A 144,179-nucleotide genomic window follows, 5' to 3' on the forward strand; every position below is an offset into this window, starting at 1 on the left:
AGATGTTTTGGGACTACAACTCCCATCATCCCTAGCTAACAGGACCAGTGGTCAGGAATGATGGGAATTGTAGCCCCAAAACATCTGGAGGACCGAGTTTAAGGATGCCTGAGTTAGGGAAACAGAATATATTGTGTGTGATCACAGCCTAGGAACAGAAGGTGGTGGGAGAAACATAGGAAACTGTCTCTTAGTGAGTTTGACCATTGGTTCATCTAGCTCAGTAATGTCTACATTAATTGTCAGTGGCTCTCCAAAGTTTTAGTCTGGGGCCCCTCTCAGGTCTACCTGAAGTTGCCTAGAAGCCTCTTGCAAACAAAGCAGGTGCTCTTTCACTGAGCTATTACCATTCCCCAAAGGAAAGGTTCCATTCTCCTCATCCATGTGCCCCTTTTGTTCTAAAATTGTCTCTTGCTTTATACATAATTAGGGCAGTTTTTAAACAAATGACTCTGCAATTGTCATGCATGCTTTGAATCATAACCACTTGTGGGAACAATTCTATTATTGTATATATATTTTTCTTTTTCTTTTTACTACTTTACATGACACAGAAACCTATTCACAGCAGAGGAGGTTAGTTATTATCAATTTACTATGTTTCTGGGGGAATTTTTACTCTGATAATCCCTACTGAAAAGTCCATTTTTAATGCTCACCCTCTTTTTCTTCATAAACAAGCAACCCAAAAATGACCTAAAGATTTCCTACACCAGGGGGTCATGAATCCTTGTTAAAGACAACAGAGCAATGCCTCAGGCTACCCTGAACAACTACTGGCAAAACAGCTGTTTTAAATTTAAAGAGCTCAACAAGGACAAAATAAAATCAATACAAGACTATTAGTGTTCAAAAGAGCTATGCTACAATTGCAAAGGTTTTAAATGAGAGGAGAGAAGTCATATATGGTTTGCAATGTGAAGCTACTTTGAAACAATAGTTTCTGAGGTATCCTAACTATACATTGACGACAGGTTGCATAGAGCAAATTACATCCAGAGAGTATTTTAATACCATTATGTCCTTGATAAGCACATCAGATCATCCACACTACTCATTTTATCTCATGTTTTGTCTCACTTAACACTTTTCCACCAGTCTGTTACCAGTTTCCCATTTCCAGGTCCATAAACAAGCAAGCAAGCTTTTGGCAGTAAACTAATACAATGGTTTCATCATGTTAAAATGTCTGAAAACAGCTGCTATTGAAAAGATACTGTTTGGGGTGCCCAGTTGCCTTCCTGTAAATCAGGCATGTCCAACAGGTAGATCACGATCTACTGGTAGATCGCGGGATGCTCCTGGTAGATCTCTGGCAATTCAGTGATCTCCCCCACCCCAAAAAAGCTCAACAACTTTGGTCTGACAATGGGTAGATCACTGCCAGTTTTTTTATACTGTAAGTAGATCACAATCTATTGGGAGTTGGACGTCCCTGCTATAAATGAATGCTACTATTCCACTGAAGGCTCCAGCTTACAGAAGGGCAGTGGGGGGGGACATTTTCTATATGAGTGTATTCAAGAATTTACACCTAATCTTAATCTCACAAAACTAAGAGTCCTACCTGAACTTCTCTACTCTCAAATAGTCGTTTTAAAGTTTACACAAAGGAACTAAGGAGGGAAAATGGGTCTCTCAAATTGATTCATTCAAAGAACTTGGTACATGGCTCTTCAGTCATGTATAGTGGTACCTCGGGTTAAGAACCTAATTCATTCTGGAGGTCCGTTTTTAACCTGAAACTCTTCTTAACCTGAGGTACCACTTTAGCTAATGGGGCCTCCTGCTGCTGCCACGCCGCTACCACGCGATTTCTGTTCTCATCCTGAAGCAAAACTCTTAATCCAAGGTACTATTTTTGGGTTAGCAGAGTCTGTAACCTGAAGCGTCTGTTACCCAAGGTACCACTGTAATTACATTCCAGCCATATAAAATCCAAAGGTTTTAGACACACACACACACACACACACACACACACACACACACACACTGTACTCTTCCCTGACAAGCAAGCAAGAGGCACTGTCACAATTCAAGAACACATTCCAGCCAGGCAAAATCATTCAAGGAGGATGTAGCCAGTGGCTGAGCATATGGTCAGGAGAGAATCGCTAGGGTGAAAGAGAGAGGCCTGGAGGACCAACTTTGTTCCTGTGCCTGAGGTTACTCACCCCTGGCTTAAAACATGGAAATATGCTGCTAAATAAACTCACTGGATTGCCACTCTTTATCTTAGCACATGAGCGGGATGATTAGGGAAACAGAAAAGAATGCAACATCACGATAAGGAGATTGCTCCATCAGCACAAGTCTTTCTGTTTGCCTGGTGGAACGATCTCCCCTCTCTTCACCCTGTGCTCTGTTCTGGAGGGTTGTCCCCACTCTCCCAACCAGACCTATGAAATTATGTGGAGAGGAGGTGAGAGAAGGGGGAAGTCCCATTGTGCTAGCGGGAGTTCTTATGGTGCCTTCTGTAGCACAACAGCTTAGTTCAGGGGTCTGCAACCTTTAAGACAAAAAGAGCCACTTGGACCTGTTTCCGAAGAAAAAAACAACAACGGGGAGCCGCAAAACCATTTTTTGTGGTTTTTGTGTGTGTGTTCTTCACTCACCTTCAAAACAGTGACCAGCGTACATGCCCCCTTTCAATGATTGAATAACCTTTGGATGGTAATATATTTTGCCAAAAAAGCATTTTATTTTAAAAAATCCAATTTAAATTTTAAAAAATCTGATTTAAATAAAAAAAAGCGAGAGAAAGCTTTCCCAGTTTTTATGCAAGCCGGAGCCTGAAAAGTTGCCAGAGTGTGTGCGGCAAGGAGACTAAAGAAGTGCTATTGTGGGTCGAGTGACCTAGAACTGGGAGAAAAGAAAGCGCAGGAGAACAAGTCCCTCTTCCAGCCGCCGAGGAGGAATCCCCCAGATCTCCTCCAGCCACAGGCTGCCCAACCAAACCGGGGCAAAGCCAAGGCGCCGCTCTTTGCGCTGCGCATTTGGAGAGACCACTTTGGAGAGGCCACAGCCGGAGGGCGCGGCGCAGGCGGCCAACTTGCGCTCCCGCGCTCTGCCCGGCAGCCTAAGCAACACACCTGAGGAAGCAGCGGCAGAGGACTCCCCCTCCGCAGTCCCAGTCCCCACCAAGGGACTCGTTGGGGGGTTGCAAAGCCCCCCGCCCGTGGCAGGCAGAGAGCTTGACGGCGGTTTCTGCCCAGCCAGCCCGGCTTTGCACCCTGGAAGGCGGGGGCGACGTGACTAAACTTGCCTCGTGAGGTCCGGCGGCGGCTCCGCTTGGCGCTGCCATGGAAGAACATGCAACTGCCTTTTTCTCTGTGCAGCCCTTTTAAGCAGCCGCGTCCCTGCTGTGCGTGCTTGGGCTCCTGGGCGCCTCCAAGTCCCCTCGCGGCACGTGCACCCATTGGCTCCTGAGACGGGGCCAGACGGCCACGAGGGTCCCCACGTGATTCCCCACTCGGAGAGGAGTGTGGCGCCTGGACGCGGGTCCTGGGCAAGGGGGAGTCCCGGCCTTGCTCCGGGGCGGAGAGAGACGCGCACCCGCCGAAGCCAGTGCGAGAGCGAAGGAGGCAGCGGCAGGGAAACAGGCGCTGCTTCCTCGACCATTTTTAAAAAGAGGGCTTCCCCCCTCGCCCTTGCCCGCCACCTGCCACCCCTGCCCGCAGCTGCCTACCTCGTCGTCGCCTCGATGCAGCAGCCAGCAGCAGCTCCACGCCAGCAGCAGCAGCCACACTTCCAGGACAGGCGCCAAGGAGGGAAACTGCTGCTGTCTGCTGCTGCGCCTGCGCTGGCAGAAACGAGGCACAACGCATGAGCAGAGCAGCACAGCAGCAGCGCCCTCACCCTTCGGAGGGCCGTCACAGCCAGTACAGCGCCCGCCACAGTATCCGCCCCGGAGCCGCGGCAAAGGTGTAAAAGAGCCACATGCGGCTCCGGAGATGCGGGTTGCAGACCCCTGGCTTAGTTGAATCTAGCTCCTTCCCTGCATTGCATCTGCCGTCACCCTCCACGAGCTGGAGCCTGAATTTCTGGAGGTGGAAGACACTGTTTACATGAGGAGGTTCACCAGACCTTTTAAAGCCTTGCTTTCCAGGGTTTTAAAACACACAAGGAGCTTCCACAAGTGTAGAACACTTACCGGTAAATTCATACCACCACCGCAAACATGACCAGCTTAGCATAGGCAAACAGAAAACTCCAAATGTTATAACCAATTATAGGCTGAAACTGTCACAAGGAATCGCCCATTCTAATGTCACAGTTCAGCATAAACCAACACTACAACAGAGAGAAAGAGAAAATAATGAGCATTTTTTCAAGCACAATTTTATTGAAGGAATGATGATTTGCTGGGCCCATTCTTCTGTTTTGCCTCATTGACTCACAATAGCAAAATCCACATTGATTTTAATGAATGTGGATGGCCCCCTTTGAAAACAACAGATTGGGAAAGCCAATCAAAAGTGCCAGGAGTGAAACTACTGTATTTTATTGCAAAATACAACATAAGAACAGATGTCAAATGCTTCAGTTTGGGGCCTAGCTGTCTAAGATGGGCCAGTATAAAGTATTAGTCCAGAAATGCACTTAGCAATAAAAGCATGAAGTTCCGAAATCCTCTTTATCAGCACTGGATTCTTCATTGTAAAAACTTGTAAAATCTCTCTCTGTGCGTAAGCTTTTAGCTTGCTTTGTAAACAAGACTTGCTTCTCAAAGCAAATAGAAATCCATAAAATCTAACAGTAAAACTAGTTAAAACCATTAAAATATCCAATTCCACCTCATGAAGCTAGACGCCAGCATACCACCAAAGTAACCCACCCAACTCCAAAGAACAGCATCCAATACCTTAGACTCAGCTCCAAAAGCCATGGTGAAAAGTGGAATCTTTGAGACTCATTTAAAGTTAACAAGGGAGGGGCTTGTCTGAGCTCATATGGAATCAGATTCCATAACTGGAGAGCCACCGGTTAAAAGGGGTGAATATTTTTACTTTTTACTCTCTCTCTCTTTTGGACTGCATAAATACCTGGGCTGGATTAACCAATAAGCAAAATAAGCACGTGCTTAGAGCATCAAAGGAAGGTAGGCACCAGAGAAATTTTCCATTGCCAGATTTTTAACATTAATGGTCACATTGCTGGTTTAGGAAGCAGTGAATTCATGATGCTTGCAATAACAACCCATATCTATCCTGTCATTTGCCATGAACACTTCTTATTTTTGATGTGTCTGCTGCCAAAATAGCTTTGATCCAAATTGAGGAAATAACGATGTAGCAACAATGTATACACACCCTTAGTCCGTAATCTTGTGTGCACTGACTAAATCTCATTGAACTTCCAATTGAAGCAAATTCAGGATCAGGCCAATAGGATGTTACTTCTATGTGATGGAAAGATACTGTGAACATACCTGGAACTGATTTGGTGGGGGTCATGTTATATGTGCTATCAGGGATTTATCATTCTGTTCTGCTATAATAAAGTTTTTCCACATAGTGAAGAGAAGAATTTCCATCACAGGAAAGCAAAAACCACAATCCCGTGTATCGCCTTGCTTCATCTAGATTGCTTCTGAGAACTTTGCGAATTTAGATTCCACAACTAGGCAGGGAAAGCTGGAGCCCCTGATGTTCATTCCAAATGGGATTTTTAAAGATTCATTAGCATGCTTTTCTAGTAGTTGATTGGATTATGACAGAAGAAACCAGCAGGGGTGGCAGTGGTAATAGATTATACAAACTGTGTTCAAAACCCTGTGTAAATGGCAAAAATTGTTTTAGGCAAAGGGATTATAGCAATTATTTCTTCTAATTTAATTTGAAGTCTCCAAAGGGCAGCTGCTTTGGGGCATTCTGAACCAGAAGATCTGACGTAAAAACACGAGCTTTCATCTCTTAATTTGCCTCAATGACATCCTAACTTTGCAGGAAGCAGAAAGAGTCTTCGCTAATTCCCACATGTGTTTCAAGGTTTCACAACAGATATTTGGTTTACATTTCAAAGGATGGTGCTGTGCTTCCATCAAACACAACGTTTTAATGGTACTTGAAACCGCACTGTATTGCTGCTGTTCGTTGCCCCTTTGCTGCAAAGGATGTGAATGTGACAGCAGGGTATGCTTGGTCTTCACGATTTGAAGTTGAGCTTGCTTGTTTATTATTTAAAGGAAGCAACACTTCACTACAATCTTCTTTCTAACATATGGAGCTTTGACAGTCATTAGGGAGATTGGTCTGACTCTTGCAAATCTTTCCTCCTATCCAACAGCTGGTGAAAGTACTTTCCTCCCCATCCCCCACCACCACACTTATTCTGGGCAACAAACTTCCATGTGGAAGAAAAGGGTGATGATCTTGAAGTCAGCAGAAATCTGACTTGCAGCTGAGCAAGAATTCTAACAAAGAACACAGGTGGAGGAAAAACTAGGGTGTTTCTGAGCTGCAGATACATAAAAAACACAGGAAAGATTATGGAGGTGTTTGAGATTCCCTGGAGAAATTGCCCTTGTCTTATTGAAACAATTGTTGGTTTTTGCAACAACCCCTCAACCAGAGTCTTAGGAACATGTGGATTGGCCATTGGGGTGGACCTGCTACACTAGGTTGCTGGAAGGTGGGTCGGTGATGCTTACAAGAGGGAAAGAGGCATAGCTGTCAACTTTTTCCTTTTTTTAAGGGAAATTCCCTTATTCCGAATAGGATTCCTCATAAGAAAAGGGAAAAGTTGACAGCTATGGAAAGAGGTGACAAGGTGGACAGGTCATCACAGTGCAAACACATTAGCAGGAGCAGTATATTGGTTCTGCTGGTGCATTTTCACTTCACAGACCTCCCTGCACATCACCCCTCTTCCTCTCCTCCTCCCCCGTAAGCATCAGTGATCCACCAGCCTGGAAGCTAGCATAGTGGCACCCCCCCCCCAGTAAGCAGCAGTAACTCACCTGCTGGGAGGACAGGTAAACACCTCTGCCAGATGATACCTTGTGTTACTGCTCAGCCTTCTTCAATCTAGTGCCCTCCAGATTTCTTGGACAACTCCTATAAGCCCCAGCCAGTGTGACCAAGGATTAAGAAGGATGAGTGTCATAGTCCAAAACATCTGAAGGCCACCTGATTTGAGGACACTTTGATGGAAATCGGTGTGAATTCCACCCCCATTTTTTTCTTCACAATTCTTAAAGGAGCAGGAACCTTGCCCACTTTTGCATTTGGCCACATGAATGATTGGCTGGCAAGCCAGGCAAACACATTCATTTCATGCCCGTTTTTTTGTGACAGAACAAGCCACTGTAAAGAGGCATGGTGTATTGGGAAAACATTTTCAGCAAACATCCTTCAAGGGGGGGGACATCAAATGTTAAATGTGAATGAATTTATCTTTATGAAGAAGATAGAGTTTAACCCTTTTATGTTTCTGTTGCTGTTACTATTATTAAACAATCTAAATTACATGATTATTATTATTAAAAAATGGGTTGTAGCTAATGTTAGGTCTACTCAGAGTAGACATATTATGTTAATGGACATGACTAATTTAGGGCTATTAATTTTAATGGGTCAACTCTGAGGATAATGTACATGGATACAACCTTAAGCACAGATCATGTTTTACTCACACACCTCATGGACACATCTCTATCTACCAAGCTGGAAACAGGTTTCCCCTCTCCTCTTTTAATTTTGCAGAGGAAGAAGCATATAGGTTTTCCATACAATCACCAATATACAGCTCCATAAAACATAAAGGCTAAACTAAATCAAGTTGTGCTTTAAATAAGACACAGAGAAAAGATGCTTGAATGAGTCTCTTTCATGCCCTTCTTTTGTTTCAAAGTTGATACAGTTCTGTTTACACTCTAACTTGTTTGATTTTTTTTTAAATTAAAAAAAATACATAGTTTCAGGAGCTGTATGGAAGAACAAATCTAACTTCTCTTCGTTCTACATACTTAATTAAGCAGGTGTGGATGTATGTTTACATTTGCAGCAGGTGTGGGTACTTATCTGAACACTGTACACAGAATTTCAATGCATGATTGTAGGGTTGTATGTTTACATTCTATTTGCCAAGTGGAGGAGAAAACTGCTTTTAAATTATCACATTATGAAACGGCCAAGGCTTCAAGATGGTGGATCTTTTGCACCCCCTATTGATTCAGTTTCATTCCTTAGTTTCTCAGCTTCAGGAGTTAGCAAGCCCGATTTGATGGTTTCCTGAAAAGTTCTATAATTCACACAGAAGCCTATTGCTGCTCATGGTGGTAAAATAATATTTAACGCAAGCATGGGAAAACTGTGTCCTTCCAAATGTTGATAGACTCCAAACTCCTACCATCAGCCGCAGTTACCATGGTCAAGGGTCAGGGATTATGAAAGTTGTAGCCCAGCAACACCCAAAGGCAAAAGTATAGAGATGCTTACCTGACCTCCTGGCAGGTGAGTTACTAAGGATGGTGGGGTGAAACACTGGGAATGGTGGCACAGTGACAATGGACCAGCAAAAGTGCTGGATTTAATTGACTGGTGCATTTGCACTGCAGTGGCCTTGCCCCAACCTTGCCCCTCCCCTGCTAGTGACCAGCAGTGGCTCATCTGCCAGGATGTCAAGGAAGTGTCTGCAACTCATCACATCCTCCACTACTGTCTGGAGGGCCACCAGTTCCCCACTCCTGCTTTTGCACTTAAATGCAGTCCTAAGATTGAAGGACCACAATGCAAAGTTCCATGTTAACCTTCTTACTGCATCTCTACCTGTTGCCTTGCCAGTTTCTGCAGAGGGGCACTCAGCTTTCTAGGTAAGCGGGGCATAAAGGGCTACAGTGGGTGGACATGATGCAAAAGAGGATAGGGCTTCTGTCCTGTCCATTTAAACTACAAACGCTACAATCATCTCTTCTATACAACTACCAAAGATGCAAGAATCTGCTCCTGGCAACCATTTTGCATCTGGCACCCCTAAGTAGGAAGGAAGGTGGGACTCCAGACACTCAAGAAGCTGCTATGTTCTTCCTGCAGCTTTTTGGGTGTCATCAGTGTGAGATTAAGCTCTGCCCCCTGCTACTTTAACTGTTTAAGCAGTTGTCTCAGGCACGAAGGACTCTATTAATCTAGGTCAGGGTAACCAATGTGGTGCCCTCCTGATGTCTAACATTGGCCATGCTAGCTGAAGTTGATGTGAGTTGAACCCCAATAACAGTTTGAATACAGCACATTGGAAACTTCTGATCTAGGTAGACATATAAACTTGAAAATAAATAAATCTACAAAAACTATAATCTCTGAGAACAGGACAGAAAAGAAATATACAGCTGTTTATGTGGAATAAAATCTTCCATTAATCTACTGGCAGTGTTTCCATGCTCAAATGACATTTAGTCAGGTGCATTTTTTTTATAAACTGGACCATTTTTTTATTGTGCTGGAAGCATCTCCAAAATCTCTTTAAACATTTTTATCTACACTGGAATCACCCAATAATTTGATTCTCTCGTCATGTACTATGACGGAGACATACCCAGGTTGCTTCAAACATAATTTAAAAACCGATTTAACCTTTAACAAGCCATATTGATGTGGATCTTGAAGATGCAATATTCTTTTGGATAAAGTGAAGCATCTGAAATCACCCTAAGGAAGCATTATGGTGATTTATAGTTGCACCATACATTTTACAAGCAATTTATCCTGCAGCTGAAAGACCTACTGAACACACATGTCGCATTTCAAAATAATTTCCATCCATCCTTCACATTGATTAAACAAAATCCAGACACACTCTTTCTGTTCAGTCTGATAATTTGCTTTAATTTACCTACGTAACCTAGATTAAGAGAAAAATTATTATGGAGAACATACTATATCATCCAGCAATGCAATTACATGTAAATGCTAATACAAATAGCTATATATTCAAATCACAAGTACAGCCTTTCAAAAGAAAAGAAAAACCTAACATAAAGCAATTTTATAATGAGCAAATGCATTTTCTTGGGGGGGGGGGAGAGAATTCATGCTACTGGCAACAAAGCATTTGCAGGTCTACACTGCTCACCAGTGGTCAGTGAAGGAACCTGCAAGTTTCTTGGACTAAAATGAACACTGTTCTTAATCATCACTTTCATAGGAGTAGCAGAGGACAGATACATTAATATCTGGCTGGAAACAGCATCTTATTTTCAGGTTGGTGCGTATAATTTTGCAGCTTTCGATGGATGCTCACATTATTACTATTTTATATATGTACTGCCCTCCCCACCCTATTTCAGAAGGCACGTCAACTCAGGACTGAATTCTAATCAAGAATAATAATATTATAACGAGACTTAACATTGAATATTATGTTTTTATGACTACCAGAAGCTGTGCAATAAGTGCAGTGGGCCCAAGCCTGTCTCCCAGCTGAGATTAGACAGGCATTCCCCTTCATGCTCATGATTAAGGGGTTTCTTGTTCCAGCAGGTTATTTTAAGGTTAGTGTTCAGTTTTATGTTTATTACTTTATTGTTTCCTTTTCTATGGTTTGTTTTGATGCCCACAGCTTAGAAATGTGAACACTTAATCAGCATATAACTGTCATAAATAAATGATAGTATGGTATATATGAAGGTTTGAAACCTGAGCAAGTTCTCTGGAGAGGCTACATTTCTATAGCAAGATCCTGCTAATTATTTCATAGGTTCCATTTTAGAGCATTAAAACGTTAGTTGCCACTAGATTATCATTATTGTTTCATTTTCTATAGCACATAATCAATACATAATTTGCTAAAACTGACCTTCAGCAGGTGCATTAGGTATCATGTATGGAAGTGTAATCCATTTTACCTTATAGTAGAACCCCATGGGATTGTTGTTGTTGTTGTTGTTGTTGTTGTTGTTGTTGTTGTTATGTAAAAAGCTGTCTTCAGATGATCATATCTTGGTTTATTACATTTATATCCCAGCTGTCTGCTGTAAGGGATCCCAATGCAGTGTACATATGGATCTGAGGCAGTAACTTTGACCTTCTAACTGTGACCCAGACACAGCTTCAGAAGGGTGGTGGACATGTGTTTTTTCAAACCACACCATGGGAATAATTATTGAATTTTCCATGTTAAATCAGACGGAAAGTGGATTGAAAGCAGGGTAGGGCCTACTCATAGAAATGTAATAAAACATGGAAGATGTATTCATTTCTACTTCGGCATAACTCATAATCTGCATCTTAGGTTTGTACGTATGGGAGAGCAAGACAACAAAAGAGAAGCACTTTCATTTATTTTTCAGTTACCTATGCTAACTGCCTTTTGCAACATACCTGCTTTAGACTCTGCTGTTTGGACTTTCTTAGCTCCTCATATTTCCATTTCCATAGGATTTTTTCTGACTTCAGCTTCTCTATCTCTTTCTCCAGAGACAAGCGGATTCTGCAGGGTTACAAGAATGATAACAGACAATACTTAAAAATATTGCATGGGTTCCAGGACTATCTTCTTCAAAATGCGGAAGGGTTTTTTTGCAGTTCTTGTGTAAGGGGCAATGGCATTTTCAAAAGCAGCCTAATCCTGCATCCAGGTGAGCTAAAGCATGTGCAGTTTTAATCCTAGTGGCTGTTGCTAGACTAAATCAGTTGTTGAAACACACTGGAAGAAGACAAAGGGCTTCTTCACACTTCCACTTGTCCCAGGTTAGCCATCTTGGGCCACAGGTTATGGATGCACAGTGCACTGATATCATGACGTCACATGTGATGAACGTGACTTCTGGTGGCACTGGAGGTTGGGTTCTGAGGTCTTGCAAGGCCTCAGAAATGCTTTCCAAGGTCTTGCAAGACCTCAGAAGTTGCATGGGGGCCCTGCAGTGTGGGTGCACCCACAACAAAAAAGTTGTGGGTGCTCAGGCACCCAGAGCCCCTATAGTTGGCGTCCTTATGCCTTCCGAACAGTTTCCCACTTGTCCCACGCCTTCTGGACTTGGGTCCAAGTGGTTTTGCCTCTGCCATGCCACTTTCCCCTGGAATACCTGCCCTTTTGCGATAGAGATCAGAACAAATGACAATCCATGGAAAACCCGATTGCCATTTGTTCTGATGTAATGCTAAAGATCAGATTTCCCCGTGGGAAACTGAACACAGTTGTACCTTGGTTTTCAAACAGCTTAGTTCTCGAACGCTTTGGCTCCCAAACACCGCAAACCCGGAAGTGACTGTTCCAGTTTGCGAACTATTTTTAGAAGTCAAACGTCTGATGGGGCATCCTATTGGCTGCAGGAGCTTCCTGCAGCCAATCAGAAGCCGCACTTTGGTTTCCAAATGTTTTGTAAGTCGAACAGACTTCCGGAACGGATTCCATTCGACTTCCAAGGTATGACTGTACTTATTTACACATTACTCATGTGAAGGGGCAACATGGATACAAAGGAACTGCAGGGTTGCACAGTTCCTTGTAGCCTCTTTAGTGTTGAGAGATAACTTCTGAAGTGGGAAGCCATTTTTATCCATACAGGCTCCCTGCATGTTTCAGATTTCAGGAGGAAGGATGCTTTAAAAACTTGTATCCGTGTCAGGGAGCTGGATGAGATGACCATCAAGGTCCCCTCCAATGCTGTCATTCTATCTGAATGGTATCGGCTGCCAGTTGGATGTTTTTAATGTAGAATGATAGCTTTACTTCCATGATAGTTTAAGTTACATAGATTCCATAGGTGTATTTCAGTGAACAGACAAATCTGAGACTCGGGTTCATCGCTCTGCCACTGTCAGCCCTCCAGTAACTAGCAAGATAGAGAGGGGTGAAGCTGGAAATAATAACAGGCCAGGATATCATGCCATATGGCTAATTTAATTTCATATGGTTGTGTGCAGGACCAAGCTGGTGAACAACTGTGTGCAGGGGCACTGTTGCTGCACTCTTGAACTGGTTCTTAATATGATATTCTCTCTGGGTAAGAATGTCCTCTTGTTTATGTCTCTCATCCTTGCACACTTTTGGTACTGAATACTGAATAAATATTTGCCATCATTAGCAACAGCTGCCAACAATACATACCAGCATAAATCACACTCAACACCACTGCTCTGTCAATAGTAAGTTCTTAAAATGCTGCACAGTGGAGCAGACAGTAGGATTTGTAAGAACATTTCATAAAGGCATGTTTCTCTTTTTCCAGGTTGTTGACAGGCACCATCTCGCAAAGTTAATAAGAAAGATAAATGGGGAAAATAAGAACTAGTCCCCAATGAATTTGGCATTGGAACTAGACTTTTCACTACCTGCAACATACATTGTAATTCTATTCCAAAATGGGCCCGTTAAAAGTTTTTCTTGGAGAAAAATGTGGGGATTTTTTTAAACAAAAGGAAATATGTTATTAACTTACTTTTGCTCCTTCTGCAAGATTTTCCTTGATTCATGAAGATGCAAATGCAACACAGAAATATGTACTACTTCATCTTCCTGAGATCTGGTTTCATACTCTTTGCTTGTGTCAGGATTTTCCAGAAAAACTGGTGTGTGTTTGCCTCTGGAATCAAGAATCTCCAAATTGATTATTTTACCTTGGTGGTCTCCTAAAGGGTTTTCAGTCGCATAAACCTCCTGAAATGAAAAAGTGGGTAAAGGATTGCAGCCTCAGAATGTTTAGAACTGTTGTGGGAATTGGTTCATTTTTGTGATTTAAAAAAGACCTGTATCTATTTACCTGACAGAGACTTTCTACCTCAAAAATCTTATTGTTCTGGACATGTTTAACAGGCTCTTTCTCCAGAGCTGCTGAATGGCCCTCTGTCATCAAGCACATTTCAGAAAAAGCAAAGCCCTTTTTCCTCACATTCCTAGCTTCCACACCTTCATTTTCTGTGAGTAAACATTGGTTAATTTTTTTCAGGGCACTCAGCTCTTTCATTGAGGCTTCCAACTTAAGCTTCAGTTGCCTCCCTTCTTCACGGGCTTTATTTCTTTCAGCTCTGACTTTGCTCCATTTCTCACGCCAGTTGGCCGTGCAGTCTGACCACCAACGCATGGTCTTCTCCATTTGGGCTGCCCTAGCCTTGGCTTCTTCAAGCTCCCGAAGCCGTAACTCCTCACAAATTTCCCAGTCGCTGCTGTTATAAATATACACAGAGGGACGGTAGGATTGGGGTGGAAGTATTCTTGGCGATACGACACTGGAGTTGCAGGTGCTACACGCTTTTGCACAGTTCTGTGCTTCAACATCGTGGGGCTCCTTTAGTTGGTTTCTAAGGAGCTGCTTGTTGCAGACAGCGTCAAAATCCATGTCTCAAGGTGATTCACTTGTTTCCACACCTGAAGCAGAAAAGGAAGGCCAAATTTATAAACACATTAACAAAACAAGCCCCAGTAAAAGAGGCAAAGCAAGCCCCAGATCAACAGGACCATTAATAACGCATTCTTCTAATTCAGTGCAAATACTTCACTGCATCTAACATGACAGTCATCACTGACTTAACTTGCAAACAGTACCGGATTAACGTATAAGCTAAACAAGCTATAGCTTAGGGACCCACTCTCTTGGACACCCCCCCCCAAAAAAAAATGTAAAGGGAAAAAAAAACACTGGAGGTACATTTCCAAAATATAAGATAAAAAACAAATAAAATAAAACCTACATACAACAACAGTGTTTTTCAGTGTATTTCAGTTCAACAATTACTTTGATAAAATACAAATTTTGTTGTGTGCAAATGGCTTTAGATACCTATTAGGTCTATAAATTACCATACAACATATATTCAACACAAAAAACAGCGACAATTTGTTGTTGACAAAGGACAGCTGGACATATAAAGGGCCCCAATTACCTTCAGTAGCTTAGGGCCTCATCAAACCTAAATCTGGCCCTGCTTACAAAGACTCTTGCGGCACCTTAAAGGCTAGCAATAGCTTTCTGTTCTTCTGCAGGTATTAATTTACTGCCCCTAAATCCATGCTCAAGATTCAGGGAACCCCTATAACAACATAAAGGGGGAGAAGGGGGGTCATTCTGTCTGGCAAGCAGAAATGTTTGTGCTCAGAAAACACTAAATTACTCCCTAATAATAATAATAATAATAATAATAATAATAATAATAATAATAATTCAGAATGAATGTACTTAATGAATGCACTTAAGTTAGCCATGCCTATTCACTTCAACAGGTCTACTCTGAGAAGGGCTAGTCTGTCAATTCAGGTGCATAATAAGCACAGTGACCCGTCACACCATCAGGAATTGGTGATAACGCAATTGGTGATATCATATGAATGCTTAGTAAATTCATGCCTGCAGAAGAGCAAAAAGCCATTGCCCCTATCCAGAGCTGAAAAGAATAGGACTGAACTGCTTGATAAGTGGTAATTCAGCTATGTCATGCTAGAGTGTTCCTTTAAAGTTCCTTTGTTAATTTATATAGCCAAAGTTAATTTACTTTTTGTCTAAACAAAGCTAATTTTATGAGACAATCTATTATGTGGAATCAGACTTGTAACTGCCCTTCTCTTCTCATCACCCAATAGAATGTGATTTGTCCTCCTGAGTCAAATTTCAAATACAATCAGATTTTTTAAAAGTGTCCATTGTTACTTTTTTTTGCCAAGCATGAAGAACCTTACTGATCATTGCATAGCATGTTCTGTGTGGCAGCTGTAAGGTCAAACAACTATTTGGACTATTTCTTAGAACCATGTCATTGCAGAATGAATGGAGAGGGGAGAAATAGCCATTTTAAGAGGAATGCATCCCTATGTATCTAGTATTACACACCATATACCTACAGGCCATCAGAATATTTCATGTCTATAGTTTCTCTCCACTCTCAGCTTATAAATTACTGAGACAACATGGTAGCCTACCTAAAGATATTTATGTTTCCACTTAAAGTGTCCGTGTTATACTTTATAGCCTAAAAATGTTTCCAAGTGTATAAGATCAGACCAAAAGCCAAAGAAAAGAAAGTATGTACAATTCCTTATCCTGAACATAGATAAAACTCATCCAACACTGCTTGGTTCTCCCACTGAGTTTGATAGATTCTGCAGCTGAGTTCAGCTGACAGCATTCACAGTCTGAAGACCACCCAGATGACTTAAGAAAGCATTGAGTTTGTCAGTCCCGTTTCCTGGAAATGTTGCCCTTGAGATTGGGAGACTAAAACCCTCCAAAGTCTCAAGAACATAAATGTATTATATTAAAGTACACAAAATATAAAGGATACACAATTTTGAACAAGGATGAGGTTGCAAATTACATCTGCCCACCACCAAACAAAAAGACAGTTGTGAATGTCAAATGCCACAAAATTTAAACTGCCCTTTATCAGCAGAAGGAAAAACTGCACACCACTATTATTATTATTATTTAATTCATACACTCCTTATATGGCCAAAGGGTTTCTAGGCAGGTAACAACTGAAAATCAATTATAAAATAATCACACAATTGTTGTTGTTGTTCAGTCGTTCAGTCGTGTCCGACTCTTCGTGACCCCATGGACCAGAGCACGCCAGGCACGCCTATCCTTCACTGCCTCTCGCAGTTTGGCCAAACTCATGTTAGTAGCTTCAAGAACACTGTCCAACCATCTCATCCTCTGTCGTCCCCTTCTCCTTGTGCCCTCCATCTTTCCCAACATCAGGGTCTTTTCTAGGGAGTCTTCTTTTCTCATGAGGTGGCCAAAGTACTGGAGCCTCAACTTCAGGATCTGTCCTTCTAGTGAGCACTCAGGGCTGATTTCTTTGAGAATGGATAGGTTTGATCTTCTTGCAGTCCATGGGACTCTCAGGAGTCTCCTCCAGCACCATAATTCAAAAGCATCAATTCTTCGGTGATCAGCCTTCTTTATGGTCCAGCTCTCACACAATACACAATGACAATTCCATCAGACCATCATAACAACCTTCCTTAAAATCCAAAATAAAACAAGTGAGTTAAAAACAATTAGAACACTTTAAAAACAGCAAAAACAATGAGATCAGAAGTTCAAATTCAGGAGCATGTTTACCTAAATAAATGTGTCCTCAGGAGGCAGAGGAATGGCAGTACTGATTGGTGCCTCTCGTATTTCAGCAGGGAGGGCATTCCACAACACTGGTACCACAAGTGAATAATCCTGCCACCGTGTTACCACAAGCTAGTAATAATCAGGCTGCAGGCAAACTAACTGGGTGCCACTGATTAGCTGATTGCAATGTCCTTACTGGGCAGTGCAGAGGAATATTTCCCCCCAGGTAACCTGGTCCAGATTTATTTAGAGCTCTGCATGTACATATGCAATGTGTACACTGCGTGAACACCAACTTGGTGACTAACAGGCAGTCAGTGCAGATCCCTCAGCACTGGCATGATAGGAACATGAGAAGGAACACCACTCATCACTTGGGCTGCGGCATCGCAAAGATCGATCTGAAGCTTCCCATTATACATTTCTCACTTGCTCTCTTCCATTTACTCTTAAAAGAGCTTGAGAGCGGTTTGAAGTTTTTCTAGAAGGAAAAAAGAGGAGATGAAACCCCAAATAGCGTTGCAATATATCACAAACTTTGAGAGGTAGAGAATGCCCAACGGGTTTCTGTTTTCACCTGCTTTGTTGGCAAAGGGCTATAAATTGCTGGATTTTCATTGACTTAATGAATACATTTCTACTCGATCTTTCTGCCATCATAGAACACAAATAATCCAGACATTGCTGAGCTTTAGCAAGATGGTTGCAAAACGTGCCTTCACATCATGCCCTTACCCCAGTGGTACATTCAGAAGAACATGCCTGAGATGCTAGTTAAAGGAATAATAATAATAATAATAATAATAATAATAATAATAATAATAATATAGAAAGGAAGAATTCCCTGGAGGCCAAGTTCCAGGTTTGGGGCAAGTACCCTTTGGTGATAGATATTCAAAGTCACAAAATATGCAGCAAAGTGTAGAAATACGCCCTTGTGAGTTCCAAAACCCCTCTCTTCCCCTAGCATAGAAAAAGAACACACACTTGGTAAGTTAAAAATGATTTACTTACAAATTTTCCAAAGGTTGGATTCATGGGTTTCCCATACAGCATTCAGAAAAAGTTGCACAGCCAGCAAAACTTGGCTTAGTTACAGTGGTGGAAGTTCCTGCATTATTGGTGTAAGAACTCAAGAGTGACTTGTAAGAGTTGTGGTCTGAGCTTCTCAGGTAGACTGAAGGCTTGATTACCTAGTCCCCCCCCCCCACCCAAGGTGAGCTAAGCCTGGCAGAACAGCTTACTCTGTGGTCTTAACCCCATCATGCATTAATTAGACTTCAGCATGTTGGTTATATTAGGCTGGCTATCCCACAGGAGACAGGTTCAGTTTTTTATATCTCTGATAAATACGTCGTATATATCACAGCACCATTTCTGGGCTTTGTGTGTGATAAACGGGGGTGGGGGGAGGCACATATGGAAAAACCATAATTATGATCAGATGACTTTTCAGGGAGGGATTATGGTTTAGAAGGGAGGGATTATGATTTAGAAAATGAACCCACCAGGTGAAAAATGCAATTCTCTGTGCAAAGATTTGGTAGGAAAACCAAGCCATATGGATGAACTGTATTAAATGTTTTGCATTAGGAATTGTTTTTAATAACATACAGCGGATGAGATATTGCTTTCCACTGGTTCAGTTCTACATAGCTGGAAACATTTCCCTCCTGGCATTGTGCACTGCTATGATGCTTCTTGCCATGCCTCTTACCCTACATGGGCACATGAGATAATTAAGAGAATGCACTGAAGAAAATGCGTCATGCACTGTAGCTTGGAAGGGCTGCTGACACAGCCCATTGGTGATACTAGATATTTGGTTAGCCTGGGGCTATAGACCAATTACAAGCAGATGGGTCTATACTCTAGGGATTGTCTGCAGACAGCAAAACTTCCCTAAGCACATTCTGCAGATGAAATTCTGAAGCAGAGAACTTGCATGTGCAAAAATTCAGTTGATTGGCATGGAGTGACTCCATGACAGCCTGTTTATCACGGAGATCACATTATTGGCAAAACACCTAAAAAAGAAGACTTGTCTAGTACCAAGGAAAGGCAAATCTGGAGACAATTTACTTAAAATAAATTACAATTGACTTCAGAAGCAATTAGTTACATTCCTGAATCTCCTCAGATGTTAAGCCAATAAATCCCATCCACCAAAAACGTGATTTCATTCATTTCTCTCTCTCTCTCTCTGCTAAATCAGTAACCAAGGATAAAAGTTGAATGTACATGGGTCTTTGATTGAAAGTGGCTTTGACACATCCTGTGACAAAAGACTGCCTGCAAATCATGCATTGGTGGTGCTATTACTGGACTGTATTTAGCTAATTTCTACTCTGAGTAAGCCCATTGAAATGAAAAGACCTAAATTAGCCATAGCCCATTAATTTCTATAGGGCTACTTGGAGTATGACCAATGTTGGATACAACCCACCTCCTTTGATCTGCCTTATTTTGAGAGCAGGATATAGGCAAATTGGCCAGATGAGATATTATTCCTACACTGCATGGGGCAAGATTACATTTCAGTGAAGAGCAATGAATGGAAGTCTATCAGCATACAATCAGTTTTTAAAAAAAGAAAAAAGAAAAATACACAGAGACAATGGGGCAATTTCTCAGTGCTTTTAGAATCTAATATTTTAAAGATGATTAACACTGTTTCAAACTATGAAGGGGTGATGTATTTTTATTACTACTATTGGTATAGCATGTGTAGGTTGCCACTCTTGCCTCAAAGTAGCTTACAGTTAATAAAATCCAAAAACTACCGGTATATATATTATACACCTCTCTCTCTCAGTATACTGTATATCAATCAGTTTATTGGACCAGCCAAAGGCCTTGACAATTTCATTACCTACCTACCTACTTTTATTTTTCATTTATTCTGACTTCCTCTTGCAGCACAAGATAAATAGAGGAGATTGTGTGATACCACCTCTTACCTTCTCTTTGTGATAAAGACAAAAGATAAAGACAAAAGGCACAGGTTTTATACATGAAATTAATGTCTACTCAGGCCTCCCCAGTATGAGCCATTTTGGGAATAGTTTTCAAACCATTCATTCCAGTTTGAATTGCACATGGTGAATTGTGTTCATGAAATAATTTGCCACGTGCCCAGACAACCGGAAAACCTGTTACCAACTTGTGATACTTTTAGCATCACACTTGCATCTGGGCACATGAAAACATACAAGAGGGAGCTCAATGTTAGGTACAAACTGGAATGTACATTTGTTACCCAGCACTAAATTACTGCATCCATTTGCTGAAAAATTCTAGATCACCATACCCATTAAAACCGTGTTCAGTGAATGGAATATAATTATAAAGCTCTAGCCTGTCAGCCTCTAGACCTGACGTCAACTGCTAGACTTGACCAACTGAACTTAATTCTAGAATTGCATCTAAGAAAATTATTCCCAGCTGTGTGATTAATGGCGTTTCAAGAAGTGAAGGAACCAATATTCATTTGTTCCAATTTATCAACCATCTGTGGCTTTTGAGGCACACAGTGTGTTTGCCTGGCTGCTCCTTTTACTACTTCTAACTAGCTCTCCTTGTTAATTGGGATGTTATGAAGAGGCATCAGATACATGCATGGCCCCCATTAAGAACAGAATGGCTAGAATCAGATTTATTATCAAGCAAAAGGTGTATGGAGTGGGTGCATAACACTGTGGGCTCAAGATGTTCATAGGTATAGCTACAGCTTATGGGGCAATGGGTAGGCCACCACCAACCGAGATGTCCTGCAGTTTTTCCTTAGTAAGATTTACATAAATTAAAAATGCATTGTATGATGCTACTGCTTTCAGAATTTTCTGCTTCATTGGGTTCCATTTGTGGGAAGTGAGAAAATGCTGTGCATGATGTTGTCATAACACATTTTAATTAAATGGCACTGGAGATACGAGGGAGGAAATGCGGTGGTGGCCATACATTCTCTTTAACATGTGATCTTCCCATATCAAGTTCTTTCTGGCCATCCTTTTCCCATTGGACTATTAGTTTGATCTTATGCTTATATTTTTTGCAAGTTGAAATAATAATAATAATAATAATAATAATAATAATAATAATAATAATTCCAGTAGCACCTTATAGACCAACTAAATTTGTTCTGGTATAAGCTTTCGTGTGCATGCACACTTCTTCAGATTTTTTGCAAGGTTTGTCCTAGCTTTTCAAGTGATGCAGACCCAAAGGGGGCCCATGCCTCATGCTCAAAGACAGGAAGGGTCCTTGGACCCAAGGAATATACAACAGTGGGAGAAGACTGATGCAGTGTTGCATTCACATGTCCTGCTTGTGGGCATTTCAGAGATAGCTGGTTGCTCACTATTATGGCTTTTGGGATCAATTCTGCCCCACTGGAATGACTAGGGGGAAATATGCATATAAGGTGCTAGGGGTCAAATTGCCCCTACAAAATGTTGTTTAAATATCTTTCTGCTGTGCCTATTCTGTCCATTTTGTGTGAGAAAGTCATGTATTAGGTATATAAAAAATTACTAGGGGTACACATTGTCGACAAGGTTTGGTTCCAGCCCCAACCCGGTCATCAGGAAATCTCAATTCAGTAGGGGCTGAAGGTGGGGCACAGGAAGAGAAAGAAGTCTCTGCACTAATGGGACAACTTCATTGGATACAATCCTAGGTGTATTACTATTGAGCAGGGTCATCCGCCTGCCCCCAAAATGGTCTTTGTGTCCGCCATGCTTCCAGAAAGCTAGATCAGTAGTTCTTAAACCATAGCGTAGTGGGTAACAGTTAAACAGTGTTGAAGTTGTTTACCTGGACAGCACTGGTGTGGCCATGAGGCCAGGGCCATGCAGCTTTCTAAGGTTGCCTCCCCCCACATTATCTTCAAAACTATTGTACGGACTACAGCTATTCTAGAGTATTTTTGGCAGTCTATGACATTTTCTTGCCTTAAAGCCATCACACAGGTAGATGTTTGAAAAATTCAAAATTGAAATTCAACTTCTACATTTTGATGTGATGCGATATATATAGATAGATGAGCAACTGTATAGGCATGAATGGAAGCGAACAGAACACTAGAGTGATTAATATATTACTTGGAGTAATTCTGCTCAGTATAATGTTCTAGTGGTGGTTTTAGGTTTTATTGTATATTATGTTTATGGGATGAAGGGCGGTTCAGAAATGAAACTAATAAGCAAACAAACAAATAAATAAAATAAGAGGTTTCTTTGACATTTTAACTGCAGCCACATGTATAGTTGGATAGCCAACTGCTTTTTAATTTACAGTCCTACTGATATGAGATGGAATGTTAAAGAAATCTTTGACCCTTTTACCTTTCCCCTCTGTCCTCCCAGCAATCTTGCTATGGGCACAGTGACCATGTGAAAATACAGCACAGATCACTTGTGGTCTCTCTACCACTGGCTAAAATCACAGAGCTAGCTTTCTTGCAAGTTGTCCAACAGCCACATACTCCATTCCATGTTGGGCCACTGCTTCCAAACTGATTCCTGTCAAGCACCATTCCCCAAATGAACAATGGTGTGAATAATCCAGGGTGTATTGTTCTCTCACATTCTGTATAACAAAATAACAGAACTGCCAGCATGTTTGGAAACTATGAAAATAATATTATATTAGCATTCTTTCAGCAGAACCAGATGGACTACAGAATGCCTTCTGCAAAAAGGAAAGAGATTTTCATTATTCAGGTTTCCTCAGTCATGAACTACTTATTGAAGGCTGTTGTCTATCCATATTTCTTCTCAAACCAGGCATAAAATTGTAATTATTTCCAGAAGACTTGGAAGCTGTAATAGAGAAGACTTCTGAGATTTAATACATTCAATATATAAAGACACTTTCCATATTTATATTGTAATTACTTGCAAATAAGAGACTTAAATAAATTAGGTACTAGTCAAAATATTCCTAATTGTTTCATAATTTAACCATCAAATGCATTTCCTGTTATGATACGATTGTAAGTAGTTTAAAATGTCTAGTTTATTATCATGCAAATATGACTATATTTACTTGTATATCTATTTCCATTAAATTCATATCTTTCCTTCATTTATGTCAGCAATGACAACTTTGATGAAGGACTAAAGAGAAGGGATGCGGGAAGAAACCCCTTCTTGCTGTTGTTCCCATAATATAAGTAAAGGGAAGGTAAAAAGTACTGGGAGGAAGAAACCCAGTCAATTCTCCTGTTTGGAGAGTTGTCTCCCTTCCCATTTAACTTAATAACACATGTTTAGATAGGCATGCCATGTAATCAGGGTGTGTGTGTTGTAAAACAGAGTATCATAGCACAATAAAATCTAATTTATTCTAAAAACAAAAGACTGTTTTTAATCAGATTTACAGTGCAATCTTTTCTCAGAAAGGGAAGTCCCATTTTGAACAATGAGGATTAATCCCTCGTAAATGGGTTTGGGATCAAACCCTTATCTGTGCTAAATAAATCATCAAGCTTGGCGATACTTTACAAAGTATTAAAGGAAAGGCCCCTGACCTGAGTAGCTTAGAAAATAACATTTAATGCAGGGAAGGAAAAGATGCAGACAGACGTAGACTGACAAAAGAACAAGTGTTTATCACATTTACATGAACATAGGCTTTATTATGGCTCAGCAGAAGTAGGGAAACTCAGGCCTGGGGGCCAAAAGTAGCCCTCCAGACCATTGTATCTGGCCCTCAGGACTCTCACTGGACCATGTGACCTCCTTAGGCCACACCCCCTATCCGCAATTCCCCCATTACCAGCCCTGTTCTGCTATCACAAGTGTTTTTGCTTGGCTGGAATGTGTCCTTGAACTGTGATTGTACCTCTTGCTTTCCTCAATGGAGAAATATGTGTCTGTAGTTGGAGGAACCTCTGACTTATACACGGCTGGAATATGGCTGGCTGTACCAATGCCACACCTACTGATCCATCTACTTTTGCCCCTTGCCCAGCCCACTGCTAGCATATGACCTCCCAGAGAGTTCCATGAGAGAGAGAAAGCGGCCCAAAGTTCTCATGCTGAAGCTGGTCTCACCATTTCAGATGCTTCAATGAAAGACCACCTGGGAGTCACCTGTAAGCCACTTTGAAGGAAGTATAATAGAGAAATGTTGTGCATGCTTGGATTGTTCATGGTTGTTTTCTTCATGTACTGCTGCAATATGTGTAAAAAGCTAAGCAGGCCTTTGCACATAAAAAATCCCATTGCTTGACATTCCCAATTCAGAATTTTTAATGAAACGATAGGCCATTTATTCCATTGTCTTGCCTGTAAAAAATTGCTAAAGTTCACTCTCAAAAGGAAACATTTGCATGACAGAATCCTTCTGAAAACAGGTAGTGTCCAGAAATTTTCTGAAATATGAATGCAACAGTGTCTATATCTGAATGTATTATGCACAAGCTGCTTTCGAAAGAAGCCACTTGGGGGGTTGGCTGTCACCCATAGTTTGTTTAATTTTTTTTTTTTAGGGCAAGAAAGTAAAGGAAGAAAATATTTTTTTTCAGGGGGAGGTGACTATAAGTGAATTAGAGAGAATATACAGCTGGCAGGAGGTAAATGGCTCGTGTTCATCCAGCAACTTGTTATTGAATTAAACTAATTCTGATATTATCTGAAAATGGAAACCTGTAAGCATTAAAAGGAACATCTGGTAAGCCACTAGGACTTGAAAATTCTCAATCTATTACAAATCTAATATAGAATCAATCTGCATATCATTAGGTTTGTGAAATGAGGCCCCAAGCTAGATATCACTTGCCTAGAGTTATTCCCTCTCTACCTGGGACAACATTTTGTATGCAAAGAAACTAAGGTTTAATACAGAACAGACTCATTGGAATTAATTAACCTAAAGGTATCCATTTCAATGGGTTTACTCAGAGAAAAACTAAGCTAACTAACTCTTCAAGCTTCACTTTCTATCCAACCCAAGTTCTAAGCATAGAGTTATAGAAAAGATTTATTGAACTAAAACTGCAATCCTATGAATACTTTTTTAGGGATGGAGTCCACTGAATCCAATGGAAATCTCCCCAAACTATGGAACCCGATTTCACGACTTTTGGATCCTAGTCTATATTACTGGATCAAGATACCATTTTTGTTTGTTTGTTTGTTTAGCATCTCATATTCAATGCGGGGGGAAATTAGACTGAAACTCACATCTGCTTCACCCCCATTATACTTTTCTAGGTAACCCATTCCAAGCATATGTAATGATAATGCCATTTTGTTGGCACCACATAGCAAAAATACATTTTCATCACAGGCTAGCCAAGCAAAAGATTTCAGAAATAACTGTTCTCTTACATCACCGGCTGTGATTAAAGGTTAAATAAAGGTAAAGCAAGAGAAAAACCGCCCTACAAAAACCAGGCCTGTATGCTACAATCGTATAAGAGGTCAGTCCAAATCAGATATCGGAAGTAGTTGTACTGTTCCTCACACCTTCTCCAATTACGACGAACTCTTCAACAGATCAAAACCAGACTGAACTTGGACACTAACATACACCATTTTCCTCCACACGGCTTTTTTCTCTACAAAGAGGATTTTTTTTTCAACCTCCAACTCCAATATAAATGCAGTGAGTTTTCCTTACTTTCAAATACATCGTTCAACATGGTGTCAAGTCTGATTAGCAGAAGGCAGGTTGATCAACAGTAAGTAATTTGATGCGTTAAGGGAAAGTGATTCCATGAAGAAGTGACATTCTGTTAAGTAACTAGCAGGTCGAGTACTGCATTTTAAATCATATGCTCTATCCGAAAAGGGAAATGTACTGAGACATATGCTTACAGCTAGAGTGAGATGAAAAAGTCGTGGCAGTAAATCAAAAGTGCTGGGTAAAACAGATGTGTGAAACATAACTGCTTCGGCTTCATATATAAAAAGAGGAGTTATTTCATTATTTCGATATGTACACAATACAGGATAAATTTCCTTTTCACACCCTGGAAATCTGTCCTCAGCATTTTTAAAGTGCTAAACAATTTCTGTTGTTTGTGATACCAAAAGTGCAGAATATATATGCAACTGAATTTCTGAGTTACCGTTCCACCAGCCAGTTCTGATTTTCTGGTGCTTGTGTGTGTCTGCTGATATGCCTTACAACATGGGGCTGTTGAAAATGTTCCCTGCAGAGTTCTGAAGAGCTCTAGGTTTCTTTGGTTAAAGCAGGGCAACATAGATTTTTCTTTAAAAAAACAAAACAAAAATACCTCAAATGAAGCTCCTAACTCTTTTTTTATTTTAAATTTGCTTCTGTGCTTTAAGAAAATAAAAATCCAGAACTCTTGAATGCTTCACAGACAAGAAAGAACACACTTCTTGCAAAACTCAGGGAGCTGGAGAAACATCAGATAGAGGAAAACATAGACATGGAAAAGGTCAGAGAAACAAACCAAAGGAGGTCTTTGTGGGAGCCCTGATCTGACATGAGGTAGGTAGTGACATCTGGCTTCAACTCAAAAGGGGAGAGAATATCCCACCCAAATGACCCAGTTATTTGGCCCACACACTCTGATAAATGATTTGGGATCCTTACTGGAGATCATAGGCTGGAGCGCCATTTGCTGGGGCAGTTCTAGCTTAGAGTTTTCTGCATCAAGAAACATATTGGACTAAATTTCCTACCAGGCCCCCCTCCTGGTAGGGGGAAAGGTAACCAATTTAAAAGGGGGAAAATGAGCAACCAGTGAGCCAGGCAGCCTCTGTCCCAACCCATCTTCCAAGGAAAACAGCACGTTAGTGTGCCACGGTATCATCTGTAGACAAAAGAACTCTTCAGCAGTGATCTGGTATCAAGTGCCCTGAAACCTCTAGAGCAAGTTATGTCCATCATCTTATGGGGGGACCCCATATACATCCATTTCCACTACGTTGTTGTTGTTGTTGTTTTGCCCTTAATATGGTTGTACAGCACACTGTGCACACTGAATAATCAGTCAGATCCTCCTATCGAAATGGTAATTTGCTAGGAAGGCAGTGCAGCTGCGTTCCAGACCCAGCAGTGCCTTCCAATATTTGTCTTGGCATAAGCTTTGGATCTGATCTTCCCCTATAAATATTTATTTATTTCCTGCATATCAAAAAGATTTCATCATCACTTGACAACCAGCGGGGCTTTTACTGTTCTCCGAGGACATGATAATGGCATCCATTTACTAAATCTGAGAACGTGAGACATGTTCTCTACAGCTGTTCCAGAATATTGCGAAACTCCTCTTTCCTGGAAGCTTGCAAAACCTAAAAAGCAATGTAAGATCTTTGAAACTGGGCTGCTGCTCTCCCCCTGCCCTTCTCCCCAAGTGAGGGGGGTTCAGGATTTATGAGACAGGGTTATTTGAACACTGCATTTTCCCAACAAGCATGCAAATGACAAATTATCTATCAACCTAGGATTTGAGGAAAGAGTACGGCTGCCTCTGAAAATATGAAAGAACTTGCAATATGGCTCAAATGCTTTATGGATAAAATATATTGTGGGAGAGTGTCACTGAAGGAATTTCCTGGTCAGATTTTTTGCTGATGCCACCAACAGATGTATTTTCATTCAGTTCGGGGCGATAGCTCTGTTCATGTTATTGTATCAATTTAATTGTGTTGCACTGCATCAGCAGGGACATTTGAAACTTTCAGGAAACAGCCTTTGCCTCTGGCTTTGCAATTCTGCCCTGCTATATCAAGGTAAACCAAATTTCTATTATGAGGCATCAATGGTACCTTTTGCTAGTTATCATTTGCCTACTGGTGTCAACAGCTTATTCCCAAAGATCCAAAAACAAACAGCGACCCTTTCTACTCACAGTCAAGTGCGGGTGTTGTTGTTTTGTTTTGTTTGTTTGTTTTTGTTGTTGTTTTGAATTGCTGAAATCAGCCTTTTTAAAAAGGAAACAATTTAAAAAAAACACAGAGAAACAGTATGCTTATAGTAATTTTTCAAAAGACCATCAGGATTTTTAGTATTACATGCTGCACATTTTAAGCTAAAAACACCCTGCCTGTCCTAACAAAGTGCCAGAGTCTAAAGAGATCAGAATATGAGCAATACTCACTGAATATCATAAGCTATCCTAGATGCTAACACTTTTTTTCTACTTAACAGAGGGGGGGGGAAATAACTGTGTGACATATTTTGTTACATATACATTTATAGCATTCTAGGTTGCTGTTGCTTGGTTTAAAAAAAAGCATAAAACCCTGAACTTTAGAAATGAGCATAAACATTAGGTACTTAATACCTAAAACATAAAAGGGATGAAAGTTTTGCCAGGCACATTAAATAAACACTGAGAGTAAATGAGCATGCTTCAAATTTTAAACATTAAAAATAATTTAATATAATGCCATAAATAGTTGTTACCAAGAGAGCTGAAACAAATGAGAGATGAAATCTAGTTAAGTCCAGTTTAATAATACATTCAAAATCCTCTCCCTGACTTGCACCACTCTCCTATCTTCTCTTCATTTCTGTCGCAAACAACTGACAACATCAGTTTTTTAAAAAGAGATATAAAGAGACAAACACCCCTTACCCTGTGGGTTTGAGGAGCTGTTCTTGCTTCTCAGTGTTACAGACATGAGTAAACAAGAGAATTTCCTGCATCTTTTTCTCATCTGCACGGCTCTGGGGGCCGGCCAACAGGCTTATTTCCAGCATTAAAGCCACTCCACACTAAATGGAAAAGAAATTCCTATTGGCCAGGCTTTATCAAAACTAATACCACAACACATTTCTTTTAATACAATGGCATTAAGCCAATATAAAACATTTTTCTGGTTGCCCTTGTCTACCACTAAGCTTTACTAACATCTCCCTACCCTCACTTGTGCAAGCTAAGAGTAAATCCCTATCACTTTAGAGAGAATGTATCTCACAAATGGGAGGGGGGCAGTTATACACTCTCCTTTGTGTTACTTTTAATAAATTCCCACGTTTTACATATCCTCATACCGCACTCAAGGTAGATTTGCACTGTACTGTGCTTATTTGCAAACCAAAATACTAATGTATATGCACAGTCTTGCAAGTGTACACAGTAAAATGTGAAGCAGAAAACAGCATTTGTAAATATCTCAAAACACACAGTAGACATGTATGCTTGAAGCCCCTGTCATCTGCCCACTAAAAGTACACATATAACTGCTTTATTTGCAGATTTATTTGTCTCAGCAAAGGATTCCCTGTTTCTGAAGGACACACTAATATTTGAATTGCAGCTCTGGGATAGCAACTTCTACAGATTTTGCCCTTTCCCTTAGAGGTGCTACACATGTACATAAGAGCATACACATATGCACTTGTGGTGTAACTTAATCTGTAAGTTTCTCCCAAACAATTAGAGGTTCTGTAGAGGCCACATATCCTTGGAGAAGACTGACATTCTAGAGCCACTTAAATCATGATTCAAGCCCAGTATTGGTACAGAAAGTGCCTTGGTTTCCCTGTAAGATGACCTGTGTCAGGAGAACACCAGCAGAGCACGACTCTGTTGATTCTCCTTGATTTTTCAGCAGCTTTGGATAACCACAACCACAGTACATTTTGTTATATATTTTCCTTAGTATCATGTGCTGAGGGAATAAAACTTGGCACATACTTTAGGGAGATACGTGGAGAGATCTGTCCATGAGGCTGTAATTTATCTACTGTGTTAAAGAGATAAATATGTAACTGAGACGACTACATGTTTTGTATCTGCAGTAATTGACAATGGGAAAATGTTTAGGAAGAATGCTGTATGTTGCCGGGAGATTCAGAATTTTAAGTATATTTATGTTTCTATTTAATTCAGGTTTTATATAATTTTATTCAGGTTTGTGTAAATTTGATTTCTTTTAACACTAATTCAAACCCAAGGGTAAATGCAATATATCTGGAACATTCAGAATTTAAAGTTTGTTTTGTTGAACATGCTTTTATTTGGGTCTGTGTCAGCCTTATCTATGTTAACTTGTGTTACTTTCATATGGATATGTAAGTTCACTTTGTTAAGCTCTGGTTTTGTGATGGTCTGATGACTAGAGACAAATAGCGAAATCTGATTTGCTTCATGAAGTGTGGTTGTTGTTGTTGCTTTGGCATGCCTTAAGATTGGCCAGCAGGTGCCAGTTCCTGACTTATCCCTTTGTTCAGCTTGCTGAGAATCAGCACAGTATCAGCATCGCCATACATTGTCTTGAAATGCATCAATTGCACTGTTAAACTATTCCACAACCTCACTGCATATCTGCAAGTGTAAGGGAGGTACTGGATCTCTGCTTATGTCATAATGGTATTTAAAAGATCTTAACATTGAGGGAGTGATCCTGGGCTGGGGTTTAGGACTTATTTCTGACTGAGCCTGGCTGAGCTGAGTTCAGCCAGAGATCAGCTGCATCCTAAACTGCTCATTAGGTTTGAACCATTAAAAGTGGATTAAAGTGTTTCGTCACCCTAGTGCAAAAAAGAATACAAACAGTTGGAAAGTGATGGGAAAATGCATTGAAAAGTGTGGCATCAATGAATGATTAACAGGAGGATATGCAAACGCTCCACAAGCCAATCAGGATGAATGCTCATCCGCACATAGTCTAACCCAGTGTTTTTCAACCTTTTTTGGGCAAAGGCACACTTGTTTTATGAAAAAAATCACGAGGCACACCACCATTAGAAAATGTTAAAAAATTTAACTCTGTGCCTATATTGACTATATATAAAGTAATTCTCTTGAATAGGAATCAAATAAACACAATTTTTCCCACGGCACACCAGGCAACATCTCGCGGCACACTAGTGTGCCGCGGAACAGTGGTTGAAAAACACTGGTCTAACCTCTTTGCAAGCTTTGTGCAAGCCAATCAATATGAGCGCTCAATAAACAGGTGATCCGGAGGAACCCTTAATGATTTAGGTAGTCTAATCTGCTTTCAGTTGATGCTGGTTATATATATATAGTTAAGGTTGTAACTATTATTGACATTTTAATGTTGATCTGGAAATGTTGTAATGCTGTTGTTTTAGTTAATCGCTTATGTATATGTTGTTGTTAATTGTCTTGAGAAGATTTTCACTTTTAGAAGCAGCATAATAGTTAAAAGAAATACTGAGCTTGTGATTTTATGCACAATGTAAAGTATTATACTGATTTCCCCCATTACTGAGCTTGTGTTATTTTGCAAAACATAGCATAAAATTGGAGTACTAGAACAAGTTGCCTGGTTTGACGGACCTCCAGAACTCAATTAATTTAAGGGAACTGGCACCCCTATGTGGGAGCTGTTCTCTGACCAGTATTATTTTCATAACCAGATTAGGCATTTCTTTTAAGTTGTTTATAGGCATCGTGCAGAGCTGATGGCTCACACAGTGTCTCTTCTATACATGAAATCCCAGTTAGGCAAGCCTGGCACTGGTCCCACATGTTTCCTTTAGTGGACTCTCTTGGGTATTAGGTCTGGCCCTTTGTTTATTGGAAATGTAATTTTGGGGCTAGATGTACAAGGAAGTAATTGAGAAACATGAAAGCAAATGTAAAATTAAAACAGGATTACATTCTCAAACAAAATCTTGCAACAGATCATTACTCTCATATATCTTTTAACTTGCTCTCCCTCTCCAAAAATGCTGCATGTGCTCCTTAAATCATCTAACGTGAAGAGAATGGTTTTTACTTTGCTGTTTTGTACTTTGCTCCTCCCTGAAGCTGTATGAACTTAAGAAAATCACTTTATTTTAAAGAACATTCTATTTCACCATGAACTCTGGACTTTTCCAACAGTTTTGAAAAGCACAGACCTTAGATCTGTCTTGAGACACAGAGGACACGTTCAAGGCGTACACATTTTGGCTCACATAGGACAGTACCATAAAATTATGAAAACCATCCAGAGAGAAATAAATATTTGATCAAACAACATGCAAGACTTGTGTGCCAAGACCTGTGCAATACGCAAAACAAGTTTTCCATGACTGAGATTTTTACAACAAACACAAACACTTCAGACAACAAGGCAATGTGTACTTAGACTCTTTATTAAACATTTCCTGTAAAATCTCATGGAATTGAAAAGCTTTATTCTAAATTCCATAAAGACACATTTGCCAGAGAAGACAACTGGGGAATCTTTACTTTAGAAGGAATCACTCATCAACTGGCTGATTAGAATATAATGTTGATAGCTCAAACTACATGATTTGATGGATGGCTATTTCTACAGCATCAGTTGTGCTGCTCATCTCCTCACTAAAGTCAGGGTGGATTTCCTTCTGTTCTGCTACATTTCATCTCTGGCTATATGCCAGGCAGAACTTTACAGGGCAGTTCATATTAGCAGTGGGAGCATTAACAGGAAGGAGAAAAGCAAAACTCTGAGTCCCTTAACAGTAAAATCCAGCTCTAGGCAGATACAAAGGAAAAAGATGATTAATCCAAAACTTACAGAAGACAAGGAAAAAGTATTTAATTTTCCTTGGAGTATTAACCTAGGTCAAAAGTCACTTAGAACAGCAGAAGTCAGCATTTCTAAAATAGATGCAAATATGTTGCCATTTCTCATTAATATGTTTTCCCCCCTACATGTCTCATTGATAAATGTGTCAAGAATGTGTTTTTGGTACATAATGTCATTGTATAATCTCAGCCTTCCTACACTGAACACATACTCTTAAAGAAGCCCTCATTTCATTGTGTGCTGGGATTGGACACCAATCCTTTTATCCATTCTGAATTTAAGAAAAACACTTATCTCTGTAAGAAAATGTGGTAGTAGCTGATGTGGTTTCTTGGTTTCTGCCCTGAACTCCACAACTGAAACTCTTGCATGTGAGCAGGAAGAAATCTTTATTCTAGGCTAGCAATAGTTCAGGTCAGGCTTCAGGTGCAGAATGCCAAAGGCATGGCTAGACAGATCAAGAACAGCATCAAGGGTCCAAGACTGGACAAGAGCTGAAAAGATGTGTTGACAAACAGGCATGCCCCTCCTGCCAGCCTTTAAAGATGAGATGCATCTCGCTCACTCACAAGAACTTCCCTGCAAGACTGATTTGCTTGCAGGAGAAGGCTTCCCTGGGGGGCATGGGAAAGGTAGCATAACATTCGTGATGATGAGAAAGAGGTCACCCTGTGACCTTCTCCTTTGCCAGCTGCCCAGCCTTCTTTGATGCTCTCCCCTCTTGCCTCTGCTGTCAGCACCCTCCATGCCCTCCGTCTCTGACAGCTCATCTGGCAGCAACTGCTGCCCCATCTTTTAGTCATTCGGGATTTTGTGACCCAAGGCAGTAGCTGCCTTTCCCACTATGTTCAGGTGGCTCATAGCAGGGCACACAACCACATGATTTTGTAGTCCTATATCTTTTTTCTGCCCTTTTTAGCCATTTTGTGTTAAGCCACATCCCATTCTGTGACAAGCACCCACAACATTTTCTGATAATTCAAAATGAACTCACTAGCTCAAAAAATTTGATGATCCCTGCTCTAGGCCTTCCATGAAATTGTGTCAAATGTCAATTTTTAAGCCCACAGATAAATAACAAATCAAAGCACATTCATTCCAGTAGGAGAGTTAGGCATCATTTGCCACTGAAAGCAATAGGACTTAAATTCACTTAATTTTCAATCAGTTGTGCCCCGTGTATTTCAACAATGAGATCCCCCTCACCAAAAACCTTCCCCTACAGACAATAAGTTCCCAAAGGGTTTCCCATTTTCATTCCAACAACAACTCAGACATAATACTCATTTCTGGATGACTGAATCTAAGTATTGCTTTTATATTTTCGTTTCATTCATGGTGGAGAGAATAACTACAAAACTGAACCTTTTCAAAGGGCAGTCTTGCAAATCATTTTGCTTTGAGTACTAATCCCTTTACAACATAAAATTTATGGGAAACCATTTGGCTCAAAAGATTAATGTAGCTTCTAATTTTGCGTCATAGTGGCTTATTTGGTCATATTTCAGTAATTGCAATCATATGGTATCCTCCCACACTGACAAAGTTTGAAATTGGAAATATTTAATCTAAAGGAAGAAATACTGTTAAGAATCTATATGTCCACAATCAAACTATAGCCTAGGCCCACAAGCACAGATGTTTAAAGTAGGAGTCTACAGTTTTGGGCTTGTGCACTCTCCCTCCTATTCCTTCATACACATTGAAATAATCCCTGTTCAGTTTCGAATAAACCATAATTTCCATTTACATATATTTGGAATACTGTGGCTTATTTGAATTGTGGTTAGTTCAGAGAAACCAGGATGCTGAGTGGTGGTCTGAGACAAGAGTGTCACCAGGATTCTCTGGGCCCAGTACACTCTGAATGGCATAGCTGTCAACTTTCCCTTTTTTTGCGGGATATTCCCTTATTCCAGCGCTGTTTCCCATTTCAAAAAAGGGGAAGGTTGACAGCTCTGCTGAATGGGCCTCTGACCCACTCATCAAAGAGGAGACAGATTTGCATTAGATTTGCACATCCATTGTCTTTTAAACTTTGCTACTACAAGGGATGTCAAAGAAATTCAATTAGCAGATTTTCATCAGTCTACCCCATGGGTAGGCAAACTAAGGCCAGGGGGCTGGATCCGGCGTAATCGCCTTCTAAATCCAGCCCACAGGCGGTCCAGGAATCAGCGTGTTTTTAAATGAGTAGAATATGCAATTTTATTTAAAATGCATCTCTGGGTAATTTTGGGGCCTGTCTGATGTTTTTACATGAGTAGAATGTGTGCTTTTATTTAAAATGCATCTCTGGGTTATTTGTGGGGCATAGGAATTCGTTCATTTTTTCACCAAAATATAGTCCAGAAGGACCATCAGCTAGAGACAGACAGACTTTGTTGTTGTTTTGTCGTTTAGTCGTGTCCGACTCTTCATGACCCCATGGACCAGAGTACGGCAGGCACTCCTGTCTTCCACTGCCTCCCGCAGTTTGGTCAGACTCATGTTGGTAGCTTCGAGAACAGTGTCCAACCATCTCGTCCTCTGTCGTCCCCTTCTCCTTGTGCCCTCAATCTTTCCCAGCACCAGGGTCTTTCCCAGGGAGTCCTCTCTTCTCATAAGGAGGCCAAAGTATTATAGTTTCAGCTTCAGGATCTGTCCTTCCAGTGAGCACTCAGGGCTGATTTCCTTAAGAATGGATAGGTTTGATCTTCTAGTCTTTGTTCATGGAGTTTTCTTGGCAGGGATACTGGAGTGGCTTGCCAGTTCCTGGTTGTGGATCACATTTAGTCTAAACTCTCGGCTATGACCTGTCCGTCTTGGGTGGCCCTGCACGGCATAGCTCATAGCTTCTCTGAGTTATTCAAGCCCCTTCACCACGACAAGGCAGTGATCCATGAAGGAGACAGACAGACTAATTAGAAGCAAAAACAGATGAGAGTGAATTTGAGGGAGGGAAGTTGTCATTCATATCCCCCGTGCTATTTTTCTGCAAAAAGAGCTGCCGGAACTCACCAGGAACACCTCCCTTATTTTCTTAGAAGAGCAATGGTGCCCACCTGAGGCACCAAAACTGAGTTCCGGCGGGTTCTGGCCAGGGGTGTAGCAAAGGGGGCGGTCCACCCCATATTCCATAATGGAGGGGGTGATAAATTATCAAGGAACAATTACTGCTCTACTAGGGCAGTTCATTAAAAAAAAAAAAAACTTTTTTTTAAAAAAATACCTGCTCCAAAGGTCTTATCTTACTATACTAGGGATTATAAAGCTATATATAAAATTTCATGCATATCGGTTAATATCTTGACCCTCCTCCACCAAAATAGCTGTTTACTTGGCTGTTTTCCTCTCGTGAAGGCTGAAATTTCAGATCAGTGGAGCACTTACTGTTCCCAACCCTAATCCTGTGGAAAGCCATCTAATTAGACTAATTTGATTTTGAGATGTTTTCAGGAGGTAATTTAATTATTGTTTGATCTTATACCAATGTTATGTATCTGATGTTAGCCACCCTGGGCCGGACTTTGGCCGGGGAGGGCGGGATATTAATAAAAGTTTATTATTATTATTATTACTTGTTATTATTCCTTTGTAAGAAAATATGAAATAACGTAAAACCATTTTTGCGGGGGGGATCAATGGGGTGTGTGTGTGGTGACAAGAAATTTTCCGCACCAGGTACCACCTGACCTTCCTACGCTTCTGGGGGGGGGTGACAAAAAATTTACCTTGCTACCCCCCTGGTTCTGGCTAAAGAAAAGCCCTGCCCATGGGGATTCATACAACCCAGGACACAAAGAGTAAAATATCAGCAGGGTGCTAAATTATCATTCCCTGATCCCTGAGTGAAGGAAATGAGATGTAATTAAGTTTATACTGAATTTAAATTGAGATAGCAATGCTGCCATCCTAGCCACATTTAACTGGGATTAAGCCAAACTCAAAACTATACAGAAAGAGGCTTTGCACAGTCAATCTTCAGAACAAATAAAGGAAGACCACATTGCTAACCTTTGACCTCAGGTAATGTCCATATTAATCCTAGAGGGAATAATTAGTCTAGGAGGAATTAAAAATTGGAATTTGTTCACCTGATGAACTATGAAGGTCACTAAATCCAAATCCCTTTACATGAACACTTGATCATGTTCCCTAGTAAATTATAGGTCCTTAGGAGGCATTATATTTTATCTGCATGATAAAACTGAAAGAAAAGACAGGCTACAGCTGGAAATACTATTTTGCTAGGTAATTGTTATTGGTAGCTAATTTCCGCCACTGTCTTAGAGTAAAGTTGAATGTGGCACTCCTTTACTGAACTGAAATTAAAATATTTTAGCAAAAACAAACAAACAAAATAGGATCACTATTCCTTTTCCAAGGAATGTTCAGTGTGAATAGAAGAGACTGTTGTGTATTTATGATATATGGTTTATTTACACATATATACAAGCCAAACATAAAATGGGGGCGGGGCGGTTTCACCACAGCGTTAATTCACCAAAATGTCCTGCTTCTCCCATAGTCACAGCCTTGGATCCAGCCCAGATCAAGCATAAAAATGAGGATGAGGATTATAATATTTTACTTATACCCTGTGCATCCTGAACACCCTCTGTTTCTCCCAAGGCCTCCCAGCTCTCAATTGGGTTTGGAAAGTTGGCAGAGAGCCTAGCAGCTTTCTTGAAAACCCATTCAGATGAGAGGCACATGCAGCCTTGGAAGGCATATGCAGACTTCTTGCTGACCATCAGGCTGAGGAACTGAAACTGGACTATTAAGTAGTACTCTCACTGTTTTCCTTAAACAAAGAGAATGTGCAATTGCTTCCATAGCTCACAAGATTCCAACTTCAAAGCAACTGTCAGAATAGAGCAACCAGTATCTCTCAGGACTGCAGTTCAGAAAGAAAGAAAGAAAGAAAGAAAGAAAGAAAACCATGTGCCACAAGTGTTTCAAAGATGAGGATTTCACTGAAGAAAATACATGGAGACACTAAGTTATCTTGCAATGTACCATAGCGAAAATATTGACAATTCTTTTTCAACACTATGCCTCCAAAAATGATATAATTTCTCAGAGAGCAAAGTGTTTATTGCAGCAATATAGGGTCTTGAAAGCTAAAGCAACATGGCACAACAGCTGTATAGGTTGTGAAGAGATTAAACATATGTGAGACATATCTGCAGCATCCTATGTACATCCTGTCAGAGGTCAAATTTGTATTATCTTCAGTCAAAAGCTGCCAAAAATTTTTGGATGCTCATGCAATTGACAGTAGACTAAAAGTGTGATGATAGTTACTTTCTTGCAGCTGTTTTATGTTTCTATTTCTGCACTGTAGTTTTAAAAAATGCAGTACATGTGTATTTTCATTGTTTTATACATTACAGCCCATGGCCAATATGAGATCAGTTATTTGTACACACTGTCTTAAACATTTCCATGTTGGTGTAACAAATTTCAACCCACCCTTTTCATTTCCTGTTTCTATGTACTGATACTACATTAAGTACTGTAATTTAAATCAGTCATTAGCATCACTTATTAAAGTAGCCTAGGAATCAACTCATTAGACTGCAGTGATTAAGCATTTATAGAAAATGCTGAAGTAGTAATATCACCCTCCCAAAATAATACACCTGCTGTGTGATGCTATAATTAAGGTAATATTCATGAATTTTTGAGAAAGCCTCACATTGCACATTTTAAGGAAAATATGCTGGGATGATGTAATCTTTTGGAGAAGCTCTCATATTAGAAACACGCTCCACCATCTGCTCCAAAACAAGACATTTGACCTGTTGGGTATTTATAATAGATTGTTTTTTTTCTTTGTTAAGGCTTCCATAGGCTTATGGAATGCATGTAATCTTCATTGCTATTCAAATGTTGAAGATAGAAAACATAATAAACAAAATTAAAATGTTAGCAAATGCAACCAGTTAGGTTTAAAATGAAAAGGGAATGTTTATGTTTGAAGCCTTAGCCATGCATCACTGAAAAAGGAATTAGATATTGCAACACACTATTATAATTATGCAGAAATCAATAAAAAATTAAGAAATACACTGTTCATTAGATCAGAAAATGGTTAAGTTTGCTGGATTTAAGTGGTGTGGTACATGCATTCTGGCAACTATCTTATCTTCTGGCTACAGGCCAAGCACTCAAATGAAAATAATAAACTAATGGGATAGCATATATGCCGAGATTTATCATTCCAAAATGTTAAGTGCAACATTTTTTGCCAACTTTATGAAGAATGGACAAACATACTTTAGTGGTTACAGATGCTATTTTGCTTTCCAAAGAAAAATTAGATTAATGTTGGAGGTAAAACTATTGTATATAGCAGTTTAGAAACATATTTGGTATCAACTTATTCTATAGGCTAATCTCAATCATGGTACAATTTCAGCATTTGACTCACTCCTCCAAAATCCACTGACGCCACCGCAAAAACTCCCATTGAGTTCAATGTGCTTCAGAGGGTCAGGAATATAATAGAAAGGAAACTGACTTGATGTAATGAATTGCACTTCCAAATAAACTTTTTAATGTATATATTCCTCAATGTTTCTATGGATTGTTCACTTTGAGGCAAATTTCATAAATAATCATAAACATAATTTAAATCACACCCTAACATAACTTTTAAATGCAATTATTTGTTCCTTTCATGAGTGATCCCATGTGTACCACCTATTGGCATGATTCAACTAAGTTGATGTGAGAATGGAATAAAGTCCACTCATGAAACGGGACTTTCCTGTATCTCCTCCTCCACACACCCTAACTCTGTTCGGGGGGGGGGGGGCGACCCAAGGACAAGTGAAGTTTTAACAGAAAATTAACATAACATAGTGATCTTAACAGTGGCCAACCACACAGACACGAGAAGCCCAAAGTAAGGATCAGAGCTCAATAGATCAGAGCTGAGGCAGGGTGCTGTGAGGCTCCTTAGAGCCTTCTCGGGTTTGGTAGTAATAATGGACTCTTTTGTAAATGTACCTGAGTCTCCTGTGTCATCTGGAGAGCAGATGCAGCCTAGGAGTGGATTGAAAACCAAACAGGTAAGCTCACCCCCCATAATTAACCACACCACGGGCTATTTCAGTTACCATGCTGAAAAACAGTAACACACCACACAAATCTAATGCAGCTGGACACACCATTCCAAGAAATTAATGCTTTGCACAATGACCATGTGTAGGGCAGACCACAACATTAAAGTTTTTCAAATGTTTGCAAGCTAGCTATGTAGGTGTTCCAAGTACTGCTTTTCAGTGACCTATATGACCACCATCAATTTTAAATTATCTTCAAAGTTTGGGTGGCTATAACAAAGTAAATTCAGTGCCATATGCCTTTGCATGGAACAGAAAGTACAAGAGGGGTACTTTGGCTATGTCTACCTTTGTTTTACTAGAGGCATCTCTCTTCTAAAAAAATACATATATCACATTTTGATCAAAGGGATCAACTTTAAATAGAATTCTGGGAGATTGAATGGATAGAATTCATTTTCTGTGTCCATTTTTATTGCACTAAGAATATAAAGTATTTCTTTCCCACAAAAATGAAAGAAAAGGAGCACAGATGGTAAAGGGTTTCTCCAGTTGGTTTTCTTCAGTCTTTCCACATGGTTAAAATCTCTTGATACCCCCGTTTCTGCTAACAGCAGGGTGCTGATATATCCACAGCCAGCTTGGACAATTTCAAGATGACTGTACTAAACATGTTTTATTTTAAAATCTCAGGACATTGTCAGTCTCATTCACAAGCCAGCAAAACTTTGTGTTTTATAGATTAAATGTCAGAAGAGAGGACACTGAGTTTGGTAAACTCAGTTGGATACTGGAAGGTTTAAACATAAGTTTCATTTTAGTTTCAAAGTGGCTCCCTGAGCATTCACAGAGAATATCACAAATCTTTCTTCAGCAGAAGAATTGGCACAAGAGTTGCTTTCTGGACTGTAGAATAAATGTTCTGCCAGATTTCTCATGAAGTCTCAACTCTGTATCCATGTTTACGAAGTTCTATGCAGTTGTGACCCTTTTGTTTTATTTTATGAGTGAAAATAATAACTGTTTCAGACTTTTTTTATCAACAAGTAAGTTAGGATCACAATCAGTGTCTATTCCAGGGTGTCTATGGAAGAGGTCTTTTTTTCCCTGTTGAGAGTCACATTTGCTCAGGGCATTGGGCAGTGACCTTTCTACAATTCTCTTATTTTCTCCTCTCTTTGACATTCTGTTTCCCCTTGTTATGTAGTCTGATAGCCATATGAAATTAGGCGAAGGGCTACAAGCTTTCTACCCCAGTCTATCCATTACAGCAGGCATCCCCACCTTTGGGCCTCCAGATGTTTTGGACTACAATTCCCATCATCCCTGACCACTGGTCCTGTTAGCTAGGGATCATGGAAGTTGTAGGCCAAAACATCTGGAGGGCCGCAGGTTGGGGATGCCTGCACTACAGTCTTGTACAAGTATCCAAAGTGAAAACACTTCAGTAATTTGCAATACAAGTACAATTTGATAAGTACAGAAAACTAACTAACCACATTGTTACTGTGCAGAAGCTTCTGCACTTTTAAATGTTTGCTTTAAAAAAAGCAACATGGACCACCAGTTTTAGTTTTATAGTATTCTGTGGTAGCTATTGCTTCACTCCTCAGTTATGGACTTGTTCTGTTACTCTGCAGTAAATACCTATTTGTCCATGTAATCATGAAGTGTTTCATCACTAATTCTTAGTTCTTTATCCATGGAAGTAGATGGCTAAACTGCTCTTAGTCACAAAAGCATATTCATACGGGCATTGTTTCAAAAAGTCAATAAAACATCTTATCTTTTCCTTGGATTTACATTTTTATCTTAAGAAAAAATTTGCTCCTTAAAAAAATAATTATTGAAGCCTGGGAAGTTTTCTGTTGTGTGTAATTTCACACTTAAAAATCCATATAAATCACATAAATCTACACATATAAATGACCTTGAAGCTTGTTCATGCCATACCAAACTGAATCTCAGTAGTACTGGCATCTATATAAATTACAAAACTATAGAGCTATGTAAACAATCATTTCTATTAATGCAAGCTATTGTATGCCATAACAGTACCAATGTGCATTAGAAATATTTAATAATATATCAGAAGGCATCACAATGAGTTTGATGTGGTTTCAGGGGTGAAATGACTGGTAGTCTTGCAACCAGAACACTTGTGAAAATGGCAACATAAAGTGATGTACATTCTGAACTTCTGAAGTTGCCTTTAAAATCAAGCAAAACAAAGCTTATACAGTAGCACATAACACTTTGAAGATTCAGCATAATGGCACGGTGCACTGGTAACCATTCTTTAAAACAGAACTTCAGACATTAGCAAACCCACTCAGCTAAAGTGCTTCAATTGCTAGCACTACATAAATCACTTTAATGCATCTTCAAACACATCCCACAGCTTACTTTCCCTCCAAGTAAAATAATTTAACTGCATGCAAAATATGGCACAGTTGAAAAAACAACAGTAATAGTCTTTCCATTTAACAATAAAATACAATTGGCTGTATGATCTCTTAACACAGCAATCCTGTTGTTGTTCAGTCGTTCAGTCGTGTCCGACTCTTCGTGACCCCATGGACCAGAGCACGCCAGGCATGCCTATCCTTCACTGCCTCTCGCAGTTTGGCCAAACTCATGTTAGTAGCTTCGAGAACACTGTCCAACCATCTCATCCTCTGTCGCCCCCTTCTCCTTGTGCCCTCCATCTTTCCCAACATCAGGGTCTTTTCTAGGGAGTCTTCTAGGGAGTCTTCTCTAAACACACCTAATTTTTTAAAAATGGCTTTACTGAACTTATTTCTAAATTAATGTTCATATAAACATATTTAGGAGAGGGTGTAAGATGGGAAGAGCAACCCTAACACTCCCCAGCGACTGATCTGAGCAACATAGCTATTGCTGCATCTGAAGCCTTGCCAGGTCCTGCTGGTCGGGGCAGAGGAGTATTGTTGTTTCATTGCACTGACTCCAGGCTGGTGCAAGAAAGAGGCCCAAATCAGGCCCTCACTTGGCAATGAATATTCATTGTGTGCTTAGTCACATTCAATATCCTGGCAAGCTAACAACAGAAAACAACAATCCCAGACGGGATACTGACAAGGCACTCTAGACACTATACCATTGCCTCTCCAATCCTCTGCCTGTGTTGCCACTTTCTTCTGGCTGACTCCATGAGTACCCAAAACTCAAGACTGCTGACAAGTGCCCAGCCATATATATGCTTCTGGCCTATCTAGTCCAGTCTCAGCCAATCACACTGTCCAATTGAAAATTCTCAACCTGCATCCACCAATCAAAATATGCATATCTTCTATCCAGGGCTGGGCTACGCATGAGGCAACTGCCTTGGATAACAGGATCCACAGGGGCTGTAGATCCCTTGTTCCTGATATAGATCTTCACTCATTAATTCTTCCCTGATGGGGGAGGGGGGATGCCACTTTATGGTTGCCTCAGGTGCCAAAATGTCTTGGGCCACTCCTGCTTCTATCTCCCTTCTGCATACTGAGAATTCTAACACCAACCCTTCTGCACACAGCTGTCAGTTAAGGCCCCAAGCAAGTTAAACTAACTTTCACTAGACCAGACAGAAAACTTCTCAGATCAAATACATTACAATGTGCAATGCAATACAAATGCCAGGACATGTTATACAATATCCATTAAAACGTTATTCAAATAAGCAGGATTTCTTCCCAGATAGTACCGTGTTTCTCCTAAAATAAGACACCGTCTTATATTTTTTTTTCGCTCAACAAAACACAGTATGGCTTATTTTCAGGGGATGTCTTATTTTAACCGTGTCGCATCGGTAAGCTGCATAGCCACGCCTCTCCAGGCTGTTTTAATGGGAGGTACCACGTCACTATGGCTTATTTTCGGGGTATGGCTTATTTTTGGGGAACGGCTTATATTTCGCAAATGCATAGAAATCCTGATATGGCTTATTTTATGGCTATGTCTTATTTTAGGAGAAACAGGGTAGGAGAAATAATTAAATCATGACTTACTTCTTGTTCTCAGAAGTGAGCTATAAATCATATGAAAACTTCCCTTCAATCCTCTCTACCTTGAACTCAATTGGTCTTTCTTGATTCAATTTACAGGTATTTTTACTTCAAGCACATCAGTTACTTTCTCAAGGTGGCATCTTGGCAGCAATATGGCCAAGGAACTAGGTTTGTTCTGCAGATTTAACAGTACCAGCTTAAGAGCCTTTGGAACATTATTGTACTAGGTCTATGAATCTACATAAATTAGTGAGGGCATCCCTGTTGGAGGTTCATCAAAAGTTTTGCATTTGAAGGGAAAGTATTAGGAAGTCTATTTGTAGATATACTTAATGCAGTGGTACCTCGGGTTACAGACGCTTCAGGGTTACAGACTCCGCAAACCCAGAAATAGTACCTCGGGTTAAGAACTTTGCTTCAGGATGAGAACAGAAATTGTGTGGCGGTGGCAAGGTGGCAGCGGGAGGCCCCATTAGCTAAAGTGGTATCTCAGGTTAAGAACAGTTTCAGGTTAAGAACGGACCTCCAGAACACATTAAGTTCTTAATCCAAGGTACCACTGTACATGTCATTTGGATGTTATGTTACAACAGATTATTTTTTCTTTCCAAATCCAGCATTCACTTCTAAATCTAACCTGCAATGTGGGACCTAGACTTCAGAGTTGAAAGCAAGATAGATCAATTGAGTTTAAGCGCTGCATAAGCTACCATGACCCATCTTGAACAGATTACCTTGGCTCATTGTTCTTCATATTCAGGAGTTCTGTAATGGGTGGAGCTGCCTTTGACTAACGTACTACTGGCCTGGCTATAGGGCATACAGTATATTTTTGTAGAGCTGTGCTGGAAGCCTGTCTGTTTCAGGACACAATTCAAAGTTCTGGAACTTACCATCAAGGCATAAGTGACTTTAGACAAGATACCTAAAAGATCACCCCCTAACTTATGGGTCTGCCCAAATACAGTATTACTTTCATTATCTGAATCCTTGCTTTGGGCCATCCCACCACCCAGTTAAGTAACTCCTAGCACTACACAATCAGCGCTCTACAACTGTAAGCTATAAGTGGAATTGCAATGGACTGATTCCACTGGACTGGAATTGCTGTGCTAACTTTCAGGTCTCATGCACGTGCGTGTACATTAAATTGATTATGGAAGCCATGAGGAAGGGCAGTATGTTAGAAGTATGCGAGCCGCGTTAAAACCGAGCCTGGCACCAAAGTTCCTGCTCGACGAGAAATCACAAGCGGCCCAAAACCCGAATGGGCACCATCTGCCAGCGCCACAAGATGTCCTTCTAACACAACGAATAAAGAAGCAAACACAGCACCGTCCGCTATAAACCAAATGGAAACACTTTAACCTCCCCAAGGCGCTTAAAGTTTTTTTTCGAACGGATTAGGCTTTTGTAATGTTCCGATTTCAGATGAGGAAACGTGGCCGGTTGCACCGGATAAAATGGGGGGGGGGGAGGGAAGTTGGGAGGTTCTCCTATTTCGTCGTCTTCGTCACAACCTCGGCGACGTTTCTTTCCTCAACCCGTATGGCACAGAACCGGCCCCGGACCGAGAGGCTCCCCCCCGCCGAGGGGGGTCTCCCTAGCCTCCCTCCTCCTCCTCCTCTCAGGCGCGCCGAGGCCTTGCCGGCAACCAGAAGCCCCGAAGCCGGAGATGATGGAGCGTCGCTTAGCAACCGCCCCTCCCGCTTCCAAACAGCGGAGGCAACCGCTGGAGCCGGAGCTGCCGGGCGCATGCTCTGTGGGGCCGGGCGGCGGGGTTGTGGCTCCGCTTCCCCTTCCGGCCGCCGCTTCGCTTGGCTACACCAGCTCCTGTCAGTATGGCAGAAGGGAGGAGAAGAGAGCGGCGGGGGAGCCCACTCCTTTGGGCGGCAGGTAGTCGCCACGGAGGAGGCAGTCGGCTTGTCTTTCGGGGAGTGGGGGTGGGGTGGGGTGGGAGGTATATGGCGGGGGTGGGGGGTGGGGAGAACGGAAGAGGGTCGGAAGCTGCCAGGGGGCGGGCGGGTGGGTATGAATGGAAGGGGTGGAAAGGGGTTGCTTAAGGGCCGAGGGTGGGCTGCTGCTGCTGCACGAAGGGGAAGGCGAGGCCGTTAAGAGGCGCAAGTGTCGGGGGGCGGGGCGCGATTTGGGGGACCCCGTGGTGGCTTCCAACTACTGGCCACCTGCTGCAGTTCTGGCAAAGGTCTGGGCCTCTTCTTGGCCAAGGGAGGAGTCTGAGGAAACGACGCCCCACCCATTGGGACCCACAGAGGGGCAAGCGGCACATGGCACCTGCTGCCTGCTTGGCCATAGAAGCAAGTGGGGAGGGGGTGTGTGACAGTGGGCAGCTGCCACTCTCTCTAGCTTCTTCCTCATCTCTGTTTTTGTGGGAAGTACAGTAGTAAGGATGAAGGAAGGTGGGGGCGAGAGGCAGCTGTGGCTCTGCCTGCCTGCCTGTGTGTGTGTTAGTTTGTTTGTTTTAATCTTCCCCTCTCTGGGTGGGATGGCAGGGAGGATGGAGCCAGCAGGCCTGCCCATAAAGAGCAGGTGGGCTGGGAATGGCAACAGCTGATCCAGCAAGGCCTCCTCTTGCTTGCTGTTTTTTGTTTCTTGGACAGGGGGGCCATAGCTTTGAGGACTCTGGCTTTATTTCTTCACCTTAAGGAGGAAGGGGGAGATGGTGCAACAGGGGGAAGAGCTGGCAGTACTGTGCCACCCAAAGAGGAGAGGAGGGTGAACAAGCAAGCAGAGTTCTTCTTGCCTATATGTGCATGCCATCTGTACCTATTCCTCTTGGCTTCTCAAAGAGACAGTGAGCAAGCAGGTAGAGCTTCCCAGGGAGAGAGGGCAATGGCCAAGTGATCAACAAAATACCCTGAAGCATGAAATCAGGTGGAATGTGGTTTGGGGTGCATTAGATCCGGAGAGAAGTGAGACTTAGGTGGAAGCTAATTGGAAGGGTGCTGTTGAGGTGGGCTAGATAAAATACGAACAGACATTATACATATGTGAGATCAAGATATACTCTCTCTTTTTGGTAGTTGCTGCATTTATTTTGGTAGTTGATGCATCTTTCGTAGAAGACTTAGATGACTCGTAAGTATGCAGTGTTTTATTGTAGATGATGGCTTTAGACATTATTTGAATCCATATATCACATGTCAATGTTTTTCTGGTATTCATTGGCAGGTCACTTCATGCACCATGCTCTTCTTACACATGAGTATGTTGCAGAGTCCAAATGCATAAAAATCAATGGTTCTTCTCTGTGGTAGGAAACACAAAAGAAAAACAAGAACCTATAATGCATTCAAAAAGAAATGGGGTTGTAGTGGGGGTGGGATACAGAGGGAGGCAAAACAGAAATTCGCTTGTTTAGTGTTGGATTCCATACATAATTTTTATCCACACTGCTAACATTTAGAAGGAGAAAACTAAACACAAATCAGTGCCAGAAATGCTTCCTGGCACCTGACTGCCCTTGTGGATCCTGCCACCTGAGGCTGTTTCCTCGCTTTGCTTCTAGAGTAGGTTAGCCCTGCATCCACTATTTAAAAAATCACTTTGTAGCAGCTGTGAAGCATGTTGCATTCTCCAATGACACAGCAACAAACTGTCAGAAAAGTTCACTCAATGTGAATGTCAAATTGGACAATTTACCTCCACCAGCTGCTTGGTACCAATAAAGCTCATCAGAAATATCATCTCTTAGACACTTAGTTAAGCTGCTGACCCAACTTTCAGGCTTGGCTCAGATACTGGCTTCATCAAAACTGTTGTCTGGTCTTGAGTTACAGGCATCCAAATAGCCATGTTCCCATTATTATTATTATTATTATTATTATTATTATTATTATTTATTAAATTTGTATACTGCCCTTAATACGAAGATCACAGGACAGTTCACAACATAAAAATAAAAATGAGAACATCAAATACATAATCAAATAAAAACAAACCAATAGGCACCACCCCCACCCCCAAAACACATAAGCATTTCAGATCAGGGCTGTGAAGCAGGGGGATGGGATTGATAGCTTTGCTTTTTTCCATTTTCCCTTTAAAAATTGCCACCCCCAACTGCTGACCGCATGTAGGACAAATACTGCATGTTACAGTATTTGTTACTTGCAACTGCTTTTACAAGGGGTGGGTGTGGGCATGGGCATTCCTTATCTTGCTAGTTTGTCTGTAATTTAAATACAGAATCATAGAATCTTAGAGTTGAAAGGGACCCCAAAGGTCATCTACTCCAACCCCCTGCAATGCAGGAATCTCAGCTAAAGCATCCATGACAGATGACCATCCAACCTCTGTTTAAAAACTTCCAAGGAAAGAGGGTCCACCACCTCTTGTGGGAGTCCGTTCCACTGCTGAACAGCTCTTACTGTCAGAATGCTTTTCTGAATGTTTAGGCAGAATCTCCTTTCTTGCAGCTTGAAGCCATTGGTCCTTTCCTCCAGAGCAGGAGAAAGCAAGCATGCTCCCTCCTCCATGTGACAGCCCTTCATATATTTGAAGACGGCTATCATATCTCCTCTCAGTCTCCTCTTTTCCAGGCTAAACATACCCAGCTCCTTCAAGCACTCATAAAGCTTACCTTCCAGACCCTTAATCCATTTTGGTTGCCCTCCTCTGTACATGTTCCAGCTTGTCAACATCCTTTTTAAATTGTGGTGCCCAGAATTGGACACAGTATTCAAAGTGTCATCTGACTGAGGCAGAATAGAGTGGTAGTATTACTTCCCTTGATCTCGACACCATACTTCCGTTGATGCAGCCTAGAATAGGGTTAACTTTTTCTTGCTGCTGCATCACATTGTATGTGTTTGCTCTTAGAGTAATGAAGACCCAGCTGAAATACTGGTTTAAAAAAATTCGTTCTTACAGTTGTAATTTTAAGCTTGATTTATATTGCATATATCTTGCAGATTGCACGCTGCACTTTTACATATTAAAACACTTTAGAAATGTAAGAAATGAACTGTAAAGTAACACAATGGACAAAGTAAATGTTGTGAGATGTATATATAGACTATACCAACAAAATACTGGTGTAACAGTTGTTTACCGTAATAGATATCAGATAACTAATCTGTAATTTGTGTTGGCAAATAATTAGTTGACCTTAATCGCATGCTCAGAAGTATCATATGCCTGGAACATGTTAACCCATTTTAGCTTTTTAAGCCTCTTACAAATTATTTAAGACCTAATAATTTTGGTGGCGGTTGCTAATATTGCTACTACTAATAATCATATTTTCTTGTATTGCTTAACTGCATAGGTAAAAATATTTTTAGTGTGGTCTTTGATATTTGTGAGCTATTGCTACTTATCTTAGGTCTATACGATAATGGTTATCATGAAGGATGGAAATGATTTACATTCTGTTAACAGCAAGGTATAAAAGAGTCTTCAGTAGTAAAAACAAGCTCTTCTCTTGCTTTTGTATTATTTTAATAAAATGCAAAATACTTGTCAACCATATTTAATCAGTTACGCTTCTATCTTAGGTTTAAAGAGAACCGCAAAGATGACATTTGGCTTGTAGATGTGAGTATAACAGCAAAAAGCAAAACAAACAAACCCCACACCACAAAACTATTCAAAAACTAATTTTATCTTAAAAAAAAGCTTCTACATTCATGCTTATCTTAATTTCCACGGAATAAAAAAATACTTATCAGGAGTGGATTCTCATAATATATGAGGGTTTAATGTAGGTATTCATTGCTGTGTGGCCCTAATAAAAAAGATTCCATTTTTGAAAAATCTGGAGTGCAAATGTTAATTATGTTGATGGGCAGATAAACTCTTTGTAATGATATGATAATCCAAAAATTGCTTTGTTTCAAGTTGATCACATGAAATTTTACTTTGCATGTGTATTGTATCATATATAAAAAATGGTAGTGAACAATATGCTACACTACTGCACATTGAAGTATTACCTGGACAGCACTGTTAATATGCAGCATTTAAAAGACACAGATACATGAATTTTTTGTTTGCTTTTATTTATTTTCAATTAGTATAATTTTTGTTGAGTTTTTTATTTTCGGAATAAATGCCATGTAACTGAATTGATATTCTATTATCCAAGCAGATACTGGAAGAACTCATTTTGTTATAGAAGTGTAATGATGAGGAAACGCAAAATGTACTGCTAAATAACAAATTTTGTGCACATTTGAGAAATGTGGTAGTTTCCATCTGTCCACATGGGTGGTTTCATATACAAGTACATGTGTAATAGTTTCTCCAAAGACTTCACTGGCTGTGCTTTTTTTTTGTCATGTTCTCAGTTTTATGCACCATGGTGTGGCCATTGCAAGAAGTTGGAGCCGGTGTGGAATGAAGTTGGTAAAGAGATGGGAAGCACTGGTTCACCAGTCAAAGTTGGGAAGATGGATGCAACTTCTTATTCTAGTAAGTGCTCTAGTAAGGTCTTCTGATCTCTGTTAGAATTTATACTCTTTGAAAGTAACAGGAAAGCCAGTAAGTTAACCAAACACATATAAGCAAATTCAGTGTTGGTACAAAGCTCAGTGGGGAAATTGGCATGGCCTCTTGATCTCTATTCTTTCATGGAAGGATGCAGTGAGTACATCACCTGACAGCCTCTTCCTATAGAAATAGGATTATATATGCAACAGTTTGTATGTTATAAAAATGTCTGCTGCTGTTTGTTTGCCACTACAAGAAATGCCAGTAATACGTTTTGGAATATTTTAATTGTATTAATTAAAAATGCCCTTTTAAATGCTTGGTTATACTACTGTTTGTTTGTAGGCATTGCCTCTGAATTTGGAGTTCGAGGCTATCCAACAATTAAACTGTAAGTAGAATTTTGTGTCTTGAATATTAAAACTTTAGTGCTTTGTAGTATCATTAGTGTCTTCTGTGCAAAGTGTTCCATTTTGATGTACTGGACCATTATTTAAGTTTCTTCTTTGCTCCCCACTCCTGATTCACCTAAAAGCTAACTGATGTTGTGAGGAACACCACTGCTGCTTAGCTGCCCCTCCCACTGCAGTAAGGCTGTTGAAATACGTTGCTACTGTGTGTTCATAAAATGTGAGCCCTGGGTTGAACTTTTTCCAGTTAACTTTATGTGCTAAAAGTATTGCAGCACTTGAAATATTCATCCAAGATGTTGACTATTATTTTACGTAGGTTAAAGGGTGATTTGGCATACAACTATAGAGGACCCAGGACCAAAGATGATATTGTTGAGTTTGCAAACAGAGTAGCAGGGTGAGTATTTATAGCTTCAGTTTTGTATGGCATGTGGAGTGGAGAGTATGTGGCAACAGTAGAATGTGGGTAACTTAGCCCATGGTACACTATACAACCAAAGTGGCTTAATGTCATAACTGACAATTGATTACTGTATGCTGAGGTAGCTCATAATTCTATTTCATATAAATATATGTATATAGGATTTCAGTCTTACGAACTGTTCACATAGCTCAGCCCATGAATATCCTGGTCTTGACAGGCAGTATGATTACATGAAAAGATTTGTCACCCAAAGCCGCTTGTTTAATAAGTTATTAGTAGATGTGCTTGTCATTCCAAGGTCAATTCCTTCTTATTCTGTCAGAAGGAGGGGGGAGATCTTTGTTGTTGTTCCAGAAAATTTGTGTGATAGAAAAATTAAGCTACAGTTGTTGATTAACTGCCAGTTATTAACAACACTTTTTCCAGACATCTCTTCTGTGCCTTAGTCTGTAGTAACCTATAGTTGTCACAAGACGTTAAGATAAAATTTAGCCACCTTATTTCACCTTATTGTGATGTCTGCATGGAACTGTTTAGACTTTAGCAGCTATTTCTTTAACAAATACCTATGATCAGTTCCTAGAGGTCTTACAACAACATCTTGAAAAACATAGCTATCATAGTAGGAAACACTGGGAGAAAATACATCTAACAACATGATGAAATTACCACTAGAGTTCTTAATTAAGTCTTTAAAATGTTTCTCTATTGACTCCAGTAATGATGCAACTATAGAACACAGTTGCTGAATTGGAAAGCTAGGATAGGATGATGTAACATTTCCTAATAATTATTAGATGCTAGATGAAAAGAAATGCTAGCAGGATTTCCCTTCCCCCATTTTTAAAAATAAGTCTTTATTTTGCTTGGTCAAGGCAAAAGTTTACTAATGATTTTCATGTGTTCTCCTCAAACTCTAAGCACTTAGATAATTTCTTAATGTTGTCGTCTGATACTTGAAAGTGCATCCTTTTAAAAAATGAAAATAAAGGAATTTGGTGGATAATGCCAATACATGAGGTTAGCACATTGTAGTTGATTCATTACCACCCCACCCCAATGTCCGCATATAGAAATATGTGTAAGTGTTGAAATATTTACAAGAGAAGACAAGCTGGTGTGATTCAGCACCCCTGTATTGAGTTCTCATTGGTCCTAGATTTAAAGGTGTTTAAAATTATCAGTACTCAGGGACAGCAATTGGAAGCTGCTTTTCTTGCTCCCATTTATCTGTTTTCTTTATTTTATTCTTCAGGCCTATTATCCGACCCCTCCCTAGCCAGCAGATGTTTGAACATGTGCAAAAGAGGCATCGTGTATTTTTTCTTTACATTGGTGGAGAATCTCCATTGAAGGTTTGAAACTTCATTTAAATTTTTGTTTGCTGATTCCAAAAGAGTATTATGTTTTAATACATGCTTCCTAAGATTGTTCTGGTAGCTGACATCTCAACCCTAAGTAATTTTACCAAATCTGCAAGGGTACTTAAAGTTGCAGCTTTGGGACAATAAATAAATATATTCAGAGATATATTTAGATTAATAGAATTGTAGAGTTGGATTTAATGATGCTATGATGAGAGAAATCAGTGTTATTCCCTTGAAGAAGAAGATTCCTAGAAATTGAGTTGTTAATCTCCTGGAAGTACAAAAATGGGCCTGTGGATTGTGCCTCAAGATTTCATACCATAACTTACCCTGCAAATTGGAGGAATGGTGTGGGAGGGAATGGACGAATAAGAGTGCTACTGCTGTTGCCTGACCTCATGAGGATCAGCTGGCAGCAGACAGACACATTGGCATAGTATGACTATGTTGAGACACAGTCACAAGTACTTAAGGCCAGGGTTGGGAACTTGAAGCCTAAGGTCTTGATGTTGCTTTCAGATTAGTTTTGTGGGGCTGTGGGGAGCAGAGAGGAAGAGAAGGGGAAGGAAGGGGAAGCTGGAATAAATGGAGAGATGAGAAATTTAAAAAAATCCTCTGCAAGTGATCAGTAGCCATATGGTAAGAGTGATCTGTCCCTTCTCCGGCAAGCTCCTGGGAAGGAAGGATGGGTGAGAGAGAGAGAGGAAAAGCTGTTCATCCATGACTTCAGGCCCCAACACCAGCATGCAGCCCTCAACCCAAAAAGGTTCCTTGCCTCTGCTTTGGTTTATGAGGTACCAACATTTAGCAGTGAAATAAGCAACATTGTATTTTTGTTTTGCTATGTTTAGGAAGATTGAGAAACTGTTTTAAAATGTCTATTTGTATTTCCACAGGAAAAATACATAGAAGTTGCTTCCGAACTAATTGTTTATACCTACTTTTTTTCTGCCTCAGAAGAGATACTACCTGAGGTAAATTTATTCAAGAACGCATGTAAATAAACACGGTTAGATTACCGTTAAAAATGTTTGAGGTGGTGGTGGTGGGGTGTTTTCATGTTTTGTTTTGTTTTGGTATGCTTTACATGAATGCAAGTAAGAGCTGTCATTTTAAGTCTTTCTCCGTAATTGGAAAGGAGTCATTTAGGTGTGACAATGCAACATGTCCAGTTATGGCTTTGTGAAGCAACCACAGCTGATAAGGCAAGGCACTGTTAAATTTCAGTTCCATTGGCTGTGTAATCAGCACCCTCTAAAATTAAGAAGATACCCTTATTGGGCACACAGTTTAGTTGCACATGTTCTGTTTAGGTCTATCTTTCCTTGAGGTCTTTGAAAAGGGGGATGGGGCTGATTCCAGGTCTGGTTTTTCTTTGTGTGCAAGGTAGACATGGAGCTGTTGGGAGTATAATTCTGTCATGTTCTTGTTGCCACTTGGCAAGGGAAAATGGAAATGGCAGCTTCAGTCACTTAATGGGAGACCATGGGTGATGAAAGTGATTTGTAGAGGATAGGATAGTAATGTTTACTTAAATTATTGGAGGTTGCAATGGTAAGGCTGGAATTCAACATCATGCCTTGCCAGACAGAACAGCCTCCCTTCTCCTCCCCCTGCATGCTGTTCTGTGGGTTCTCCTCACATACCCAAGTGGATTTGTTGGGGGGGGGGGTTGGGGCGAAAGCCTCATTGCTCTAGTGAAAGCCTTTGCAGTGGCTTTCGCTAGCACACCTGGTTAGTGGAAACTGGTCCTAAGTCTTCTCAATAATATTTTGTATCATTTTCTCTCTCTCTCTCTCTGTATATGTATATATATAGAGAGAGAGAGAGACCCAATGTTCCTTTACAGTTACAGTGTTGCTCATTCACAAATCTGTGCAGTAGTGCATTTTAGTTAGATCTCTCTGATCCTAGTTTGCATTCTGATGCAAAAAGAAGTTTAAAAGATGCACCCTATACTAGTTATATTTGGGGTGGAAATGTAAATACTTTACCAGCCCACTTCAATACTATACAAAGATTTTTTTTTTAATGTGATTTCCCCCATTGTGCTGTCATTGTTTTGGGTGGCAGATGTATTATAAGAGTTAGATCCTCTCATGAAAATGACCACAGTGGTGGTGGTGAGGTTCAAGGTAAAGTTAAAAATAATTCCTGGGCTTCCGGATTAGCCGCTACTGAAGCCGAGTCATGAATCGACAGAGTGGTGATATCAGGTCGGTTCAATCATAGAGGGGATAAAAGTAAAAGGGTATCGAAGGCAACGTGAACCCAAACTCAAGAAGGGAATTTTCTGAGTTCGAGGGACAAAAGCAGCGCTGCAACAGGGCTGTGGAACTGAAGACGCTTAACACCAAAGAGAGAAGAAAAGAGCCCTAGCGCTATGAGATGCCTCAAGACGGGGCGCAGCTTAGCAGCTGATAACTCAAAAACAGTACGAAACCCAGAGCGAAGCTAAACTTTGAACTTTAAATTTTGAACTTACCAGAGCTTCTGCTGTTTACAAGGAGAATTTAGAGATATCAGCAACAGTTGTTGTATAATAGAAAAAGTATATGACGAGCTATAAAAGTACAAAAATAAAATTTCCTCATATCCAACCTCCTTTCTTAATAGAACATTTCTGCACACAGTTTATTTTTTGTATTGTCAGTTTTCTCCTTCAAAAATGTTGCCTAGCTTTTCTGTCATCCAACTGGGGAAAGAGATTGGGAAGAGGTGCATGGTCAGTGTATTAGGTTGTGATGCTTATTTTTAATTTTATGTATGACTTACATTTTATATCCTGCCTTTCTGCATATAGCACCCAAGGCAGCTAACAGCAATACAAATGAAAAATATAATGAGGCCAAATAACAGAATGAGAAAGCAAATAGAACCTGTAAACCAGTCAAAGAAACCAACAGATGTAACTTTTTAATTTACAGCTCATCTTAACAAATTTTGATGTGAGGTCAGCTTGACAGGCCAATGCCAAATAGAAATTAAAATCTTCACCTGTTGAAAGAGAGAGATTAAAGAGGGTGGTGATGTAGGCATCTCTAGGCAGGAGACGCCATGGTGCTTTTCTTTTTTTACACCTTCACACTCTTTGTTTTTATTCAGTGACTTTGTGTTTTATGAATATTTATAAGCCACTTCATGGTCTATAACTGAAAAGTAGAATCAATAAAAAACTGGGAAATATAAATGTATCCCGAAAGTTTCTTTGTGTCATTAAAGTGTTTGCTTTATCTTTTTTATCTTTCAGCATGTGACACTCCCTGAGATGCCAGCTGTTATAGTTTTCAAAGATGGAACTTATTTTGTGTATGATGGTAAGTTATAGATCAAGAGTAATATGTCAGTAACATGTATTGGATTCCTCCCCCCTGCATTTTAAGGATTCTAGCCCTAATACGTCTCAGTCCATATGTTGTTACATACTTCTCAAAAATATAAAAATGTGTGTTGATTGTGCACAGTCTTTGATAATTTAGAGATGTAAAAGCAGTGCCATGCCGGCTCAAACTGTGGCTGTCATCTGTGTCATGTGCTTCAAAGTAGGTAGTTCCTCATATTTATTAATTATAAACAGGCACTCGGTAAGTTTCAGTTGTGCACATGGTGCTTTGCTAGGCCTGGTGTATATTCTAATTCCTTCCCCTTCCCCAGGTTTTCTTTTCCAGTTGACTAGGGGTTCTGTAGCTTTGAGAATGTGCTGTCCTCATATAGGTGTTCTGGGGTTCCTTCCCATTAATATTTTTACCTGAAGTTGTTGGTTTGGTAGTTCTACAAAATTTGAAGTTCCACAAAGTCTGTTGATACCTCTTTCTTCTTCCTGGATGTTGCCACTTTGGTTACATATGGGTTTGGATCCTGACCTACTCTTCCATGAATGGGAGGGCTCCTTCCGTTTATGGAAATGAGTCAGATCCAGTAGAGGCTGCATCTCTGCTTACTGAAACTCAGAGTCAGAAGAGGGAGAAGGCTATTTGCATGGTTGTCACTTGGCTGCACCACCTGCTCTGAAGAGTACCTCAATCCTCTGCAGCAGATTATAAAAGGGGCTCCCATTGAGTGGGACAATTGGCTAAAATTGCCTTTCACCTGCAGAATTATCCATTTTTGAGTTCCACTCTGAGCAATTTTGAATCCAAACAGTAGACTGACACTTGGAGAAACAGTATGCTCTTAGTATGTCCAACCAGTAGATCGCGATCTACCGGTAGATCCCCGGCTGATCCTTGTAGATCGCGGGATCCTTATTGTGTACAAAAAGTTACGGGGGTGGGGAAGCTAAAAAAAAAAACCCTCTGTGCAATCCTCCCCCCAAAAAGCTCAATAACTCTGGGCAATCCACCCACCCCACGCACGCTCCTCCTCCCTCCAATGACAATGGGTAAATCACTGCCATTTTTTTTATACTGGGAGTAGATCACAGTCTCTTGGGAGTTGGACATGCCTGTTAGAAGAGGACATGAGTATTCTATTTTTTCTTACACTGTTTTTTTTTTTCTTTTGAAAGAATATGAAGATGGTGATTTGTCATCCTGGATAAGCAAGGAGAGATTTCAGGGGTATCTTAATGTTGATGGATTTACTCTGTATGAACTTGGAGACACAGGTAAGATGTCCTTCCTTCAGAACTTTATTGTATGTTACGTTAACACTTTTGTATGTAAAGTCAGCTGCAATTTTAAAATGCTGCTTTATGTTGTACTATGCCTAGGAAACATCAGATGATTTTCTGGATTATGGATTTTCCACTGATGCATGTCCCTTCTTCAGATCCTTCTTGAATGATGCCAAACATTCACACTACTATTAATGCTAGTAATCAGCCCTCTTCAAAACTCCCTTCCTATGGAAAACTAAATCTAGGCTAGAACTGCTCTCCCAGACATGATATCTTTCCATGGGCAGCAAATTTCAGTCTTGTAATCCCCCACATATTTTGAAATGGGACAGTTCTCCTGTAACAGTAACCGGCTGAGCATTGAATTTTTATAGGTGATAGGCATTGTGTAGGACACACACAGAATAACTTCAGAAGAAAGTTTAATAGTAGTGATGGAGTTTCCAACTTAAATATTCTATTCTGCATCCTAAATTTAGTTCTATCTCTTTTTGCTTTTTAGGAAAACTTGTGGCTATTGCAATTATTGATGATAAAAACACTTCTGTTGAACATATTAGGTATGTTGGTGTGTATACGTGATAAAACATAACAAACCATTTAGAAATTCACACCTCTTGAACGTCATACTGCATGAACCCTGCTCCAATCCCTAACTTGTCCGTTGTTTGAGTATGTTGTTTAAATACTAATATAAAAGGAAGCTGCACATCAAAAACAAGCCATAGGTTTATTCAGATATTATTAATAAAGGGATAAGGGTGTGGTCCTATGTACAGTTGCTAGGAATTAAGTCCCATTGGAAACACACACCCCCCCATTCATGGGATCAGGTTTCCATTTTCTTTTTTTCGCCAATTTTTTTCTCCAAATTATTACAAATTAAACCAATTTAATTTAATTTATTACAATCTCATTTTAAAAAAGCCTGGTTTCCTATCCCGTTACAGGATATGTCTAAGATGCATCTCCACTGCTGCATCCATTGTCACTTTAGTCTCTAGCTGGCATCATTTCACTTGCCATTGTTGTCCATTCATTCAGCTGCCTTTTTTATCACCCTTTTTATCAGATATGATTGAGCTGTATGTCAGACATATGAAGCTTCTGTATTGAAGGGCACAGACAAATACAGTTGTACCTTGGTTGTCAAACGGAATCAGTTCCAGAAGTCCATTTGACTTCTGAAAATGTTCAAAAACCAAGGCACGGTTTCTGATTGGATGCAGGAACTTCCTGCACTCATTCGGGAGCTACGGAAGCCGCGTCGGACGTTTGGCTTCCAAAGAATGTTTGCAAACCGGAACACTCACTTCTGGGTTTGTGGTGTTTGGGAGCCAAAACAGATGAGTACCAACCAAGGTACTATATGACATATAGTATGTAGTGGCACAAAACTGAGTAGAATCTAGATTTCATGTATATCGGGAGCCATGGAGCAGTCTAGATGTAATGGGCAAACCGTACCTTGGCCTTCATAAACAGGCTTTATGCTTAAATATTCACTTCTTATCTGCATAGCCCAGTGTGTTTCATTGCTGAATGTACAGCAATGGTGTACAATACCATTGCTGAATAGATTCTGTTTCTGTTCATGGAAATACTGTGAAATGTTTCTTTTTACAGGTTGAAGTCTATTATGCAGGATGTTGCAAAAAATTATAGAGACCACTTTCATAGGTACATGCATGTATTTAATCACTTGTTAATTGTTCCTAATCGTGTGTTAAGTGGGTTGAATAAATACTGCAAATTCTAGTAGTTTTGACCGTGACAGTTAACAACAAATCCATTCATAATAGCTAGGTAAACTTAAGACTATACCGATATGCACAAATTGTCCAAATTTAGGAGAGAAGTAGAAGCAACTAAGCTTTAGGCGTTGCATACGTTTTGAAAATGTGTGTGTGCTGCATTTTCTGTAAAAAAAAAAAAGACTTTTAAAATACCCTAACACATGTATGTCACAAATTTGTTCTCTGGCGGAGCACCTTCTGATGTCAAGATAGAATAGAAACTAGGTTCTTCATTGAAAAAGTACACATTCACAAATAACTGTAATGAGAAATAAGTAATAATGAAATGGAAAAGCTTTCATTTTATTAGATCTCTAATATGTGCGCAGATCGGTTTACCATATTGACATCAATTTAAGCTGCAATTATTAGCCACTTGAAAATAAAAATATTAGCTCAAGCAGAGCAAGATACTTTTTCCTTTTTTAAGCTTTCAGATATATGAACAGACTGCCAGATCCTTAATGGCTGTAGCTAGATGTTTATCCTGGCACTACTTTTCTGAGAATAGTTTCCTGGTCCAAAGGGACCAAGGTACAGGAGATAGCAAAGATGTACAACAATGTTGCTACCCATGGGTTTTGTTCAACCAAGGGCAGCTCTTCTGGAGGTTGTAAATTGCTTGTGCACAAATGATGAAGCGTGAGAGTGGTTTAGGGGAATGCAGAAGCAATCTAAACAATGCTCACCTTTTTATCTAAGACAGTGCATTTAACATTTACATTTTCTACTGGGACAGTTAAATTCTTTACCAAGAAAAAGGAAATGTGCAAAAATATTCTATTTTTGTGTACTCCATATTCGGTTCTTAATTTTTAATTCTTTTCTTGTTGTGGGGAAGGGCAAGGGGTTGTGCTAGTAGGCACTGGAGTGCCCCTCTCACATTCCTGGCCACTACTAGTAGTATTGTTTGGCCTGTCCAGTTTCTTAGGATCCAGTAACTCACAAGGGCATAAGATCCAATTGTTTAAACAAAATATGCACACAGTCCCATGCTTTTGCCTAGCTATGGGTTGCATCCAATGCTCTGTTAGCAGAGTTCTGCTTGCACATCGAGACTTCCATTTCCTCTCTTCCCCCTGTGTATCCACAAAATCTGCACAAATAGGGGAGGAAGAAGAAAGTCTGTTGTATGAGCAGAGCTCCAGCATTGGATATGGCCCTGTGTTATCAAATCCTCCTCACAAATACAGTTGCTGAAATTAGACCATTTTTTATAATTTGAAGAAGAAGAAGAGTTTGGATTTGATATCCCGCTTTTCACTACCCGAAGGAGTCTCAAAGCGGCTAACATTCTCCTTTCCCTTCCTCCCCCACAACAAACACTCTGTGAGGTGAGTGGGGCTGAGAGACTTCAGAGAAGTGTGACTAGCCCAAGGTCACCCAGCAGCTGCATGTGGAGGAGTGGAGGCGCGAAACCGGTTCCCCAGATAACGAGTCTACCGCTCTTAACCACTACACCATACTGGCTCTCTAGTATTTGAAGTAACTGCCGTAACAACAACAACATTTTATTATTTATACCCCGCCCATCTGGCTGGTTTTCCCCAGCCACTCTGGGTGGCTTTCAACAGAGCATAAAAAACAGAATAAAACTTCAAACATTAAAAACTTCCCTAAACAGCTCTGCCTTCAGATGTCCTCTCAGAGGGCCGGTGCAACTACTGAGAAGGCCCTCTGCCTGGTTCCGTGTAACTTCGCTACTCGCAGTGAGGGAACCGCCAGAAGGCCCTCGGTGCTGGACCTCAGTGTCCGGGCTGAACGATGGGGGTGGAGACACTCCTTCAGGTATACACAAGATTCTAGCAGTGGATAATTCATGGAAGTAGAGCACCTGACCTATTGTACACTGCTTTGGAAGAGTTGTACTAAAGGGTGGTTTGCAACTAAAATGAATGGATACTGCTTTAGAACTGTCTGTTTATTGTCCACATTTTTCACTAGCCAAGAAAATATAGTGGAAATAAAAGTGCAGATCTATATTAAGAGGAGAGTATCGCTAGAACTCTGAAAAGGAATAAGCATGTTAGGAGTGATAATACAAAATAACTTTTTGTTGTGGGTCTCATGCTATCTTTTCACTAAGTCACACATCCCTTAAATCAGGATCCCTAATTCCCCCACTCCCCATGGGTTGGTGAGACCGCCCTAATAACAAAAGACGATTTAATACCTGACAGTGTTCAGGTGAAGTAGCTGTTACTACTGATCATTGTGGTAACAGTAACTTCCTTTGAAGACACACTTTCAGTGCCGGCCAGCTGATTGGCTCTGGGAGCAGGCATTCAAAGGAGCTTGCTGTAACTGCTGATCAGCAGTTGCAGCAAATCTGTTTGGCAGAAGCAGTTTCAATTCAAACCTCCAAATGAGGAACCTCCAAGTTTGCCTCCAAGTTCTCCAAATATAGATGGATACAGCTTGCTGTCATTTTTTAAAGTTAGGTTTAATTAACAATTTTTATTTTGACTCTTCACAGGAGCTTCCAGTTTGGCCATATGGATGGTAATGAATACATGAATAGTTTACTAATGGAGTAAGTATGTTTTTGATTCATGCTATTGATATCATTTGTGTAGTAAGTTTTGTATTTTGAAACTTTGTTCTTGTGTTTGCAGTCAGCAGGTTACAAATATCTGTAGAAAGAGAGCATATAAACTTGGTAGATGTGTGAAAGTTGATCAGTACATGCATTGGTTTTGCACAGTGTAGGATGAGATACTCTGCCCAGTGATTGCCTTCACAAGAATAGATTCAGCATGTTTCCTCCATGGAATCACTGTAAATCCTGGAAATTTATCATGAATTGTCTGTGCCAAAGTTACACACTTGTCCTAATTTTATGATTTGTACTGTTTTGTGTGTGTTTGCATTTGCATTTAAAATAAATAGCACTTGGATATGGCCAATATGCAATAAAATCAGTTTACTTTTAAAGAGAACACTTCCATTATATATAAAACCTAGATATTTAAAGTTTGTATATAACTTTTTCCACTAGATGGCAGGATGGGATAGTAAATGGAGAGAGAAAAGGCACATAAATGGGAGCTGAACATGAAATACACACAAACACACACACATACTGATTGAGGCTTATATATACTGTGAAATGATTATACACCATTAAGGAGAAAAACGTATTAGGAACTTATGACTTTGTTTTACATGCTTGATGGATTTTGAATTTCAGCTATTGTTGCTGAGCTTTTGTGGCCTAGAAGAGGCGTATAAAGCTCTCAAATCTCTTTGAGAGGATTCAGAAGGGCAGCTCTGGGTTGTGTTTCATTGTTTCAGCAGAGAAATAACCCATGTTGTTCCTGAATAGAGGCTCAAATTACACCAAAGCTTAAGGCTTGGAAGCTTACATCTGATACCTATGTTTCCCAGTAGAAATGAAGCCAGATCAGGCAGGTCCAACTGGTTGAAATCTCAACAATTTTGCTGAAGGCTCCCCCAAAAAAGCTCATCAACTTTGGTCAATCCAATGGGTAGATCACTGCCAATTTTTTTTTTATAGTGGGAGTAGATCACAGTCTCTTGGGAGTTAGATATGCCTGCTGTAGATAATGAGAAGCCATGCTTAGCTCTCCTTTGCTCGACCCACTTGACAAATTACAATATTGTTCCAAATGTAGCCTGTAGATGTAGTTGGCAAAAGACATGCTGCTGGAGACTACAGCAAATGGTGCTTTGGAGCATGTTGTACAAGTTAATAGCTAGCTACAGTGGCAGTCTAGGGGAATCAGATTTCTGTCTATCAAGGTTGCCTTCAATTTGCTCTAGATACCATGACTTGCTGGCTACTAGTGTAGTCTTCGAAAGCATGTCAAAGTGCAAGTAGATAAATAGGTACCGCTCCGGCAGAAAGGTAAACAGCGTTTCTGTGCGCTGCTTTGGTTTGCCAGAAGCGGCTTAGTCATGCTGGTCACATGACCTGGAAGCTGTCTGTGGACAAATGCTGGCTCCCTCGGCCTATAGAGCGAGATGAGTGCTGCAAGCCCAGAGTCGTCCGCGACTGGACCTAACGGCCAGGGGTACCTTTACATTTACCTTAAGGTAGTCTTGTCCAGATTCACTTGTTGTATCTGCTGCTCCCCCTCATTGTTAAGCATTGGGAAAGTGGACTATGAAACCTTTGTCAGAAGCAAGATGATTAAAGCTGAACCTTGTATGATTTTTCAATGTCCTAAGAATGTGGCAAATACTCCACTACCACCACCACATTTGGTCTTCCTGCAAGAAATGAGTTGAATCACTTGTTCAGATACTATAGATAGGATAGTTGCAAAGTCAAGTTGCCAAGAAGCTTTTATAGTTCTTATGTGCTCTGTTAATAAACTAAATGCTGATAACTGATAGCTTTTTCATTTTTTTAGTTCCTGACTTGTTCGATTTTACTGTTTCAGTGATCTGAAAATCCCCACTATAGTTGTATTGAACACATCCAATCAACAGTATTTCCTACCTCATAAACATATTGAGAGTACTGAAGATATGGTTCAGTTCATTAATGAGATCCTGGAAGGCACTGCAGAAGTAAGCCTTTCACTATTATTCAAAATCTCTTTAACCAATACTTGAATTGCTCAAAGACCTATCAGTTTGTTGACTAACTTACTTCATTTCTGTTTTCTGATTTGAATGTGCAATACCAATGTTCCTTGAAAAACAAGAGTCACTGGAAAGAACTAACATCGGAGACAGCCTGGGGACAGGTCCTTGCAAGGGACCCCAGGAATGTCACAAGAAAATAATTTTCCCTTTCAGTGGAAAAACATTATATATCAGACTACATGGTGAAGAAATATGGATGCAAGCTGAAATATAATTGACTAGTGCTAATGCCTGTTTTTACCTTTGAAATTTTAGGCACACGGTGGAGATGGAATTCTTCAACGGATCAAGAGAATAATTTATGATGCCAAGTCTACTGTAGGAGTAAGTAATGTCCCATCTCTGTTAGATAATGTCTAAGCGTATATCAGATATAAAATAGGGACAGTACCTGCCAAACATCCAGCATATCCAGGCCCTCAGGTTACCCACCCCAGCATCAATATCAAATTTGATCACATGATTTTGGGTGCTGGGTTCTGTATTTTAAACCAGTTTGTTACAATATATCTGCCTTTTGAAACACACATCTTGGCATCAGGAATCCAGACATATGGTAACCCATATCAGCAGTGTCGCTTTTGGCGATTCCCCTTTAAAATAGCTGAAAAACTTCATTTTCTAACATTTATTTTTAGATTTCTGGCAAAACTTTAAAAAGCTCATCAACTTGGCCGAAAAAAACCTAAAAAACTTTTCTGTCCGGATTTTCACTTTTTGAATTATGCTAACCCTAGCTTAGACTGAGAGATGGGGCACAGAAATCCTTTGAAAATCAGCTTCCCTCTTTAAAGTGCTCTCCATGGAGTCAAGCAATAATCCTTGTGTGGACTGCTGCCATGAGTTTCCAAGACAGTTATAGCTATTCCCAGCAGCTGCAGGAGTTGTAGAGATATACAATATGTACTACTGGTAATCCATTTGACAAGTACCACTAAAAGATGCAGCATTTGTTCAGATCTTTAGCAGATGCTTCAATGAACTCTTAAAACTTGCTTGTCAACTGGTTCAGCTACCTCCTCTCTGTACTCACGGCACATCTGGAAACCTGAATGTTTATGTTGGCCTGCCAGAAACACAAACAGCCAACACAAGAACAATAAGTTATATATAGGTCTGTGCACATATTTCCATAAAGACATAAAATCTGTTTTAGTAGCAAAGCCTGCATAGATGTACACGAAACTTAGTTTGTGGAATTGCCCTAAAATAGAATAACAATTATAATGGCTTCAAGCAGGTAGCTTTGTTGGTCTGACGAAGTGTGCATGCACACGAAAGCTTATACCCAGAACAATCTTAGTTGGTCTCTAAGGTACTACTGGACAATTTTTTAATTATAATGGTGTTAATTTGGTCTTAACTTGATGAATCGAAGATGTTTGTCGGGAGATGTTGGGAAAGATTGAGGGCACAAGGAGAAGGGGATGACAGAGGACGAGATGGTTGGACAGTGTTCTCGAAGCTACCAAAATGAGTGACCAAACTGCGGGAGGAAGTGGAAGACAGGAGTGCCTGGCGTACTCTGGTCCATGGGGTCACAAAGATTCGGAAACGACTAAACAACAACAACAGCTTAAAACACTGTAAATATCAGAAGCTTTTAAATCAAAGAAAAGTCCTACTAAATGCGCACTCCAATCCATGTCTGTGGAAAAGCTTAAGTCCCATTGAGTTCAATGAGACTTGGCCCCAGGTAAGTGTTTATAGCACTGAAGTTTTACAGTGGAAAAGACCCTGATGTTGGGAAAGATGGAGGGCACAAGGAGAAGGGGACGACAGAGGACGAGATGGTTGGACAGTGTTCTCGAAACTACTAACATGAGTTTGACCAAACTGCAGGAGGCAGTGGAAGACAGGAGTGCCTGGTGTGCTCTGGTCCATGGGGTCACAAAGAGTCGGACACGACTAAACGACTAAACAACAACAATGCTTTAGTAACATTTGCTGCTTCTTATCCACTTGATATACTGAATGCCAACCTTCGAGATTTTCACAACTGCCAAGTTCATTGGTTCATAAACTCCCTTTAAAATAAAGTCTTTAGGTGAACGATCTCCATTTGCCTGATGCTTCAAGGATCTGCTAAGTACGTAATTCCCACTGTGTTTTTCTGCATTTTATTTCCCTCTGACTTACTCTTTACAAACCCCCTTACCCAAAACCATGTGTACATATACCTTCAGCTCAGGATAACACTCCATGTATCTGATGGACCGTATTCCATGAAAGCTTATGCAGTGATATATTTGTTAGATGTTGTTGAATTGTCATTAACAGCTAACTATTTCTCAACAGTCTGTTTTCAAGAGTTCCCCCCTTCTGGGCTGCTTTCTCTTTGGTCTACCACTGGGTGTCATCAGCATCATGTGTTACGGAATTTGTATGGCTGACTCTGATGGAAGATTAGATGAAGTGGAGGCATCTAAGAAGGAAAGTGCAGGGCGGGAACTGACTGATGAAGGCACTGAGGAAGAACAAGAGGAAGAAAACAGTGAGAATCGTCTAGAATTTCCAGGTGGCGAGCAAGAACAGAAAACTCTATTTGAAAAGAAAAAAGACTAAATTGCTTAATTAAAAAATGTAGAATTTCAAAATATAGACTTATTTATTGAATTCATCTATTTACCTGTGACCTTCAGAGATGATGAACTTTTTGTTTTACATGCATGTGTTCCAATTGCTTGACCTTGAAGAAGAATGAGTGGGAAGTCTGGGTTTCAGAGTCCTTTATTATCTTTATCCTGCTGAAAAGAAATCAAATTAAGGGATGTATGTATGAGCTATTTTACAGTGATGCACACTGAAGTTAGGTGAAGGATTTGCTTCTTTCTTTTCTAGCTACTGAGAACTGGTTAAAAATTATTTTAACTACGTCGCCAAAGTAAATAAAACATTTAAAAAGGACAGCAGGAATCTTCTCAGCATAGAGTGAAATCTGTAAATTGGGAAACATACATTTAGGACATTACATAAATGCTTTTTAAAATAGTATTGCTTTGAAAATCAATACGTACTTCATTTCATTTTTTTTGTTTTTTTATAAAAAGATGTAAATTTTAGATAATCTGTTACAGAAGTCTCATGGCAGTGCTAAACGCAGGTATTGCGGTCTCTTCTTTAGTTTTTTTATGCAATATTAATCTTTAAAGTAGTATTTGTTTACTGGGTCCATTTGCTATTGCATTATATTGGTCCAATATGGTGCATTATTAAAAATTCACTTCTGTATTTAACTTAATAGGAAAAAACCTTGCTTTTAGATGAGATTTCCCCAAATCTTGACAAAACTAAGGGTTTCATTTGCTCATGACGAAATTAGTGAAAAAAAATTATGTGTGTCTGCTGCATGATTAATGACAAGTGTTTCTTCAATATGCCAAAATATTTTTTAAGGTGGGTTAAATCTTGCAACAACTGTGACTTCTGCAAGTGAAAAACACGTAAACAAATATTTTATTGGCTTGTTATCAGTGATACCTGCATTTGACATCTCAACTACATGTTGATTGGACAGAGCAATTTAATTATCTGAAGGACTGTTAACACTTATAGAAAAGGGGGATATTTGTCGGTGCAATACATTTTCATTAACTGTTAAATCACATAAGTCATCTCTAATACTATCCCTTGACATTGAAAGCAACTAAACTCTCTCCAGAGTTAAGATCTCAAGGGATAAGCTATAAGATGGTCTTTGGAGTATTGATACCATGGTGATTACCATAGCAACCAAACCTATGCTGCTCATTTTCAGAACTACGGCTATGGCACACCCAGTTGGAAAACTGAAAAATAAAAGCTTCCCAGCTTGTAAACAGCTTGGTAAAGCAGTTTGGTATAACACGAATGGCTACATATGTACATTCTCAAAAAAGAAATTTTAAGCTTGGATAAAAAAAGTTTTAAGGAATTAAGACTAGAAGATAGAATTTTTTGTCCTCCTGCAGATAGGGAAACCCTGTAGTACTTTAAAGCCAATCAACTTTCTAAAACATTCTAAGCAAACAAATTCGACTTACATAGTTTTGTTATTTAAAAGGAAATTAAGCTGATAATAACACAGCTGTTTTGAAAATGCATGGGTTTTTAAAGTAGGGTTCTCCTTGATAAAAGTGAATGTTGCTTTTCAAAATAGGAAGGGATGAGAAATGTCAAAGTATTTAGCACTTTCACTGACAGTTGTTCTTTGCCCAAAAAATAAATTGCTGATATTTAATTTATACTTAACAGAAATATTCTAGCTGTGACAGTTTGGCTTTATAAAGAAACTTTGTTCCGGCTTTTGTTTAAATTTAAAACAGCTTGTGTTGCTTCTGAACACTGATAGAAGTTATAAATGGTATTTTGTTTGAGGCAAGGTTCAACTCTTGTCATGTCATGCACAGTTGGTTTTTCACATAATTGAGGTTTTGTCCAGTACTGCAAAACTCCCCTATGCTTTAAGCATAGGACAGACAGAAGAGTTTTTAGATTGTACCAGGATAGCATTTCTATTTTGTTGGTGTTATATGTTGTTTACAGAAGTAGTGAATGTCAGCACAAGAAATCTGAATTCATCAACTATTTCACACGACTTCTTAATTTTGTGTTCTTACAGCTTTTTTTAGATACAAATAACAGCTACATGCTATATAGTAGTTTTTCTAGTGCTGAATCTCGAGAGCATGCTTTCAACAACAACAAAATCTTAGCATTTATACCAATTTATAGGATGTTAAGCAGAGTTAGAGTGGTTTGGACAGTGGCAGTTAAAATAGGTATATGTTTTTGCCATCCAGCATATGGAATGTCAAACTCCCTGGCGTTTACTGAACTCAAGTGTACTGCCATTTCATTTCAGCTTCATAACATTGCAGTTAAAGTAGATTTAACTGAGCATTCCCCCTTTTATGTTGGGAATGAATAACTTGTGGTATAAAACAAAATGACTTTTTTTTTTGATCATGTAAAGAGCTCCACACAGTCAGGTGTCTATTTTAACTTGAATGGAAGCGCTCCAATTTTATTTTACCTTGTTGAATTTATCAGCTGTAAATGTGTGGCTTTTTTCTTTTTCTTTTTTTTTACAATAATAAAACATTTAAAATTACTGCTTTTCACTCCTTGGTGCTCTATTTGCACGTAGTTTGACATATATAATAGAGGAGATATATAAGAAACTGGGATCAGACCAGCATTCTCTTTCCCACATGATTTTTGAAACCCACAAGATGACATTGGCCGCAGCCTTCTTTCACTGTTGTTCTCCCAAAATTGGCATTCTAAGGCCCACTGCAACTGCTGTTGTTAAAGTTAGTAATTAGCCATCATGACTGGTAGCCATTGTAATAGACTTATCTTCCATGAATTTGTCTATTGCTCTTTTAAAGCCCTCTAAGCTGGGAACCATATTGTGATAATGAACTCCATAGTTTAGCCATGTGAAGAATTTTGTATGTGTGTGTATACGGGATTTAGCATTATTGGATGATCCAGGTTCTAGTATTATATGTGGCAACCTCTCTAACCAAGTGCTTTCTCCACACTATAGCATACTTTTATACAACTTCGTACTGTCTCCTTCCCCTTACTTGAAATTTTCCTAAATAAAAGAGCCCCAAATACACGTCGTCTTCATAGGGGACTTAGGGAGTTTCTTCAGCCCCTTAATCATTTTACACTTCTTCAGTGCCCTTCTTGAGAGGCAGCAACCAGAAATGCACACATATTCCAAGTGTAGTAATACCATATGTTTGTGTAAACGTACTATAATATTGGGAATTTAATTTTAGATCTAATAACCCCTAGTAAGGAATTATCCTTTTTCATGGTTGTTGCTCAGTCACTCAAGGTTCTCATTGAGCCATCCACCATGACTCCCAAGATCTCTTTTTTTGTTCAGTTGCAACTAGCTCAAACCACATTGGTGTACAGTGGTACCTTGAGTTACAGATGCTTCAGGTTACAGACTCCGCTAACCCAGAAATAGTAATAATAATCGGGTTAATAACTTTGCTTCAGGATGAGAACAGAAATCATGTGGTGGCGGTGCAGCGGCAGCAGGAGGCCCCATTAGCTAAAGTGGTACCTCAAGTTTCAGGTTAAGAATGGACCTCCAGAATGAATTAAGTTCTTAACCCGAGGTACCACTGTATATTTAAAATTGGAGGGGAAAGTGCCCACAACATACTAGCATAAGATGTCCATTTAATGCATATATTGGTAGAAATGCCGCATAAATTTGCTTTGCAAAATGTATCTGTTGCATGCAAAAAAAATTGTATCAGGGTTTTCATGAGGGTTTTAAAAATAATCAGGAACTCGTGGAAATGGAAAACTGAATTTAATATTAGAATGATAAGAAATGGAAAAGCTGAAATTTTCATGTTTTCTCATTCCTAAGCGGGCCATAAACACCCAATTGGCATGTCTTCAGAGGAACATGTTGGCATCAGTCAGGCTTACAGCATGAAAGAATTGCCTTGAAAAATACTCACCATGTGCGAGTTTAATGTGCCCTGTATACACAGTGATATAATATTCAATCATGAACTGTGTTTTCCTTAGTTTCTTAAAAAACATAACCAGGGAAGAAGGCAATATACAATAATGAAATGCCTTATAAATCTGCTATGTTGTGGGCAAATGTTTTTTTCCTTACAGTAGTGCATGTTTTGTAAGGGATCATCAGGAGGGATGCTGTCAGTGCTACTAAACAGAAGGGTGTTTTATATTTGTTACCTCTGATGTACAAAGCAGAAGCACAGCACTCCCTTTCAATAGGTCATAATCATCTGTCATCCGCAGCTGGAAAAAGCAGACCTATTGGCACAACACTTGTCAGATGTTCTGATATGCGGGCGCATTTAAGTATAAGACTTTTGGTTGTTTATCTGAGACCTCTATTCTTGTAAACAAGGAAGTAGGCTATATCCCTGTGGTCTGACTTACCTCTGTTTATGACAGAGACTCTCAAATGCTGGGAAGAATATAACCAATTTGATCCAAATTTTACTGCTCGTGGGGATTGGGAAAGCATAGGTTCTCCTTTGGCCCACCTACTATTTCACGGTGTCTCTGCTTTGTTGATCTCTGAACTGCACAGGATGAAAGGCATTTCAGCTTCTATTCCATAAGGAAAGACCATTTTTGGCCAATATACTAGATCTTGCAAGAAGGAGAAATGGGTGTGTGGCTGTGTTTTCAGGCAACAACTATCAATCCTTAGCTGATGGGGTGCTAAGGATATTTCCTTGCACACATTTACCCAGTGGGACTGATTTTTATTTTTATTTTGCTACATGGATGCAAATATGGCCTTTAATGACCACATTTCAGAAGACATTTTCTAATAGTACAGTTATTTTGAGTAGGTGATTTCTCCTTTTAAAAACATTTGCAACTGAGAGAGGTTCTGCTCTTTGCTTTTGATTAAAAGCAATACTGGGGTTAATCTAAGTGTGTACTTCTTGTGCAGATCTAGCGCCCTGTGAAAGGCTAATTCTCATCAATTATCTCTGGAAATTCATATTAATGCTGTAGTAGCTGCTCAAACATTGCCTCTTGTGTAAATTCATAGTAGAGGCGTACTGTCTAAAGGCTTGGCAAAGGAGACTGGCAGTATATCTGTGGCAGCCACAAAACTCACTGGGCGACCTTGGGCCAATCATTCTCTTTCAGCCTAGAAATACCTCACATGGTGGCTGTGAGGATGAAATGTGGAAAGGGAGAACCATGCACCCCACCTTGAGGTGAGGTCCTTGGAGGAAAGTGGGAATATAAATGTCATGATCAATATATCAACTACAGCAGAGAAAGTAGATGCAAATAGATAGCTTGAGGGATAAACAGGTAATGCCTGCTATTCACACTGGGGAAAACATTGAGACTTACTACTGTATAATAAGGAAAAGGAAAGGATTCCCCCCCACCCCCCTTATCCCTCTCACTATTGGGATAAATGTAAACTGGCTGGAGCTGGTACCCCGATGGTGATAGGAATAGCATAGCAAGAGAATAAAGCTCTAACCAATAAAATAAATAAACTATTGAAGGAATGCAGTCCTGCTCATGCAGGACAGTGTTGGTAAGTCTCCAGATGATGATGATGATATTTATACCTGCCCATAGTAAAATCTCAAACATTGAAAACTTCCCGATACAGGGCTGCCTTCAGTTGTCTTCTAAAAGTTATATAGTTATGTAGTTGGTACTGTTTGGTGGAGTAGTTGAGTAGACGGTACACAATAAGTGAATGGGCCCCAGACCACCCCAAGCTTGGTGCCTGAGGAAAGTCACCCAGGTTCCCTGTGCCTAAATTGACCCTGCAAGGAATTTTGTTTGTGTTTTATATTAGTCACTGCATGGTGAATTAATAATTTATTTCGTGTCCAGTCGGACTAGCATTTTGTTTCATGTTTATATTGGAAATTACAAACTGCAGAGAATTTTTTTTATTTCCTAGTATTAGGTGTTGTATAGGTCAAGTTCAAGGTACAGGTAATATGCAAAGATGGTTTAGATTTAGAATATATATATATATATATATATATATATATATATATATATATATATATATATATATATATTCTTTTTTAAAACAAGCAAACACATCATTCTGCCAACAATCCACCTGATATTACAAGGATTGATTTGACGGAAATGCTGTTTCTTTTAGAAATGTCAGGCTGTTTAGTATGCGAGGTTTACCATTTGGCCCAAGGATCTTTATTTAGTCTGAATGACTGTAAAGGATATGGAATTATTCAAGGGTTTCAGCTTATCAGATGAAGCTTCTCAATATATGTATGCTACCCATGTAAGAGTTTTCTTTTGATCTTTAGTGCTCTGTGTGCGCGTTAGCTTGGGAGTTGTCAGTGTTCAGTTTCCTACATGTAAAAAGCCTGCATTTACAGAGAAACTAGAGATTTGGCTTTAGGAATTTGTGCTTCAGTTAACAAAGAATTCATTAACACCTCCATTCAGTGCACATCAAGGCAGATAAGCAACAACTGAATAATTTTGTCTTGACCTTCAGTGATAAACATATTCAAGCAAATTACTACTTTCCCTCTAGCCAAATGTTAATTTCTGTGATTAAAGTATTGCACACACCAACTTATCATTTTTGCCACTACTGTTGATCATACATGCATGCAATTGTTCGATGAATAATTATAAGATTGTTAATTAGAACATGGGGCATATATATTTCTCTCCTCTCCCATGTATTCACTGGCAGAGGGTGTGTTTTTTTAATGCCCCTAATGACTCCATTAATTATTAACAAGATCTGGAAATAACAGCATTTATTCCACTTGTAATAGCAAAGAAAAAGAAATACAGTACTGCTTAAAATCATTTTGTGAATGAAGGACAAGTATTTAAGGCAATGAGGTCTATTTTCCTTCCCTTGGCAAAATTCTTTGCTCTTCAGCCAATGCTATCATTACCTACTAAAAGGCATGTGATGTGTTCCACTCTGGAAACTGGCTGTGTGTGAAATGTAATGGGAACATGTGGAAAGATCCACATTGGTTGCCCTGTCTCCTGGCACGATGTATTAGATTAGAGGTATAAGGGCCAAAAATTAAAATGCTGGATTTTTTTTAACACGCATATCAGCTTCACAAATGTCTTTTCCTGCACAACCAAGAAGATGGAGATTTGGGTTTAAGGGCTGCAGCTTAATTAAATAAACATAATTTAAAAGACTGCAGCAGATAAGATTGATAATCTGTGCAGGCATCCTATCTGGGTCAGACCTTGAATAATATAACCCCGGTCTCCCTCGAGCGTAACCCCACCCTGGTTCCAAGCCATGGATTGGAAGGTTAATTGGTATGTGTCTCTCCCATTCTTTCTCACCCACAGGGGTTGTTACCTCCACCTTTATCCTGTTGTCAATTAGCTCTGGATTTAGGGTAAGATTACCATATTTTTTTCAATGAATCCGGGGACACATTTCAACTTCAATGGATTTTGTATGGGGACTGATTTGTAAATCCGGGGACTGTCCCTGGGAAACGGGGACACCTGGTAACCTTAATTTAGGGCAGCACAGGTGTCTCCCCCGCACAAGGTGTTGAGTTGAGGGGCTGCAAAATTGATCATAGAATCATAGAGTTGGAAGAGACCACAAGGGCCATCCAGTCCAACCCCCTGCCAAGATCCATAATTGAGAAGGTCCATGGGGGGGGGCACCAAATTTTGGCCTTGTACAAATGATGATCGGTCTGGCCCTGTCTCTAACTTTCAGAAGTACCGTATGCAGCCCCCAAAGCCCAAGGGACACCCCTTCCTGGTCCACCCCAAAGCCAGCCAGCGATTAGAGGTAGATTAGAACATTCCCCTTTATGAAGTTGGTGCCTCCGGTGCTTACCATGGCAGCAAATTGTTTTAACTGATTTTAATATCGTAGTTTTGCACCGACATCATCAGCCCTGGCCCTGATGGTGAAGGGCAAGTGAGAATCTAGATTATGATGCTAATAAGAAATAATAATAGATAATGATAAATTTGTATTGTATTTCTTTCTCCCTGGCCACACAAAAGCCTCCTGCGTGGTGGGGTGGGGATCATTATAATATGCAGATCTCTGTATATAACCTCTGTTCTAAAAGTTGTTGGTGCTTTGCCGATGGAGTTTAGAACTGTGCTCAAGTTTTGCAGTCTTAAATTATGATCTACAGTTCTAATTTTACACCTGCTCTTCATCAAGGTCACTGTCGATGCTAAGGTTTGTGTGCGAGAGAGTTTTAATGAGAATATAATAAACATACAACTGATGCTATGATTGAGGAGCTTGATTAGGCACAAGGGCTAAAAATGTATCCAATGGTTTTTTGTTTGTCAAGAAAGGGCAATTCTGTGTCTGTAATATATGAATAAAACATTAGCTAGGTCATTAAAATGCATTGCTAACTATTGCTCTCTTAGAATTGTCATCTATTCATGAATGCATGGAACTGAAACACTATTAATATTAATCACAAAAAAACATTGCATCTTTACATTTCTATAAATGGATCAAACAGGTAATTTATTTTCCTGAAAAATTGGGAAGAGAAAGGGACTTCTCAAACTTTTCTTCTGTAAGGCAGCTTGTTCGTGACTGTACTGCCCTATGTAATCACAGTGTCCTAAGGAATTACTATTAAATTGAAGAGATTTGGATGGAAGTCCTATGGCTACATGGAAAAATAAGTGTGTGGGTTGATGGGGTCTATTTGTACTGGTTGAAAGCTGCAGCTATAATCAAGGTGTTAAAAGCAGGGATTGAAAAGCAAGCCAAACCTTGTTTGACTCCACAGGATGTGCTGAATTTAAAGCAGGGACTCCCACCCTAAATATACTTAAATGGGAGTAAGTCCTACTGAATTCTGTGGTTCCTGTTTCTAAGGGATGGTTGAGTCTGTTAATTTCTTTCACTTTTTAAAAGTGTAACTCGCTCTACGCAGGGCTGCCCTTGAAGCTGACTCAGAAACTCCAGCGGGTGTAGAATGCCATGGCGAGGCTCCTTACAGGGTCCTTGCCACGGGATCACATTCATCCAGTGCTTTACCAGCTGCACTGGCTCCCGGTGGAGTACAGGGTCAGGTTTAAGGTGCTGGTTTTGACCTTTAAAGCCCTATGCGGCTTACGACTCTCGTACCTACAGGACCACCTCTTCTGGTATGCCCTGAGGAGGACCTTAAAGGTCCATAAATAACAACACTTTGGAGGTCCCGAGCCTTAAGAAGGTTAGATTGGTTTCAACTAGGGCCCAGGGCCTTTCAGCACTGGCCCCGACTTGGTGCAACGCTCTGTCACAAGAATCCAGGGCCCTGCAGGAGTTGACATCTTTACGCAGGGCCTGCAAGATGGAGCTGTTCCGCCTGGCCTTCGGCTTGGACTCAGTCTGACCCCTTATATGGGATTTGATATAAAAAATTTCTCTTGGCTTTTTTGCTGGCCCATGTAGGACCAGCATGGATAGCTGGCTCAGGTAAATATCTGATGTTTCCTCCCTTTATGGTCTTGATTTATGGGCTACTACTAAAATGAGGCTGCATTTTAAGCTGCATTTTAAGCCGTATTTTAATTAACTTGTCCCCCCCCCCCATTATGTTTTATTGTAATTTATATTTGGTGTTAGCCGCCCTGAGCCCAGCCCTGGCCAGGGAGGGCAGGGTATAAATAAAAATTAATTTATTATTATATTATTATTATTATTATTATTATTGCAATGTAATTTATTGTAAAACAATGCAATTTTGTATGTTGTTTTCATAAATATATACATTTTCATCAATATATGGAATTTATATATACATTCATAAATATATACACGTATAAATATATACACATATACAGACACTTTAACCCCTGTTTATGCACAAATCTTGGCTGTAGAACTGCATTGGAAAATCTGGAGAACAGCGGATTTCAAAAGACGGCTGTTTGGTTCCTCCATTGTTTCATAAAGTATAAATCAGGTAGGTTTGCCTTTAGATGCAAACTGAGGTGAAATTTTCTCGCACCCATGTTCTAAGTTGATACAGATTGCACTGTTAAATTCAGCATTTACTACAAGGCTTTCACAATATTTGTATTTTAAAACACTGTCCATTTTACCTGATTTTGAGCACAATTTCAATAAATTAAATGTGAAAGAGTTCACAAATTTTTGTTGAGGGTCAACTTAATGATGCTTGAAAGACACCACATGCTGAAGGGGGTGTAGGTGAAAATTAACATCATTTTAGGTGTAAAATGTGTTTTTTTGTACTGAATCCCATAGTTGCACTGGTCTTACGTCAGGGCCAACTATTCACCAGCACCTTTGAACTTTATTGTATAGCCGTGTATATTTGAAATGCCACGACGTATTAAAATATCAGATATTTTAATCAGAAAGCCTGTGCTGGTGCAACATCTACACTGCAGAGTATCGATAATATTCACATTACTAAAACACTGGCATTTAGGGATATTAATTTCAATGCCTCATATATTAAAGAGTTCCTTTGGGTAATCATTGCAGAGTTTCAGCATCCAAGAACTGCAACAACAGCTGTTAGCTGGGTAACTCCAATCAACCCTGCTTAGTATATACATTAAAAGCAGGTTGGAGCTTTTTCAAAAGAGGCAAAGTGGTTAATTTTTAAAACTTAGCTCTAGAGTAAACCATTGTGGCTAATTTGGCACTCATAGCCAAAGTCATGCAGCATAATCTTATTAGTTTATGCTGGCAGCAAGGCCTTGTCACAGACCAGAAACTGAATAGTGTGGTCAACATTCTAGCAACAATACAGAGAATGTAATTCAAGGGAAGATGGGAAACCTTTTAAATAGAATCCACTATACAGCCTCCTCTTTGCCAAAAGGGCATTAGGGCTTAAAGAAAGCTAATTCAACCATCTCCATGTGTCTTGTCCTACATGTTTTGAGATGGGCAATGGTGGTTACTCACCAGCAAGGAAAGTCATTCTTTAAGCAAGCAAAGGCATTATCTTGTTCATCATTGTTTTGTATATTCCAGGAATGGACCGACCTCAATGTTCCTGCAAAATCAGCAGCCTGCTAAGCCCCTGTTAGAGGGAGGTGATTACAAGTCTATTTTTAGTAAAGCTCTAGTGCAGTGGTTTTTCAATTGTACTAACTTCAGAGGGAAAACTACATTAATTTATCTGTTGAGGTACCTCTAACTGCCTGACCCAGAGCTGAAGGTACATTGGTCCTCACCATCATGTGGAATGAAATGAGAGTTTGGCCTAGACCTAAAACATACACAACATTCCCACGTGGCTTTGTATTGCAATGGGAGATTGTTGATGATGGGCCAGATTCTTGCCTGCCATTTTCACCTGAAGAACTGCAGATTTTACCAAAGTGTGACGAAAGATGCCCTGGTAAACTATTTCACACTGCAACTTGCAATTCAGTAGTCAACCACATGCTCAATACTCAACAGGTGAGATGTCACCTGTGTATAAGCCTTTAGAAATTTGCAAATGTGCTAAAAATAATAATGTTTCTCTGCCTTTGTATGCTGCAGTGGCACAGGTGCAAGCAGAGACTAATTTCATGTGCGGTGGATCTGTGAATCAAATGAAGAACATTTATTCATGCATACAGAAATAGTTGTAAAACCCTATAACTTATGTTTCCCTAACTGAAGCCAGGCAAATCAGTTTCGGCTAAATGCTTTGGAAAGAGGTGGAACTCTAGCAAAACCTGAAACTACACCTTCCAATAAAATGCCATGCAAAAGTTATGCAAGGCATAATGAACAGGAAAATTACAGTGCAGTGAAACATCTGGCAGTTACAGCAATCAGAAGAATCCTAGCCTTTGTAAGCAAGCTTATAAAAGTGTGGAGACTCCCAAATATGCACAAGATGAAATAGCAACTGGAGGTACCTGATTTTTTTTTTACATCAGTTATGACAAAACTACTTATTTGCAAACTCCCGGGTGTTGCTTTTATATGCATGTTTAATTACTTTCAAATACATTCGTGGGGGTGGGTTGGGGAGGGGGTGCCCAGTATGTCGGCGGGCTTGCGGGGCGCCCCTGGGGGGCGGTGCCCTGGCGTGCCGCGCCACCAGCTCCAATGGACGAAGACGGGGCTGGCTATCCTGTCCCGCCCAAGCCTGGCAAGCGCCCCCTCCATTTTGGCGCCCTAGGCAATTGCCTACTTCGCCTAAATGGACGCGCCGGCCCTGACAGTGACCTTCCTTAACAAATTTGCTTTGAAGGTGGCAGGGGAAAGCATATTCAGAAGTGAAAGTGATACATAAAGTAATAATAAACTTTGCATTATTTCTAATTGCCCCTTTTGTTTTGTCACAAAACCTATATGTATCCAATTGGAGGAGAGGTATATGCATACTAGGAAAAAGAAGCTAATTCTGTCTTGCGGTTTTGGTTTAATCGTCGTTATGCTTGGTTATTTTTAGTCATCATGAATACTACAGCTTGAGTTTTCTTTCCCATGGAAATTAAAACAGAGCTATATTTTACCATAATAGAGAAATGGCAAACTCTGTTACCTATGATAACTCAGTTCTTAGTTATATGTGTTTAGTTATAAGCTGCAAAATGATAGATGAAGCCATTTTTTTGTTGAACGTGAGAGATTATAAAGATTAAAGACTGTGGTGACTTATCAAAATCTCTAATGCTTCCATTTTGCTGCTGCTTTTAATTCTTATCAGTGACACAGCATAAACTCCAACATATTGGATTGAAATGCCATTTATTTTTATATAGTCCCACTATTGTGCAGAAAAATATTGAATTTTGTAATTCAATGAACCAACATCCTACTGAGCATTAGTTATAGAGGCAAATAAAACTCAATATGCTGTGTCATAATGGAAGATAAAATTAGGGAAAACAGTTCACCAGCTTTATTTGGAGTGGTAGCCAAACATAATTTGGCCCATAAAACATGAGACTCGTGCATTTTTTGATAGGGGAGAAATGTCCTAATTGAATAATATGCAAGCCATAGTAACAAATTATATCAATTACTGCTAATATTGGCTGTTATCAGAGTAATTCAACCATGTGAGAGAAGCACACTTGGTCCCACTGAAGCCATACCTATTATATTTCTCCCCCTCAGATTAAGACGGGAGTGTCTCATGAGTAAGCATTCCAACTATCATATGGTATTTTCCCCATGAGGCTGTGCCAATGGGGTAACTTTTCATGGCAAATTTTAAATGTATGAATTTGAGCTGTATTGTGTGAGTGATAATATTCTTGGTGCACACAGCAAAATGGCAAACTCCCATGACCCACTGACGAAGAAATAAGGTAGTCTGAATGATGCGAAATGGTCATCACAATGGCATGCTGCCCATGAAATCATATCCGAATAGCTATAACTGTGTTGTCTGCTGTAGCAAAAATGAAGTGCCTTGTTGCATCTTGAACAGAGTTATTGTAGTACAGTGGAACCTTGGGTTACAAACACTTTGGGTTACAAACGCTTCAGGTTACAGACTCTGCTAACCCGAAAGTAGTACCTCGGGTTAAGAACTTTACCTCAGGATGAGAATAGAAAGCGCACGGTGGCAGAGGAAGGCCCCATTAGCCAAACTGGTACCTCAGGTTAAGAACAGTTTCATGTTAAAAACGGACCTCCAGAGCGAATTAAGTTCTTAACCAGAGGTACCACTGTATTTAGAGTTTCAGCAAATGCAGGCAGTAAGCAAAATCCTTGGGGTGTGTGTGTGGGTGGGTGGGTATAAAACTGAGAGGAGGGCAAATGGCAATGAAATGCAGAAGGTGCAATGTTTGCTTGTGTTATGCACTCTGTCAAAGGCTGATGTGTATTGGGAGGTGCATCACATTGTTCAACGAATCTTTGCTAGACTTAGCACACAAAGGCGTAAAGGTCAATTCAGTGAATACGATCTAGAAGAAGACCTCAGATTTTCCTCAAAGACACTATGTTTATATTCTTACATTAAGTACAGGTGAAACTCAAAAAATTAGAATATCGTGGAAAAATTCATTTATGTAAAACAATTGTTTTCATTAGCTACTGGAGTTTAATACCGTGTATGAGATAGACTCATGACATGCAAAGCGAGATATGTCAAGCCTTTATTTGTTATAATTGTGATGATTTTGGCATTCAGCTGATGAAAACCCCAAAGTTGAGATTGTGAATTTGGGGTTCTCATCAGCTGTACGCCATAATCATCACAATTATAACAAATAAAGGCTTGACATATCTCGCTTTGCATGTCATGAGTCTATCTCATATATTAGTTTCACCTTTTAAGTTGAATTACTGAAAGAAACGAACCTTTCTATGATATTCTAATTTTTCGAGTTTCACCAGTAATTTCAAAAATATCTTCGCTGAGGTGTGTCAGGAGAAACGCTACGTAACTGCAAGAAGATTTTTAATTTCCCCTAAATTGGCTCCCCACTGAGAAAACAGCCCGGGTCATTTTTAAAAGAATGTCTGAAAGGAAGGAAGACCTCAAATAAATTAATATTAGCTTTCTGGACTGATCTAAAAGGATCTGCTTTCTAGCTACTCTTTCCTTCTGTCTCCAGTCACCTAAACATCCATCCTTTTGCATAATGTGTGGATATCTCAGTTTGGTTTTACATTGTCGATTGTTTTGCTGCCCATTCTCTGTGGATTGTTTTTATGTGCACAGTTTAGAAATACAAATAATAATAATTTCCGCTTTGCCTATCTAGATGAATCAGGGGTATAATGACAGAACAATCTCATAGGACCCAGAGGCGGAGCTAGCTGCCCACAGGGACGGGGCTAGCAGTGAGCTGTAAGCATCCGGGGGGGCACTTGTGGCGAGCAGCGAGCGTCCCATGGGGGGGTGATGTCACCCCCCCAGGGATGACACCCGGGGCAGGGCAGGCTGCACCCACCGCTCTCCCCTTCCTCTGCCAGTGATAGGACCATAGGAAGCTGCTACAGAAAGTGAATCTTTCCCATCCCTACCTGGAGATTCTGGGGAATGAATCTGCAACTCTCTATTGCTGAACTACAGCCCTTCCCCTGTTCATTCTCCTCCATGTTCTTCTTGCTAAGAGGAGTCTGCTTTCTTTTGATGTTTTGCCAGCCTACTTTTTCTTTTCTTTTAACTTGGTTTTTTTTTAAGTTAGAATTGTCCAATTATAATTGCCTAGAAGCTATTTAACGCTGATGTTGCCAAAATTACTACATCAGATTTCATCGGCTGTTTTGAGTCTATAATAACGTAATGGTTTTAACCATTGCAAAGTGGCCAAAAAAACAAAAAACAAAAACCCAGGCCTCGTATATCCTAGTCCCTCTCTTTTGTGTGCTCTTATGCCATTAAATAATTCAGGTTACAACATGCCAGGACTTTCTCTTTCACAGAAGAAACACACAGTCACACGCAGCATTGCTGTTCATTTAATTGGACATTTGTATTCTTTCCTAACAATGCCAGAAATATACAGAAATGATTTCACTTAGATTTTTCCAAGCATAAAATGTAATGACATAAACTGGATTAAGCATGTAATATATCTGCTGCCTAGCCCCACCCCCACCCCAAATTTACTATTCAATCATTTTAATATAGGCCCTGTATCTATATGCGTACACAAATGCTGACATTGTCGGTAGAGATGGACTAGCTCCCTTTGGTTTGGTCAGGTACATCAAATCCAAGTCTATTTTAAAATAAATAAATAAATAACCTCTGCCTCCAGTTCCAAATTTGGAACTGTTGTGCTCCTGATTGCACCACTATATATCCCCAGGGAACTGGGTGCTGCAGCATAGATAACAAAGAAAGCTTGCTTGTGGTTTTCCTGGGAACATCTCCCTAGCTACTGTTGTAGCACATGACGTAGAATGACACTTGTTAATTCAACAATCTTTTTTTTCTTTGTTGTTGTTCTTACATGTAATACAATCATGGAATGCATTCCATTAAGAACGTAAGACAAGCCTGATGGATCAGGTCAATGGCCCATCCAGTCCAGCATACTGTTCTTACAGTGGCCAACCAGATATATGTGGGGAGCTGGTGTCAGAGACTGGAAGGACACTGATGAATGTGCACTGGAGGAAGGGGGGATGGAGTCTGACTTGAGAGAGGGGGTCAGTGATTTGTGGGGAGATGTAGTAGCAAGGAGGCAAAAGTCGGAAGGAGGGGAAGCTTCAGAGCTGGAGGGTGGAGCACCAGATGGGAGACCCAGCCAGATGGGCGGGGTATAAATAGTAAAACAACAACAACAACAACAACAACAACGCAATTTAGTTACCATCACTGCCACCTGTGGGAGTGCGTTCCATAGTTCATGTGTTGCAAAAATATTTTCTCTTATCTGCACCAAATATTCCAACATTCCTCTGAGATATTATTGGACACCAAGTCCCATCAGCCCCAGACATGTCCAATGGTTATGAACGAAGGGAGTTGTAGTCCAATAACATCTGAGGAACACAGATTAGCAAGTTCTGCCCTATAGTTTTGAGACGGGAAAAAAAGGGGCAGGGAACACGAGAGATTTTATTATTTTACAAGCAATAAACAGAGAATTTTTCTCCACCATTCATCATGCAAGGCTTTGGGATCAGCTGATAGAATGTAGTAAAATCAGATTTTTTTTTGTCAGGAGCTTATGTGACTAGAATTATTAGTATTTCCATCAGCAATTATTAAGGAATAAATTGCACCTAATAGGCTAGCAGCATTGTAATTCTGAAAGAGTCACTCTTATTTAATGAAGAGACACAAGGACTGCTTTCTTTAAATAGTAAAATGTTTTGTTTGATTAAACGTTAATGAGATTTAGGCAAATAATGACCGCTAGTTATTTATATTCAATTGACCGACTATTTCATTATTGCAAATTATGATGTCTGAAAAGTTTGTGGCACATTGCATCTAACGAGATTGCCCACTAAAACAAAGTCACCACTGGAAGAATTGTGTATCTAAGGTTGCAGGTCTAATCACACGTTTATGTAATCATCTTCATCCAAGCACATCTATCAGGATTTAGTAGTAAATTTACATGGAATTTACTTCCATGTAAACCTGCTTAGGTTATCACCCAATGGTTTTGAGAGGACTATTGCATGAAGAATATTATAGAAAACTCCCACCCTGCTTTCTTTTTTTACAGCCAAACTCCACTCCTGAAGGTATATGGGAGGTATAGTCCTTGTTCTTCGTGCAAAATGCCTGGATTGAGGCCAAGATGTTTTTGGACCAGGTTTGTGGTCCCTTATCCTATGGGCAAGTCCTTGGTCCTATTTTTCACATTTTGTTGCACATTTAAACAGCTTACACAATGTGACCTACTTATGAAGCCAATATAACGCATGAGGAAATAACTTGCACAAGTCACGATACAGAGGTTTCTGAGTTTGGAATGTACCCTGCTCACAAAGGTTGATAAGACTCTGCCCCCTCATTGTACATGACAGCATTCTTGCAAAACGTCCACTTGCATAAACTTCCAAATGTGCAGGTCAGATGCGGCAGGTACTATAGCTCAATCGGTTTCCTGGATGTGCTTGTATAGAAGCTTGTGAAGAGGCTTGGATGTTCATTCAGAGAGTCTTCATTGTACTCCACCATACTCTCGCCTTAACATTTTAGATGGCAGCAATATCAAGGCTAGCATGGGCCAAGTAATCTATATGACCAGAAGTATAACAGTGAGAGTTGTCTTATACTTAGGGATGGGGGGAGAATTCGGTTTGTATACCATCTTCCCCTAATTTGCACTTCTCAAGGTTATACACAATCTGAAATGCAACTCTCCTTAAAAATCTGCATTTCTTCAGGTTTTGCATTGCGGTTCTCTAACCAAAATGGTCAATACATAGTTGATGTCATCCAACTTTGTGCAAACAAGTTAGGATAAACGCTCAATAAATGGGTCATCTGGAAGCAAGCTAAGGTACCTGAGTTTGATGGCATTCTACTGCATTTTTTTGGGGGGGGGGAATATTTATGATAGGGTATACAGCATTTCACTCACCTTCTTTTTGTTTCATTTAATATGTGTATCAGTGAAATAAAGTTGTAGAGGCAAGCTTTGCCCTGTAACTATATTACTAGCTTCTGTCTTGTTTTATGACATAAAAATCTAACATCAAAGAATGCTGTCTGGGAAATGCCCAGACTTGCTGGCTTCAAAGAGCCAAAACTGGTTTTTGGTGGGGGGTTTTGTGCACCGGAAATTATTCTATGGCATTGTGCATTGCTACTTACCAAATCAGTAGAAAGCTCCAGGCAGCATTTCAACCGGCTCACAGCACAGCGATAGGTCCCAATGAATTCAGTGCAGCTTCCTCTCAGGTAAATGTGTATAGGATTGCAGCTGCAGTTTCCTTGTGAGCAGATGGTACAAAAAGCTTATGGTGGTTTTGTATGACTAGTCTTCATTCAGCACCAGTCCTTCAAAAGCAACAACATACCTTTGCTGCTTCCAGAAAACTGAATATTGGTAGGACACCAAAGCAGACTTTGTTACGCAGTTTATAAGAAAACAGGTGAGAGAAACCCGTCTTTTGGCTTTACCACCAAGGAAAGCAGGATGTAAGAAATTCCTTACACATAGATAATTGCCTTGTTAGGAAGAAAACTAACCTCTTTTGTTAACTGAACATTCAGTTATGTGATTCCTCCACAATAGTAAAGGCTAGCACAAGTTTACATTCTTATGTCCTGTTTTGTGACTTGACCACACAAACTCTTACTGGCCTGATTCAAATTTTCCTCATTCTCCTCCCCCACCCCCTGTTTCTGTTTTACACACATTCTCAGCAGAATCTTCTTCCCAAACCCAATGGGCCACATTTCAGGCTCCAAGAACATCAAGTAACCATCCTCATGCTTCAGCCAAGAACCTTTTAACTGTAAAGATATACAGCAGCCCGGAAAATAGTCATGTTTTCACTTTGAACAGATAGAACTGTGATAATATTGAAGAAATCATTGAAGGAGAAAGCAGTTTTAGAAGTAATAATATCCAAGAGCTGAAGCATTAGGTTAGAAAGAAGAAAAGAAGTGTCTGCCTTAACATGTCAGAGAGCAGCTAGTTTCAAAGTTGAGTTGTCAAAATTCTCCATGCTTACAGTTTGTCTACAAGTAGTAATTGGAGACAAAGTGAGCCTTACTCTGATGGGAACAAATCTACCCCACATCTCCAAAATATGTCTCCTCTTATCAGATTTGCACCAAATGTCACAGAGAATAGGGTTTACTTCCAGTGAATTAAAATATAAAGATGGTACATTTCCCTTAAAGTTAGGGAAGATTCCTCTAAATTTAAGGATGTGCAATTTGTACAGAATGCCAAATACCAGTTCATTCAAATCTGTAAGACGACATCTAGTGTCTCCCCCCCCCCAATAAAATAAATCCTGGAGGTAATTTCCCCACAAAAACATTAAATGACAAAATGGTTGTGACACTAAAAGGTGGCGTTGAAATCAGGTGTTCCATTTGACTGGCAGGGCTACAGTTTCTCAAGAGTCATTTCTATGTCTCAAGTGAAATGGCTGCTGAGAAAAATCTATTCATGGTGGAACTAAAGTGGTCATGACAGCTTATCCTTAGTTTATCATTCACAGCTGGTGAACTAAATGAATTTATGCCAAGTAAGCTCTTACTTCTAACAAAGTAACAAAATAAGGAGATAATTGCAAAAGAAGCTTAAGCTTTTCAGAGTTTGATGCAAACATATTAAATGGTGTGACTGACCCTATGTAACACCATAACTGAACTCATAAATGTCAGCAAACATATTCTTTAAAGCAATCAAATATCTGGGCAGCTACAAATTCCACAGAAGAAAGCAAACTGTTCTTCTCTTGCTTCAACATCAGTGGTGAATCTGGCTTACCAATGCTTGGATTCTAAAATAAATTTCTGGCACATTTTATGAGCTTCAGTAGGAACTTGAGTGAAACCTCACCCTAACCACTGTAGCTTTGCATGTATGATAGGCTTGGGGTTGTTTTATTAGGAGTATAAATGCCACTGGATGGAGCTGAATTTGGCTGAGAGAACATCAAAAAACTTTGATGACAATTGACTGTCTCTCAACAGAACAACAGAACTTACTGAAAATCCACTTGTGATGGAAGGTAACTACATTTGAGCTTTAATGTTCCAATCTTAAATATTTGTTTTGCAATAATATTAATAGAAAATTGACATGGCATTGTGCTTTGTGAGTTTAATATTTGGAACAGCAGTTGGACGCTAATTGAATAGGATGCTGAGTTGCTGAGTTATTTGTTGGTGCAGCTATTGTGTCAATAGCAAAGGCATAGGGAAATGAAAATTGCTAGCATGAACCAGACTAATGGTCCATTTAGCGCATGTTAACTGGATGTGCTAAGGAAACTCAAAAGAAATAATGAGGGCATTTGTTTCCCCCTTCTTTGAATGTGGAGGTTCTGTTTCTGGCTATTGTAGCCAATTGTCTGATGGACAGGTGAACATACGGAAAGTTTAAGAAAATATGCAGATTGCTTCTGCTACATAATTAGGTTGTCATTATTCACATCCTTATCCCATTCTGTATGTATAGCTCAACATTTAGCAGTCATAATATTTTATATTGTTCTGATGGCTTTTTAGATTATATTTTTAATGGGTGGTATCCCACGCTGTTACTGTGCAGATGGAAGGCAGTCATCAGTGGAATGGGAAGGAATGCAATTTTAGGTTATTTCCCTTCCCCCAATACCCCCCTCATGCTTTTCTCTAAATCTGCTCTAGAATGTTAGGGAAGTCCAACTTTATGGAGCAGATCTGGTAAGATTGAGGGGGATGGGAATTTGCAAAACAAAAAACCCCACCTCCTTTGCCATTCTATCAGCAGAACAGCACCACTAGATTTCACCCTTTGCATATTTTATCAATGCCATCAACTGCTTTAGCACTTCTGCAGTGAAAAAGGTCCATAATCATAACAATAGCAATAATAATTCAGGCTGTGTATCTGGCAAGAAGAAAAATCCTATTAATGTGTCAGTTTGCTCATTTGTTGTATTCTGTTTCTGTAAGAAATCTGAGATCTAGGCTGCCTGTGAGAAGTGGGGGATAGGGGTTGTTATGCTGTCCAGAGCAGCAGGAACAGCATAATAGCAATTAAATCTAAGATGGCAGAGAAAAAGTAATGAGAGCCAAGGTGCTAAAATGAGCACAAAGACAACATATAGCACCCAGTATGGGGGAACCAGCTGTGCTGCCCCAAATCGGGTTAGGTTTATATAATCAGAGGCAATAGGTTGTGCTTCCATCTAGTACAGATACTTTTAAAGGAAATAAAATATTGTCTTCTAGTGAATGGAAGCCAAAGTTAGGTGGCATGAGAGACATAATCACTACAGTGTGACATTGAATCAGTACTATTAGAAGCACAGCTCTAAGATCGGAATTTGCTAATGTCCTGCAGTGCATGGCAAATAAGAACTTTACATACTAAACTGTGCATGCAAATCCATGATTAACCTGCAATGTCCCTTACATTGACTTTGCGATTGATTTCATCAGTGCATTTCCAGACTCATGCAGAGCAGTTACACAAGAAAACTAATGGTTCTGTACAAAGGGTTGCAAACCTGACATTACACAGTATTAGTAGAAGAAGATCAAAGCTGCTTAAACTTTGCACCTGAGGAGTGTGAAAATGTAAAACTCTGTCTCCTGCCATTTTTCCCTTTAAAAAAAAACAGCTCTTGAAATGCAAGTGGAGCAGAGCAGAATATTGCATACATTTGTTCAAGGAGTTTCTAAGACAGGATAGAAAACACACACACATAGGCGCAGAGATTTAGGTACATAACTTCTAGATGGAGTGTTCTAGCAGCTTAAACCACAAGAGTGAGGAACCCGAGGCCCCTCAGATGTTCTTGGACCAATAGTTAGGGATGATGGGAATTGTAGTCCAATAATCTCTGGAGGGTCACACATTTCATATCCCTGAGTGGACGTGAAACATAGTAAAAGTATGATGTATGCTGACATTAAATTGTACACTCTAGAGAAGAAGACTCCCCTTGGGAAGCTGTGATGCTTTTATCTCTCAAAACAGTATAGTATTATGCACCTTCTTCTAACAGTCAATGAATAACAGCATGTTCCTGAGGGAAAGGTCTTAATGGTATGTTGCAGCAGAGACAACACCTTTAGGTGACATCTTGTGGCATCTAAAAGATAATAAATTTATTGTGGCATAAGCTTTTGTGGGCACCTTAATCAGAAGCATGATGTAGTCCTCTAAGGAAGCAGACAGTAAACTTCAGTGTTGTTTAATTACTTCTGTTGCTTAACTTGGATGGATTATACAAAGCCTCAAAACTTTGTTTAAAAAATATGTTAACACTAAGCTCCACAGAAATTCTTAAACAAAAGGTAATAAGGGTTGTATATCACAAATTCCTCATGGAAAAACTATATAAAAGAAAATGAAATCCATTTTAATCTTCTGGAGCAACCTTTCAGTCCAATAAAAGAGAGCCCTCTCTTTCATTTGTCAACACCTTAGTTTGTTGATTCAAATGACGATTTTGATAAATGTTAATAGCCACATGTAAAGAAAGGGGGTGGGGAGGAGACGGACAGACAGGTGTGTTTGTGTATGTGTTTGTCACAGCAAAAGCATAGAATGGAACCTTGTGTTCCTTTAAAGAAGCATTTGGGTTCCATTAAATGCTTAAGTTTAACTGATTCAAGATGTACTTTGTGGTGCTCAGCATACCCCCCCCCCGGAATAATTGTGTGGATTACAATATGATGTGGAAATCAGAAAAAGGGACTTTTTCATTAAGGATAATGACATGTCTATTCCTTGCGGCTTGAGAATGATTAAAAGAGACATAAGAAACTAACACAGAAACAAAAATGTGTGCATATTTATTGCTTTCCTTAGCCTTCTTCACATCTTCAAAAGTGTGGCTTGTCAATGTGTCACAGTGAACGGGTTTGTGGCAGCTCTCCTCCCTCTACTCCCTGCACAATGTTTTGGTCAGACCTGGATACACAAAGCTGGTGCTCATATATACTCACATGTTATGTAGGGTCTGTACATGTGCCCGGTTATGAAGACATAAAAAAACATTTTTATGAAAATATTATTGGGGGGGGGGCTGGTTCCAATTTTTCACTTGCTGCAGAATAAGTACAACATCGTAATAAAAACTGGTATGTTAATCACATTCAACTCAGAAATTTTAATTAACCACCACTGTCTCGTTGCTGATGTGCTTCACAGGTTCACATCAGAGCTAAACAAAACTACGGTACACTCATTGGGTTGGACTCAGAAGTTCCTTGCATAAGAAGACAGATATGTTTGTTTCTCCTGAAGTTACCCCTAACACTCAGAATCAGTGTTCAGAGAATATTAGAGCCCCATACTATTTATGGAGCAGTGGAGGAGAGGTTGGAAGCCCCATATCACCCATGGTGCTGCTAAGTTGGGGAGGGGTATTAAAAAAATTATTTTAAATATTCATTAATCGGTCCCATCATTATTTGTTTTCCTGCAGTCCTTGAGGTGAAAAATGTAGACCTAAACTGTGCTCAGAACTGCAGCAACCACCACACACAGTTTTTTAGTTCTAATAAACTAATTGTGAGAAGAGGCCAGCTGTTTGGGTTCTATGTGCATTTCCAAAACCGGGATTGGGATGATGACAAGGACAAGATCACATTCACGGTGGCAACAGGTACGGTAATTCTCTTATATGATAACAAACGTGCTCCATAAAGTCACTGGAGATCTTATGTTAAAAGCTTTAGTGTTTAGGGAGAACTTCTGTTTACTGTATTCCTAATGGTTAAGTACCACCAATTTAGAGCTTTTGTTACAATCAGGTGGTATGTGAATTTTGTTAAATAAAATGTATCATACAGGATTGATGATCTTTGAGCTACTTCATACCTATTTTCTCTGCATTAGCTGATGTTGGCACTGTTATGTCAAAGAGTCATGTTCATAGAGTCCTGCAGAGCTTTTTCTTTCAAAGGAGAACAGTGAATGAACATGAAAAAAATTCATTTTCATGGAACTATTCATAGAATTCCCTTGATACACTTTGCCAACAATAGATGGCTCACACAGATAACCCTTCTGAATATTTCAGTAAGCAAAAAACAACGTATGTGTTGACTTGTGCAGCTTTAGCCTATGCTTGTTTACTCAAAGTAAGTTTCTGTGATTTCAGACAAGGTTACTCCCAAGTAAATAGGCATAGGATTGCTATTGCATTGAATGTATGGGGTGAAATTGCAAAAACAAAAAACAAAACAAACCACCCAAATATATATTTATAAAATTCCATGCAGTTATTAGAAACAAATGAAAAGAACACACTCCATTTACTTTCAGAATTTAGTAAAAAGAGATCCATACATATTGTATCATGTTTATTCTTTGATCTTCAGAGGACCTTAATTCTATAGATATAAATCACTGTTCCTCTTTGGAAGCCAGCAATTATCTTCATTCATTCTCCTATGCTTCTTTGTAGTTCGGCATCATGTTAATCTCAGAAATCCTATATAACGTTTTGCATCTTTATTCTTTCACCAACAATGGTAAATAAGTTTAGGCAAAACAGTTCTTGCATTCATTTCCTCTTGGAACAACTTTCTTGAATAGGTCCGAAACCCTGCGAATCTCTCGGAACAAAGAGCACCTTTCCTTTAGGGAAATGTCCAGATCAAAGCCATTGGAATGCTTGCTACAAACTCCATAATGAACAATGCCTCCATGTCAGTCTGTTCCCTCCCGCCGGTGCCTGTATTGGCTGCTACACTCTGGATATGTGTCTAGTGTCATGTGAACACTCAAGCACCCAACATCTGGGAGACTTTTATGTTCTCTTCAACCCTTGGTGTTCCGGTAAGAATCAATAAGAAACTCCTTGTCTGGATAGTGTTGCTAAGTAAGTGCCTGCAGACACAGACAATTTGTGAGAATGTGTATTTCGGTAGTAGTAGTAGTAGTAGTAGTAGCAGCAGCAGTAGTGGTGGTGGTGATGAGGACAGACTTTTGGGTTGAGTCAGTAAATATATATATATGCAGATATTAGGCTTGGGAGTACGTGGGATATTAACACATCACATGCTTGTACACAGAAACAAATATACTGTATTAGCACACTCAAGGTAGTATCATATGATTAATGAAACTCTGGAAATGGCATTAGACTTTTTTGTATTTAATTTTTATTTATTTTTAATTTTTTTACAATTTGGAAAAAAACATTTTACAAACTTATTAATATCCAATGACTTCCCTTCTTCTCTTTCCATGGTTCATTTTAAACATCTTCCATTACAGCATATTTTACTATAACCATTCAAGTCAGTTTTCCATTTTTACACCATTCAAACATTAATTACACTGTTGAATTTATCTTAATGCCACCAGCGTTTTCAGTTGTATACAATTATCTTTCATATACTGTATTCAATAAACATTTTCCACTCTTCTTTAAACATATGTTCTTCTTGCTCTCTTATTCTGTGTTAGACCTGCAAGTTCTGCGTATTCTAACATCTTAAGTTTTCTCTTTGTCTGGGACCTCACTCATTTTTCATTTTTGGGCTAACAAAATACGGGCCTGGTATTAGACATATTTTTACCAAACCATTCCTTCAACTGTAGCTATTGAAAGCATTACTGCAAAGCAGCCATTTTGTTTATCCATTATTTGATGAATTCATTTGCAGCATATAGATCCAAATTGGTTTGCCATATTTAAAGCATGCTTGATATTCGAGGCCTGTCCCAAAGGTATGGTAATAAGGGGTCATTTACATATGCATCAAAAAGATCCTCATCACAGCTGAACGCATGAACTGCCTGTACTGGGAAAAATATAAATATCATGCCTAATCTGGTATCTCAGAGCGGGTGTAAATTATATGAAAATTCTGCCCTTGATATTGGAACTTTTTCAGAGACCTTGTCTATATTGTTTTCTCAGATGACCCTGTCTATTTAGACAACCAAGCCCACAGAGAAGAGTATGTCCTGAATGAGCATGGGATTGTATTCCAGGGGCTTCCCAAACACGTAACTTCTCATCCATGGCATTTTGGACAGGTAGATGCAAGATTATGGCTCTTGAATGTATTATGAGTTGTACCTTAGTGTTTAGATTAGCTTAATTATACTCTTGGACACAAATTGTCTATGGAAAAAGAGATGCACATAAAGTGCTTTCTATGCAGTGGATGCAGCCAGTGTTGCATATTTAAAAGTAAAATCCCCATGCACTCTTTCATGGCAGTGAGCCCTGCTGTATCAGTAGGAGTTACTTCCATATAGTTACTTCCATGTACACACAGTTTCACAAATGGAGGGTATGTTCATTGACTTAGTCCAAGGTGATTTAGTCCAAGCCTGTAAGTTAGTCCTTTGTCTGAAAGCCTCAGTGAAAGATAAATAGGAATATTGCCCAGGCAGCAGCTATCCCGGTCTCCAAATAAACAGGTGTTTTTAAAACAGGTAGAAGCATACATTTTTGTACCCTTAAGTTTATATAACTTGGGGCCGAATTGCAAGTGAAATCCATTGAAATTAGCTCTACTACACACGTTACACAATCTTGTGCATGTTTACTCAGAAGTAAGTCCCACGGTGTTTGATGGGGTTTGGTCTTGAGTAAAGTGTTTAGGGTTGTGGCTTCAATTTTGTGAAATTAGTGGAGTATCTTTCCTAGTAAGTGTGTTGCCTTATTGTACATTCATCCTAGTAAGTGTGTGTCATATTGTACACTCATCTAATGAATAAGGATCCCCAGATAGGGTAAAAAGCCACAATAAACTTGATAAACTTTATGTCTTTTTCTTACAGACAGGGATGGCCTTTAGTAATATGGCGTCCTGAGTGAGGACAAAATTTGGCATCCCCGCCGCAAATGTTTCTTATTTTCACAATAATTCCTTTTGGTACAATTGCTTTTTAATGGATATTCTCAGTAGGTACCCATATAAATATAAGTGTAAGATGATGATAATGATAATAATAATGTTGCACCCCCTTGCCTCAGCACCCTGTGAGGGGGAACTGCCTGAACTGCCCTAAATCAATCGCTGCTTCATTATTTGCTTAAAATGAAATAATAACCTTCATTGAAGCTTTGCAGCATGTACATTCATTTACATTTTAATAATTATTTGCCTAACCAGTTCAGTTAGAAGTTTCATGGGGGGGGGTGGAATTTATTGGTTGTCAGCTCTAATGTAAAACCATCCTGTTCACATTTCAAAAATGGCACTAACTCAACAAAGACACCCCCTTTGACTTGAAAAGCAAAGTAAGAAGCAGTTATTTCTACTTATATTTAGCTAACCTACATTTCTTGGTATCAGCAGCATTCTATTATTATTATTATTATTATTATTATTATTATTATTATTATTACCTCACATTTCCAGTTCCACAGATTCCTGGCAGTCCAGTAGTTGTCCTCTGCAACAACAGGGAATTTTTTGTTCTGAATATTTGTGAAACATATGGCTTCAAAATGAGTGCTCATATTTTTTGTGTTTAGTTCCAAGATGGCATTCTGGATATCTGTTTGAAAATTCTGGACACAAATACAAACTTCCTTCGTGATCCTGGCATGGATTATTCCTGTCGCAATGATCCCGTGTACATCAGCAGGGTGTTGAACAGTATGGTAAAGTTTGAGTACAGGACGTTTAATTGACTCTTGTGGATATATTTGCCTATAACCACCCCTGGCATTGGTTTGCCTCTGTCTCTCCAGTCATTACTAGTGGCTGGCTCATCACAAAACTGTCAGCAGGCACAACCCCAGAGAAATTCCTAGGAAATGTGTGTTTGGCTATTGCTAAATTGCCCACTGATAGTCAGCTTTGCAAACGTGACTGTGTGTGTCTTTGTTAATGTCGGGGAAATGGTTGTTAGGATGATTGGAGAACAACAGTACATCTCTTAAATGGCAGCCTCCTGGCCCCAATAAATATTTCTTAAATCCCTGGCAGCAATAAGAACTGCAGCAAATGTTTATATATAAATAAATATGAAAAATCACCCACCATCACCATCTTTAATAAGATGCAGATGAATTTCTATACCTAATAGTTTTCTGCCATGTTTCAGAAGCCCAGCTGACTTCTCCTAGACACTAGGCATTTGGTGTTGTTGGTTCCATGCTGTGGAAGGCTGTTCCAAAAGAGATTTGGCAGGGATCCTTGCTGACAATTTTCAGATGTCTCTCGAAGTTCTTTTTATACTACCTGGCCTATTCAGTTGTTTAGTTCCCGCCCAAGATGGGCCAGTCATTTTTATGATTATTTTGCATTGCTTTTATGGTTTCTTAGTTTTGCACCTGTATGCACTGCATTGATATTTTATATGAGTGGGTGCTGTGTAAATATTTTTTATATTAAAAAACAACAACTGGATTCTGGATGGTAGGATTAGAATCAAAGAGATGAAAGTGATGAAATAATATAAAATATCACCATAAAAGCAGCCTTCTCCAATATTGGATGTCCCAATGTTGTTGGACTACAACTTTTGTTATAATTTATAACTAAAATAATAAAACAATAAATTATGTTATAATAACAATAACAATTACAGTGGTTCCTCGGATTACAGACGCTTCAGGTTACAGACTCTGCTAACCCAGAAATAGTACCTCGGGTTAAGAACTTTGCTTCAGGATGAGAACAGAAATCATGCAGCGGCAACGGGAGGCCCCATTAGCTAAAGTGGTACCTCAGGTTAAGAATAGTTTCAGGTTAAGAACGGACCTCCAGAACGAATTAAGTTCTTAACCCGAGGTACCACTGTAATGGCATGCCAAGTGGTTGTGGATGATGGGAGTTCCAGTCTAGCAGCATTAAGTGACCACATTGGGAAAGGCTGATAAAAGGAGGTTTCAGGATGGAGGAGGGAAGACAGAGAAGAATATGGCCTGCAATTCATGCACCCAATGCTTCAGTATTGCTAAATGTATGGACATATTAGTGACCGGATGAGCACCATTGGTAGCTCTATGGAAATATTTCGGAGCATTCTATCGGTGGAATATAATAACAATATTTTTTTGAAAAAAGAAAAGAGATGTGCGTTGCTATTTATTTTTAATTTCTCTGGAGTTTTGTCTAAACAGCTCTTAGTCAAATTTAATTTCTTCACACAAACACACATAAAAAGTCCTGTGCATGCAGATGATGTATTGAGTACCAGTGTAATGTATAGTGAATCTTAAATTCACTTACTGTGGAGTGGAGGAAAGTCAGAGCACAATGTGTCATTGCCCACCTAAAGGGACCACCATTACTTGTTCTGATACTTCAGGCTGAATATAGCAACTGAATGTGATCCAAACTCTGTTTTCTCTTTGTCTCCCACCACCACACCTTAAAAAAAAAGCCTGTACAATTTCAACAGGGATTTGCTTTATTTAATTTTGTAAAACAGCATGTAGACGACTGATTCTCTGTAAATATTTATATAAATGTCCATCTTCTCATGCCAAAAAGCAGAGAGCAACGGCATCTGAAAAAACAGTATGCCTACTACAGGTGGGTAGCCGTGCTGGTCTGCCATAGTCGAAACAAAATAGAAAATTCTTTCCAGTAGCACCTTAGAGACCAACTGAGTTTGTTCTTGGTATGAGCTTTCGTGTGCATGTGAGCAGGTGAATTTGTGCCTTAAACTAATGCATTTACATGCATATCTCCCAGGTCAAGATTAATTATTTCAGGTATATGTTAGTCACATACTGTTGCCTTTTATGACAGGGATGATCACTGTGCATGAAGTGATGTATGTTGATTCCATGGAATGTTCAAGATGGGTATGGCAAGGATATTACTCTTGAGCAGTGAGCACCAGCACCTTTCTGTTTTCAGATCTGTTGCCATAAGAAGAAAAGCATTCTGAAACTTCCACCCAGTAATAACTACTTGCAGGGACACAATCCTTTAATGTGGAATGGAAGTGCCCCTATCCTCCGCCAGTGGTTTCAGAGCAAATGCAAGCCTGTCAAATATGGATACTGTGGGACTTTTGCTTCGGTCCTGTGTACAGGTAGGGCGCATGAATGGTCCTAACAGAAAAATGCTTTCTCAGATGCAGATGGCAACTTTTAAATTCAACAAAAAATTAAATGGTGTCTGTTTGGTGTGGTGGGATGGCACCCAGTAATGTCAGATAAAGAACTACCCCCCCCCAAAAAAAAAGAATGCTAGTTATTAAAAATGTAAAGAGTATAAAGGTTGAAATTCTACTATTTCTACATAGCTCAGTTGGTAGAGCATGATATTCTTAGTCTCAGGGTTGTGGGTTCAAGCCCCACATTGGGCAAAAAATTCTTGAATTGCAGGGGGCTGGACTAGATGAGGCTTGTGGTCCTTTCCAATTATTCAATGATTCTACTATTTCTACCCATGCATGAACATTTAGTAAGGGAGTATAGCAACATTATAAGGAGGAAAGGAAGTATATTTTAAAAAAATGAATTCAGGAGGGTAGTCTTCTCAAGGAAAGGTGTGAGACTGAATTGTCCTGGTATTTGGTATGCAGTGCTCTCCATCATGCCCCGGAACATAGGAAGTGCTGTCTGTCAAGTCAGATCACTGGTCCACCTGGCTCAGTATTGTTGTTGACATGAACTGAGAGCAGGTCTCCTGCATTTCAAACAGGGCTTTCCCCCTTCACTTCTCTGGAGATGCCAAGGATCAAATCGTTTTACATAAAAAGTATGTGCTTTACCACTGAGCTGTGGCTTTCCCTAAGCACAAGCATGCTTGAAACACCATGGCTATTTCTGAGCAGCACATTACTTTCCAGTGTGCAGAGTCCATGTGCTCCCCAAACCTATTGACTTTAGCATGATAACTGCATGTTCAAAGCTGCTGCTCTCTAAAGCAGGAAAACAGGAATAGTCCAATTTGCAGTACCGGTAGTTTAATATAATCTCGTCAGATGGCAAATGTTGGTACCTTTAAAGGCCACAGGTTACTGGCCACTAGGGTACTCCTGGCATTGGGTTTGGATGAATCCTGAGGCAAAGCAGAATGCCTTGGAGTTATTTTGAGCTTGTCAGTGGCAAAGTAGGTTATCTGCTGAAAGCAAAAGGAATGTTTTTTTAGAGTTCCATAGCCAGTGGGGGATGATAGAAGAAGTGAAAGCAAAGACCAGGAAGAACTTCATTTATTTACTAGCTTCATTTGAAAACTTTTACAGGAAATATTCAAATAATATAAAAATACTGTGAACATTAGATTTACATTAAACAGGATAAAGATGAATGAACAGTTGAAGCAACTGGGAAATTAACTGTAAGATGTGCTTAATATTATTGGCCATTTATACTAGATAAAAGTAGACAGTAAAAAAAAAGTCTGCCATATACAGAAATGTCTGGGGTTACAGAAACACATTGCCAAAGCTGCAATAGGCTATTTTCTGCCCTGATGTTATAAAACCATCTGTGCTGCTGACATATGTTGCTGGTTAGATTGTCAAATAAATATACAGAAATCAGGGTGAAGCCAATTCTTACTACAAAAGCCTTAGAATCCATTTACAAATATGTCACTGGGTCATATCATTTCCTAACACATTGGCTGTTCATAATAGAGGTAACATAGTAATGTGAGACTGTGTACAACCCATACATTTAAAACACATTCCTTTCACCAAAACATCCTGAGAATTGTAGTTTGTTAAGGATGCTAGGGACTGAAGCTCTGTGAAGGATAAACTACTGTTTTCGGGATTCTTTGAGGGAAGCAATGTGATTTAAATGTATGCTGTATGCAGACTAATGTTAAATTGTTCTGCACAAACAGGATTGAAGCCAAGATTTGCCAGCAAGAAGTAAGAAGAAGGTATCTGCATGATATGAAGTAGTACAAACTTTAAAAACAAAGGGAGCAAAAATAACTCAATGGTCCCTCTCAGTGACGTTTAACAGTCAGAGGAAGTTGAGTATCAGTTAGAAAAGAAAACCAGAAAATTGAGAAGGGAACAACTGAATTACCCAGCTTGAGCCCTTATTAGGTTAGCCAATATTGTGTCATTCAGGTACTCATTGACCATGAGATCTGACAATGATGGGACACCACATTGTGATGACACCTCACTGGCTGCCCTTGGCTTACAACATCCTGGAAGAGGGCAGACTGGCTGGAACGCTGAACAGAAGCAAACCTGTTAGGGGCTGAGCCTGCGTTGCAGTGGTATATACTGGTATGTGTTAAAAGAGTCATACTCTTTCAACTATAGATACACTTGACTAGGCTTTCCTTGGAAATAACACATGCAGTTTGATAAGCAGATGGTTTGTTATCTGAAGGGCATACCTTGTTTCTTGAACTACCAAAGTCTATGTAGCCTGAGTACATATGGGCTTTGTTGCAAATAGTTACATGGTTTTTACTGAGTTAGGAAGACAAGTTTTCTGTCTCAGTGTGTGTGTGTGTGTGTGTGTGTGCAGAGCATACAATATCAGTGTTTGGGTATTTCATCTGTTTACAGTTATGAGATGTTTGGGAATCCCAAGCCGAGTCATCACAGGCTTCTATTGCCCTTTGAATGCTGTTGATCCTCTCACTGTCCAGGAGGTTTATGACTACACAGGCAAAACTTTAAGTGGCAAAGAACACATCTGGTAAGTGAGCAACAACAGAGATGTTGAAGAATAAAATCAGAACAGTCCACTGGAGAAGCTTCAGCATGAGAGTGACCAAGGATTCACAAGTATGGCTTATGACGACTGCACTTATGATGTCCACTCTATCAGCTACAGTCTCCATTGTAAAGTAATAAAGACATTCATTTTCTTTAAAAGTAGTTACTTTCTTGGAGCCCTAAAGTCAAATTAAAATTCTAAATAAATAAATGTAAATCCAAAAGCATTATCTGTAAATGACTCAATCTTTGTACTGGCATTCCATACAACATGTGATCTTTTATCCTAAATCCTGAATGCTCAGGTTTCTTCAGAATTAGCTTTGTATTTCGACACAGAAAGTGTCTGAATTTCTGTATTCTACAGGGTACATCATTGCTGGAATGAATCTTGGATGGCCCGAAAAGACATAAACCAAGCAATGAGTGACTGGCAATATCTGGATCCAACACCTATAGAAACTAGTAAAGGTAAATGAAGCCTATTTTCCAGGGCTCTTTTTTCAGCCCGAACTCACCAGAACTCAGGTCTGGCAGCTCTCAGGTGGGCTCCATTGCCATTATAAGAGAACAAGGGAGGCATTTGTGGTGAGTTCTGGCACCTCTTTTTCTAGAAAAATAGCACTGCTCTTTCCCAATCCAAAGATAATCATGTATAAGAATCATGGAGGAGAGAGATGGATATTATCTCCATTTGTATGGCAGATTGTAATATGCCTCTTCCTCTAAACTCTGAAGTGCTGGTGAGGCTGCTTTGGTAGGCAAGAAGCCCCAGTCCACACGGAAGGTGTCCAACCAGTAGCTGCATTGTAGGTACCTCCCATATGGTCTGGGACTCAGCAGCATGGGAAATGTTAGTGCTTCAGTGGTTTCCATGCTGTCAGCCAGCATAATATGAGTATTAGTCCCACAAATTGAATTCGTCTCATACCGACAGCAAAAACAGGAGATTTAGCAAAGCAGTCATATATGGCTGGTGTTAAGCTTGGCAGGTAATAAGTTGCACGACTACGTTAGATTGCAACCATCATAGCCATTTCCCAAGTGCATAGATCAGGGATAACCATTATGGTGTCCCTCAGATGTTGCGGGTGCTGGCTGGAGCTGATGGGAGTTGGAATCCACCAATATATGGAGAGTACCATTTTGGTTATTCATGCCTACAAACGTTCATAGCAGGTTCTTTCTTTCTTTCTTTCTTTCTTTCTTTCTTTCTTTCTTTCTTTCTTTCTTTGGATGAAGCTGGATTCTCAGGGATTGCCAGCTGTATTGTTAAGATAAATATGGATCCCTAAAGTTTAGGATAGTGATCAACCAGAATACCATTAAAGAACATGATTGTCTTTGTTTACCTTAGGATCAGTGTGCAGTGGCCCTATCTGGGTCAAAAGCATCAGAGATGGAGATGTGGATACTGATTCTGATGGCCCTCGTGTATTTTGTATGCTAAATGCAAGGAGTACAGCCTGGGTTTCTCAAGGTAGAGGCAAGAAGACAAAACTGCACTGTGATATCTGGCCTTGTGGGCAATGTATCAGCACCAAGAGTGTTGGAGGAGATTTGCGTGAGGATGTCACTGATGCTTACAAGCATGAATTAGGTAATGACCAATTTTAATGAGAATAACTGAAGTTTAACATGTTGATATAGTAAAGTGAAAAGTGATCATTGGAGATATGTTATTTGCCCCCAACCAGGTTTTCTGCAAGAGAAAAAAGCCTTCTATAAAGCTTGCAGAAAAATCAATTCTCAATACCTCAATGCTCCCAATTCTGAAATTGACAAAGATATAGCATCCCAGAGAAACAAAACTTTGAAAGACACTGGGATGACAATGAAATTTAAGATGGCTAATTGTCCCCTTTATGGTCAAGATGTTCAAATAAAGTGGATGCTTGAAAACTTGTCGAATGAGACTAAAGAAAGAAAATTCAACCTTTGTGCTCAAGGAATGATATATAATGGCTGTTCACTGGATCCAATCTGGAAAGACTGTGTGCATGTTACACTTGGCCCCAAAGAAGGTAAGTCTTATCTATTTATTTAACTTATTTATATATGTATACTGTCTTAATGCAGCATATCAAAATAAAAATATATTACAAGGCCCAGGGACATAAGAAAATCTTCATCTGACACTCAATGTTTTGGTGTACAGCAGGCATGGCCAAACATGGCCCTCCAGCTGTTTTGGGACTACAACTCCTATCATACCTAGCTAACAGGAGGGCCGAGTTTGGTCATGCCTGGTGTACAGCAACCCCCTGCTGCCTCAGTTTAATTAGCCAAAAGCATGAAAGTAGACAAATGTTTTTGCCTGGTTCCTAAAGATATGTAATGAAGGTGCCAGGAAGACCTCCCTGAGGAAAGATTTCCACAAGCATTCCATGAACATGGTGCTACAATCAAGCAGCTTCTTACCTATCTCGTATCAGATGGTAGATGTACCTGGAAAGACACATTGAGATTTTTGTAACATAGATTTCACTTGGGAAACATGAACATGCAAAAACTGCTTTGGAATTGCATGTAAAACACTCTCAGAGTTGTATCTTTGTTTCAACAAATAGCTGTATCAGATCTAGAGAATGTCCACCATCTAACACTCTGATCCTAAAATCATTACTTGGAAAGAAATCCTACTAATTTATAGAATTTACATTTAGGCAACTCTGCTTAGGCTGCAATTTATGACAGAGTCATCCATCCTTTCTACAGCAGGCAGTAGACCCACTTGTTCTACATTACTGACGATCATTTAATAATCTATCACATGAACATTTAGATTTGGTTCCGTAAGCGATAACATGTTTCACAAAATAACCTTCCTCAAACTGGTGCTCTCTGAAGTACGATTCCCATAAGCCCATTCTAGCATGTCTTGCATGACAGTAATTGTTTTCAAAAACATCTGGAAGACATCAGGTTGCGGAAAGCTCAAATGATTTGACTTTTATGTTATTGTTTATCTTTCTATTGTCACAATTTCCCTGCAAATGACTCACTGATGAGACTCAAGCCAACCCTTAGAATGGAGAGGAATTCCTGAAATTTTCTAGAATGCAAATTCTGACTCTAAAAAGTATGTTCAATACATTTCAATACATTTTGCCTTGCAGTGAAGACGATCAAGATAGAGATACCCTATGAAAGTTATGGCTCACACCTTTGTGATTATAATATTATGAGGGTAGCAGCTGTCTCAATGCCAGAGCCTAAGGGAGAAATCATGATGGTGGAGAGGGATATCCTGATTGACAGCCTACCCATTGAGATAAAGGTAAAGAACATTTGACCCTTACAGTGAACTAGCAATGGCAGTCTCAGACAATTCGGCAAGAGGATAACTGAAGTCAATATCTGTTTACCTTGGAGGAGAGAGCATAAAAGATATATATAATATTTTTGTGGCATTTGCTTGTTTTTAATTTGTAATGTTTTCATGGTGCTAAATAGTTCATATCGGGGGCGTACCCAGGATCAAAACTAGGGGGGGCAAGCCATGGTGGGCCCCCCTTTCAGGAGCCGATTACAGTGAGGGAGAGCACGCATACCGTGCACCCCCTCCCCAACCCGCCCCCGCCCACATGGGCGGGAGGGCACTCGCGCGCCGCCGGCGCAGCCACTGCCACCCATGCTGCTCCCAGGTGGGCTGCGAGCCGGCTGCCCTTGCCTCCCATCCCACGCGGGGAGCCCCAGCTGGAGCACTGGAAGGGCGCGCAGAGCCCCACGCCACTCCAGCGCCATGCCCCTCATCCCCCGCTCGCCCCCCTCCTGAGGGGTGGCCAGCGCTGGAGGGAGGTGGCCCCAGAGGTGGAGAGGCGGCATGCCAGGGGTGCTGGAGGGATTGCCGCGCCACGGCGGCCGATCTGCCTAAGACGGCCCTGCTTACCTCCCCGCTCTCCCCTCCCCAGACTCTCCCCGGACTCTGCTTCTAGGGGGGGGCAACTGCCCCCCTGCCCCCGTGGGTATGCCCATGGTTCATATTTCAATATTGTGTGAACTGTTCAGAAGTCTTTATTGACTGAGGGGCAAGGGTCAGCAAATGATCTAAATTACACACACACTCACACACTGTAGAAGAAAATTGTATGAAACAGCAAACCTACCATTCCACATCAGATCCCTATACTGTCGGATTCCCTTCATCTGTGTGTGAAGCGCCAAATCTTTTGTGTGTGTGTACACAAACACAAACATACAGAGAACAGTAGTGGCTTGTGTGGTGTGGCAGAACCATGAAATTGCCCTCCTGTTGCCAGTATTGCTACACCTTACCTGAATGGGGATGGGACAGGGCAGAAGCCATGCAATGAACCAGCAAGAGCACCAGTTCACGCAACCTATCTTCACTCTGTACCAGCACTATCAAGGTAGCTCTACCTCATAACACTGGCTGCTTACTGGCCATACACCTGCCTATCTCCTCCCTTTAGCTGGAGAGGGTGGAATCCAATTCTCTTTCCTAAGATGCCTTTTCCATTCTAAACATGCAAGATACATCACTACATCAAGATACCATTTCCTAACACGTATCTCCCACAAAAACTCACCAATTGACCATTAAGGATGATTACCAGTAATTTACCTAATGGTCAGCATAAGCAATATACTGTGAGCCAGTGTGGTGTGTGAGCCAGTGTGGTGTACTGGTTAAGAGCAGTAGACTCGTAATCTGGTGAACTGGGTTCGCATCTCCGCTCCTCCACATGCAGCTGCTGGGTGACCTTGGGCTAGTCACACTTCTTTGAAGTCTCTCAGCCTCACTCACCTCACAGAGTGTTTGTTGTGGGGGAGGAAGGGAAAAGAAAATGTTAGCCGCTTGAGACTCCTTCGGGTAGTGAAAAGCGGGATATCAAATCCAAACTCCTCCTCCTCCTCCTCCTCTTCATATAACAATGTAAAAACAAGTTTAAAAAATTAAAATAGTCTAGTAGCACCTTAGAGCCCAACTAAGTAAAAGGTGCTACAAACGATTTTTTTATTTTTTAATAATTTTTAAAATTTATTTTGACTGCCTCAGACCAACACGGCTACCTACATGAATGTAAAAACAAGTGCTCATTTTTTCCAAATAGGTTTTTAACTATCCGAAATTGAATGCACCATGTTCAGCTGAAGTCACCTTCTCTAATCCCCTCAAAGAAGATCTCAAGAACTGTGTGCTGCACTTGGAGGGTTATGGACTGTTTGGTGAGCCAATCGCTACTGAGTAAGTTTAGCCACAGTTTTGGTTTGCATCTACCTTGAGGTTATCTGTGGTTCTTTTTCCACCTTCACTCTTGCTGTCAACTATGAAGTTCTATACTGTAGTTTTAATGACAATGTTCACTGAGCCTGCGTGTATCCCATGCATTTAAAGCACATGATTTTTCCCAAGGAATTCTGGGAATTGTAGTTCACCCCTCACAGGGCTACAGTTTGTAGCACCTTTAACGTATTATGATTCTCAGAATTGCTTGAGGGGGACTCATGTGCTTCAAATGTAGTGTGTAATGTCATTCATGACATCCTGTAAAGAGGTCAACTCATCAATCAACCAAAGGTGGTTTGCCTAAATCAGGGGTCCCCAAACTAAGGCCTGGAGACCAGATCTGGCCCAATCGCCTTCTAAATTCGGCCCGCGGACGCTCCAGGAATCAGCATGTTTTTACATGAGTAGAATGTGTCCTTTTATTTAAAATGCATCTCTGGGTTATTTGTGGGGTATAGGAATTGTTCATATATTTTTTCCAAAATATAGTCTGGCCCCCCACAAGGTCTGAGGGATAGTGGACCGGCCCCCTGCTGAAAAAGTTTGCTCACCCCTGGCCTAAATCATTGCATGTACAAATATCATCACATGCACTCTCTCTCCTTTATCTCTTCTGCAGACTGGGAACACTGGCTGCTAATCACAAGGCACAAACATGCGTTGAGTTTACTCCATATAGGAATGGCAAACACCGATTCATTGCCAATGTCAGCTGCAACAAGTTCTGTAACTGCAAAGGATATGCCAATGTAGACATGGGGAATCCCCCAGCAACCTCTGGAGAAGGAGGAGCCTAAGTAATACAAGAGGGAAAACACTGAATCTGTAAATAATAAATATATGTTTTGTAGTTCTATCATAAGGAGTTGGATAAACTCAAGGTGTATGGTTTGTATCTTATATGTATCTCACAGAACAAAAGAACTTTTTAGGCTACTTCACAAAACTCTACTGACCATTCCAGAAATGTGTTTTGACAATTGCTGGATCATTATTTGCTCAAATATAATTTGCAATTTTTCCTGAGAATACTGAAATATTTCCACATTCTGCAACTGACTTGTAACATATAAAATTACACATGTATTTGAAAGATGGTTATAAATCCAGACATTCTTAAAGATTCTAGATTCCAGTGATGGAGCAGGGTATTGTTTGATATATTTGTGTTCATGCATATATTTTAAATGCCCATCTACTTATGTCAAGCTATATAACAAACCCAACTGAAGTAAATGGGAATTTAACATGAATTATGAAAGCCTGTATTGTATCCCTTGCTAGCTGTACTTCACAATTTTACATTAAAATGTTCAGAGAAGATCTAAGACACACAGAACTCTCAACTTGGAGCACTGCAAAAATAAAAGTAGGTTAGTATAAATCCTGTGATCACTTTCCACAGCCACATTGAAGCATAGCTGTCAACTTTTCCCTTTTTTTTAAAAGGGAAATTCCTTTATTCCAAATAGGATTCCTTGCAAGAAAAGGGAAAAGTTGACAGCTATGCATTGAAGACATTTGTAGCTTTGGCTTTTGAATTGCTGAATTTCTAATTGTACTATCACCGGAATGGAAATGATACCTGCCGCTAGGAATCACAGGTAGACAGAGTGCTGTTGTGCTCATATTCAGCATGCAGGCTTCCCACAGGCATTTCATCGGCCACTGTGAGAACAGGATACTGCGTAATAAGTTATTCATGTATCCTACAATGGTGGCTAGGATCTTACTAGCCCAAAAATGGACGGACAAGAAGATATCAACGAAGAAAGAATGGCAAGTTAAACTTATGGAATACACAGAAATGGTGAAACTTACGGGAAGACTTAGGGAAATGACAATAGAGACTTGAAAAAAGACTGGGAACCGTTTATGTTGTATCTGCAGAAACATTGTAAAGAATGGACTCACTAGCAGGGTTTGAGTAAACACTTACAACTAAGAAAACAAGTGTAAAAGTTAAGAAACAACAATATGCCAATTAATCAAGTGTAAGATATAATTTGAAATGAAATTTGGTATTAAAATGATAAAAATTAAGAGTATTTAGCAAAAAGATTATAAAAAATTAAGATAAAAATTAAACAGAAGTAGCACATATTTAAAGAACCAGATGGGGAAGTTGAGGGAAGTTGCGAGGGACGGGGTTCTATTTTCTTCTTCTTTCTTCTTTTTCTTTTATATGATAAATGTGTTGAATGTTAAATTGTAAAATCAAATAAAATTATATATACACACACACACCCCTCGGGTTAAGTACACTTCAGGTTAAGTACGCTTCAGGTTAAGAACTCCACTTAAGAACAGTAAGTGTTCTCTGGCGGTGCAGCAGCAGTGGGAGGTCCCATTAGCTAAAGTGGTGCTTCAGGTTAAGTACGCTTCAGGTTAAGAACGGACCTCTGGAACAAATTAAGTACTTAACCTGAGGTACCACTATATATATATATATATATATATATATATATATAAAGAAGAAGAAGAAGAAGAGTTTGGATTTGATATCCCGCTTTATCACTACCCGAAGGAGTCTCAAAGCGGCTAACATTCTCCTTTCCCTTCCTCCCCTACAACAAACACTCTGTGAGGTGAGTAGGGCTGAGAGACTTCAGAGAAGTGTGACTAGCCCAAGGTCACCCAGCAGCTGCATGTGGAGGAGTGCAGACACGAACCCGGTTCCCCAGATTACGAGTCTACCACTCTTAACCACTACACCAAACTGGCTATATATATATAGAGAGAGAGAGAACAGGATACTGGACTAGATGAGCCATTGGCCCAATTTAGCAGGCTATTCTAATGTTACGATCAAAAGGCCGCTTGCGTCACAACTTTCTACAGTCACAAATCGAGATTCTCTCCCGATTTGACCCATATAATCCAAACTATATTGTGCCACAAGGAGAGAGTGAATCTGAAATGGTTTTAGCAGAACAAATAGTTTCAGGTGGCTCAGGGCATGTTTCTCATTCCTGATTGTGTCCGCCTTCTAGGCTATTGCAAATAAGTATATTAAGGATGATGCAAAGGCCAGGCAGTCATTCCAATGAATGAAATGCTTAACTAAATTGCATAGAGATATACATTGTAGCATTACAGGATTGCTGGTCTGCTAAGAGTTGACTTGATCCTTGATCAAACAGTCTGCCTGCAATCTTATGCGCCCTTTCCTGGGAGCAAGCCCAATCAAAAACAGGGGAATGTATGCAAACATGCATAAGATTGCATTGTAAAGTACTCTTAGATTGCCCCTTTCTTAAATCACTGCAATGTAATCCCAGTTGTATGGATATTCCTAATTGGTGGCCAAAACAAGTTTGAGTGCAAGATAAATAAATCCACAGGAAGCAGTTACTTTCCGATTTTGGCTTGCAGACTGACTAATATATGTCCAGAGAAAAGCTGCTTTGGGTTTTTTTTGGGTGTTGCGTTTGCTTTGAGGTTAGTCTTCCCTGTGGTGTGCTGGCATCTGCACACCCATTATACCTGCTCAATTGTACATGCACAAATAAAAAGATTATTATAAAAACTCCACAAGTATCCAGTGCTCTCTTTTCTAAAAGAAATGAGCACTGTAAAGGCTGCACAGAATTCCCCACTGTGCAGAAAACAAAGAATAAGAAACAGTGTCATTTTCAGACGATAGCAGTTTCCAAATCTTAGGGTTGCCCATTTATTTGTGTTCTATCACTGTAGCTACTTAGAATTTTATCTTGGCTTCTTGTTTGTCACATTCTGCTCTGTCATGCACTGAATATTATTTGCTCCTTAAAATCTCCCTCCCATTGTTTTCAGATATAATACACCCATGTCCTTTGCATGAAAATTAAAGGTTTGAAAAAAATGCTACCTCTTTTAAGACTGAATTCTCTTTTCCAGTTAAGCTTACATACTGCATACATATGTGTGACCTCATTCAGAAATGAGAAACCAGAGAAGTACCGGTAATGCACAGGGATCGGGGAAGCCTAAAGAATTACCATCATAAGGAGCAAGATTACCCTTTCATCCCTGCCAAGAATTTGATTAGTTTGCTCTGTTGTAATTAGTTAGATGTGATCAATAGCTTTTTATTTATTGCCATTCAGTGAGTTTCACTGTGAAAATTTCCTTTGCATGAAAGAGAATAAAGATTCAAAACATGAACAGCAATTCATGCTCTCTTTAGAGATCTTCAAAGGTAGAAGCAAGCCACCCACAGGGACTTTGAACTGAGGACTTTCACTTAGTTCTCACTACTAAAATGTTCATTTCCCCCCTCATTAAAAGTTAGCAATGATGATGCAAATAGTTGCAGTTTGAGACCACAGCGATGCCTGTACAGACCAATTCAACCCATTGAAACTGGAGGCTCCCATACAATTGGCAAAGATTTTGTGGCAAAGCGTAGTATCCCTAGGGAAGAATATCTGGTAAAAAGTAACTTTTCCCTGTCCTTTTCTTTGGAAACTTTACCAACTAATGGGAAGAGCTCGAGCTTTTCTCAAGATAGAAACAGGTTTTTTTTAAAAAAAACAAAATGAAATAATGAAGATTCTGGCTGTTGAATTAAGAGCCAGACATCAAATGCTACTATTGCACTATGAAAGAGTAGATGTGTGTGTGGGAGGGGAAAATCTGGGTAGATATTTATAAGACACCGACTGTGATCTTGATATCTCATTCCTACTTCATTACCTTTAATTTTTTCTAACCTATCAAAGTGAATATGACATTGAAAAGTTATAATAACTTTATGTTGCTCTGGCTTTGCCCGGTAAATTGAAGATTGCAGAAGATTATTCCTCTGGAAGGGGAAAACCCCATCCTTGTGAAACAATGCTCCCAGCAAAGGCAATTTTTCAGCAGTGCTCATGTGGTTATCCTATTAGTTTCTTCTCTTCAATAATGTATTAAGTGTGTAAATAACTGCCAGTAGAATGGACATGTGTTTCTTAAGTATTTTGAAGCCATATCCTCTAGCATCTCATTACCTTAGTAAATGGTTCAGAGGAATGTGGTACTTAAACTGTGCAGTGAAAAGGGGTCATTGCTGTCCCCAAGGCTTTTCTGAGCAAGGCACTAATGAAGGTGTTATAATCCTCGAGTAGAGCACCTGTTATCCTTTCACCTACAGAAAAGAAGTTATTTTGTTTGGAAAGAGCAGTGGAGTTCAACTTTCCCACCACTTAAGCAAGCAGACAATAGCAGGGTAATGGGAAAACTCAAGGTGATTATAAGAATGCTGCTCAGGAAGGCAATATCTACAAATCTTTGCTTTGACATTCCAGAAATGAGTAGCTCCGACAACTGCAAGCTTAGTTCCAAGCCACAACAGATTAGCTGTTTTCACTTACTTCATCAAAGCCCGAACATGGATCTGACTATAGCCCTGCCTCCAAAGTTGCTTGGCTCCCCAACCCCTGCTTCTGCAGGACGGCAGTCCAGGCATGTAGATAACTATGTATGTCGGCTTCTCTCAGGGCTGGGCTACATCCTTGTCTTTTGATCTACATATGTCCATAGCCTCATCTAATACAGGGTCCTTATGAGTGGGGGAAGCTGCATGAGCTTGGAGCACAGCACAGCTTCCTGCAGTTGGGTTATAATTTAGGGGTTTTTCTTGAGGGCTCTGTTGCTGTTACTGTTGCCCTAATTGTTTAACACATTTTAAATGGTTCTTAACTGCTTTATAATTTGTGTTCTTAAATTTGGGCAGGGTTCATGAGTGGGTGGTCACCAGTGTCTGGTTATGATGTTTCTGGCTACTGAGAGTAGATGGATTATGAGTTCTTTGTGTTGTAAGTGGGCATTATTGTCTTGGAAGATGTTTAGTAAGACCAATTTCGGGGTGATTTCTAACACTTGCTTGGTTATTTTACATATTTCTCGTATGGTTGTTGTCCAGAATGGTTGGATTTTAGGGCACTCCCACCACATTGAAATCCATATTTTAACTATGCACAACGTGCACCTAATCCACACATGAATCTGTGAGATGTGGGTCATATCATTTTATAGAAGAATCTGTAAAGACTGAATTTCTTGAACATCTCTACTTGTGAATCCCATCTTCACATCAGCATTCCTTTCCTAGCACAGATAGTAGCCCAACCCTTTATATCTTCATTATTTTCTACAACCACTTGTAACCCTTCCTTCCTGTAGGCTCTTTATTACGATGTCTAAAACCCAGCTTTGCTTTTACTCATCAGTTCTGAACTTTTGCTCCCTTTCACCTCTTGTTCCCTTTTTCATTATCATCATCATAACTATATCTCACATCCAATCACTCTGCTACAGGGTGTCTAATGCTCTCATTAGCAGAGTTGTGCTCAAAGCTTCTGCTTCCACTCACGGGTTCTTTCCTGTGTCGTGCTGAGTTTCTTCAGTGACTGAGTGTGCTCAGGACCCTGTAAGAAAGAAGCTTAGCAATGCTAGTTGTCTAACTTGGCTGCTTCACACCTTCAGTCTCCTTTAGTGCTTTGAGCTTCTGTACAGCTTCTTGCAATAATGTGAGTTTAAGTTCATGCTCTTTTGTTCTTCAGAGAATGAGTAAAAAAAGAAAAAAGAAAAATAACAAATATATATTTTTGTTATGTATGTGCTAGAAGCAGTAAAGGTCATCTGGGGGGGGGGTACCAAGGGTATACATGCAATCTTGAACCTATTATGACAGCTGCAGTGAACTAATGAAATAACATGAGGGTAAAAATGTTTGCTTCTAAGTATATCAAAAGATAGCCATCAATATGAGATACACGGTTGGATCCAGCTAAGTCCCTGTGTGAGTGGAATGACTTCAGCAAGCACAGCAGAACTCCCCCCCCTCTCTTCTCCTCCTGTAACCCCCTCAAATCTTCTCTGGAGGGTTGGGGGACTTTGAAAAAGGCATATACTTTATATTGGCCATGATCTATCATTAAATAAATTCATATCAGGATCCCCTTGCTCCTTTTCCTGAACAGTAGCAGTTGACTAGACTTTCACAGCAGTAAATTGTATAGACCACAAGTTAGGAACTTGTGACCTTCCAGATGTTACTGGACTCCAAACCCCAGCATCTCTTACCATTGGACATGCTGGCTGGGACTGATGGGAGTTATAGCCCAAAAACTTCTGGAAGGTCATAGGCTCCCCATCCCTGGCCTAGAAAGTTTTACAGGTGAGCTGCTGCTGTTGCTTGCCAGAAGAGAAAGGGGCAAGGCAGAGGGGAGTCAGTGCAGAGGAAATGCACTGGCAGGAGTGCTGGATTGATTTGACTGGTGAATTTGCACTGTGCTGACCTCACCACTGCCTCCCTCTCCTCCTTGTAAGCAGCAGCAACTCACTACTGGGAGGTCGGGTAAGTGTTTCTGTGCTACCATTACTGTAGAAGAAGAAGAAGAAGAAGAAGAAGAAGAAGAAGAAGAAGAAGAAGAAGAAGAAGAAGAAGTTGTTGACTGGTTTATGTTCTTATGGGCCCAAGATCTGTGTCCTTCACATTCAGAACCATGCTAGGCCAACTTGATCCTGCTTCTTCAGCCTTTGGCCACAACTCCAGCATACAACTGAGTCCCACTGAGCACACTTATGCTTACTTCTGTAAGACTCCCATTTTCATTTGCAATGGAGTTATTATGATGCTGACCTCAGTGCATGATCGCTTGTTGTTGTTGTTGTTGTTCAGTCGTTCAGTCGTGTCCGACTCTTCGTGACCCCATGGACCAGAGCACGCCAGGCACGCCTATCCTTCACTGCCTCCCGCAGTTTGGCCAAACTCATGTTAGTAGCTTCGAGTATACTGTCCAACCATCTCATCCTTTGTCGTCCCCTTCTCCTTGTGCCCTCCATCTTTCCCAACATCAGGGTCTTTTCCAGGGAGTCTTCTCTTCTCATGAGGTGGCCAAAGTACTGGAGCCTCAACTTCAGGATCTGTCCTTCTAGTGAGCACTCAGGGCCGATTTCCTTGAGAATGGATAGGTTTGATCTTCTTGCAGTCCATGGGACTCTCAAGAGTCTCCTCCAGCACCATAATTCAAAAGCATCAATTCTTTGGCGATCAGCCTTCTTGATGGTCCAGAAGATGGTCCATGATCGCTTAACAAATGTTAATTCTTGGCCCAGCAACCAATGAAACTTGGCAAACATGACCAAGTTGCCACCTTAGTGATCCAGGTGGGCTATTGCCAGCTAGCCAGGCTCCCAAAGTGCCCAGAATATAGACAAACCAAGATACCAAATACCTTCATGGAAGACATTTCTGTTGGTGAGGGAGAACTGCTGCATAGGCAACCAAATCTACTTCTATGGGATTTTCATGGACTACTGATTTGATTGTGTGGTGTAATTCCTCTTTATAGTCTGAAGCCCTCAGGGTCAGGGTCAAATGATATGTAATTACTGGCCGCTTTGTAGGAGTTATGCTATGGCATTATTTCCTGAGCAAAAGCTCTTAGTCTTTAGAAATAGTGAACAGTAGGCCACTCTGTAATTGACAGAGCTTGGTCCTGTCAGAAAATAAAATGAAGTGAAATTGACAGGATTGTCATTTCACAGGTGGTTACTGTACATGGATTGGTCTCCATTTCCCCCTCTCAGTCTCAGTCTCTCCAGATGTCACTCTTCTTCTGCATTATCCTTTTTGTCCATAATTTGCTATTCAGATTCTAAGTTAGTCTTTTAAAAACCTGATCCATATGTCAATTAGGCCCAGCGTATTTGGATTTTCGCTGACAATTCCATTGAAGTTGTCAGGGTAAATCAAACTGGTTTGTGGATCAGGATGTCAGGTACTGAGCTTTATCTTTAATTAAACTTTGCTGAATCATAATTGCTTTTTAATTCAGGTAGGTAGCCGTGTTGCTCTGATGCAGTTGAAATAAATTTAATTTTAAAAAAAAAAAAATTGTCCAGGAACACCTTAGAGACCAACTAAGTTTGTTCTGGGTACAAGCCTTCGTGTGCTTATATCCAGAACAAACTTTTTTTCTTCAGATTCTTCATATCTGAAGAAATGTTGCTGCTGCCCATGGGTAGAAACTGTTCTTTAACCTGTTGGTGCGGCTTATCATGTTTCTATATCTCCTGCCCGAGGGCAGGAGATTAAAAAGGTGCTGGCCAGGGTGTGAGTCATCCCTGAGAATGTTTCTCGCTCTTTTATTCCTTTGTAAGAAAATATGAAATAACATAAAACCATTTTGGGGGGGAATCAATGGGGGGGGGTGACAAGAATTTTTCTGCACCAGGTACCACCTGACCTTCCTACGCCTCTGCTCAAAAATGTACAGTGGTGCCCTGCTAGACAAATGCCTCGCTAGACGAAAAACTCGCTAGACGAAGGCATTCGTCTAGCAGAAGGCTGCCCCGCAAGACGAAAAAGTCTATGGGGCTGCCTCGCTAGACGATTTTTTTCCCCGTTTTTTTTTTTTTTGTCTAGCGAAAACCGCAGTTTGCATTGCCGCTTCGCTAGACGAAAAAACCGCTAGACAAAAAGATTCGTAGAACGAATTATTTTCGTCTAGCGGGGCACCGCTGTATTTGAATGCTTCTGTGTAGCAAGCTATTGTTAATTTAGTGACTATGGGTTTTTTTTTTTTAAAGCATGTGGAAGATGCTGAAAATGGAATTGTACACATTTTGTCATTTTCTGCATTGGCACCTGCTTGTGGGGTAACCTCACTGAACAGATGGAGAGGTCTGAAGTAAATGTTTGTCAAATTACAAAAGCGAGTTCCTGTAAAAGATCACCTGTAAGCTAATTTTATATTTACTTGTAAAGGTAAAGAAGGTAAAGGTAAAGGGACCCCTGACCATTAGGTCCAGTTGCAAATGACTCTGGGGTTGAGGCACTCATCTTGCTTTACTGGCCGAGAGAGCTGGCGTACAGCTTCCAGGTCATGTGGCCAGCATGACTAAGCTGCTTCTGGCGAACCAGAGCAGCACACGGAAATGCCGTTTACCATCCCACCGGAGCGGTACCTATTTATCTACTTGCACTTTGATGTGCTTTCGAACTGCTAGGTGGGCAGGAGCAGGGACCGAGCAACAGGAGCTCACCCCCTCGCGGGGATTTGAACCGCCGAGCTTCTGATCAGCAAGCCCTAGGCTCTGTGGTTTAGACCACAGCACCACCTGCATCCCATTTACTTGTAAGGAGGGGTTTAATTTTAAAAAAACATGCATAAAGCCAGGTCCACAAGTAAAAAACAAAACAAAAAACAAATAGAATTCTGCAAACAAACAAGCTTGGGGCTCCTTTGACCATTTTAACCCACAGTCATGCAGTCTGTCCTTTCCTGATACTTATTTAAGAAATCCCTGTTGTTAGGTCCTCATTAAGGTCACTTGCTTGTAAACATCAGGGGATAGCCAAAGAATTGTAATGTAGGATTCTCAGTGTCTTGAGCTGAAGGCTCAGGCACGAAAATATGTTTCTATGAGGACCCACTGCATGAACTGGACCCCCTCCTGCTCCTGCCAATTGCATTAAGTGCCGTGTATTTATATTCCTAGAGACTCTTCCTAGTTGTTGGCAGCTCAGATTGACAGCAGAACAACTTTAAATACACTTCCAACGAAGCACACACCTGCTCATTAAAAATAATGCTGGAGAGAACTCTGAGCGGTTTGGCAGCGCAGGCAGTTACTGTTAATGACTCAGGTTGCTTGACAGACATACAAGGATGCTAATGACCCCTATTGCCAATGTATTTGAATGCTTGATAAGTTAGTGCACTCTTAAACAGCTTCTCCTCCATCTCCAGCTTCCCCCTCTTTCAAGTGTGGAAAAGGATGAGCAGCTGCTATAAGAGAATTGGATACACCTGCTACCTCTTTAAGAGGGTAATATATGAATTGGCCCCTAAACTCAGCACTCAGTGTGCGTGCAATGGTTGGGTCATTTGAAAATTGTCCTCACAACTTTACTCCAACTCTATTTCATGTATTGCATGAATTACATTCCCTGAGCTGGGTATTTCCCTAGGGCTTTTTTTGGCGGGGGGAGAGGAGGGGATAAGTTATTTTTAAGTTAATCTCCCCCCCCCCACACACACATTGTTCAAATCAGGAACAAGAGTTGTAGCTTTCTATTCTGTTGTCACTAACCAGAATAACGCATAATAAGAAATGGAATTGCTGTTAGCCCTGAAGGGTCCAACATTAATTGAAGAAAGCTAGGAACTTAGTCAGGTGCTTTAGAAAAGGAGGCTTAAGCATGTGAGAATGCTGCTGATAGGAAAGGCAGTGAAAAAATGAGTCTTCCCAATCTGTTCATGATAAATCTCAAAAAAAGAGTTGGAAAGATGGGCTGATTTTTACCATCACTATTTACAGCCCTGCATTGTTATCACTGATGTCTCACTGTTGAGCCCAGTAATAAGGCCACAAGCAAAGGCTGGGCAATAATATAATATATAACATGTATTAAAATAGGGGGAAATCCTGATGTAGGTAAAGTATACACATCTTTGAATCTGTCTATTAATGAACACATACTTCTTCCAAACACATGTACATATCAAAATAATCAACAGTATTTTTTAAACATGTCATGTTACAAAGCTTAGGTACAAAAAAATTGAAAAATAGAGCTTTTTAATTAAGTTTCAAATCTTACCCAGCTCTGTAGAGAAGATATTACAGCTAGCAAGTACACATGTCAGAGATATATTTTTATTGATTATAATGACCATACTTTTATACAGTTCTGAAGGCATATTTCAGGTAAAAATAACTCAACCATCTCATTAATTTAATTATCTCTAAACATTCCCAAGAGATTAAAATATATGAAGGAGGCTTACTTACAGACTGAAAATTATTTTTATCTTGCTCCTAATTATTATCTTTAGAAGTTTCTGTGAGATTATATATAAGCAAGGGGACATGTACATTTCTTCCAGATAATGTAGGTTTTAAATTTATGAATTAGTTTCTGATAAATCTTAACTCAAGGTTTTACTGCTACCTTGTTGTGATGACATACATATATGCAGTTTATCGTGCCCATATGTCCTTTATCACAAAATTTATTGACCATTATTTATTGGCTATTAAGTCATAAGTAAAACTTTAAGTATACCTTTGACCTTGCATGATTGATCCCCCAAGAAACTTCTGAACTTGAATATTTAAAATGCATCCAAGTTTTATCTCAACATTTTTTTCACTGTATAGAAAAAATCTAGACCATCAATTGGGGAGGGGGGCAATCCTATGACAGGATCCACTGGGATGAGCAGCTTGTGATGCAGTGAATCTCCAGCTCAACTGGGCTCAGCCAGCATTCAGACCGAAACTCCAGTTCAACCAAAGATTTGCCAGTGTCATTTGCTCATTCTATCTCAGCCAGCCGAACCAAGGCTTATGTAAATCCCTAAAATGGAGTTTAATGGAGCAGGGTGGAGTGGAACTAGAAAAGGGGTATTTAGGCTGAATCCCAGACAGTCACGTGACCTGGCAACCCAGCATAGAACACTATTTTAAAGGCTTGTTTTCCATCTCCGAGGCTCAGGTAGCCCTATAGCCTGTCTTGAGTAGCACCCCCCCCCCACACACACAAACATCTGAATGTTCTGAGATAGGAATGCCAGGTGCACTGGGTTACCATAGCAACACCAGCAAGCGCGAGTGTAAGTCTTACATAGGTTCAAGACTGCAGAGATGGGCATAATCGTCTCTAGGGCATTGCTTTCATCAAGTCCTGTTGCAAATCCTGATGCTGTCCTGTTTATGTGCCAGGGTCACACTCTGAATCTGTTAGAGTCAATGGAAGAGGCTGCCTTGAGCATGCTTTGAACCGTAGAAAGGCAGCATACAAATAAAATTATATATGTATTGTTACATGCCACCCCAATCTCCGAATAGTGTGAGAATCTAGGGGCCCAGCTTATGCAGGCTTTGTGTTTCCTTTGGAATGAGGCACAGTGGAGAGGCTGGTGTCTTTAGGATATATGGTTTACAGTATTTACACATATATAAATCCCGAACCTACAATGGAGGGGTTCACAGCATTAACACCTCAAAAGGATCATGTTTCTCCCATAGTCTTGGATAAAAACAGAAATCAAACTTTGCGCTCTCTCACTCTCTCTTTCTGCTTGGCATCTAGCTCGTATCACTGCAACTCTCTCTTTTGTGGCTTTGTTTTACAGAAAGTGAGTTGAGGGAGGGGCTCCACCCATTGGCCACATCACACAGTGCTCCTTCCTTTGTTCTTCTTAATGGCCCATCTCCCATGCACTCACCTGATCAGGAAGCTAGCCTGCTTTATAATTTAACACATACTAGATCCAGGTATTAGAAGGGTATCAGCATACAGCCTACTTCCCCTACACCCCCCCCCAAAAAAAAACCTCATAACAATAGTATGCAAGTCTCTTTCCCATGCAAGTCATATTGTGTATGAGCTGGTTCTCAGTCACAGCACTTAATTTTAAAGCACAATGCAACAGAATGTAGAAAGGTATTTTCTGTTGTTCCGAATGTATTGTTTATCTGAATGAAAGGAGCTGCCCTATTTTCTGTCTTCCAGAGAAGCCTTTTTCTCCCACCCTTGTCAGTTCCTCCGCCTCTTGCATGATTAAGCTTAGATCTGGGAAGACAGATTCCCACTGCCTTTGTATGTCAGCTCTTTCTACTTCCTCACTGTTCTTAATACTTCACCCCACTTTTGGAAGTCAAAGACAATTATAATGATTCTGCCATCCTGCACAGTTTGACTCCTCCTCCTGCAACTTTGCTCTACAGAGGAGGATCTTCTTTTGTAGCACATTCAAATGCAGAGAATAATAAGAGAAATAGTTTGGAAGTGCAGGCTCCAAATGTTTAGCTTTAGGAAGTTGTTTGCTTGTTTTTTAAATGCAGGAATTCTAAAACATTAGCAATATTTATAAGGATGCAAGTCCTTAAAAACAACTGCAGCATTTCACATTTTTACTTCGCATTGAACGCCAGATAAGCAATATTAAATAGTAATTTCCTGAGCACAACATGTATGTTTATATTTCTAATTTTCATTCTGTTCTTTTTATTAGAAACAAAGTATCATTTTTGTTATTCCTTCTATTTAATCTCAAGTTTTCATATTGATACCCCAAATATATGGCAACATAACGCATTTTCCCTTTTAGTCCATTGTTAGATTGCAAAGAACATCATGGTAAAAGGTATCGCTGGCTTGGAACCCTCCCCCCCCCACCACCTACAGCCATTGTGTAACAGATTCCATCTTTAAAGCTTTTTCAAACTGTGCAATGCAGATTTTTCACTCTAGCTCAACAAAGCTGGTCCATCCCTCACATCCAACTATGACTTTTTGCAATAAGGAAAGTGATGGGAAAATCCATTGCAAAGTGTGGGATAGCAATTGCTTCAGGCACCATGTAACTTCCTGTACTGCTCCCCCTAGCAGCCACCCCAGTGGTCACCAAGCAGCAGCAGGTTCTTTTGGATCTCAGTGAATGGACGGACAGAAAAGCTATTAAGTGGAAGAAGGGATGTTTTTATTAACTGGTAAATGTTAGCAAAGAAACAGATTACAAAACATAATTTGATAATTAATATAACATATAAAGCTAATAATATAAAATATAACACTAAATAACACATATAATCAATAGAATAACAGCTAAGATATACTCAGTAGACTAACAGCCAAGATAAGCAAAGTAGCTTTAATTTACGTAACGAAGCTCTGTGATTTGCCCCTTTGGTTTTTGAAGAACAGCTGGCAGACACAGCTTGCTGATTCGGCCCAACACATCCCACTGCTGCTGGGGATCTCTGAAGCAGCACACCGACTACCCAACAGGATGGTTTCCTAATCAAGTCCAAAACACTGGCATCTTCCCTGAATGGTTCAAAGATGAGATCTCCAAGTCTTATCAGGCTGTTGGCCCTTACATAATCTGTATCAAGGACCTCATGCCAAGCCAGCAACAGATGTTTCATGATGTAATTCTGTACCCATCCTTTGATGTTGGCCTGAGAGTGGGCAGGTGAGGGCACAGGGTTACAGCCTCCCATCTGCATTCCTTCCTTATCTGTGGTCAGCTCAAAACGAGGTTACTTCCCTTGATTCTCACGAAATGGTATACAGCTGCATTGAAAGGCAGGAGCACCAGAAAACTGTTTATTCTCTAGCAATACACATCCCTGCAAACAAACAAAAATGAATGGTCAGCAGATGCAGTCTAACCTCCCCACAAAGTTTGTGCAAAAAAATCAGGATGAATGCTCGATAAAGTGGTTTGTAAGTCTGAGCTTGCTATGACTTTTAAATTGGCAGATCTTGCCAGTTGGGATTGCACTTTCCAAGAGGGTTCAAACTGAAATGCTAATGTTGCAGACTAATGTAATAGCCCTGATTTTTGCATAATAAAAGGGTTTTTCCCCCATCCTCTGGAGTGCATCAGGGACTTCACTCTTTCCAGCTCATGTTTACCTATCTCTCCCACCATATCCCAACACAGCAAATTAATTAATGTATGAACTGTGAAATAATAAACAGCTCAACCCTCAATACAAATGTTTAATGTAAGATGTTTTTCTTAAAGCGTCTTCAAAAAACAGAGTCCACTTACTTTACATAGTTATCATTCTGGGTTCCACATCTTGCGGATGACACTGCAACCTTATACAGTCTGCATTTACTGAAAACTGCTGCTTATATTTCTCTCTACAGGTTTTAATTCAGTCTATCAGGACACCTTCTCAGTTCCTGCCTTTGAGTGCCATAACTGCTTTCACTTCCCCCATTAGTTTACATCAGGGGTGGGGAACAAGATCTGGGGACTGTCAGATCCTTATGTCCCCTACCCCCATGGGCTAGATTGACAAGTGGCCCACCTGCCAATCATCTGATTTCAGGGTAACATCTGATGATGCTGTGCTTTGAAGCCCCAATAATCAGCTGACAGTTGAGACTTCAAAGTGTCATGGGTGGTGCTTTGAAGTGTCAATGGCCAGCTAATTTTCAGGATGTGAAAGCACAGTGTAGTGTCTTTTCAAGGCTGTTGCAACTCATACAGCTGTCAAAAATCCCCCCACCATAACACCATTAAGTCAGGGATCTATAACTGCCTCCTTGCACCATTGCACAGGAGTGATTTTCAGCAAGTGGTGAGCTATTGAAGTTGCAATTGTTATGCAACTGACGCTCTAATGTTGAATTGGTTGCAAGGACAGCAAAGGTTAAGAAGAAAGGAATGGATTATCTGATTGAGCCAGTGCTGGGAGATTAGACCTAATCCACTGTTGTTGTTATTTAACTCCTGATTGCTGCTGCTTCGTACTGGACAGCAGGGGAAAAGTTTAATATATATGTGGAATATCTATCATCTATGTCTATCTATCATTATCTATCTATCTATCTATTATCTATCATCTATCTATATCTATATCTATCTATCTATCTATCATCTATCTATCTATCTATCTATCTATCTATCTATCTATCTATCTATCATCTATCTTCTATATCTATATCTCTAACTAACTTTAAAAGAGAATTTCAAGCTATGAAGCAGGGGTGGGGAACCTCAGTCCAAGAGGCCATAGAGTGTGTGTTCCTACAAACTTCTCCATCTGACTCCCAGGACTTTGCCCAAGCCACACACAGTTCTCACAAGCCTCACTGACTCTGCTACGTGCCTTTCTCAAGCATTCTGGTCTGGCTAGAATGTGGTCAAGCCTCTTGTTTGCCTGGATGTAAACCTGTGCATTTGTGTATAAATGTTTTGCATGTCTGGAAAGGGAGCCAGCTATACAAAAGTAAGATTCACTTGGATTGTCTGGCCCATTTTGGGGCTGTGACCACCCCCTGCCATTCGCACGTTACCTGTGAAAGAATATGGCTTTGGGGCTGAAAAACATCCTCTGGCCATGCTATAAAAAGCACAAAGGAGAATAGAAAAGCATTAAGGAAAGCTTATGCCCAGAATGGCCTAGCTGTTGGTTTTCTACACTGTAAAAGCCAATGGAGTATCTTTTAGATGACTGTAGCAGAAGGTTGAGAGCTGGACCATAAAGAAGACTGATCGCCGAAGAATTGATGCTTTTGAATTATGGTGCTGGAGGAGACTCTTGAGAGTCCCATGGACTGCAAAAAGATCAAACTTATCCATCCTTAAAGAAATCAGCCCTGAGTGCTCACTGGAAGGGCAGATCCTGAAGTTGAGGCTTGAGGACTTTGGCCACCTCATGAGAAGAGAAGACTCCCTGGAAAAGACCCTGATGTTGGGAAAGATGGAGGGCACAAGGAGAAGGGGACGACAGAGGATGAGATGATTGGACAGTGTTCTCGAAGCGACTGGCATGAGTTTGGCCAAACTGCGGGAGGCAGTGGAGGATAGGGGTGCCTGGCATGCTCTGGTCCATGGGGTCATGAAGAGTCAGACACGACTGAACGACTGAACAACAACAAGCAGAAGGTTTTGCATTGTCTTTAAATTATTTGGGGTATATGTTCTTTCTTTTTTGTGGGCACTACAGAGAATGAGATGGAGGTGTGTTGGTAATGGAACCCTTAAAACTGATGTTGTCTTGAACAGATAAAAACTCACTTAGTCAAACAGAAATGGACAAGGCACTGAAAGGAACCTCTTAGCAGAAGGTCATTTAGATTGTGAAACAGTCTGGAAGCTTTTAGAACATTTTGCAGGATTAATGGGGCAGTGAATCTTACTCATTTCCCCCCAGCAATATTTCTCCTCCTCACTCTCATCTTCCCTTCGAGATTATAGCTACCTTCCCCCCCCCCACCCACCCCAGTGTGTTGTCAGTTAAATCAAATCAAACTCTTTCTCTCTAGGACATCAACACAAGTGAAATTCGCATGCTGAGAAAAACATATGCTCTCACCACTTCAAGTTTTTTCTTTTTTTTTCTTTTGAAAAGGACAACTACAATATCCCTACAAACTTTATAATGTAAGCAAAGCATACAGTGATTCACACATAACCAAACTGTCTTTCTTCCTTGCATGATCAATGTTTTAAAACTTGGGTGTTTTTGAATGGAAGAGCTACCTAACATGAGTAAGTTGATCCCAGTTTTTCTCAAGCATTTACTATCAAGATATTTTCTTCATGGAGAGTCATAGTGATGCCCACTATCCAATAAACTCCTACAGCTTAAAAAGAGACTTGCATCAGACCACCAAAGATTTGGATGCTCTCAATGGCTTGCTTCAGTATCCCATCCCTTAACACTTTGCACCTGATTATGTACCCTATTTGGATGTTCACCGACCTTCAACTTTGAATAATCAAGGTTCTAAATCAAGCAGAGTTCCTCCGCCACTGGTTATGGAGCTAGTATATTGTCAGGGCTGTAATACTAAGTGATGGTAAAGGTAAATGAATCCTGGATGGTTAAGTCCAGTCAAAGGCGACTATGAGGTGTGGCGCTCCTCTTGCTTCAGGCCAAGGGAGCTGGCATTCATCCACAGACAGCGTTCTGGGTCATGTGGTCAGCATGACTAAACCGCTTCTGGTGCAACGGTACACTGTGACAGAAGCCAGAGCACACATAAACTCCGTTTACCTTCCCGCCAGAGTGGTACCTATTTATCTACATCCACTGGTGTGCTTTCAAACTGCTAGGTTGGCCGAAGCTAAGCCTGGCCATTTGGCCTCTCATTCGAGCAGCATTTTAAACTAAAAATAAAAGAGAATGGAAGGCATATATTTCATCTATGGTTTCAACCATATATGTAATTGCTTGGAATGTAAGGAACCCCAATGGGTCCAATTAAGTTATTGCTTGTCTCCATCACAGTGTCAGGTCAGGGAAGAGTTTCTGATCTTTACCCAAAAGACTAATTATTTGTCAGCTTTCCTGAAATAAAACATGGAAAGAAAGAGGACAGGAATCGTTTGCTCCAGATGGACTGTTTAGTAACTAACTAATTGATATTGTAGCTTATATGCAAAATTGAGTCATTTAAGGATTATTATTTTTTTGTAAAGGTGGCGGTGTGTTTTACATGTTAAAAGTACTGAATTCTAAAATTCTTAATCTTTTTTCTAATGGGCAGTGTTGTTACAAAGGTTCATGGCTTTGCTTCTCCTTAAGTAATATATTTGCAAATAGACTTTTCCTCCTCTTTGTCTTCTTGGTCTCTTCACTTTCCACCAATTCAGCTAAATGTTTCTTATTTCAGGATAGCGTAATGTAATGTTATCCACTTGACTCTAGTGCTATGCCTACCTAAATAGTTAATACTTATGCAGTTTCTCCACAATTTGTTCTTGGTACAAGCAAGAAGAAACTCAATGCTAGACTGAAGAACTCATTGTGATGTTTGATCATATTTATTTATTTATTTATTTATTTATTTATTACATTTACAACCCAGGTTTTCCCATCGTGGAACCCATGTCACTGATCTGGCACAAGGACTACTGAGCTTCAACAACTTATCCGATCATACGGTGGCTAGTGGTTGTTCAGTGGGATCTGGACTCCTTTTGTTCTTGTCTGTTTGGCTTTTCACTGCAATGAGAAGAATAACTTTCTTCATGGCCTCATCAATGCAATCCTCATTGTTTACATAATCATTATCTCGATTTCCGCGGCCTCCTCAAACATGGTAAACAGTGAATACCTTTTTATTGGGTGATTGATTTAAATATTTATAAACTGCACTTTCATTTATAGTATTTTGGATAGTTATGTGTGTGTGTGTGTGTGTGTGTGTGTGTGTGTGTAGCTCACATGCTCATCTGCACTGCTTCCCCTTTCTATTTACATGGACAGAACGGCCAAAGAGAGATCTAACTTCACTATCTGGAGCAGAATAAATTATTTCCCCTTCATGTCATGGAAACTTTAAGTCACTAACTTGGGACCTAAGCACTTAAAGTGCATTTAAAATACCACCTTCTCCAGTACTTACTACGCCAGGCTTTGTGACTGGTATGATTTATAATATACAGGGCAAGTTTCTGAGATTGGTGTGGGACATAATGCTCATGACCCCCCCCCCGCCATGACATCAATAATAATTAACCAAACCAAAGATGAACATAGACACCAGAGTTCAGAGAGATGAAAATCTTTATTGCTTGACATTTCTCATCATAGTTCAGAGAAATCAAAATCTTTACTGCTTGACATTTCTTAATGGAAGTAATATTCATTTAGTTTCTGGCATATTTTACCCTACATTTTTCAACCTAGTCAAGGTTCTGTAATAATGTGCCCTTTATTCATCTGAGTATTCCCACATATGTGAATGTGGTCTTTTTGGCTAATCAAGTGGGATAATTGGTCGGGGTAAATTTCGGGCCATGCATACATTTCCTCCCAAAGTCTTGCTTTGTAAGAAACCCTTCAATATCTCCTGGGTTTAGGAGTCTGTTTGCAGTGGCTTAATGTAATCTTAGCAGGACAGATTTAAATTGGAAATAAAGTTCAGAATCAGCATAGGCTGCTGAGAGAAACTGCACGAACCTGGCTAGCTTAACACACATCACAGATTTAACCTCAATTTCTTTTGAAGTATTGAAGCTATCCATTTGGTAGGTTGCCTAACAAAAAGTGGGTGTGCTTGAAACCATTTCCCATGAGACCCTTGCCCTTTCAAAGCCTTCAGCTGCTTGAAAATAATTGGCTGGCTATAAAATTTAATAAAGAAAGTCTATTTCTATCCATTAGACAGTTGATCTAAGCTGTATGAGTGTGTGTGAACAGAAATCTTGCTTCCCCAGTTTGTGCAGTGTGGGAAGAATAAGATTTTCTAATCATCTGCAACTATAGGTTATCAAAGTCAGATGGGGCCTACACCTCCATTAAGAACAAGTTTGTCATCAGGCATTACGAACTAGATTTCAGATTGGTAATGGCGCATGAATTCAAGTATTGTACTGTATTTCATTTTATTAAAACTCTTTGCTGTACATCACTTTCAAACCATCTTGGCTGTGTGTCCTGGACGACCTGCTCCCTGCCTTGCAGACTTTCCCCCCACCTGACCCGTCTAATTCCAGCTACAAAAGCTGAGGCTGCTGAACAGACTCTTGGCCTGGTGTGTTATTTTGGGATTCTTTGTTTGGTGCAGGGGGTGGTTGCTGTTGGTCTTTTGTAACTTTATTTTATATTAATAAATTATATATCTATTGTTGCACACCACTCCAGTGTGAGATTCCAGGGGTTCTAGGCGATTACCCAGGGTTTGTGTTTCCTTTGGAAATGAGGCACAGAAGAGACTGTAGTGTCTTTATGATATGTGGTTTATTTACAGATATATATAACCTAAGCCTACGATGGAGGGGCTCACAGCATTATGCTCTGTTTCTGCCATGGTTGCCACCTTCAATTCAAAGTGTCAGCTCACATGGTGCTCTGACCCCGCCCCGCCCCGCCCCGCCCCCCAGCTTGCAAACTGCAACACTATTTTCCCTCCAATAAACACCAAACGCAACTGCCATTCTGAAATACCAACTCTGCTATCACAGAGTGGGGGGTTTGCAGGCTTCTCCAATGGTGTTTCAAATATAGACAATTTCAGTTAAACATCCCCTCCCCCACGTAAATGGGGAGTTGCCTGTAATGCACTTTTGTATGGTCTTTATACTAATGCATGCACTTTTATGTAGCTTCCCTCAATATACTCTGTCTACACATTTTTGGGTTGAAGAACTGCATCAATATAGGTGGGGAAGTGTGAATTTCAAAAGATAGTTGTGTTTCAGGTCATGTATTGGTTTGGGGAAGTGTGAGTTAGGTAGTCTTGTAATAAAATGCAGACTAAACCAAATCTCTGTTCTTGACATCTGTCTATCTCAGGAGACAATAGAGGGATACACCCCCAGGAGTATGGATGGAGTATGCATGCACATTCAATTGCCTAACAGCATCTATGGTTAAGTCCAGTGAAAGGCGACTATGGGGTTGCAGCGCTCATCTTACTTTCAGGCTGAGGGAGTTGGTATTTGTCCATAGACAGCTTTCCGGGTCATGTGGCCAGCATGACTAAACCACTTCTGGCACAACGGGACACTGTGATGGAAGCCAGAGTGCACGGAAATGCCGTTTACCTTCCCGCCACAGCGGTACCTATTTATCTACTTGCACTCACGTGCTTTTGAGCTGCTAGGTTGGCAGGAGCTGGGACAGAGCAACAGGAACTCACCCCGTTGCAGTGATTCAAACCACCGACCTTCTAATTGGCAAGCCCAAGAGGCTCAGTGGTTTAGACCACAGCGCCACCCGCGTCCCTAACAGTCTCTGCATCACGCAGGAGATCACAGCCACAGAAATAAGAATGGAAGAGTCATTCTGTTGTCTGGAGAGCTCATTTCCTGGTTCACATAGAGCAGCTGTTTTCAATAGAGCCCAGCGATGGAAGCATACAGCTATACTGAGGCAGCACCAGGTGTTGAAATTTTGCACCCCTAACAATTTTGCACCCAGAACAGCCACCCTTGTGCCCCCCAATGCTATGCCACTGGGGTGAAGTCAAACCATTAGAGGGTTACAGCGCCTGCTGTGGCTGTAGAGACCAATACAGGACAGACATGTTTTGTTGCAGCTGGGGCAGATGAAGTCATCTGATTGTGTTGATGCAGATGCACCATGACATTCTTTTCTCTGCGCTCCTCCCTTTGGTCACTGCTATGAATGCATGACCTGACTTTCTGTCTCTGTCTCTGTCACTGGTTATCTGCAAGGGATTCCCACATGGTGGGATTGATGCTGCCAACCTTCATGTCATGTTTGCAGACATCTTTGTAATGCAGAGCTAGAATTTCTATTTCACAAATAAATAGTCGCTGCATAAGTAGTTCCCACATTCCTCACCTAGATCCCATGCCAGTGGCTCCCAAATTGATTTATCATTGCTACAGATTACTCATGAAGTAAGAGTGCACTATTTTAATTACTGGAGCATGGAATAATTGCATTAGAGGGTATTCAGAGCAGTGGGAGATAAAATAATTTTATGACAATTAGAAAATGCAAGTTGCAAAAATAAATAAATGATCGGGGAATAGTTTTCATTTAGCCACTTAAAAAGGTTAGTTAGGGTGCTGTATTTTATATTGACTGTGTTCCTTTTAAACCATTACCCCTTCTGGTGGGGCATTAATTTTTCAGACTTGTCTCTAGGTTAATGCAAATGTGATATATCTGTGTAAGGATGATTGAGATGTCTTCTAATATTCACATACAACTGTAGCAGGCATAATTTATTCAACTGCATGTGTGAATCATTAATAACTTTATCAAGGTATTTCATATTGTACTGAATTCTCTAGAGAATGCCTGCATCCTTGTGAGGAGTATGGAGAGTTTCATTTGCATTTTGCAATTGAATTGGTATTTTCCCACAGGACTATACCAGAAATTTACCCTGTATATTATAAATCATACATTCAGAGATCTTTGCTGAATAGTGGGAAGGATTTTCAGTCCCATTACTGCACAGGATATATTAAAATAGTGTGATCCCAGCAGGCAGGACATAATGGGGATAGAGCCAGTCGCTAAATCCCACACCCTGTTGATCTGTGATTGCCCTATGCTTGAGCAATTTGTGAAAAGGATATTTACTACTACTACTACTACTACTACTACTACTACAATCAGATTTGTTAGTTGCTTGTCACCCAAAGCTCTCCAAGCAACTTACAACAATGTTAACAACACCTCGGTTTTTGAGTGTCTCAGAAGCCGAACATTTCGGAAGCTGAAAACCGAAAGTAATTGCTTCCATTTTCAAATGCTCCTTGGAAGTCGAATGGCTTCCATTGCTGGTTTTTCTTTTTCCTCAATGGATTTTGCCAACTGCCCATTGCTCCTTGGTTTTCGAACATTTCAGAAGTCGAACGGTCTTCTGGAACTGATTACATTAGAAAACAGAGGCTCCACTGTATATAACAGTATAAAACAGAACAACTACTGTTCCTTACCTTTAAGCATAGATAGGGAATCTTTTCCAAGAGACACATTCCATTCTAGGCAACCTTTTGGGGGACACAGACCAATTGTGGGCAGGGCCAGAGGCCAAAGTAGATAGAACAACAGATGCAAATTCTTACCTTTATGTCATTTCTACATTTACTCACACACCCTTCTCTATCTAGGCAAGCAAGAGTCAATATCAGAGTTCAGGGACAAATTCCAGTCAGGAAAAGACACTGAAATGAGGCTGGTAATGGATGTCATCAGGGGATATGGGGCCTGGCTGGGGAGGGTGCTTAGGCTGAGCAGAGTCCTGAGAGAGAGTCAGGCAGTGTTTTTGTGTCCTTCCCAGGCCCGAGGTTCCCCATCCCTACCTTATACAGAAAAAAGTTTCCACAGTGTTGTGTTGCCCATTCAGAATGCTGAGGTGAAAGGAAAACCTATAGCCAGTAAATTTGTCCCTTCTATTCATGCTTGAATGGCACAGGTTTGGATCCTTTGTCATGCTGGTCTTTCTGTCAGATACCTGAAACTTTTCCTGCTTCTTGGCACTAATCTGATGTTTACCACCTGCCTCACTCTTTTATTCCCCTTTCTTTCAGTTGCATAATTGTATCATCCAATCCCATTGTTTCTTCAGGCCTCCGATTTTCTTTCTGCAGTTCTAGTCAGCTTTCTTTGGTCATTATGAATCTCAGCCAGACCCTTACCTGCCCATGAATTCTTCTTTTCCTCCCCATCCTGCCAACATTATATATACAGCCTGTCGTATTATTAAGTCCTTGTATGAATTTGCACCTTTGTCATTAGCCTTTTCTTTCCTCAACTTCTCCACCCTTTTCTTTGTGCCCATGTCCCCCCCCCCCAGTAACCCTTCCACAAGCTTCCTAGAATTCGGTCTCCTGCTCATGCTGCCATCTTCTCTCTCCCTGCCTGTCCAACTCGTGGGACATCTTCCCACTCATCTTTCTCCCCAGAGCATGTGCTGTCCCGTTGTGATGTTTGTAACTACAGTAATACTTTTGTAAGACCATAATGGGCTCTTGAGCTCTTGAGCGGTGGATTCAGGAACACGAAGAGGCAAAACACCATGCAGGGTTCAGCAGGATTTATTTTGAGTTACATATGTAAAGCAAAATGCACAATCCAAAAGTTGGACTGAGCACTGAGAGACTGGCGCGTACTCCTTATAAAGACAATACAGAAACCGAAAATAGAAACCGAAAATTGGCTCAAGGTTCACATGTTCCTTAGGAGTACAACCTCCCAAAGCCTCCCCAACTCGCTCTCCCCAGTCTGGGAATGTCCTGGCAAGCCTTGAATATACTTGGCAGGCTTCCCAGAAATATAGCAACATCACCTAGCTTGTGAGCACACAGATCCGCTATTGTATGCTGAAGGTTGAACCTATTCATAAGGCATGTGTGTGTGCCTAATCAGCAAGAAAGCATAACTTCAGTTAACCGGCAATAATACTTGTTGCATTAGATAGGAAATACAAAAGCATAAATCAATAATACCCATGCAGGGGGATGAGTCTACTAACTAGGAAATACCTTACATCTTAATGGACTGAATATAATATTAATACAGTTGGCAGGAGCCAACTCCAGCTGCATTCCTCCTGTCTGCTCAGAAAGCGCATACATCCCGTCCAAGGCTGAGAGCCCCCCTTGCTCACACAACTCAGAGCTGCCCCTCTCCCAAAGACCCATAGGAACAATACACAAATATAAATCAATACATACCAATACATGTAATGGATACACAACTCCAACAAGCCTGATGCCTCCAGTATGATCAATCAACAAGACCAGCTCTTAAGCCCATTAAAGGCTAACCACAATTAACGGCACATTCCTTAAAAGGGGCTTTCCGTCCCCCTCTCTCGTGATGGTGTTTCTATGGTAACAGCCAAGGTGCTATTTCTGTATTAACAGGCCATTGTTTAATTCCAGACCGTACACCGTTATCAAAACCTTGAAGCTGCTGGCTAGTTTTGGCTGATTTCCCAGAAATAGTTGAAGAAGCAACATTAGGCACATTCCTTTGTCTCTCTTAATATTACAGAAAAATACAGAAAATATATTAATGCACAAATGCTGTGAATGATACACAAATAGACAAGCTTAGAAAGCAATTAAGGCATTTATAATCAATATGGGATATTTAGCTATTTGAACTGTCCCCTTCATTCCCTCATTTTCTCTTCAGACAACTCGGACTTCACAGTACGAGTTCGTCTGACGAATCCTCCTGAGCCAAACTGCGATACAGGGCCATTTTATAGGGATCAGTTATCCTTTGCACAGAATCAGAAATACACTTTTGGACACATTGGGCTAAACAAGGGGCCATGTAAATTGATAACAAAATAACAAACAGATATGGTCCTCGACCATAGGTATAATGGACATTGCCAGGAGACTAACTGTGAGCCACTATCATGTAGCACCTCCTCTCCATTTATAGGGGTAGTAACATCATTAACTCTTCCGCAATGGTATGCATGTTCGTATTTAAAGCAGTCAGGTTCAATGGGATGGGTATCAAAGGCATTTTTCACCTTTTGCATCTATGGGGCCTGACATGCGTACCAAGCAATTTCCCTTCGGGTCCCTCCCCGCAACCTACGCTCCTGTAGGTGCTTCAATAGGAAAAGAAATACCACCACCATGTAAAGTATAGTTAACATGATGCTAACACCTAGAAAACTCAGTGTATTCTCTCTTTGCGTGGTGTTCTCGTGGGGCATCATTTCTCTGCTCTCCACCTTTGGGGATCAACGTATAGGCCACACGTACCACAGGAAGATTTCCTGCTGTTGGAAGTATTCCAAGCAGCTTAACTACTGTTTCTTCCTGACCCTGGGTTCCTGGAACCTCCACCTGAGGGAATGACCCTTCCATTTATTGACGAGAGAAAACTGACTTGCACCGTACACACCTCCTTTCCAATTCCTGACTCAGATGGTTCTGGTATATCACTTGGCCCCTGTGGCTATAGCGATTCCTGTAAAGCAATACACCTCGTGTGTGATGCCCACCTTCCGGATTAGGAGGAACGGTCTATGGACCCACTCCTGTTCCCCAGTGGCCCTATAGGCCCTGCCTTGACTGGTTGGACAAACCAATGGCAGCACTGTCCTGCTGTCCAACTGTCCTGATACCGTTCAGCTGCTGATGTTTCCCAGTTTCTTCTGCCGTGCGTAGAGGTGCCAGCTTCCCGGGTGTGGCACCAGCAGGGCTGTCGTCTCGCGGACATCGAGAAATAATCAGGAATCACTGTCCAATCTGCTTCAACTTCCTTCACACGCGGACGGTGGACCCACGGGATGGTACCGGTAACTTTCACTGTCGTTGGAATAGACAGGAGAACAGTACGCTGCCCTCGCCAGGCCTCGCAGAATGGGGCGGTATGTTGACCCACACTCGGCTCCTGGTTCGATAGCGGCAACGGTTCCACCAGCACACAAGGCGTTCTAGCCTGGGTCCACCTGTTCAAAGACAAAAATCTGAGACAGTGATTGCACATCATGCTCAATATCTATAACATTTCTCGAAACAGCTGAAACCATTTCCGTTGTCTCTTCAGCACAGGATACTTCAGCTGCTTCTTCAACTCCTAAAGTTTCTTCTCTAGCTGTAATTGCTTCTGTGGTTACTTCTTGCTGCACTGGAGCTGCACAAAGTACATCTTCCTGTTGATTTTTTCTGTTTCTGCTACTAGCACCTGCTTCACTGCCTTCTGTGACAAAACTCTTTCCTTCCTCTGATAAAGCACCAGAGTCCAAGGTGAGGGTGCTTCCACCTTTGGTCTTTACTGCTGCAGTTGCTACCATTCCTGTGAATTTCGCTTCAGTTGTTAGCTCTCTGCTTCCAACCTCTTTTTTTTTTTTTTTTCTTCTCGGGGGATCCACAGTTGACTCACTTTTCACAGTGTCATCCTCTGTTAACTCGGCCTTAGTGCGTTTTGATCCCAAAGTAAGCGCATCTGCCTTGTCATTCTGCAAAGATCCTTCAGTTGCAGTTACAAGCGTGAAATCCTTCAGTTCATTACTTTCTGGAACATCAACTTCAACTTTCTTCCGTGCCTGCCCATCTCAAGGTATGGCTGGCATCTGCTACATCCATTTGGATGACATTCACTACCTTTTGATCAGGTGCTGAGACTTCAGCTGCTCCCCTCTCAATAGATCTCGCAGTTACAGCTTGCTCTATTGATGTTTTTAGGGCAGGGTCATCTTCTACTTCATTCATTGAAGGCCCCTCAATAACAACTGCATAAACATCTTGCATTTCCCTCTGCTCAGGAGCTTCAGTCCTGTCACCAATTACAGAGGCTTTATCAGAATTTACCTCAACACATGTCGCAAGGGAATCTGAAGTATCTTCTACCTCAGAGTTGAAACCGACCTCATTCTCCACATTCTGCAGGATCTCCTTTAGTCCTGGCTGTACGGTGGCTGCGGCTTCCGCTTCCATAATTCTTCTGACTGTCTGAAAAGATATCCTTATGCACCTTCTCAGGAGGAAATTTCACTTCCACTATGCGCCCTCCTTCTCTGCAAAGACCTTCACACCAGCCTTGAGGGCTGCCTTCTCTATGGGGGCTTCTGTTTGCCTTCTCCTTAAGAATAATATCACCTTCTGCTGTTTCTACAGAGGATGCCATTTTCTTTGCTTTGTGGAGTCCTCTGCCTCAACGTCTTTGCAAGTACCTCTGCCTTTGCCTTTGCCTTTGCCTTTGCCTTTGCCTTTCCTTTGGCTTTGCCTTTGCCTTTGCCTTTCCTTTGCCTTCGCCTTTGCCTTTGCCTTTGCCTTTGCCTTTGCCTTTGCCTTTGCCAATACTGGTTTCTGATTTCAACTACAACATTCTCTGTGCTTTCTGGTAGTAAGCCAAGTGCGGCATGTTCGGCCATACCTAGGTCACTGACTTCAATTGCTGCATTCTGCACTGGAGCTGCAGTTATCTTGCTCTGGATAGGTGCCTCAAACACAAAAACTTCGGCACAGGGAGGCTCAGCTTCCTTTTGCTGCCCCATCGGCCGCCCTATTCCCTTGGGTCACAGGTTCCTTTCCTCTCTGGTGCCCTTCGTAGTGCCTCACGGCTATCATCTCAGGGGTCCAAACGGCTCCCAACAGTTCCACTAGCTGGTCTCGGCGTTTCACATTGCGCCCATCTGATTTCAGCCACCAACATTCTTTCCATATAGCTTCATCCTCGTTAGTGTGAGGAAAGCATACTCAAAGTCTGTATAGATGTTTACAGTTCGTACATTGGCCAACCATAGTACTTGGGTGAGGGCCACTAATTCAGCTGTCTGAGCTGACGTTCCCGGATCCAAAGGACCTGCTTCAACTGTTTCATATCTCGCTAATCTCCTCCCATTCTGAACAAAGCTGCTTTTATCGGAGAATGAAATTTGGGCTTGGAGCTTTGTAGGAGATCTCGACCCAACAAAGGGATGGGACACTCTGACATATATAGGAATTGATGGGTCAGCGTTTGCCCCCAATCACGCATTCCATGGGTTGTAGAAAAGGTTTTACTTGACTGGTCCCTGTTGCCCCTGTAACTTTGATTGACTGCATGCTGATAGCTGTAGTTGCCATTGGAACTACTGAATTCTCCATAAAAATTGACCACTCGGTTCCCCACTTACATCTGGGCCATGAGTTCAAGGGAACCCTAAAGTGAACCTGGTCCTCCCTATTGCTGATTCTCAAAACTTTGCCAGCCCCATGAGTACTGGACCTCCTTGTCCGCTATTCCATCGGTCTGTATGATAGGAGTAGCGACTTTCACTGGTTCCTCTTCTTCCTCTGGTTCCTCTTCTTCCACTGGTTCCTCTTCTTCCTCGGCTCGGTTCCCCTTGGTGCCAGCCTTCGCCCGTTCTCCTGTTTGGGCCATCCCTTTTCCAATGGCCTTCTCGCCTGCACCACGCACACTGGTTTCTTCCTAAACCAGTTCCGCGCTCTCTGCCTCTTCCTTCAGTTGCACGTCCTCTTCCCTTCCTCGTTTCCTCTTCTCCTTGTTGCTTTTCCCCTATAGCCAGTGCCAACATATTCAATTTCTTCTTTCTGTACTTCTCTTGTTTCCTTTCCTTTTCCTCATCTCTATTATCATATACACGCTGAGCAGTTGCTATCGTCCACTCCAATGAATGGCCTTCTAAACCACCCTTCTTCAGTATTTTCTTGCGGATATCTGGGGTCGATTGGGCTATGAAGTTAGTCTTTAATAATATCTCATTATTCCCCTCCTCTGGATTTAGGGGTGTCCAGATTCGAAATGCCTCCTTCAGTCTTTCCAAGAACATGGCAGGACTTTCATCAGGCTTCTGGATAATTTCAGAAACTTTTGCCATATTGGTGGGCTTTCGCGCATCCCTAATGAGCCCTTGGATCAAAGTGCTCCTATAAGATTTGAGCTTCTGCCTGGCATCTGCCTCATTGTAATCCCAGTTGGGATCTGTGAGGGGATATTGAAGCAATCTTTCTCCCTCATCTACTATGTCGTCTGCCAGAAGGCGACGAGCTTCAGTACGTACTCTCTGCACTTCTTCGCTTGTTTGCAATGTCTGCTGGCAATCTTCCCAAGTAGGGGTAGTATTCAGGTCAGTGGTAGAAAGTGGGATATGTTGGAAAGTACTAGTTCTGGGCAGGGGTTCCCCTTCCCGTGGGGCAGGCCCAGGCGCATCCCATGCCTGGCGGAGCGGCATTAAATTAGACGTTATTCCCTTCACTCTTTCCATTTCTTTTAGTCTCCGCTGTTCCTCATAATTTAGCACCAGCTCGCTTGTGCTCAGGAAGGCTCTTAAATACTCCTCAGATTCTTTAATTTTTATCTGAGCCAGCCTCAAAAGCCCATCAGACCCACCTGCAGCAGCCTGCCACCTCTTCATGATCAGCCTAGCCCTTTGGTAATTTACTGCAGTGTTCTCTGGGGTTCTGGCATGGATGCCAGGGGTACATGGCAAATCCTCTGGTTGTTGGTTTAACTCATGGGTGGGATACACACTTTTCTTAGGCGTTTGAAGAACTGCCTTGGGGTCTGTTGCCTCTGTCTCTCCTCCTTGTTCCTCTACTGCCCTTGGAGCCTGGCCTCGCGGCGATTGACTCGGTGGGGGTTGGAATGGAGCACTGGGAACATAAGGGGTTGTCTGCTGAACAATGTCTAAGTCTGTTCTGTCGAGATCACTTGCTACTTGCAACTGTGCTTTCTCTCCAGAGCATGGCATTATCTTCTTTTTGCATTGTTCCTTCGGGTTCTGGTCTATACACCCTTTCCATATATTTACATATGGAATCTGATCCAAACGTGTTTGGATTACTGCTGCCCACAGTGGGTTCACTTTCACAGGATCAAAGGATCCTTCAGATGGCCATCCGGTGTCTAGTGTTGGCCAATCCACTTCACAAAGACTTCTCATCTTTTCCTTGTCTAGCTTGATACCATAGGCATTGCCTTTGTTAGCTAACTTCCAGTTGTTCAAAATGCACTGGAGCGGGGTCAGTGGGGTTGAAGAACCTCCCCCCATTTCCCGCGCCTTCAAACGTGCTTGCACACACACACTCGCACCCGGGGTTCGTGGCCTGGGCAGTCTCCTGCACACAGGAATCTCACTACTTGCCAGTCCCGTCTCTGCCAAGGCAGAGATCCACACTCAGTTTTGGGTTTCCTCTACGGTCCCCCGCTCATACACACTTTACAACCACACAGGCGCCTCACACACCACCTTCCCAACCTATCTCTGGTTCCCTTCTGGACGTTTCACCTACGTCCAACCCTTTTTTCTCCTTTGGGAGCAGCGTTGGGTCACGTCTTATACCTGTGCGTGCCCACTAGCCCTCTCCCAGTTTCTAAGACATCCAAGACGTCCTAGTTCCCTTTCCTCTTTTGAGAGCAGCGTTGGGTCACGTCTTATACCTGTGCGTGCCCACTAGCCCTCTCCCAGTTTCTAAGACATCCAAGACGTCCTAGTTCCCTTTCCTCTTTTGAGAGCAGCGTTGGGTCACGTCTTATACCTGTGCGTGCCCACTAGCCCTCTCCCAGTTTCTAAGACATCCAAGACGTCCTAGTTCCCTTCTGGGTGTTCAAAACGTCCACCCTTACCCTAGGGAGCGGCTTTCAGTTGTCTTATGGACTGATCGGGTCCACTCGTACAAACCTATGTGCCTGCCTCCCAGAAGAATGATCAATTCTTCTTTCCCTTATCCCCTCTCCCAGGGGGATTCCTTACTTACCCTTCCCGCGGGTTGCCCTTCAGCGCTGCTCCTTCTCCTGTTCCTTGTGTCTGTTCCTTCGCAGCAAGGCAGTGGCCACAGAAACGGCTTTCAGTTTCCCAGTCAAAGGTAGCCTGGCGTGCACAGAAACTTTCAAGTGTTTACAGCGACCACAAGCCAGACCAGAAAAGGCACAGACCTGCCTTCATGTCAGCATCCAACACTCAAAGAGCCCTGGCCCACCCAGGGACGCCAAATGTAAGACCATAATGGGCTCTTGAGCTCTTGAGCGGTGGATTCAGGAACACGAAGAGGCAAAACACCATGCAGGGTTCAGCAGGATTTATTTTGAGTTACATATGTAAAGCAAAAGGCACAATCCAAAAGTTGGACTGAGCACTGAGAGACTGGCGCGTACTCCTTATAAAGACAATACAGAAACCGAAAATAGAAACCGAAAATTGGCTCAAGGTTCACATGTTCCTTAGGAGTACAACCTCCCAAAGCCTCCCCAACTCGCTCTCCCCAGTCTGGGAATGTCCTGGCAAGCCTTGAATATACTTGGCAGGCTTCCCAGAAATATAGCAACATCACCTAGCTTGTGAGCACACAGATCCGCTATTGTATGCTGAAGGTTGAACCTATTCATAAGGCATGTGTGTGTGCCTAATCAGCAAGAAAGCATAACTTCAGTTAACCGGCAATAATACTTGTTGCATTAGATAGGAAATACAAAAGCATAAATCAATAATACCCATGCAGGGGGATGAGTCTACTAACTAGGAAATACCTTACATCTTAATGGACTGAATATAATATTAATACAGTTGGCAGGAGCCAACTCCAGCTGCATTCCTCCTGTCTGCTCAGAAAGCGCATACATCCCGTCCAAGGCTGAGAGCCCCCCTTGCTCACACAACTCAGAGCTGCCCCTCTCCCAAAGACCCATAGGAACAATACACAAATATAAATCAATACATACCAATACATGTAATGGATACACAACTCCAACAAGCCTGATGCCTCCAGTATGATCAATCAACAAGACCAGCTCTTAAGCCCATTAAAGGCTAACCACAATTAACGGCACATTCCTTAAAAGGGGCTTTCCGTCCCCCTCTCTCGTGATGGTGTTTCTATGGTAACAGCCAAGGTGCTATTTCTGTATTAACAGGCCATTGTTTAATTCCAGACCGTACACCGTTATCAAAACCTTGAAGCTGCTGGCTAGTTTTGGCTGATTTCCCAGAAATAGTTGAAGAAGCAACATTAGGCACATTCCTTTGTCTCTCTTAATATTACAGAAAAATACAGAAAATATATTAATGCACAAATGCTGTGAATGATACACAAATAGACAAGCTTAGAAAGCAATTAAGGCATTTATAATCAATATGGGATATTTAGCTATTTGAACTGTCCCCTTCACTTTCTGTTCCCAACAATATCTTTCTCTTTGTTCTATATATTATACTAAATGCATCCAGATTAATTTTGCTGCACTGACAAATAATGCATTCAAATAGATCCACAAAAACCAAAACCCTTGAAAATAGCATATCACTATCATCACAGTGTAATGAATGTTGACATGGAAAAGAAAAACAATGTTTTATCTTCTGAATGAGTTTGAAAATTTGAGCACTATTTCTCAGGAGACTGTTTGTCAAGAAGAAGAGAGGATGAGAGCTAGACAACGTCAAAAGCCCTCCATCTTTCAATGAGGTGAGATTGTACTCTAAAGAACCCCTTGTGTATTTAATACAACAGATGCCTGTTCAGCTATGCACTAGAAATCTCTCCCATTTTTTAAAGCATTATATCTCCTGTCAGATGTCTTTGTGGTACAAATCCATAACTGGTTGCCAGAACCTTTTGATTAGCCAAATGAACTATGACAGAAAGTAGATAACAGAGACATACAGATAATAATTTGTGAGCTTCAAAGTGAGGTTTGTTGCTGAATGGGAATTGTAGTACCAAGATTAGTTCAGGACTACTGAGGATTAGTCTCTCAGTCTAAGGTATCAACAGCCACATGCCAGCTTCTTGTTTATAACTGGGAAAGTGCTTCTCAAGATGATGCATGAACTTTATGCAGCACGTGGGTAGGTGCCTAACCAAACTGTCTAGGGTGGGCTGATACATCCATGATTTCTGCACTTATTTACCTTCACTTGCCCAGGTTTGTATTTAGGGTGCGTGGGGGCATCAACAGTGTGGTGCGACAGATGTAAAGACAGAAACAGCCCTCAAGTTGACTTGCTGTAGAAAATCACACACCACATCTCTGGGGAAGAGATGGAAGGAAGAGGCTATCCTTGTCTGGGACAATCAGAAGGTGGCCATGGAGACAGTGACTTTCAGATAGTATCATGACCAGAACCTCAATGTCAGCAGCTGACACCTACACTCGGGGGTCAGCAACCTGCGGCTCTCTGACAGGTCTCCCGCGGCTCCAGCATGCCCCCTTTCAATGCCCTTTCAATAATAATTAAATGGTTATCGGCAAAAAAAAGGGCCAAAAAAACCATGAATAATCCGCATCAACGTTGAACAGCTGGGCGGTCTTTCTCAGCCCTCTTGGGGTTCCCGAGGACAGACCCAAGATTGATGTCCACCTTGACCACTCCCAGAGAGAGGAAGCGACTTCTTCACACCAATAAGCGTGTGGGGAGGGCTGAGCTTTTACCACCTTGGCGTGCCGATTGGCAGGACAGATCGCCCGCCTTGGCGCATAGGCTCGGAGCCGGGGCCTTACCGCCGAGGTAGCCACTGAGGATGAAGGCGGGAGGCGGGCACGGGAGAGCGACGCTTCGTCCGGCCAATGAGCCGCCGGGATGCCTGTTCCTGTTTGAGGGGAACGTGCCAATGAGGGTGGCGTTAGGGCGGGGAGAAGAAGGAGCTGGGCTTTGCGAGTTATAGAGAGAGAGAGAGAGAGAGAGAGAGAGAGAGAGAGAGAGAGAAGAGTCGGGATAATAAAGGCGGCGGGAGGTGGTGGCGGCGATTGGAGCGGCCCCTGTTCTGAGCAGCCCCTGTCGGGTGGAATCCTTTTCAAAGCGGCCGCGCGGAGGGCGGAGCAGGCGGGCCAGGCGTCGCCGTGACGGGAGGGCGGTGATGGTCGCCGACAGGATGAAGTAGAGCTGCTTTGGGGCGGTGGCGGCGAAAACGTCCGGGCTGCTTCTGAAACCTCCGCCAACCGGTGCTTCGACAGCGCTCGCTGCGGGCGGTGTACATGCTCAACGACGGCCCCAAGGGCGGCTCGGGGGCCCGGAGCCCCGAGACTGGCGCGCTGCAGTGCCTGGCGCGATTCCCCCCCTTAAACCTGTTTTTTGCTTTTTTGCTTTTTGCCTTGCTCTCCCAACCCCCCTCTTTTTTTCTTCCTCCCCTCCTTTTTTAATCCAAGGGGAGTAATCCCATTTTTAAAACAAACAAACAAACGAAAAACAAACAAACACCCCCACAGCTGCTGCAGCCACTCTATTTGAATTTTTATTATTACCCTTTTCTCCCTCTATCCCCCCTTTTTCTTTTCTCTTCCCCTTTTGTTTTTGTTTTCAAAAAAAGGAAAAAGAAGAAAAAGATTTCCCCCTTTATTTTTATTTTTTAAACTACTACATATTTTTAATAGATATTTTCCCCACCCCACCCCACCCCCAATTTATATTTTTCCACCCCACTTTTCCATTCCCACCCCCCCTTTTTCTTTCTTTATTAGTTCGCTTGCCAACCTATCTTAGAGGGGGAAGCCCTCTCTCCCACCCACCACACCCCCCCAAACAACTTTGAGCTGAACCCCAAAAAACGGGGGTAGATCACTGCTGAAAGTAGATCACAGTTTCTTGGGAGTTGGCCACCCCTGGTATAAGACATGTAACTAGAATAAAAATTAAAAAAAAACCAAGCAAATAATTGTAATAACTACTGTAATAAAGCCCTGCTATAATTATATATAATTTCCCTAAAATTTTGGTTTCATTCGCCTTTCCGTGCTGAAATGTCACAACCTGAACGACCATGGCTTGCCCCCCCCCCCCAGTTTTGATCCTGGGTACGCCCCTGAGTCAATGCAAAAAAGTAAGAACTTATTCTTGTTGTTTTTACTAATTATACTTTGCATTGGCTCCTATACGTTATTTATTATTATTGCATTAAGGTAAGAAACACTATATGCAGCATTATATTTGTTTTAAATGTCGCAATGGTTTTGCGGCTCCCAGTTGTTGTTTTTTCCTTTGGAAACGGGTCCAAGTGGCTCTTTGTGTCTTAAAGGTTGCAGACCCCTGCTACACTGGAAGCTGTTGGCCAGTAAGTAATTCCACCAATTGCACAATGCTGACTGAGACATCCCTATTTCCACTACCACCTCCCATTGGTCCATGATGAGGACAGGGATGTCCCTTTGCCACAAAATCAAATAAAATACTGTAAATAAAGCATCAAACCTCCTAGAAAATGCAGTGGAAAGTTTTCTGGCAGCTCAAGAGTACAGGTGATGGGAGGTGATTCTATCTTTTGATTTCCTTACTGGCAATACATGATCCAGCTTTGGGCGCTCTGGTGTTTGGGTCAGAGATAAAAAGAGGAATGCAGTGGTGGGTGCCTCGCCAGAGGGAGACGTGTAAGGGAGCCTTGACAAGATAACTCCATGACCGCCGGTCAACCTACATACAGGATTTTAATTTTGTTATTGGCTCCATTCCTTCACAGTATATTAATTTAAAAGAATATACTGAGAATCATTTTGCTGCAAGGTTAAAAATTATGTACAAAGTGTGAAGGCATGATCTCTCTTTCTCTTCCCACTTTATTACTTGCCTAAAATACATCCTGTGCATATTCATAGATTTCCTGGTCAGAAGGTCACTTTTGAATATAATATAAGCCATGGATTTTGCCTCCTGTTAAGGTCAAGGAAATTGATTTATTAAAAAGAAAATCTGGTTAAGCTAAGGAATATTCAAATTGTCTCATACTGTGAGGGTGCTCAAAAATAACTTTGGAGTGCCTGCTTTCTGGGTTTTTTCCCCCATAGAACATAATACATTAGGAGATTACCATCCCCTTTGCCCATATTCTCATGGAAGCAGTTTAAGGCCTGCTTACATCTGCATGTTCATTACATGAAAGTATGACTTCAAGTGATGTCCTACTATCACAGGCAATGACTATATAAAAAAAAATCAGTGTAAAAGGAATGTTAGAAACCAGGACAGAAGCACTAACATTGTAATCGGGGAAAATTAATACAATAACCCCCAGATCTCAATGCACCCCCACTTCTTTAAGTGATATAAGTTTAGCATTTTCCACTCATAATTTGATCAACAAACTTGTGCATGCTCCCCTAAATTTATCTCCCATGCTGTGTCATACCAGTTTTGTACCTTAACTCTTTAATTCTGCTCTCTTTTTCCTTGCCAGTATATGAATTTTGTTTGTCATCTTATGGGAGAGAACTTTTTAAATAATATTAATTTCAGGATAGCAGGATTAGAACCCTTCACATTTTTCGCCTTGCCCTTGTGGTTAATATATGTTAAAAAAACTGTTCAGATAGGTTTTTTTTTTGGGGGGGGGAATCAAGCCCTCTACCTGCATCCCCCTCCCCCATCAACAGATTTAAGTATTTCAGAGAGGGTAGAAGAGAAAGTACACTGCTGATGATTAGTCTCTGGTATTTGCCATCACCCAGATGGAATGACTGTTCCAGCCACTGATGTCTGATTACCTAGAGATTAATTGTAACCCTGTGCCGAAATGAAAGATACTTCCCAATCTCGGCCATCTCTCCTGTGTTAATAATGTAGGCTAGCACACTCCTTGTCATCTAGAATATATGGCAGGAACATCTCATTTCTCACTTTAACAAATGCTACAACACTTATCGTGTTATATCTCATCGAGGCTAGAGATTACTGTATTACTTTTCCATTTTGGGGGATTTACTTTCTCAGTTCTAACGTTCTGCAGATCAGGTCTGTCTCTGATGGTTAAATACAAAACATTGGACTAGAATCCTTATTAGGAACAAAAGCAAAACCTTCAGAAATAGCCCTAAATCCTCATCACTCCAGAGATTGATGTACCCCACATCATGTGTCATGTATCCTACATCATCTGGGCTTGATATATTAGTAGACTATCTGATAATTTCTTTGATAGCATCTTCTGAAAACAGCTTGTTTGCCTACTTTACACATCACCATCATTAAGATTCTGCTTAGTTGGTGGCGGAACATTCCCTCATTCTGATCAATCTCACATCTCAATGCACATCTTAGTAAAATCAAAAGTATTGTGAGATTGTTGCCCAATTACTGTGGGTGGGGGGACTCCCACTGGGGACTCCTAAAAGCAAAGCTTGCTCATTGCCTGCGATTTGACATAATAATGTCAATATTTATGAATGTTCCAGGATAGCCATTGGATTCCCGTTTATGGAAACCATGGTTAGGAGGTAGCTTCTTGAGACAGAGTCCTTCCTGTAATGCTTTGAACAAGAAAGCTATCACATCTGAGAAGGGCTGATATAAACTAGCTGTACATGACAGATGGGGAGAGAATGAAACAGCAGTTTTGGGTAGAGAAGCACTGAAACAAAGAACTGAACTAAAGGATGTGGAATCTTAATGGAGTGAAGGGGCCTTCTCTTTGGCAATGATGATGCCAATAGGAGCTGACTGCTCTTTGGCTCCACATTTGTGCAACTTGTATATTTGTAAATAAACTAGAAATTACAAAAATGTCATAAATCTTTGGTGCTCTCTCCCCCAAACAAGCTATTCACCAGCTGGCACATGTAACATATTACGTAAATAGACAGCAACAGCCAGATCAACAGCCATTTCAGTACGCATTTGGGTATGCATCTGATGTATGATTTCAGCTCCAATCAAGCCTTTGGCTAGATATGTAGAAGACTGTTTCCACACAAAGCTCTCATTTGCTAGATTATAGCAAATGTGTTTTGTTTTGTTTTGTTTTGTTTTCAAAACTGCATTATCACTTTAATAATGCAGTTACAATTCACGACCTTTTTGGTTTTAGTTTTCTAGAAGCTTTAATCAAGGTTGGTGGCTATGGAACATGCTGTAATAACTTTGGATAAAAGAAGATCTTAAAAGCAAAATGCATCACACACTCATAGTGGTTAATTGCTTTATCTGTACTTGGTCTCTCCATAGGTGTAACACTGAACAATGAGTTAGCGACAATTGTTGCAACTTCTTTTTGTAAATCACAAAATTGCTGTGCAATGATACTTGTGCATAGCTATGGGTGATGCTGTCAAATCTGTTCCCCCCCTCCATTTTCTTGGTTTCTATATACATATTTGTGCATCATATTTTCACTAATACTTTGCCCAATAGAATGCATGTTATTTTAAAGAATCTGTGCATTCTAATGCATACCTTAGTGTATTCATTTTTGTACACATTACTTGGGTAGAGAAGTGGATTGCAAAATCCGGAGAAGAAGGATGGCTGGTTTTTTTTGCTTGACATGGTGTTTCAGAAAAGTGTGAATTAGGTAGATTAGCATTGAAATATGAATTAAACAGCATTTCTCTGCCAATTTACCTGTGCACTAATAGCACACTTTTGGAAAAGAATATGGAATGCAATCTACAATTATGAGGGTCTCTGCAAAATTCCCTCTGAGTTTTTATTAATGCCATCCATAACCAAGCCTCACAATCTTCTGTGAAACCTCCTTTCATTTCAAAGGACTCTTTGTAGGGATTACACTCAACATGTCATGTTAACATGTGTACACAGGGTAGGGTGTGGAATTACAGAACTAGGATCATCAACAACTCCCTCTGTTAAGAAATGTGCACCAGTAGAGAGATGACATAAGCTTATCTTTGAGGTTTAACTCTGTTGATAATAAGCTCACTTTGGTGCCTGACGGCCCCTCTTTTCCCTGCAGCTCTCTTCCCATCTTCTCTCTGCCCTCCCCAATCAAGATTTACCTTTAAAGAAAAAGTGCAAGACAACAACAACAACCCTGAAAGCAGCTGGTGACAACAGAAGGTTTGCACTATAACAAAATATCACTGACAAAACAGAATTTCAATTATGCCCACAGGTCTCCCTTGCAACCAAGAAAGCCACCCTGCTGGTTGACCCCAGAGGCTCCAGATGGGGGCAGTGTTGCTTCCAAGCCACAGCACCCATTTTGATTGTTATTGTTATATATCCATCACCTTTCATATATGTCCAAAGGTGATGCAGAGATATAATAAAAGCAGGTAAAAACACAGCTGACAATTTTATTTCCCAGAAGGTGGAAGAAGCAACAAGGGGATCATCTATCTTGGATGTGGTCCTCACCAACAGGGAGGAACTGATCAATGAAATGGAAGTACTAGGTGCTTTGGAAGGAAGTGGCAATATTCTCAGGTTTTATAATACAGTGGCAAGTGAAAGCAGAGTGTAGTCAGACATGCACTT

The 144,179-nt window shown here is 40.7% G+C and overlaps 3 protein-coding genes across 4 annotated transcripts; 2 read left to right on the forward strand and 1 right to left on the reverse strand.

The window, feature by feature from the left end:
- Positions 1-11,211: 11,211 nt before the first annotated feature.
- CCDC102B (coiled-coil domain containing 102B) lies at positions 11,212-38,256 on the reverse strand. Of its 2 annotated transcripts, XM_033154822.1 has the most exons (5): positions 38,141-38,256; positions 28,560-28,699; positions 13,700-14,304; positions 13,379-13,596; positions 11,212-11,427 (listed from the first exon to the last, which is right to left on the reverse strand). In XM_033154822.1, exons 3-5 carry the CDS (start codon positions 14,273-14,275, stop codon positions 11,292-11,294), a joined length of 930 nt encoding a protein of 309 aa, XP_033010713.1. In that variant the 5' UTR covers positions 14,276-14,304; positions 28,560-28,699; positions 38,141-38,256; the 3' UTR covers positions 11,212-11,291. The 2 variants fall into 2 exon arrangements, with proteins under 2 accessions (XP_033010713.1, XP_033010714.1); XM_033154823.1 differs by lacking the exons at positions 28,560-28,699; positions 38,141-38,256 and adding an exon at positions 28,388-28,552.
- A 7,011-nt stretch (positions 38,257-45,267) lies between these two features.
- TMX3 (thioredoxin related transmembrane protein 3) lies at positions 45,268-98,351 on the forward strand. Its single transcript, XM_033154824.1, has 22 exons — positions 45,268-45,421; positions 46,567-46,621; positions 49,042-49,081; positions 49,834-49,957; positions 50,321-50,366; positions 50,705-50,785; positions 52,068-52,167; positions 53,076-53,153; positions 55,430-55,496; positions 56,687-56,785; positions 57,300-57,357; positions 58,424-58,477; positions 61,070-61,126; positions 63,000-63,129; positions 63,463-63,531; positions 65,506-65,728; positions 89,222-89,401; positions 90,337-90,579; positions 91,670-91,788; positions 93,242-93,370; positions 95,583-95,760; positions 98,215-98,351. The coding sequence occupies exons 1-22, from the start codon at positions 45,367-45,369 to the stop codon at positions 98,349-98,351; spliced, it is 2,322 nt and encodes a 773-aa protein (XP_033010715.1). The 5' UTR covers positions 45,268-45,366.
- A 411-nt stretch (positions 98,352-98,762) lies between these two features.
- On the forward strand, positions 98,763-104,477 carry LOC117049774 (protein-glutamine gamma-glutamyltransferase 5-like). The gene is made up of 6 exons (XM_033154693.1): positions 98,763-98,838; positions 99,725-99,967; positions 100,065-100,391; positions 101,487-101,647; positions 103,446-103,579; positions 104,241-104,477. The coding sequence occupies exons 1-6, from the start codon at positions 98,763-98,765 to the stop codon at positions 104,416-104,418; spliced, it is 1,119 nt and encodes a 372-aa protein (XP_033010584.1). The 3' UTR covers positions 104,419-104,477.
- Positions 104,478-144,179: the final 39,702 nt, after the last annotated feature.

The sequence above is a fragment of the Lacerta agilis genome, chromosome 7 (assembly GCF_009819535.1).
Source record: "Lacerta agilis isolate rLacAgi1 chromosome 7, rLacAgi1.pri, whole genome shotgun sequence".
NCBI classification, from domain to species: domain Eukaryota; kingdom Metazoa; phylum Chordata; class Lepidosauria; order Squamata; family Lacertidae; genus Lacerta; species Lacerta agilis.

Coding starts and splice junctions, on each gene's coding strand:
- CCDC102B (XM_033154822.1), bottom strand. CDS start 14,275: ATGGATTTTGACGCTGTCTGCAACAAGCAGCTCCTTAGAAACCAACTA. Junction 13,597..13,699: donor AGGTAGAAAGTCTCTGTCAG/GTAAATAGATAC, acceptor TTTTCATTTCAG/GAGGTTTATGCGACTGAAAA. Junction 11,428..13,378: donor ATCTTGCAGAAGGAGCAAAA/GTAAGTTAATAA, acceptor GTAACCCTGCAG/AATCCGCTTGTCTCTGGAGA.
- TMX3 (XM_033154824.1), top strand. CDS start 45,367: ATGGCAGAAGGGAGGAGAAGAGAGCGGCGGGGGAGCCCACTCCTTTGG. Junction 53,154..55,429: donor CAGAAGAGATACTACCTGAG/GTAAATTTATTC, acceptor TTTATCTTTCAG/CATGTGACACTCCCTGAGAT. Junction 63,532..65,505: donor ATGCCAAGTCTACTGTAGGA/GTAAGTAATGTC, acceptor ATTTCTCAACAG/TCTGTTTTCAAGAGTTCCCC.
- LOC117049774 (XM_033154693.1), top strand. CDS start 98,763: ATGGCCCGAAAAGACATAAACCAAGCAATGAGTGACTGGCAATATCTG. Junction 99,968..100,064: donor TGCTTACAAGCATGAATTAG/GTAATGACCAAT, acceptor GCCCCCAACCAG/GTTTTCTGCAAGAGAAAAAA. Junction 101,648..103,445: donor GCCTACCCATTGAGATAAAG/GTAAAGAACATT, acceptor TTTTCCAAATAG/GTTTTTAACTATCCGAAATT.